At 40.3% G+C, this 136216-nt stretch overlaps 5 protein-coding genes across 7 annotated transcripts; all 5 read right to left on the bottom strand.

Moving 5' to 3' along the window:
- Nucleotides 1-17676: 17676 nt before the first annotated feature.
- On the bottom strand, nt 17677-31735 carry cplane2 (ciliogenesis and planar polarity effector 2). Its single transcript, XM_072245073.1, has 6 exons — nt 31672-31735; nt 28344-28504; nt 27673-27825; nt 27083-27207; nt 22064-22200; nt 17677-20398 (listed from the first exon to the last, which is right to left on the bottom strand). The coding sequence occupies exons 2-6, from the start codon at nt 28453-28455 to the stop codon at nt 20158-20160; spliced, it is 768 nt and encodes a 255-aa protein (XP_072101174.1). The 5' UTR covers nt 28456-28504; nt 31672-31735; the 3' UTR covers nt 17677-20157.
- A 904-nt stretch (nt 31736-32639) lies between these two features.
- fbxo42 (F-box protein 42) lies at nt 32640-87668 on the bottom strand. 2 transcript variants are annotated; one of them, XM_072245389.1, is made up of 11 exons: nt 87504-87668; nt 79898-80155; nt 72433-72549; nt 67412-67546; nt 52340-52493; nt 50699-50809; nt 50252-50348; nt 48422-48478; nt 46754-46870; nt 44602-45746; nt 32640-36554 (listed from the first exon to the last, which is right to left on the bottom strand). In XM_072245389.1, exons 2-10 carry the CDS (start codon nt 80142-80144, stop codon nt 44616-44618), a joined length of 2166 nt encoding a protein of 721 aa, XP_072101490.1. In that variant the 5' UTR covers nt 80145-80155; nt 87504-87668; the 3' UTR covers nt 32640-36554; nt 44602-44615. The 2 variants fall into 2 exon arrangements, with proteins under 2 accessions (XP_072101490.1, XP_072101489.1); XM_072245388.1 differs by having other exon boundaries at nt 32640-45746.
- Nucleotides 87669-92568: 4900 nt separating this feature from the next.
- On the bottom strand, nt 92569-98546 carry LOC140188498 (uncharacterized). The gene is made up of 3 exons (XM_072244820.1): nt 98460-98546; nt 96870-96992; nt 92569-95547 (listed from the first exon to the last, which is right to left on the bottom strand). Exons 2-3 carry the CDS (start codon nt 96904-96906, stop codon nt 93623-93625), a joined length of 1962 nt encoding a protein of 653 aa, XP_072100921.1. The 5' UTR covers nt 96907-96992; nt 98460-98546; the 3' UTR covers nt 92569-93622.
- Nucleotides 98459-112123, bottom strand: ddi2 (DNA-damage inducible protein 2). 2 transcript variants are annotated; one of them, XM_072244821.1, is made up of 9 exons: nt 111778-112123; nt 107548-107686; nt 106333-106596; nt 104553-104679; nt 104051-104178; nt 102329-102457; nt 100606-100709; nt 99385-99574; nt 98459-98520 (listed from the first exon to the last, which is right to left on the bottom strand). In XM_072244821.1, the coding sequence occupies exons 1-9, from the start codon at nt 111913-111915 to the stop codon at nt 98504-98506; spliced, it is 1236 nt and encodes a 411-aa protein (XP_072100922.1). In that variant the 5' UTR covers nt 111916-112123; the 3' UTR covers nt 98459-98503. The 2 variants fall into 2 exon arrangements, with proteins under 2 accessions (XP_072100922.1, XP_072100923.1); XM_072244822.1 differs by having other exon boundaries at nt 98460-99574; nt 111778-112122.
- Nucleotides 112124-112964: 841 nt separating this feature from the next.
- Nucleotides 112965-135468, bottom strand: ddost (dolichyl-diphosphooligosaccharide--protein glycosyltransferase subunit (non-catalytic)). Its single transcript, XM_072244972.1, has 11 exons — nt 135242-135468; nt 134342-134452; nt 128444-128530; nt 126773-126876; nt 126181-126275; nt 125209-125302; nt 123913-124061; nt 122936-123083; nt 121097-121217; nt 115292-115398; nt 112965-113763 (listed from the first exon to the last, which is right to left on the bottom strand). Exons 1-11 carry the CDS (start codon nt 135417-135419, stop codon nt 113614-113616), a joined length of 1344 nt encoding a protein of 447 aa, XP_072101073.1. The 5' UTR covers nt 135420-135468; the 3' UTR covers nt 112965-113613.
- Nucleotides 135469-136216: the final 748 nt, after the last annotated feature.

Here is a 136216-nt window from a genome sequence, read left to right as displayed (position 1 = left end):
TCCATCATTAAGGACCCCCATCCTCCAGGTCATGCCCTGCTCTCAATGCTACCATCAGGAAGGAGATACAGAAGCCTGATGGCACACACTCTGCGATTCTTCCTATCTGCCATTCAATTTCTGAATAAACGTTGAACCCATGAACACTACCTCACTACGTATTTAATTATTATGTATTGCTTTGTACAGCTGCCACAAAGTCAACAGATCTCACGTCACGGGCCAGTCATATTAAACCTGATTCTGATTTCATTTGGTGGAGATGTGAGACGGCAGTTTAACGAGCTGCACCTTCACTCCACCATTCATAATGGGGCATTAACCCGAGAGAATGGAGTTAAACAGTGAAGATGAACGGCAGCAAGCAAACAGAGCTGTTTGAAATCAAAGCACAACTGTTAAAGCATCCAAGCTGAGAAATTAAACAGAGGCATGTTGAAGTCTTCATCAACATACAAATACCGGTATTAATTTACTACTGAGCATCAGGAATAACCAGCAAACTTGGCCATTATCACCAAACAGTGGGATTTATTGGTATGATGTAATATTATCAAACAGGGTTGGAACTAAGCAGCAAGCATAGATGTTAATCAGAGCTGATATTACTCATTATTGTTATATAAGACAATGTGCTTCTAGAGAAGGAACAAAGGCAACTAAAATCCCACTTTAAACATGAACTGCAAACCCAGTGCAGTACCATTACTGTAACTGTGGGTTTAGTGGCAGCACACAGTTGTAAAATGGCTGGAGCTGTGAGGCAGCAGCACTACTGAACCTGTTTTACAAAACACAGCCAGCAAAGGGTACAGGGAATTTGTAAAGGATTTTTTAAAAAGTGGTAGGCTAACCTGGGCCAGATGTTTCTCCAGAATCGCCACTTTATTTTCAAACAAGCCTCGAGTATTGCTCCAGCTGAAAGGAGTGGCCTTGAGGGAATTTTACGAGGAGCGTGATGGTATACAATGATGAGTAAAATACAGAGAGGGGGAATGTATTGATGTGGAGACACACTGATGAGGGTGCAGTGACGGGGGCCTGATGGTATGAATATCGATTTCTCCTTTTGGTGTACAAGTTCCACCCCTCATTCCCAACTCTGACCTTTCAATTCTTCTCACCTGCATATTACTTCCCCCGCGCCGCCCCCCCCCCAAACAGTGCTGCCCTCGTTCTCTTTTTCCTATGGTCCACTCTCCTCTTCTATTAGATTTTTTCTTCTCCAGCCCGACCTTTCCCACCCACCTGGCTTCACCCATCACCTTCCAGGTACCGTCTTTCCCCTCCCCCCACCTTTTCATTCTGGTGTCTTCTCCCTTCCCTCCCTGTCCTGAAGAAGGGTCTCAGCCCAAAATGTCGACTGTTTACACTTTCCCACAGATGCTGCCTGACCTGCTGAGTTCCACCAGCATTTTGCGTGTGGTGAGTGGGAATGGAGATGTGATGTGATGAGGGTGTGAAGGTTTGATGATGAGAGGATGCAGTGATGTGAGTGTGGGGAGGAGGGTGTAGGGATAACGATGGGGGTTTGGAAGATGGGGCGTGAGGTGAAGGTTGGGGTGATGAGTCTGTGGGGAATGAGGGTTGATGATGTGGTGATACACAAGAGTGTGGGGATGCGGTGTGTGTGTGGGGGGGGGTGATAAGAAAATGCAGTGATAAGACCTTTGTTTAGAAGCCGTAAGTGCAGAGTGTTACATGTTTAGGATGGAAACAGAAAGAGTGATGAGGATTAGAAGATAAATCTTTGATTAAGATAACATTGAATATACAAAACCACTTAAGTACATTTGAACTACAGCAAGCTCAACAAGGAGAACTGTGATCATCTCCGATCTGTTTCTGGTGATACTAATACAATCCCTTTCGATGATAGCCAGGAACACCCATAAACACAAAAGCTTTTGCAGATGCTGGAAATCCAAAGTAACACACACAGAGTGCTGGAGGAAATCAGCAGGTCAGGCAGAATCTAGGGGAGGAATAAAAAGCCGAAGTTTTGGGCCATTTTGTCTTGATGAAGGGTCTTGGCTCAAAACATTGGCTTTCCATAGATGCTGTCTGGCCTTTGGAGTTCCTCCAGCATTTCGTGTGAGGTAATTTACACCCGGATGACATCCCTGTTAATGACTCATTTGAAAGCGTGTACCCTCTGCAGTGGCACTAGGCTGGACTGTCTTGTCTCAAGTGGCTTCTCAGGACTCTGGAGTATAACTGAAGCTCCAAACCATCTGAATGAAGGAAGAAGCTCACCTCAAAACCACAGCCCATGGCTCAGATCGAAGATCAAGTTAAAAGTTCTCGTGGCACAATCTACTCTCTTGTGTCTGCCATCAGGGAGAGAACCAATTCATATGCCACAGAGTCTGCTCGGCTGATGAATTTTATTCAAGGGAATCTTAGGGGTGATGTGTGAGGCTACCACATTAATCATAATTTTGAAATATAGATATTTTAATAATCATTTCAAAATTTCAAGAGAATGGTAAATTGATCTTTTAAAATATTGTCACATGTACAATGTACAATGAAATATTGTCCCATGAAGATCAATTCATTACAACAATGCATTGAGGTAGTACAAGGAAAATCAATAACAGAGTGCAAGAAAATTGAGTGGATCACGTGAATGAGAATTTTTTTTAATGATTTATGTTTTTGCATGTTTTCATTTAAGCTGCACTAAGCGCGTTATAAAAATGACAGGTTTAGACCGTTTCCCCTCTGCAAGGATCAGTTGTATTGAAATAATTTACTATACTGTCTGCACAAATTATTAGCTTGGATTTTTGAAGCAACCTTCAACTTGAAAGTTAGGTACATGCAAGACAGGGAAGCAGGATACTGTTAGCAGAATTGTAATTTGTAGTGGAATAAAAAAGGTAACTTACATAGACAGTAGAGCGATAGCCTCCATTCTGAACACTTCCATAAGTGTCCATCAAAATCCGGGATGCATCTTTTTCTACATATGTTAACACATTCTGATCCTCCTGAGTCGCAAAGCTCCCACTCTGTAGCATCCTTCAGTCTCAAAGCACATCAAATATGGCCGTGGATGCAAAAACGTTAACCAGGAAGACTCTTAATGATGCTTTGAGTCTGAAAGAACTTCAGCTCTGTTATTAAAATGAGATCTCAGCGTTTCACAGCCACAAACCTGGGGATATTTATCAGTGCAACAGAGAATTCCTTTGCTGCTGATACAGATGTGCTGTGCACAGGCGTATTGAGCTGCATTTAATCTTCAGCATTCCCATTTAGTTGGCCTGGGAAACACCCTCTGGGGGCTCTTAGCACTTTAGATTCTGCTACAGTACTGTCTTTAATATTCAGCATTTGCTTCGCTGCTCTCCCTTCCCTGATCTACAGAAATACAAATAGAGGAGGGCACTGACAAAAAAAATTAATAACGTAATGTAAACATGCAGCACACAGAGGAGGAGGAGGAGACACAATTGTGCAAAGGAAACTGCTTTTTTTTATTCCAAAGAGTCAACATGGGTATTACATTTCACTTTATTGTGTGTGATTGACATGTCTAATATGGCATATCTACCCTCCATTTTAAACCACCCTCTGCAAAAAAAAAGCAATTCACATTTTATTTCTCTTGGTGTCACATAATCCAGCTTGGGAAAAAACCATTAATTCTGCAAAAGGAATTGTGACATGAAAGACTGAAGATCTGAAATTTAAACTGAAAATGCTGGGAATGTGGGGCTGATCAGGCAGCATCCATGGGAAGAGAAACAGAGTTAATGTTATCTTTCATCAGAACCAGGGCAAGTTAAAATAAAAGCATGCATATTTTAATTTACTGAGAAGGGGGAGGGGTAAAGGGAATAGAAAGAATATTTGTGATAAACTGGAGAGCAAGACGAATACATTGCGCAGATGAGGGATGGTGGTGAAAGCTTTGTTAAGTGAAGTAATCTGGGATGTAAATAGAGGAGGGAGATGAATGAAAAATGAGTAAAGAAAAAATAATGCTGCATATGTGATATACATTGGAAATCTAAAATAAAAGAGAACACTAACACCACCCAATTGGTCAGGCTGTGGAGAAAAAATACTGAGTTAACTCTTTATATTTTCCCGGCTATTCACCTTCATCTCCTTCTATTTATACCTCCTGCAGGAAGATGAATTCAGATAACAACCCTTCACCATCTTCGCCCTGCCAGCATCTGATAAAGGACATCAGATCTGAAACACAAACTCTGTTTCTCTCTCCACAGATACTGCCTGACCTGCTGAGATTTCCCAGCAATTTTCTGTCTTTATTTTGCACTTCGGGGAGGTCTGATAGAGGTTTATAAGATTGTGGAGGTATAGAAAGGACAGACAATATCTTTTGTTTTTCCCTCCCCAGGGTCAAAATGTCTAAAACCAGAGGAGGTGTGAGGGGCAAGTTTTTTTTTCCACGGAGAGTGGTGGGTGCCTGGAATGAGCTGCCTGGGGTGGTGGTAGAGGCAGATACATTAGGGAGTCTTAAGAGATGTTTACATAGGTACATGAAGGTGAGGGAAATGGTGGGAAATGGAAGGATATCGACATTGTAGGCAGAAGGGATTAGTTTAGATGGCCATTTGATCACTAATATAATTGGCTCATCACAATACTGTGATCCTAATCTACAGTATGTTCTATGTTCAAATACACTAATGTTTTCATGGAAACAGTCATTCCCGGCCTTTTCAACAGTCATTCTCGTCCATTTTGTAAAACAAAAGTCTGGTAGCTGTTTGTCACTCCACTTAAAATTTCTCACAAGATTCATTTGTCTCTGTGTAACTTACACCTAAAGTGCCTCACTCTCTGTGTAACTCAATCCACACATATATTGCTTGTGATGAATGTTTAGCTTGTCACTCTGTGTAATGTAACCCTCATCTAGATGTTCATTATGGCTTACCACCAGATGTTCTTCACTTGCTATGTAACAGATTTTCAAGTATCTGTCACTTTCTGTGAGATAAGTGAATATAAATTTTGTCTTTCATCTTTACATTCCATTAACCCCAAAAGGAAATCTCTTACATTTTCATAAACCAGTTAACATTTTATTCATATGATGTCTGTATATATTGGTATATCTACACAAGCTTGAGTTAGATTCTTTCAGAGGGGTGGGGTTACTTATGTTGTCTGCAAGGGTGTACAGCTTTTCACCAACTAATGATTGTTGGATGCATATCCTCTTTCCAATAAATGATTCACTCTTGCATTGAATGATCCGCCTAGATATTGTATTAAACTTTATGGTTCAGAGGAAAGAGTTCTGTGAAGTGGATTACTATTGAGGAACACAACCACTACAACTAAACCAGCAAAGTATTTTGGGTTGATAGTTAGTATTAATTATGTAATGCTGGTAATATTTAGAAAGAGGGGAGAGCATGGGAATTAAGTCTCTAAAGGCAGGCCTCAACACAGAAAGATTAGGATCTTAATTCTTGTAACATGATACCCAAAGGACCTAGATCGGTTTTTCATCACCCAATCTGCCAACAGCCCAGATCAGGATGGTGATAAACTAGGCTGTCTGAGGCTGGGAGATAAGTTAACCAGACACATAGACACTATCAACAGAACATGGAGAGAGAAAGTAAACAGTTTCTGAGATGGCTGGGATAGTCAGCGTTGGTTCCGCTACTTTTCATGTTATACGCTAATGATGTCCCCATTTCACAGCAAGAGGGGAGACATCATAGCGGATTCCATCAAGGACCCCTACAATTGAAGGCATGCCCTGTTCTCATTGTTACCATCAGGAAGGAGGTACACAGTGATTCAAGAACAGCTTTTTCCCCTCTGTCATCCAATTTCTAAATTGACATTAAAACCCATGAACGCTCTTGCTACTTTTTTATTTCTGTTATTTGCACTATTTATCTTAATTTAACTATTTAATACACATATATACATACTGTAATTCAGCTTTTTTTGTTTTATTTATCTTGTATTGCATTGTGTTGCTGCCACAAAGTTAACAAATTTCACAACATATCTCGGTGATATTAAACATGATTCTAAATCTTATGGGGATCTTTCCTGTTGGTAGGTGACTAACACTACTCCAAATTAGGCTTCACTAACATCTTATACAACTTCAACATAACTTCCCATCTCCTGTACTCAATACTTTGATTTACAAAAGAAAATGTGCCAAAAGCTCTCTGTATGAACCCATCTACTTGTGATACCAATTTCAAGGAATTATGGATCTGTATTCCCAGATTTTTAAGAGCCTTTCTTAAAGTACAGAACAACATTCGCTACCCTCCAATCCTCGGGCAATTCACCTGTTGCTACGGACATTTTAAATGTCTCTGCTAGGGTCACTGCAATTTTTGCACTAGGCTCCTACAGGGTCTGAGGGAATTCCTTGTCAGGCCCTGAGAATTTATCCACCTTAATATGCCTTAAAACAGAAAACACTTCCTCCTCTGTAATCTACAGTGCCTAAATAAAGTATTCACACCTTTTGGAAGTTTTCATGTTTTATTTTTGCACAACATTGAATCACAGTAGATTTAATTTGGCTTTTTGTAACTGATCAACAGAAAAAGACTCTTTTGTGTCAGAGTGAAACCAGATTTTTACAAGTGATCTAAATTAATTGCAAATATAAACCACAAAATAATTGATTAGACCATAAGACAAAGGAGCAGAGGTCGGCCATTCGGCCCATCGAGTCTGCTCCGCCATTTTATCATGAGCTGATCCATTCTCCCATTTAGTCCCACTCCCCCGCCTTCTCACCATAACCTTTGATGCCCTGGCTACTCAGATACCTATCAATCTCTGCCTTAAATACACCCAATGACTTGGCCTCCACTGCTACACGTGGCAACAAATTCCATAGATTCACCACCTTCTAACTAAAAAAATTTATTCACATTTCTGTTCTGAATGGGCGCCCTTCAATCCTTAAGTCATGCCCTCTCATACCAGACTCCCCCATCATGGGAAACTTTGCCACATCCACTCTGTCCATGCCTTTCAACATTCGAAATGTTTCTATGAGGTCTCCCCTCATTCTTCTAAACTCCAAGGAATACAGTCCAAGAGTGGACAAACGTTCCTCATATGTTAACCTTCTCATTCCCGGAATCATTCTAGTGAATCTTCTCTGTACCCTCTCCAACGTCAGCACATCCTTTCTTAAATAAGGAGACCAAAACTGCCCATAGTACTCCAAGTGACGTCTCACCAGCGCCTTACAGAGCCTCAACATCACATCCCTGCTCCTATACTCTATTCCTCTAGAAATGAATGCCAACATTGCATTCGCCTTCTTTGCCACCAACTCAACCTGGAGGTTAACCTTAAGGGTATCCTGTACGAGGATTCCCAAGTCCCGTTGCATCTCAGAACTTTGAATCTTTTCCCCATTTAAATAATGGTCTGCCCGTTTATTTCTTCTGCCAATGTTCATAACCATACACTTCCCAACATTGTACTTCATTTGCCACTTCTCTGCCCATTCTTCCAACCTATCCAAGTCTCTCTGCAGACTCTCTGTTTCCTCAGCACTACCAACCCCTCCACCTATCTTCGTATCATCAGCAAACTTAGCCACAAAGCCATCTATTCCAGAATCCAAATCACTGATGTACAATGTAAAAAGAAGCGGCCCCAACACTGATCCCTGTGGAACACCACTGGTAACTGGCAACCAACCAGAATAGGATCCCTTTATTCCCACTCTCTGTTTCCTGCCAATCAGCCAACATTCTATCCACGTATGTGACTTTCCCGTAATTCCATGGGCTCTTATCTTGTTAAGTAGCCTCATGTGTGGCACCTTGTCAAAGGCCTGAAAATCCAAATATACAACATCCACTGCATCTCCCTTGTCTAGCCTACTTGTAATTTCCTCAAAATTATTGTTTAAGTATTATTATTTAAGATTGTATAATTATTCACCCTCCTTTAATGTAACACAGCCAATCGTCACTGATGCAGCCAATTGGTTTTAGAAGTCACATAATTAGTTAAACAGATCTGTTTTTGGAGACCTGTGTGCAGTCAAGGTGCTTCAATTAATTATGGTAAAAATACACCTGTATCTGGAAGGTCCAAAGGCTGGTGAGTCAGTATCCTGGCAAAAACTACACTATGAAGACAAAAGAACACTCCAAGAAACTCTGCAAAAAGGTTATTGAAAAGCACAAATAAGATTTCCAAGTCACTGAATATCCTTTGGAGTACGGTTTAATCAGTCATCAAGAAATGGAAAGAATATAGCACAGCTGTAAATCTGCCTAGAGCAGGACTGTCCTCAAAAACTGAGTGACTGTGCAAGAAGAGGACTAGTGAGGGAGGCCACCAAGAGACCTATGACAACTCTGGAGGAGTTACAAGTTTCAGTGGCTGAGATGGTAGAGACTGCACTTACAACTGTTGCTCGAGTGCTTCACCAGTTGCAGAGAGTGGCAAAGAGAAAGCCACTGTTGAAAAAACTCACAAGAAATCTTGGCTAGGCTTTGCAAGAAGGCATGTTGGAGACTCTAAAGTCAATTGGAAGGAGGTTCTATGGTCTGATGATACCAAAATTGAGCGTTCTGGCCATCACACTAACTGCTACGTTTGGTGTAAACCAAACAATGCACATTATCAAAAACACACAATCCCTACTGTGAAGCCTGGTGGTGACTGCATCATGCTGTGGGAATGCTTTACCGTGGCAGGGGCTGGGAGACTTGTGCAGGTAAAGGGTAAAATGAAAGCAGAAAAATCCTGGAGGAAATCTTGAAGCAGTCTGCAAGAGAACTATGACTCGGGAGATTTGTTTTCTAGCAAGACAATGACGCCAAGTATATAGCTAAAGCTACACAGGAAGGCATAAAAACAATAAAGTTAATATCCTGGAGTGGCCAAGTCAGAGTCCAGACCGCAATCCAATTGAAAATTTGCAGCTGGACTTGAAAAGGGCTCTTCACTCACAATCCCCATGCAATCTGACAGAGTTTAAGCAATTTAGTAAAGAAGAATGGGGGATAATTGCAGTGTCCAGATGTGCAAAGCTGATAGAGACCTATCCACACAGACTCAAGGCTGTAATTGCTGCCAAAGGTGCAGCCACTAAACACTGACTTGAAGGGGGTGAATACTTATGCAAGCAATTATTTTATGTTTTGTATTTGTAATTAATTTAGATCCCTTTGCAGAGATTGTTTTCAACTTTGACACGAAAGAATCTTTTCCTTTCGTGTCGAAGAGGCCAAATTAAATCCACTGTGATTCAATGTTCTACAATAATAAAACCTGAACACTTCTGGGGAAGGGGCAGAGTGAATACTTTTTATAGACACTGTACTTTCAGTCCGTGACCTCAACGCTGTTTTACATCACTTCTATAGACTCTGTCCATCTCCCGAGTAAATACTGATGCAAAAAATCCATTTAAGGTCTTCCTTATTTCTTTCAGCTCCATGCGCAGATGATCTCTCCAATCTTCAAGAGAACTAATGTTGCCCTTTGCTACCCTTTTGCTCTTAATATATCTGTAGAATCACTTAGGATTCTCCTTTACCTTGTCTGCTAGAACAACCTCACGCCTTGTTTTAGTCCTCTTCATTTCCTTAAGTATTATCTTGCATTTCTTAAACCCAAGTACCTTATTTATTCCTTCCTGTCTATACCTGCTTTATTACACCTCCTTCTTCTTTTCCTTAACCAGGGCATCAGTAAGTAGAGAATTGAGAAATCAGAGGTGCAAAGGGACTTCAGGGTCCTCATTCAGGATTCTGTAAAAGATAACTTGCAGGTCGAGTTAGTAGTAAGGAAAGCAACATTAATATTCATTTCAAGAGGACTAGAATACTAAGTCCTTTTAGATTACATAAAAAGATATAATGCTAAGACTTTATAAGGTGTTGGTGAGACCATATTTGAAGTGTTGTGAGTGTTTTGGGGTTCTTATAAGACCATAAGATATAGGAGCAGAATTAGGCCATTTGGCCCATCGAGTCTGCTCTGCCATTTCATCATGGCTGATTCAATTTTCCCTCTCAGCTCCAATCTCCAGCCTTCTCCCCATATCCCTTCATCCCATGACCAATCAAGAATCCAAGGAAGGATATCTAAGAAAGGGTGTGCTGATGTTAGAGAGGATCCAGAGGATGTTAACAGTAAGGGTCCCAGGTATATAAGGGTTAACATCAGAAGAGTGTTTGATGGGCCTGTACTCGCTGGAGTTTAGAAGGTTGAGGGGAACCTCATTGAAATCTGCTGAAAATTGAAAGGCCTGGATGGAGTGGGCATGGAGAGATACTTCCAGTAGTGGGAGAGTCTAGAACCATAGGGCAGAGTCTCAGAATAAAAGGATATCCCTTTAGATCAGGTTTGAGAGGAATTTCTTTAGCCAGAGAGTAGTGGATCTGTGAAATTCATTGTCATATGCAGCTGCAGAGACCAAGTCATTGGGTACATTTGAAGGGAAAGTTGGTAGATTCTTTATGAGTAAGGGTGTCAAAGGTTACAGGGAGAAGGCAGGAGAATAAGTTTGAGAGGAAAAGGATAAAGAAGCCATGATTGAATGGCCGAGCAGATTGAATAGGATGTATGGCCTAATCCAGCTCCTGTCTTATGGAACTGTGTCAGTGCAGATATGAATATACTATGGTTTCTCTCTAAATCTCCGCTTTTAACAATCCATATCACTCAAGTTCCACCATAAGCATAACAATTGCACCTATGTGGCTACCTCTAGTTCCATTTTCTTCATCCTTGAGACATGGTCGTTAATGAGACAAATGTTGCATTTATTGGCCCTAAACTACATCTTGCAACATTTGAGAAGTTGTGGTGGTACAGAATCTTGTGCAAACACGAACAGACAGCCCACTGTAACCTTGATGTTTAGCCTTAGGAGTGTCTTTAAGAATATTCTTAACAATTTCTACTTCCGCACTAAATATAAAATTAAGCAGTGCAGAACATTGTAATGTTCTAATTCACTGTACCATGTATACCAGGGTATCCACTAACAATATCTGCATTATGTCAACTTGACATCCAATTGTCATAAACATAAGAGATTCTGAGAAACACACATAAAAGTTGCTGGTGAACACAGCAGGCAAGGCAGCATCTATAGGAAGAGATACAGTCGATGTTTCGGGCCAAGACCCTTCATCAGGACTTTGTGCCCCATTCATTATTTATTCATTTATATACACACATTGTCGGGGCACATGGCCAGTGTGGGCACGTGGCCAAATGGTTAAGGCATTGGACTAGCGACCTGAAGGTCGTGAGTTCGAGCCTCAGCCGAGGCAAAGTGTTGTGTCCTTGAGCAAGACACTTAATCACACATTGCTCTGCGACAACACTGGTGCCAAGCTGTATGGGTCTTAATGCCCTTCCCTTGGACAACATTGGTGTTGTGGAGAGGGGAGACTTGCAGCATGGGCAGCTGCTGGTCTTCCATACAACCTTGCCCAGGCCTGGGCCCTGGAGAGTGAAGACTTTCCAGGTGCAGATCCATGGTCTCGCAAGACTAACAGATGTCTTATACACACATCTTTTATTTCTCTCTCTCCTTTTTCTCCCTTACTCACATTTTATAGATTCTGAGATGCTGGAAATACGGAACACACATAAAATGCTGGAGGAACTCAGCACCTGTGGGAATGAATAAACAGTTGATGTTTCAGGCTAAGACCCTTCATCAGGACCGGAAAGGAAGGGGGAAGGTGCCAGAATAAAACAGAGGGGGAAGGGGAACAAGGACAACCAAGAATGTGATAGGTGAAGCCAGGTTGCTGGGAATTGGGGAGGGGGCTCTGCATTATTTTACAGACAGTTCACAAGGAGATGGATGACTGTCTATCTGATCCACACCACAGCTGCCTCATGCTGTGGGATGAGGACATCAGAACTGTGAGAACTGATGAGAAACCCCATCTCACCAGCAAAGCAGAGTCTTGACATTTATTTGAAATTTCTGGTGTTGAGCCAATTTGCAAATAGCTTTGGCAGTCTGTTCAGGGAACTATTTGATAAGATACATCATCTCCTTCTCCCTGAGACCCGTGATTATATTTTATGTTGACTAACACCCCATTGACTTAAGGTCAAGGAGATCTGCCCGTGGTTTACATTAAAAACAGCTAATATTGTGTGGTCCAACTGAGTCATCAATTTCTGCTGTCTTCTCTCCCCACCCCCCACGGCTGCTTGTATATGAACATAACGCCTCCTTTCCTCAAGGAACCTAATATTCTGCAGCTATCACTGTGTACTCCCAGCAGTTCTGGGCTGATTTAGTCCCACAGAGCCAAATAGGGTTCAAAGGAATGAGACATTATTAGTTCCTTCAGGGTCAGAGACTGTTTGCCAATGTTTGAAATCTGTCTGAGGGAGGTTCTGCTGTCTGGGGCCTTTTCATTGTATAGGCCAGCATCAGATTTATAGATCTATCATACAACCACTTGCCTTCTTCCTTAAGGTTACTGATTATAACGTCTCCTCTCTGTGAGCATGGTTCATCCTGCTCTGTGCAGTAGACTCTGGATTGAAGACGATTGTGATGGATCTTGAGGTAAGGACCAAGGTTTATTGGCTCTTTTTCTCTTGGAGTCTCTCCTCAACATCCAGACCCATTGACAGCAGCAGAAGCAGATTTTACATGTTTTATTGATGCATTTCCCACTGGCTTTCTCTCTGGTTGAGATAAATGGCCATAAACACCCAAAGCAAACCTCCTTGTGGTGGGTACAATTCCAATCAGAGAAGCTTTCCCATTGATTCTCATTCACTGTAAATTAGCCAGGGCACCTTGATGCTGCTGCTTTGATGTTTAAATCACTCATCCAACATTTAGATCTTTTCTCCACACTTACACTGTAATGAGACTGAGAGTGGGTAGCCTTGGAAACATCCATCAAAGCAGAAGTTAGTAAATGACAGAGAGAAGGTTTTTAGGAATATGGGCAACTGGATCACATTTCACCTGCTTTATGTGGACAGGACTGATAACGTTTTCATCCTTGAGTGGATTCTAAAATAATGTGGTTACAAGTGTGATCGTAGCTCTGCGGATCCTTTCCTCTGTTGCATATATTGCAACCTGTTACTTTATGTAGACTAATCAAATTGTCTGAATGATGGTTGGACCTCAGGAGGATTATGAGATGGGTCAACCACTCATTAACAACACCTTGTCTTTTTCACTCACATGCAAGGCAAAGATGAAGTTAGGTGTTATTTCTGTTCTTTGATTGCATTGTACCTTACTAAATGAGCCAAGACTAGGGTTTTGGTTTGACCATTGTCAGACAATCTCTTCCATCCTGCATGGTGGCAGAGCTACTTTACAAAGAAGGGTGCCTCAGAATGAAGACTGGATTTCGTTGCTATAAGATGATCAATGCTAAATGGACAGCTATATGTGGCTGCTGGATGGGCAACAATAAGTAGGGTGTTTCCCTGTTTCCTTCACAGCTTCTACAGGTGCATTTTGGAAACTTTGTCCTTCAGTTCTCAGAATGTAGCGTTGGTACTGCATCGCTCTTGGAAATCAACTCACTCACCCATTCCGTGTTCTTTTTGCTGTATCAGAATTAACATGAGCACTGATTTGTCAGCAGGAAGGCACATGTTGCATGCAGTGGGAGACATTCAGCACTGCTTGTATTATGCATGACAGCCTAACAGCTCATCGGATCCATTGTCAGTATAAAGGATCACACTCTCTTAACAATAGTTTACCAGCCTGTTATCGTCAACGTCTGCACCTGATACCTGGTCGGTACTAGGTGGCTGACCTAATTTTTTCCATTAGATTTTGTTGGACTAGTTTGGTACAACAAAATGACTTCCAGTTCATTGTGTGGCAGCAATTCAATGCATAAAAGCATGCAGACATGGTCAAGAATTTCAGTTGCTGTTCAGACAAAGCATGAGAATGGGGAAGGAATGGGATTTAAATGACTTGAACCACAAAATGATTGTTGGTGCTAGATAGAATGGTTTGAGTATCTCAAAAACTGCTGATCTCCTGGGATTTTCACACACAACAGTCTCTGGAGTTTGCAGAGAATGGTGCGAGCAGCAGTTCTGTGGGTGGAAACACCTTGTTAATGAGAGGAGAATGGCCAGACTGATTCAAGCTGACAGGAAGGTAACAGTAACTCAGATAACCATGCGTTACAATAGTGGTGCGCAGAAAAGCATCTCTGAACACACAACACATCAAACCTTGTAATGAATGGGCTACAGCAACAGAGGACCATAAACATACATAGTGGGTACTTGATGAGATACAAGGGGTACCTAACAAAGTTATCACTGAGTTGCTGGGGGGTGGGAACCAAACTGAAGAGATGGATGAAGTGGTGGTTGGCTCACAAACAGAGAATGCTTGGAGACAGTACAAGAGGGAGGAGGGGCAGGTGATAGAGAAGGGATACTCTCAGACCAATGGTTTGAGATGTCTCTATTTTAATGCAAAAAGCATCATGGACAAACCGGATGAGCTTAGAGCTTGAATCAGTACTTGGAGCTATGATGTTGTGGCCATTACAGAGACTTGGATGGCTTAGGGGCAGGAATGGTTACTTACAGTGCCAGGCTTTAGATGTTTCAGAAAGGACAGGGAGGGAGGCAAAAGAGGTGAGGGCATGGCACAGCTGATCAGAGGTAGTGTCACGGCTGCAGAAAAGGAGGAAGTCATGGAAGGATTGTCTACTGAGTCCCTGTGGGTGGAAGTTAGAAACAGGAAGGGGTTAATAACTCTATTGGGTGTTTTTTATAGACCATCCAATAGTAACAGGGACATCGAGGAGCAGACAGGGAGACAGATTCGGGAAAGTTGTAATAATAACAAGGTTATGGTGGTGGGAGATTTTAATTTCCCCAATATTGATTGACATCTCCCTAGCAAGGGGTTTAGATGGGGTGGAGTTTGTTAGGTGTGTTCAGGAAGGTTTCCTGACACACTATGTAGATAAGCCTACAAGAGGAGAGGCTGTACTTGATCTGGTATTGGGAAATGAACCTGGTCAGGTGTCAGGTCTCTCAGTGGGAGATCATTTTGGAGATAGTAATCATAATTCTCTCTCCTTTGCCATAGCACTGGAGCACTGAACAGACAAGTTAGGAAGGCACTTAATTGAAGTAAGGGGAAATATGAAGCTATCAGGCAGGAACTTGGAAGCATAAATTGGAAACAGATGTTCTCAGAGAAATATACGGCAGAAGTGTGGGCAAATGTTCAGGGGATATTTGAGTGGTGTTCTGCATAGGTATGTTCCAATGAGACAGGGAAAGGATGGTAGGGTACAGGAACCATGGTGTAGAAAGGCTGTTGAAAATCTAGTCAAGAAGAAAAGCTTACGAAAGATTGAAAAAAAAAACAAGGTAATGATAGAGATCTAGAAGATTATAAGGCTAGCAGGAAGGAGTTTAAGAATGAAATTAGGAGAGCCAGAAGAGGCCATAAGAGGGCTTTGGCAAACAGGATTAAAGAAAACCCCAAGGCATTCTACAAGTATGTGAAGAACAAGAGGATAAGACATGAAAGAATAGGACCAATCAAGTGTGACAATGGGAAAGTGTGTATGGAACCGGAGGAGATAGCAGAGGTACCTAATGAATACTTTGCTTCAAAATATTCACTATGGAAAAGGATCTTGACGATTGTAGGGATGACTTACAGCGGATTGAAAAGTTTGAGCATATAGACATTAAGAAAGACAATGTGCTGGACCTTTTGGAAAGCACCAAGTTGGATAAGCCTCTGGGACTAGATGAGATGTACCCCAAGCTACTGTGGGAGGCGAGGAAGGAGATTGCTGAGCCTTCTGGCAATGATCTTTCCATCATCAATGGGGACAGGAAAGGTTCCGGAGGATTGAAGGGATGCAGAAGTTGTTCCCTTATTCAAGAAAAGGAGTAGAGATAGCCCAGGACCAGTGAGTCTTACTTCAGTGGTTGGTAAGTTGATGGAAAAGATCTTGAGAGGCAGGATTTATGAATATTTGGTGAGGCATAATATGATTAGGAATAGTCAGCATGGCTTTGTCAAAGGCAGGTCACGCCTTACAAGCCCGATTGAATTTTTTGAGGATGTGACTAAACACATTGATGAAGGTAGAACAGTAGTGTACTGTATATGGATTTCACAAGGCATTTGACAAGGTACCCCATGCAAGGCTTATTAAGAAAGTAAGGAGGCATGGGGTCCACGAGGACATTGATTTGTGGATCCAGAATTGGCTTGCCCACAGAAGGCCAAGAGTGTTTGTAGACAAACCATATTCTGCATGGAGGTCAGTGACCAGTGGTGTGCCTCAGGGATATGTTCTGGGACCTCTACACTTTTTGATTTTTATAAGTGACCTGGATGTGGAGGGATGGGTTAGTAAGTTTGTTGACGACACAAAGGTTGGGGGTGTTGTGGAGGGCTGTCAGAGGTTACAGCGGGACACTGACAGGATGCAAAACTGGGCTGACAAGTGGCAGATGGAGTTCAACCCAGATAAGTGTAAGGTGGTTCATTTTGGTAGGTCAAACATGATGGAAGAATATAGCATTAATGGTAAGACTCTTGGCAGTGTGGAGGATCAGAGGGGTTTTGGGGTCCGAGTTCATAGCACACTCAAAGCTGCAGCGCAGGTTGACTCTATGGTTAAGAAGGTATACAGTGTATTGGCCTTCATCAACTGTGGGATTAAGTTTAAGACCCTAGAGATAATGTTACAGCTATATATGACCCTGGTCAGACCCTATTTGGAGTACTGTGCTCAGATCTGGTCACCTCACCACAAGAAGGATGTGGAAACTACAGCAAGAGTGCATGGGAGATTTACAAGGATGTTGCCTGGAATGGGGAGCATGCCTTATGAGAATAGGTTGAGTGAACTTGGCCTTTTTTCCTTGGAGCGGCAGAGGATGAAAGGTAACCTGATAGAGGTGTATAAGATGATGAGAGGCTTGATTGTGTGGATAGTCAGAGGCCTTTTTCCAGGGCTGAAATGGCTAGCACGAGAGGGCATACTTTTAAGGTGCTTGGAAGTAGGTACAGAGGAAATGTCAGGGGTAAGTTTTTTTACGCAGAGAACGGTGAGTGCATGGAATGGGCTGCCAGCGACAGTGGTAGAGGCAGATACGATAGGGTCTTTTAAGAGACTCCTGGATAGGTACATGGAGCTTAGAAAAATAGAGGGCTATGGGTAACCCTAGGTAATTTCTAAAGTAAGTACATGTTCGGCACAGCTTTGTGGGTTGAAGGGCCTGTAATGTGCTGTAGGCTTTTTATGTTTCCAGTATATATGAGATAGGCTAAAAACAGAGGATATGTTTTGTTTCCCCGAGACTACTCACGCAACAGATGGTTTCAGTACAAACTAGTAATCATGGTCGCTATCTCTAGCACTGACTTTGTATTCCAATTTATATGATTAAGTGAATTTAAACTTATTTGTCGCCCTAGTATCTGAATTTGTATCTCCAAGACATCAGGTTAACTGGTTTCAATCTAATTACTACAGTTACATTCTTAATTACAAATAGCGTATACTGGAGTCTGCCTTGCCCATCTGATTTCACAGGTTAGCCAGATCATTTGCCATGATCAAACAGCACTGGTTCTTCTATTCAGTGCTAATCTCCTATTCTAAACAACTCTTACCTTGGAGGTACTAGAACATCTGAAAGGCCAAAGACAGATCATGGATCAGTTTATTTTAGCATTAGAGCAAAGAAAGATTCAACATTCAGCAATTGTTGAACCCTTTATTGAGCACTGGAAATAGCTACCTCCTAAGTATACCATCCATAATCTGAGGACTGGTTGAGGACATGGTTCTGGCTGGGCTGAGTGATAAGATTTTATTGGTGTTCATTGTCATCTGATTCTTTTTTATGAATAGCAGAATTATTAGATCCCCACAGCATTAAAATCCTATTTCCCCTCCCCCTTCCTCCATTACCACTTTGGTCTCTTACCTCTTCTCCTCACCTGTCTATCACCATCTCTTCCATTTTCCATTTCTCCCATGGTCCACTCTCATCTCCCTTCAGATTTCTGCCTCTCCTTTCCACATCTGGTGTCTACCCCCTTCGTTTCCAGCCCTGAAGAACGGCTTTGGCTTGAAACATCGAAAATTTATTCATTTCCATAGATGCTGCCTGAGCTGCTGAGTTACTCTCGCATTTTGTATGCATTGCTCTGGATTTCCAGCATCTGCAGAATCTCGTGTTTATTAAAATCTGTGCCCTGCACTTGGAAACTGATCTCTTCTCAAATATTTGTAAAGCAAATTAATTTGAATTATGAAACCTCAGCTGGATAGGATAATGAGATTAAAAATTATGGTCCTGATTTCAAGCTTTCACTTGTGCTAGGCAAGATAAGAATTGTTTTTGGATGCAGTTGCTAAGTACCTTTTATTTGATATTGTTTTGAAAATTATTAAAGTCAAATTATTGTCAAACAGATTGTCCCCCAATACCGTATACTTTCAGTTACTCAGCTGCATTTCTACATACTGGCTGAAGTCGTTAACTGTGTCTTCACAAAGGAAACAGACTGGATTCATTTTCATTCATCCAACATTTCTATTGGCACTGCAGCAATCTATTGAATTTTAGTTAAAACCAGCAAGAAATTAAACCTTCCTGATTGTCTAATGGGCTAAGTTAAATATTAAGGCTGACTTTACAGTGCAGGAGTACCAAATTAAATGCTAGTCTATGCTGGGTTGGGTGACCTTGGGTTTGACCCATGTCACCAGGCTGAGTCAAGTTCCAGTCTTTTACTATACTATAATAAATCAGGTTTGGCTGTGATGCTGTCCACAGCATGGAAGGACTAGGTAAGCTATAGCCCGTTTCAGCTGAGGCACCGTTTACTAGCAGTGTCTCTCAGTAGTAAATTAATTAATATACCTGTAGTAATCGCCAGAATATGACCTCTGATAATTGCTGTATCATTGATCTACAAGTCCACAGGATGATTCAGTTGGAACACATACCTTAGGATACTCATCTCAGTTATTACAAGATGTCACAGTCCTCGTGACCGGTGTGAAATGTGCCAGATTTTCCAGTGATTACCAGCTTTACCCCTGACTGAGTCAAACCTGCACCTTTAAACTTGGCTTCACATGCTACAACCTGCAAACGTATCTTCCATTAACCAACGTGGATGGTAGTAAAATGAATAGAGATGGAGAACGTGATTCTTCTCGTCACAACAAATCTCTTTAGATGTAATCATAGGGAAAGTGTGCCAGCATCTACTTTCTCCGGAGTTTAAGGTGGTTTGGCTTGTCATCAAACACTAATAACTTCTACAGATGTACTGCTGAACGTATCCCGGTGAGATGCATCTTGGTCTTGTATGGTGATGTGAATGTGCAGGAACGTAAAAAGTTGCACAGAGTAGTGCGCTCTGCCCATTACTTACAGGCACATCCCTTATCGTCTACAAGAGGTGCTGCCTCAAGAAGGCAATGCCTATCATCAAAGATCCTCACCACCCGAACCATGCCATGTTTTTACGGCTACTACCGGGCAGGAGATACAGAGGCCTGAAGTCCCCCACCACCAGGTTCAAGAACAGAGATTTCCCTTCAACCATTTGGTTCTTGAATCAACTAGCTAATCACTACAATTCAGAATTTCTATGACAATTTTGCACTAAAATTGACTTGTTTTGTTCTAGTTATGCTTACTTGTAAAAATTGATGTTTTTCTCGTGAATGCTACTTATATGATCCCATGTGTTTATGAGGCTGCTGTAAGTTTCTCATTGCACCAAAGCTTATGTGTACTTTGTGCATATAACAATAAACTTGACTTTGATTTTAGCAGTCTGAAACCGGTTCTGAGGTTTGTGGTAGATAAGGACTCTTTTTTCAACATTCGTCCAAGCTGAATAAGTTTGATGTCATGTTGTTACCTTGAAATGAAATTAGTTTTCCTTCCTCAGAAAGTTGATTAAATGCCAATGGCTCACAGAATGGAGGAAATTATCACATGCTTCTGAGTGTTGATTAAAGCAGCTGATAATGGCTGTGGTACCAATCAAACATATTCAGTCCAACAAGTACAAGTCAATTCCTGTGAGCAAACAAAGATTAAGAATGTCATCAGACAAGGGTCTGCAGAGGACTCAGAAAGGACTGTTGGCTCTCAGCGGTGGTGCACAGCAGGGGCAAGTCCTGCTGTCACTTGATCTTGGTACCACAGATGTTCAGTTATTCCATTCAGTATGTGTTCTACCTCCAGAAGTCCCACTTTGCCATCGAGAGTTTTTCCATCTGACAACCGTGGACCATTGACGCTCTTAATTTTGTAGACAGGCAGGTGCCATGTCTGCTGGAAAGCACGGACTTCCCTCTCTGTGACATCGGTGTGCATGTATTGGTCAAATCTTGTCACATTTTGTTAAAGGAAATGGGTAAATTTAAGTAATATTCCTTATTTTGTAAACAAATAATTAAAAAAATACATGATAAACACAAGAGATTCTGCTAATGTTAGAAATCCAAAGTAACACGTACAAAAGGCTGGAGGGAATCAACAGGTCAGACAGCACCGACAGAGGGGGACAAAGAGTTGACATTTTGGGCCGTGACCCTTCATAAGGACTGGAAAGGAAGGGTGAAGAAATCAGAAAGAGGTGTTGGGGGGGTGGGGGGGAGGAGGAGAAAGAGTACAAGCTGAAAGGTGATAGGTGAAGCCAGATGAGGGAGAAAGTAGGTGGGAAGGGGAGGAGGGATGAAGTGAGAAGCTGGGGGTGGGTGACAGGCAGAAAAGGTAAAGGGCTGAAACAGGAATATGCTAAGAGAGGAAAGTCAACCATGGAAGGAAGGGAAGGGGAAGGGGTGCCAGAGGGAGGTGATAGGCAGGTAAAGAGGAGTAGGAGGGGAGCCAGAATGGGGAATGGAAAAAGAGAGGGGGGAGGGGGAGAAATTGCCAGAAGTTAGAGAAATCAATATTCATGCAGAAGGTTAGAGGCTACCCAGTTGGAATATGAGATGTTGCTCCTCCAACCTGAGAATGGTCTCATCATGGCAGGAGGGGAGGCCATGGACCAATTTGGAAATGGGAATGGAATTAAAATGGTTGGCCACCAGGAAATTCTGCCTGTTGCGCACGAAGCAAAGGAGTCAATGAAATAAACTACATTTATTGTTTAGGTCATTGTGCTATCAAAACTATGGTGAAACATCATGCTACCTACAAAAGATATCATAGAAAGCAGGACGGAGTATTGAAATCCCACTTATTACTGGAAGGGTATTACATTTGTACACACTGGGTAAAGGTATTATTTCAAACTGTTTTCTTTATATTTTGCTTAGAGAAACAGAAATATAGGCATTGGATCAACGCAAGTCAAAATGCCTCCACAATCAAGTGGTCAATACTCAGCTTACATGCGTAAAGTCATTCCTTAAGCAAGAAGGGCCACAAGGTTGGTGTCTTTTTTTAAAAAAAAGATGGAGACAGGAAAAACAATTGAAAGGTACATCTACAACTGCCCAGTCACTGGCCAAAGAATGTACAGAAGATTTAAAATCAAACTAAAAGGACAAAGTATCTTCATCAGACAGGGAATGAATCGGAATCTAAAAATAGACACAGAAAACATATGTTGGGGCACCAAGGCAGCAAAGCGGTTGGTGCAACACTTTTACAGCTCAGGGCGTTCCCGAATTCAGAGTTCAATTCGGGTGCCATTCTGTAAAGAGTCTCTGTACGTCCTCCCCACGGTATGCCTGGGTTTTCCCCAGGTGTTCCTGCTCCTTCCCACAGTCCAAAGACGTACCGGGTAGGTTAATTGGTCACTGTAAATTGCCCCAGGATTATATTGGATTTAATCAGGGTTAGGGGGTTGCTGGGGCAGTATGGCTCAGAGAGTCTACTCCATGCTGCATTGCTAAATAAAATAGTTAGATTACATATTTTCAATGAATAAATACAATAAAATACTTTGTAAGAATTGCATCTTGCTTTAGAATCTAAGAAAGTTTATAGAATATCAACAGCTGGAACAGTTAACATTTGAAGTGACCTTATAACTGAAGGATACTTTGTGCCAACAATAATTTTCACAATCTTCTCAGAATCATGAAGGATGCGTGACATTTGGCTAGGTAAATCATCAAATGATGATCGATCAGTGAAAGAGAACAGGAACAGGACTGCATCAGCCTTGTCCTTGCAGGCCTGAGAAAAATAAAAGGAGGATTACTCACTATAAACTGTACTTGTCAGAGTTTATTCAATATCATGTAAATGCACTGATATCCCGCAGTTTTGTGCAAGTATATAAAGATTGCAATATCATAACATTAAATAAAACAGTGATTCTGTTTTTATAAGTCCACAGGGAAGAAACTATGTCTGAAACACAGAATTTGAGCAATCCAATTTATGAACAAGCAACGTGGTCTGGTTGAGACTTCTCTGTAAATATAGCTCAGTCCTATATCGTGGAAGAATTTGCTAACACTAGGACTAAAGGATATAAATATTTCACTTGATATTTCAGAAAAATTTCTTAAAATTCCATATTTTGGGGCTCTTAAAAGTATAATATCCCATCAGTAAACACTTTCCCTGGCTATATAATGTATCTGTCATGTTTTCTTGTTAACCAAGCCAGCTACGGTTTATGGTCTGCCATTGCTTTGCATTCACCAGCTACATGGGTAACAGCTTGCTCTCCATATTGTACTGTCCTGGCTTGCGCATCATGAAGACAGCTAGGACACAATATCCATGGCTGATCCTGACCAACATTGGGCCTCGTGTAGGTATGATTTACTGAAGTTAAACCTCAGCATAATAATATTGTGTCCTAATTCTGATCACCACAACTAAAGCTGGTGTCCATGTATGGGCAGATTTACTAGAAGCTGAATGAGTTAAGATACACAGAGAAATTGGAGAAGTGAAGATATTCTCCTGAAAAAGGAGAAACTTAAAAAGAGATTCAGCAATGCTCAAGCTGTTTTTAAAAAAGATGAGGAGAAGTTGGTTCCACTGGTGGGTGGGTGGGGGTTGATAACCAGCTGAATAGAGATTTAAGATAATTGCCAAAAAAAAATCTGAAAGGGAGCTGAGATTTTGTTTCCTCCTCAAAAATTGTTAAGATCTAAAATGTATGGCCTCAGAATGGTACATCACGTCAAGGAGAATATAATAAGCCAACCGAGAACTAGGGAATTTCCTTAGAATTTCCCTAAAGGAGACAAATGATCCCAACAAAAATCTTCATACATTGAAATCGGTACGTTAGATTTGGATACCCAATCAAAACAGGTATAAGTCTTAAAAAAATTCAAATCTGCACCTTCAAATCTGTTGACCTTGATATGTTGTAGACTATAACACATCCTAGGACCAACCAAGGTAGGTCTTATACAGTGAGTAGTTGGGCACTAAGGAGAGTGGTAGAACAAAGTGACCTAGGAATACAGGTACATAATTTGTTGGAAGTGGCGTCATAGGTAGATAGGGTTGTAAAGAAAGCTCTTGGCACATTGGTCTGCATAATTGAGTAAATGATTTGGATGTTATCTTGAAGTTGTACAATTCGTTGGGAGGCCTAATTTGGAGCATTGTGTACAGTATTGGTTACCTACCTACAGGAAAGATGTAAACAAGGTTGAGAGTGCAGAGAAAATTTATAAGGATGTTGCCGGGTCTGGAGGACCTGAGCTATAAAGAAAGATTTAATAGGTTAGTATTCTTTAGAACATAGAAGATTGAGAGGAGATTTGATATAGGTATAGAAAATTATGAGGAATATAGATGGGTTAAATGCAAGCAGGCTTTTTCCAATAAGGTTGGGTCAGACTAGAACCAGAAGTAATGGTATTAGGGTGAAAAGTGAGAGGTTTAAGGGGAACTTGAAGGGAAACTTCTTCACTCAGATGGTCGTGAGAGTGTGGAATGAGCTGCTAGTACAAGTGGTACATGCGAGCTTGATTTCAATGCTTCAGATAAGTTGGGAAATGGAGGGCTATGGACGTTAGGGCTATGGTCCTGTTCAGGTCAATGGGAGTGAGCAGTTTAAATGTTTTGGCAGTGACTAGATGGGCCAAAGGGCCTGTTTCTGTGCTGTACTTCTCTATGACTCTATGATACTAACAATAGTTTGACAAATAGCAGAATCTCATTTGTAAATCTACAATGTACTGACTCAGAAGACTTTTAATTTTAAGATGCTAGAGTTGAACCTCATCTTGATCTTAGCTAAGGAGCATTTCAGGAAGGATAAAGTGTGCAGCTAAGATACACTAATGAACAGAACAGGCCATATTAACTTCAGAATAAACACACCAAAAGCAGGATCTGAATGAATCCATTACACTATTTTTATACAGTGCCTTTGGAGCTTTCTTACAGAATGGTCACTGAACTACAGTTATCCGTGTAGGGCTACCCAATAATTAAGCAGTAATTGTAGAGTCCGAAAAGCCATCCCTCCTGAAAACAAGTAACATAAACAAGGCATAAAATGTGGGGCACCACCAGGTTTAACCACTAAATCAATCTATCTATTGACTGAGATACAACGCAGACTAGACCCGTCCGCCCTTCTAAATGCACAATTAAATCCTATTTAATCCTAGCTTAATCGCGGGACAATTTACAGTGATCAATTAACCTACTAACCAGTGTGGCTTTGGACGGTGGGAGAAAACCCACACAGCCACAGGGAGCAGTGGGAATTGAACGTGGGTCACTGGTACTGTAAAGTGTTGTACTGACCACTATGTTACTGTATCACCCCAACTATTAACACCTATAATAAAAGTTCAAACCAACTGAACTATAGCATTATTTAGAGTGTAAAGAAAAAACTGTTGGAGGAACCCTGCAGATTAGACAGCATTAGTAGAGAAAGAGATGGTTGATGGTTCAGAGAGGAAATATCCAGTTTACTGTGAGAGGGAGGGGCGAGATAGGGGCTGGCAGGCAGTAGGTGGAACCAGGCGAAGAGAAATTATTGGGCAGATGGAGTGATGTGAGGGAAGGGGAGGAGGAGTTGGGAGTGAGGGGCTGTAAGATGACAGGTAACATAGATAAGGAGGTAACATAGATAAGGAGGTGACAGAGAAGGCTGATGTGAGGGACAGAGGCTGAAAGCAGTTAGGTGAAGAAACACGAGGCTGCAAATTCTGGAGTCTGATAAGTAAGGAAGATGACAATTAGAACCAGATAAGGGAGGGATAATGGGCAGAGCAAGGTAATGAAACTACGTAACAGGAGCTGGGGTACAGGGGTTGGGTATAAGGGATGAGGAAACTTGGGTGGACCAAAAGAAGAAAGGAACACAAGATTACCCGAAACTTGAAAAGTCAATATTAATACCACTGGGTTATAAATTACCCAGGCAGAATATGAGCACCACACACAAAATGCTGGAGAAACTCAGCAGGCCAGGTAGGATCTATGGAAGAAAGTACAGTTCACATTTCGAGCTGAAACCCTTCAAGCCTCAAATGTCGACTGTACTTTTTTCCATAGATGCTCGGATTTCCAGCATCTGCAGATTTTCTCTTGTTTGCAGGCAGAATATGATGTGAACATGAGAAATTCTGCAGATGCTGGAAATTACCAAAGCAACACACAAAATGCTGGGGAAACTCAGCAGGTCACGCAGCATCTATGGAAATGAATGTTCTCTTAGTTCATGTTTGGCATTACCTGCCAGAGGATAAGACTGGGGACAGACGGATTCTGAATGAGAATGGGAAGGGGAATTGAAATGGCTTGCAACCGAAAGCTCAAGATGGCCTTTACAGATTGGGTGCAGGTACTCCATAATAAAATCACCAAGTTGAAGGGGGTGTATGCAAATGACCTAGAAGGGTTGTGTAGGTCCAAGATGGAGGTGGAAGAAGGAGACACCAAAATAATTGTTCTGTCTCCTATAGCTGCAGTAGGAAAATGCGAGAGGTCAAGGAGGGATGGATGGGGAGATACAAGAAAGACAAGGAATCACATAAAGAGTGGTCCTTGTGGAAATCAGAAAGGGAAGGGAAGAATAAAATGTGACTGGCAGTAGGATTCCGCAGTTAGTGGAAAACTTGAAGGATGATTTGCTGGATGAGCTCCATCTCCATTCCTGGGAAAACCAGTCCAAGGAATGGAGGAAATGTGAGCTTACAGTACAGAAGTCATGTTTCCTGAAAAAGGACATTTCAGATGTCCTGAAATGGAAAACCCCATCTTGAGAACAGATGTGGTGGAAAATGAGGGAAAGGGACAGTGTCTCTAAAAGACACAGGTGGGAGGACGTATTGTCAAGGAACTTGTGAAAATTAATGAAAGTATAGAAAATGTCACCACCCATCTCCTGAGATGGAGGCAGACAGCTATAGAAAGGGGAGCGAGGTGTCAGAAATAGTTCAAATGAATTTGAGGAAACTACTACTTAAGGTCATAAAATTGACAAGTTCTGCACAAATGCAGCAGGGTGCACCAATGCAGTCATCGATGTAACAGAGAAAGATTTAGAGAGTGGTGCCAGAGCAGGCTTGAAACAAAGACTGTTCCTCGTAGCCAATGATAGATCAGGTGTAGCTAGGGCCATTGTAAGTGCCCATGGTTACAACCTTTGATTTGTAGGAAGTGAGAGGAAGCAAAAGTGAAGTTAATCAGGGCAGTAACAACTTCTGCCAGGCAGATGAGAGTGCTAGTGGAAGAGAATGGTTTGGATCTTGGATCAGGAAGGAAGCAGAGTCTAAGATATTCCTGACGGGGAACTGACATGTATAAAGACCGGACGTCCATGTGAAGATGAGACAGTGGGTACCAAGGAACTAGAAAATCTCAAAATGGTGGAGGGCAAGTAAGGTGTCCCAGATATAGGTGGGATGGGACTGGATGAAGGGGGACAAGATAGAGTCAAGGTATGAGAAGATAAATTCAATGAGCAACTAATTTAATTTCATGGGCAAGAAAGGGCAAGTCTGAGACTGCACTGCAAAGATATCAAATCAGTTGTTGTTTATCCTTCTTGTGCATAACATGAGGAATGTACTTAGATTTACACCGCACATTTCTTTATTCAATGTCTTTGATGTGTTCTTACAGCAAGAATGTGGTCAAACTTCTTCAGGGAAGCTTCACTGCAATCCCAAAACTGAAAGCGAAACATGATCACACGACCACTCTCCACCAGCTTTCCCGGCCAATAAACTGTCCTTGTCTGAATTCCTATAATCAAGACAAACATTTTATCCTCTTAAGAAATAAGGTATTTTACCAGAATGCTGAGATATGTGGTTTTTATTGTTTTATATTGCTTTATAAATTCTCAACAAAATTCAGTCTCCGGTTCCATGTAGGTATTTCAACATAGGCAGTTTAGCATAGTACTTGCTGTTCACAGACTTACAGAGAAAATACAATAAGGATTGCACAGTACTGTATATTATGTCTTTCTAGTTGCCAAATAACACTTAATACTTCCAAACTATCACAAAGCTAAGTACTCTTATTTCTGTTTCCCATCCACCTTCCTATTTTAACCAATATTCAGTACTGCGCGTAAGTCTTAGGCACTCTAGCTACAAATATGCACCTAAGACTTTTACACAATACTGTAGATACAGCTAAGAACTGCACACGTATGAATGATATGCATAGAGATATACAGATGAAAATAGGCTTGGACTTCACCTGTGGTCTCATGATGAAGGCTGGGGATTTCTACACCAGCAAACTTAGCAACTGCTGCTGTTTTCCCTACACCGCTCTTCCCAGACACAAAGATCTTGTAACTGGCAATATCGGGTGCTGACTGTGGGGAGAACACTGGCCGCTCAAGTAATCCTAGAGACAAACAGATTCACGTTGACATCACCAGATTAGATGCTGACATCAACTGAAATAATTTCTTGACCTACAGTGTCTACAACTGATTCTGGCTCAAGCTATGTCAACCCACAAAGCAAAACAAAAATATTTCAAATTTAAAATTTCAGCAATAATTCATTTACTGTTTCAGATTTAGGAGTACATCATAAGGATTCTAGCTCTGGGGGATAGATGAATGTATTCAATTATTGTAAACAGAAAGGATACTTCTAAGGAACTGAAGAGACCATAGCAACTTCAGAGAACAAATGGCAAGATCAACACAATAAGAAGTGGGATTACAAAAGTATACTAAGCATGCTTCCCAGGTAAAGAAAACCATGGAAATTAACTAAACAGATTCAATCTTTGAACAAGATGTCTTTCACTGTCTTTACCCAGGTTTGCATAAAGTAAAATTATTAGAAACATCCCTATGCTTTGTGACCATCAATTCTTCATTCTGTTCAAAAGGAAGATAAATCTTTACTCACCAAACACTTTCCTCTTGTTTTTACGTAAAATGCTAGCCAGATATTCTCGGGCTTCCACAGAGTTAATCCAATTGGCTGTTACTAGAGTGCCTGATTTCACAATAATTGCCATTTCCTGACGTTGGCAGTTCAAGATCTTCTGATTTCCATCTGATAGCAAGCTGCATAAAATTGAATCCCATGGAAGAGGAATTTCAGGAGTTTCTCATAGGCACCAGCCCACAGCACAAAGCCCTATTTACAAATCCCATAGCAAGTCATGGATTGTCGCAAAACCGGTTATCAGCCGTTTTCAGATTCCCAAGTTCCTGTATCCTTTAGATATTATCCTTGTAATACTTTTAGAAATGATACACATGTATAAACACTAAACAATAGAGGCTTAGGTCACTCTGGCCTTTAGGACTGTCATTGACTCACATTCCAAATACAATAATTTACTATCAACTTGCAAGTTACATTTTCACCCTTATCCCAAAACCTTGGCGCTTGGCAACAAATCACATTATATCAAGCTTTCCACACATCTGCTACAGAAACTCCTTTAATCTTCAGTTCATCGTATGCTTTTTGCTATATGGCTTAGCAGATACAGGTTCTGCATTGTGTTATAATAATTGAGAAGGCTCTACTCTAAGTCTCTGGTATCTGGCACCACTGCAGGTCAAGAAACAACTGGGGCTTCAATGATGTTCATCCTTCAGGAGCTGATGAATATCAGTGTGCAGGCTATATGGCTGACTTTGAATATAGAGCTCTGAATAAGCTTAACTTTATACTAAGCGGTGCACGGCAGGCCAAGGTGGGCAATGTTGAAGAAAGCAAAGCAAAAACAGAGAATACGCTCAACAGGTCAGGTAGCAATAATGGAGGGAGAAACACAGTAACGTTTCGGATCCAAGACCTTTCATCACAACTGGAAAAAGGAGACAAGCTCTCTTCACATTGTTTTTCTTTTGGACTACCAGCACCAAATTGGACTAACACAGTACAAGAAGTGACTAAAGCATGCAAACTCCATGGATGAAGACTACATCCAGATCTAGAGGGCACAGCCTCAAAACTGAGGGGTGACCCTTTAGAACAGAGGTTTAAGGAGGTATTTTTGTAGCCAGAGTAGTGAATCTGTGGAATGCTCTGCCACAGACTGCAGTGGAGGCCAAGTCCGTGGGTATATTTAAAGCAGAAGTTGATCACTTCCTGGTTGGTCAGGGCATCAATGTATATGGTGAGAAGGCAGGTAAATGGGGTTGAGTGGGATCCAGGATTGGCCATGATGGAGTGGCAGAGCAGAATTGATGGGCTGAATGGCCTAATTCTGCTCCTGTGTCTTACGTAAGAGAAGTAAGAATTCAAAATGTCAGGTCAAATATTCAAGAATATTTAAATAGTAGTTTCAGAAAATAACATAAAAGTGGCTGCAGCAGTAAAGCTGATTGTTCACTATTGTTAAAAAAAAACAGAAAAGGCCAAAAACAAAGCTCAGTAAGGCCTTCCAGTGTTGCTTTCAGTAATCGCTGCTTAGCTTATCTTCTATCCCTAATCTTTTATCTTTCCCTTCAGCATAGCCACTTTAAACTCTGTTCATTTTCCAACAGCCACTCACTTCGTATACCGACTTTATCTTCTGCCCTACAGGACCGGCCCGGTTACACTCTGATGTTCTCCACAACCGGCCCGGTCACACTCTGATGTCCCACAAAACCCGCCCGGTCACACTCTGATGTCCCACAAAAACCGCCCGGTCACACTCTGATGCCTCACAGGACCGGCTCGGTTACACTCTGATGTTCTACACAACCGGCCCGGTCACACTCTGATGTCCCACAGGACCGGCCCGGTCACACTCTGATGTTCTACACAACCGGCCCGGTCACACTCTGATGTCCCACAGGACCGGCCCGGTCACACTCTGATGTCCCACAGGACCGGCCCGGTTACACTCTGATGTTCTACACAACCGGCCCGGTCACACTCTGATGTCCCACAGGACCGGCCCGGTTACACTCTGATGTTCTACACAACCGGCCCGGTCACACTCTGATGTTCTACACAACCGGCCCGGTCACACTGATGTTCTACACAACCGGCCCGGTCACACTCTGACGTCCCACAGGACCGGCCCGGTCACACTCTGATGTCCCACAGGACCGCCCCGGTCACACTCTGATGTTCTACACAACCGGCCCGGTCACACTCTGATGTCCCACAGGACCGGCCCGGTCACACTCTGATGTCCCACAGGACCGGCCCGGTTACACTCTGATGTTCTACACAACCGGCCCGGTCACACTGATGTTCTACACAACCGGCCCGGTCACACTCTGACGTCCCACAGGACCGGCCCGGTCACACTCTGATGTCCCACAGGACCGGCCCGGTTACACTCTGATGTTCTACACAACCGGCCCGGTCACACTCTGATGTCCCACAGGACCGGCCCGGTCACACTCTGATGTTCTACACAACCGGCCCGGTCACACTCTGATGTCCCACAGGACCGGCCCGGTCACACTCTGATGTCCCACAGGACCGGCCCGGTTACACTCTGATGTTCTACACAACCGGCCCGGTCACACTCTGATGTCCCACAGGACCGGCCCGGTTACACTCTGATGTTCTACACAACCGGCCCGGTCACACTCTGATGTTCTACACAACCGGCCCGGTCACACTGATGTTCTACACAACCGGCCCGGTCACACTCTGACGTCCCACAGGACCGGCCCGGTCACACTCTGATGTCCCACAGGACCGGCCCGGTCACACTCTGATGTTCTACACAACCGGCCCGGTCACACTCTGATGTCCCACAGGACCGGCCCGGTCACACTCTGATGTCCCACAGGACCGGCCCGGTTACACTCTGATGTTCTACACAACCGGCCCGGTCACACTCTGATGTCCCACAGGACCGGCCCGGTTACACTCTGATGTTCTACACAACCGGCCCGGTCACACTCTGATGTTCTACACAACCGGCCCGGTCACACTGATGTTCTACACAACCGGCCCGGTCACACTCTGACGTCCCACAGGACCGGCCCGGTCACACTCTGATGTCCCACAGGACCGGCCCGGTCACACTCTGATGTTCTACACAACCGGCCCGGTCACACTGATGTTCTACACAACCGGCCCGGTCACACTCTGACGTCCCACAGGACCGGCCCGGTCACACTCTGATGTCCCACAGGACCGGCCCGGTCACACTCTGATGTTCTACACAACCGGCCCGATCACACTCTGCTGCCCCACAGCACCCGCCCGCTTGCCCCCTGCACCCGGGCCCGGTGATAATTGTTTTGCGACTCCACGTAAGACCTACCGACAGGGATAAGCGCCATTGACCGAAACCACTCTTTGTATTACCAAGGCAGCCACGCACAACCTCACGTCTGACGTCAGAGCCCCAGCCGCCTTCGTACGTCATCACCAAGTAGCCGCGATCGCAGGGTGACATTTAGTGATTCCCCAATTCGGATTATTCTCAAAGAGCGTCCTTCAAATCCAGAGGGCCGTGTTATTTTTAGTGTTGTTGGACCGTAAATTCGTTAGCCTTGTGCAAATAAGTTGCCGCAAGTAGTAAATTAATATTTGATGATTACCAAATAAATCAAGCTTAAACTGCCTCCGCCAATAAATTTCTGAAATTGAGGAAATAGAAGAAATGGAACAAGAAAACTTCATGGTTAAATAGTTGGAGAGGGCTAAAGTGGTAAAAATACTCAATATCGTGACAAATTTGAAAATAAGGTTAAAATGTTATTGCTAGAAGGCAAAAGAGTGAAAAAGAGCAATTAAACTATCGAAGGTGGAAAAATATATATGGTAGTTTACATCCAATTTTCGCCTAGTGTTTCTCTAAACAGATTGTGTGCATTATGGGAATGCTGCAGCAAAGTCTAAATACTATTAAGTGTTGCACGGATGAGGTTCATTGTTTACTTTTCCATCTTATTTTCGCTAATGATGCATTCCCCTCCTCCTATTTTTCATTTTCCTGTTTGATTTTATTAGTTTAGGACCCAATCTAATAAAATCAAACTGACTCTCTAGAATTACGATGAAATAACTTTCTTGAAATAGATGGCCCTATCCTTGTTTGTCTTGTCTTCAATAAAAAAGGCGAGCTTCTCGTCAGCTCTCAATAACTGAATTGTTGTATTACAGCAAATGCAAAAGTGCATATTTAAATAGTGAGAGGTACGAGTGTTGGATTATTAAACTGTAAGATTTAAGTGTTTTTTATATAAGTAATAAGACAAGCATGTTTTTTTTTACAAAATGACTTTAATATAAGAAACAGCTTCTTTGTACCATGATCTGATCAGGCAGGACTTTACAGACACTTAACACAGGACAGATACAAGCTGAGGTCAGAACACCTGTCACATTGACTTCACTCAAGAAAGTAACAAACACCTAATTGCAAAAGACTTCAAGTAAATTTGGAATGGCATTTTTCCCAAAAGTAGAAAAAAATGTTAGTGCACATTTAAATACAAATATTACAAAGCCCTGGAGTCTTTCACTACTCTAACATCTTTATTGGTCAAGGCAGGCAAGAAAGGAGCTAAGATCGAACAATTCTGGCCTTTCTATTTGGACATTTAAACAATTTTTATTACTTGAAATAGAAGTAATCTGAAATTTTGTTCATATTCATACTCCCCCTGTAACTAATGTGAGGACAAACAATACACACAAAATATCCTTCATTTTACCATTCCCAAATATGAAATTTAGACAGTGAAACGGGACACAATGATCCTTTTTAAAAAAACAGCCATTTTTACTTTATGAACTGAGAAAGATACTGGAAACATTAATTAAATGTAACTGTCTGATTCTGGTGCTAATTTAAGTGGTATCATCCCCATCAATGCAGTATTCATACACATACTCCACAGATAAGCCAGAAGTTTGAGTGTTTATAAACTACCATTTCAGAGATAGTTGTAAGATGTTGTTGGCAGCAGTGTTAAAACAAGTATTTTTGCATAATTACTGACATCAATGTGATTTTTCTATAGAATGATGTAAATAATCTAAGTTTAATCTTAAATTTCATCAGATAATTCCAGATGATTAGTTAAAAATCACCCAATCACTTGTTGCTAGAGACCCAAAAGCCTGGATACAGAAAAAATGATTTGGTTAGTATTGTGTTGGTGTGTAAAGCACCGCCAGATTGACCAGGCATATTCTATCAATATTTCAGGCTAACACTCCAATACCAAACTTGGAAACCACTATGACCACTATTGTTCAGATAAAATGATAACCAGAAGCTTTGCACTTTTTTGTGTAAATCAAATCCCATAGAACGAGAAGGTTGTCCAACATGGGAAATAGGATAAAATGGACCTATATCCTCTTTAGACAAGAAGTGTTCTTAAATGAGCTTGAGGGGATCAAAGACTGGAGAGTTCCAAAAGGGATTGTGGTCACAGAATGAGGAGGTGGTCATTTAGCAGTGGTTAGGTTAGCATATTTTTGGACACATAAATGTACAAGGACCATATTGGAAGCTGAAATTGAGGTTTAGTCACGATTTTAAGGAATGATGGAACAGAATCCATGGCTTGTTCCAATTCTTTAGACAAATTCTAGAAATAGTATGCACATTAAGTATTTTCTGGCCTTTTTTTTCCCTCTTAATTCTGTGCTTGCATTGACTTCTTTTTTCATTTGGATAATATGTGCTGATAATGGACACTGGTTGCACCAAAATCATTTGGAATTGATACATGGGATAGGAATAGCCCATTGCTGCATTTCATTGGATTAATACTCTGGCTTAACATTTACTTCCTTTTTACCACTCTCTTGACCAGGCCATCATTTCTTGATACGTTAGATTTTCTAATCTTTCTTCCCACTGCTCTCTTGTGCTAGACTGCAAACACAATTTATTTTTAAAACCTGCCATTTGCACATGTCCCACATGCCCCTTTCCACTACACCAAGTTATTTAATCATCCTTGCCATCCCCATGGCAAACCTTAACAGGTTTTCACTGCACCATCCAACCCATTACTCCGCAGCAATGTACTTGCTTAAAAGCTAATCGCCTCCAACATCCATTAGAAGGTCACCAACCAGAAAATCTTGTTTCTCTCAACACACATGCTGTTTGATCTGCCAAATCCTTTCAACTTATTTCCCTCAAATATTGACACCATATGCAGTATTTTGTCTCTGTACAATGTAACTACAGGTATAATTATTCCTCACTTCACGGTAATTATAGGAATGATTGCACACTTTTATCTTCCTTATGTGCATCTATCTGGAATCAGATTTAGTCTGGATACACTTTTGCAGTGCCTCAGTCATGAAAACAGACACAGTGATGTCCATTTTTAAAATCCAATTTGTTCAAGTAAAGACCCTTCGCCACTTCAACAAAAAATTCTTAGGATGGATAGCCAGTGTCAGCAAGATTCATCTTTAATATTCAATTCCCACATTTTTGAGATTTATTAATGAAGGCACATCACAATTATTTTGTAGGAAGAAACTACACTGTTAAGTCTCTTCATGTTCTTAGACTATCCCAGTTAGGTACCAAGTTTTCATTGTAGTTTCTATATAAGCAACTCAGTCTATTCCTCTCCTCACTTGATTTCCATACCTTTAATGTTCTTTGGAGCAACTATAAGTCCCGTTTATACATAGTTATGGATTCCAAATTAATAATTTGAGAACTTTTGATTCTTTAATTATACGGCATATTTCAAACAATCCGATTCCTAATCATTTTTTGTGAATACACTGTGCCTCTGGTTGTAGTCCTGTGCACCAGCAAGAACCTTTTATCTCATCACCACCTCCAATTTTCAAAGCTTTTTTTTCCCCCCCAGGCAAAGTTTGTCCTGTGATAACTAGCCCAATACAAGAGACTTAACAGGTCACTTAGCCTGTGAGAAACAAAACTGGGCGCCATGTATATTTACTGTAGATTTTTTGGTACAGCCCTGTTAAGAACCTTGGGGTACTTTACTCCATTAATTGTGATATACAAAATGTAAGTTATTGTTGAAGGCACTGAATTATGTTGACCATTGCCCTCTCCTTACACCAAGAACATCATCACTTAAAATAAGGCCTTTTAGCCTGCATGTATAATAGATTATGTATTTGACCAGTGGGCAAATGGCAATCTTTCTGGCTAAAAGTATTTCCTTTTAAGAGAACTGAGAACTTCACAAAATAATTTATTACAACTGGTCAAACACTGATGTCTTGTTTTTTTAAGCAAATGCTGGTAACTGTTGCAAATAGTAGGTCTAGTTGTTTCAGATTTCCAGCTCTTTTAATGATGTGTTGAAATATTGTAATTTTCCTTGCGCATCCTTAAGAGTCAGTGAGGCAACTTTCACAAACGAGTATGTAATTAACTACCAAATAGATTTTTATAAATAGCAGCAGAGTTAGCACTATTCATAGCTTTAAAATAGAAATCTGCATTGATCAGTCTCCTAATGGGATCAGGTAAGGCAGCAGATATTTGTCCTACATTAAACAAACTAAGGAGTCTACCTTCATTTCAGCAGCAGAACATAAATTTACCAGTTTTCTGAAACTGAAGAAACTGTGTCCATTGAGACCTACTTGAGGTAAAAGTTCCTGCTGCTGCTCAACATATACTTAGGTGCCTACATGGTCACTGTATTCAGTAATCTTGCACTATGAAAGAAAGTGATTGAAATTATTAAGAGTTAGTGATGGGAGTACACAACTGGCCCAGCCTGAGCTCATCTGTCCAGTAGACATTCACCCTTCTAGTTAGAGGTACATCGATCTCCAATGCCCACTCTGCGTGGCATTAAGTATGACAAGAAACATAATTGAAGGTTCCATGATTTTGCATTAGTTGTTGCAGTCTCTGTCATTTCTTAAAATAGATGGGTGCCTTGCTGGAAATCAATAGAGCATTAGATAAGCAGAAGTAAGCTGGTTTCAAAGTCTTGGAGCTGTTAATGCCAGGCACTTAAAATGGTAACTTCCAAATAAAAAAAAAGGCCTTGTACTCTTAGCTTCTGATGTATGTGAAACTGTAGTTACTTGCCATGACTTCCCTTTATTGTATTCTTGATGAGTATGGCTTCCAGCCAATCTACCAGGCACACTGCGTGTATATTCTGCAATTGTTTAGATCAGTCTGTAACTTCCAACAATGTAGTACTAAGTCTGTTTTACAGCCTGAGAAAGAAGCAAAATATTAATGTTATAAGATATCAGATCACTCTGGACATGAACCAATGTTAAATGGTTTGTGGGAAACACCTGAAAAAAATCAATTGTATAATTTCTTTCACAGGGACATCCAGCATGACCATATTTTTCATTAACTTCATGAACTTTCAAATGAGCCTCACTTTAGAAACAGCTTTGTCAAAAAATGGAGATAAAACTACTTTGACCACTATTGAAAATGACTATCAATTCAATAAATCTTAGGTGAAAATCAATCAAATCATCTGCTTGTATATAGTTGGAAATAAAATTCTAACAAAAAAACACTCTAAAAGCATCAATTTAAGTAAAACCTGACATTTAAAGTTTTGACATCTTTTAGCCTTCAGCACAAATATAAATGTTACACAATATGCTGTATAGTCATTGGTGAGTTAGCTTTAGGACATCAAGATCAGTACATCCAAGTTTGACCAAACTTATCATTCTACTCTATTAGTGAAACAGAGTAGCTTTGTGTAAATATAATCGATGTTGAAAATAAGGGGTCCCATCCAAATTTAATTAACAGTGGGTCATCACCATTATATCTACACTATTCCACCTTAACCATGGCATATAGATGACATATGTTCAACTAAATATGTTTTTCCATTCCATTGCACTGTGCTCAGCCCACTTCCCTGCTTTTTCCAATTGCTACCCTCACTGGGGAACAGGTTCCAGAAGAGCTGGGTATCCCTTAGCACAGAGGTTCCCCAACCCTTTTTTTATGCCATGGACCAATACCATAAAGCAAGGGAACCCCTGCTCTAGCATGTTACCAAAATTGTCATTCATCATATGTAAGTTACTTTGGTATGTTGGAAGGCTATATAATCACAAAGGACATCCCAACTTCTATAAACATGCACTTTCCATCTGAAGAACAGTAGTTTATATTTCCCACTAGGACAGTGCCATTCATTACTATAGCTAATCTGGCCAAGATCAGTTAAAGCAAAACAAATCAGCAAATTAACCTGGGACCTTCCTTGATAATAACTCAAATGCATGGAGTATTAGCATTACCCAGTCTGGGCAGTACTTTGCTCAGCAGCAATAATAATTCCAATCTTTCTTTAAGCAACATCTTTTTAATTACAAATTGGTTCATTTTTTACAAAACTTCCATTACACTCCAAATCATGGACTCAGGAACACACCTGATCAGCTCAATATGCAAAGCACTGTTGCATTTGTGTGGAAATGCTATGCAGATTTCACACAAGACCACTGTATAATAAAAAGTTTCTGACACAAATAGAAATTGTACTGACGGGGAGAAACCCAATTTAGCACAGCTTACCAAAGCTGATTCAATTACATGCAATCATCACAACAGTAATTTAAGAACAAAAGCAGGTTTTACAAAATTCTACCACTCACATTAAATTGACCATGTTGAAATTTCTCCAAATTGCTTTTAAACTTTATCTTTCCACTGATAAAGCTTGACTTGAAATTTTGAAATCAAGTGTGCTTTGAACATTACAAAAACTTAGGACGAATAAAGATGTGTTGGGTTCATGAGTGTGTTGTGTACGAAGGGGTTGTTAGGTGGGAAGAGGGGAAGACGGGGAGACAGATAATTTCTTACTTCCACGAGGACCGACAAGGATAGAGGGATAGATATTCGATACATGCACTTTAGCAAGGCCTTTGACAAGGTCCAGCTTTGTAGACTGGTGCAGAAAGTTAGGACACATGGCAAGCTAGCCAAATGGATAGAGAATTGGCTTGGAGGTAGGGAAGCAGTGGAGTGTTGTTTTTCATAGGATGTCTGTATAAGTGCTGGGACTCTGTTGGTTATCATAAATATTAATGATTAGGACAAAGATATATTTGGTAAGCAAGTTTGCAGGTAACACCAAAATTAATGGTGTAGTAGACAATGAAGGAGGTTAAGTTCCAATGGGATACAGATTGATTAGGCAGGTGGACAAGGGAATGGTAGATGGAAATGAACTCAGTTATGCATTTTGGAAGTTAAACCAGAGCAGGACATACTTTAGTGAGAGGTAGGGTTCTGGGAAGCTGTTCTTGGTTCACTGAAAGCAGCAACACAGTTTGACAAGGTGGTGAAGGAGGCTTATGGCATGCTTGCCTTCAAAAGTTGAAGCACTAAGTGCAAGAGTTGCATGTTACAGCTGTACAAAGCATTGTGTGCCATTCTGTTTACCATACTACAGCTAAGAAGTCTTTAAGCTAGAGAAGGTACAGAGAAGTTTCATAAGGATGTTGCCTGGATTGGAGGATTTAAGTTATGAGGAGAGAGTGGGTGTGCTGTGTCTGTTTTCTCTGGAGCAAAGGAGGCTGAGCAGTACAAGAGGCATGGATAAGAAAGATAAAACCTGTTTTTATGGTAGGGATGTCTAAAACCAGAAGGCATAGGTTTAGATGAGATTTAACATAAAGAGGAGCTAGAATATGGAATCAGGAGCTATAACAGTAAAATTTAAGAGGCATCTGGACAAATACTTGCATGACCAAGGCACAGAGGGCTAAGAAATCGTGGAATTTGTATAGACAGGCATGATGATCCACATAGACCCAGTCAGCAGAAGAGCCTGTTTCTACACAGTGCAACTCCATAACTCAATAATAAATCATTTACAAAGAAATGATTAAAAATCAAACAGATGGTTTGTAGACAAAATAACAAAGAGCAAGTCATTGGCGGTGCTGCACTTGAAGATCCAGTGCAAGAGCTTCAATACTGGCCACGCATGCTTGTGCCTATGTTTTGTATCAGACATGCCTGTCAGTGCTAAATTACCTGATTGTTAGTGAAATGCATCAGGCACAGGATATTATTTTTGTTATTTTTCATTAGTATAAAATGTATATTTAGATTTTTGAAAAAAGATCCAAATTTGTTTGCACTTTTAAACAGTATAAAGAAATGGTAAGTCAATTAACCTCAAGAAAATCTGCTCTACCAGTTGCTCCCCAGAAATCACAGATTATGCCTTTTCAAATGTTTTTCATCTGATGAGTACAGGCATGTAAACCAGAGAGATTTATCCAATACCAATTAAAAATTCCTGAAGTATTCAAAGCAGCAGTGGCATTTCAGAAGGGGCAAAAAAAAACACTACAGAGATGATATCCACTGCATAAGCCTCAGAAACTATGCAGATAACTGAAACTAAAAATAAACCCATCTGTTCATATGAGTTAAAAATAAGAGATTTTGCTACTATAGATCATTCTGCTGTTTCACAAGTTCAAAGGTTAATTAAATTCCCATGACCTTTTTCTGAACCATATCGTTCTACCACTGCATAAACTCATTTGAAATGTGAGCATATGCAGCATTTCTTTAAAAAAAATCCAGTTTCTATTTTAGTCTTGTTTCTTAAGCATTCCAAATTTATGGATAAGTGTTGTCTAAAGCACACCATAACCTAGATTATTCCCTTAATGGAGTGTTGAGAGAGAAAATACAAAGTACGTCATTTGTCGCATTTACAACATTGTAGAAGTTTATACTAAGTTTATGCTAATTGTTTTCATTTGTCTATTAAGTGAATGAGTTTCAAAAGTATTTAATTGAATACAAAGCCTTTTAAGAAGCACTGACAACATTGTGTGTACTCGTGCTTCTTTTAATTAGGGTTCCTTCTCTAAATCAGTCACAATCCTAAATTATGTTAAAGTTATTATATAACCTCATAGATTAATAGAACAATTCTCCAAGTCTGTTGAGTATAATAATCCCATGTGAAATATTTGGCCATCAAGGGGGAGCAATCACAGAAAAGTATAATCCTGATTTGGGTAATGGAGAGTAAATATTAAAAAGTGCTCTTGTGAAGGTGAGGTATTGGAAATAGTACTAACCTGCAAGCATGATATCTAAAATAGAACATTCACTATTTCATCATTAAACAAATTACAATGGGTATAAAATTGAAATAGTGGAAAAATGATATGAAGGAAACTCATGAAGTCAAATGTGCCACTTCAGATTTGAGAAATAGATAAACTCTTACATTGGTGAAAATACTTCCTGTTGGCAATGATGGAAACCTGCAAAGGAAAGTTAATGTTGCCCTCAAGTTCTCTGTTAAATACAGCAATGGACAGAATATTGGGAGGAGATTACTAGTAGTCAAATTCAAGTTTTGAGTGGTAATTTTGCATTTGGAGTTTATTGTGTAGATTTGTGTTGAGGTTCAGTTTCACAAGAGCTGAATTTATGAAATTATCAAATGTACTGCTAACAGCTGAAGGCCAAGGGAAGCGGGGGGTCAAAAGTTGGGCAATCTCTAAGCATAATTAGGTGATTGACCAAGTACATACATAATGAAATCAGGCCAGAAAGGCCAGGATGTGCAAACAGGAACTGCATGTACAGTATTGCCAACTATACAATCTGGCATTTGAAACACGGCAAGAATTACATGAGTCTTTGAATCAGACTACAACTGCAGAATGAATGGATCCAAAATGGCATGGACCTCTTCTTTATAGGCACGGATTGGCAGAACAAAGTTAAGTAGATAGGGATACATGCTGATTCATAACAGGCTAAAACAACTTATTCACATACTACTAGTGGGCTTCCTACTGTTTGTGCTGGACAAGACTAACAAATAATGCTTTGGCCACCAGTGAAAAAATCCTAAACCCCAGCAAAGAGCCACCCCATCAAGAACCATGAGTGAGAACAGATGGTTTGCCATTAACAAGCCATATTGCATTATTTTAGTTATGTTATCACAGATAGTTTGCAACAGTTACCTGGTTCAAATCACTTTTCACCAGGCACATAATCCTGGAGCCACATCAAGCTTAAAGAGGCAGTAGATACACAACCTACACAATAACTGCATAAAAAGGGATGGATTCTCAAACTTTCTAAGAACCAGAGGAGGGATAAATCATACTAATCTGAACAACCATGTTTTGGGATAAAAACATTGCATAGAATTTACTATTAACATAAGGATTTTCTGAATCAATCTCGTCAGAAAAGAGGCCAACATAAATAGCACCAAAGCTGTGGTTTTACCTGCGGAAAGATTCAAACACAGGGGCACCACAGACCTTATCAAAGCAGGGCATAAATTCAATGAACTGAGGATGTATTCACCAGATATATACCCATACCACCAACAGCCATATCATAAACCTGTAACACATCAAAAAGTAAGTTTGCACACCAGCTATATTTACTGGATTCAAATTTGAGCAGCATTTTAGTTCATTCCTATATTTCTTAAAATCTGTAGAAAATAAATCAAGCAGCAGGTCTGGCAAAGGGATTATATCTGTGCAAATCTGTGCAAGCCCGTTACTGCCTTCTACATATTTTTTCACCTTGGACAGCAGGGCACTACTGCGCATACTTAATACAGCCATGGGTTTTCAGCAACTTGCACCACTCTAGAGCTGTGACAAGCTCACATTTCTCCAGAGTGGCTTCCCTGTGACCTCAAGGACTGCAGAGGATTCTGTGGGTTTAGGGGAAACTATCAACACTTTACAATTACTGAACTGCTGCATTTTGAAAGGATCTGGCATCTGCAGAGAAACCAAATTGGTATAAAAATCACCTGGGCCTCTCGACTATGTCGCATTACATAAAATATTGTGTATTCTAAAGATGCATTGCTTGCAGCAAGCTCCAAACCATCACACAACAAAGTCAGCTGAAGGGGCAGTGTGAACCACTACTTTTATTAACTGGACTGGATATTCTTCTCTACTGTGTAATGACCAGATTTGGAATGCAGTTCCTCTAAACCCTCGATAATATATGGATGAATACACAAATACTTATTAGTAATCGAAACCTCGTCCATCAAAATTCAAGATGACCATGAGTTCTAATTTGAAAACTACAATCTTCAGTCACTAGCCCCCAGATCCTGGAGCAAATTCTTTAACTGATGGCTTGCATTTGCTGCCATTCAGTCTGAAAAGATGCAATTTCTGCTTTTTACAGCTCTTGACTAAATCTTACAAAAGCTCCTGCATCCTTTATAATCAGCAGTTTGTTACATTTAAACAAGTAATAAGGTGAACAAAACAAGAACACAATTTTTTCCCCACAAATTGTCTCACTTTAAAAGACGCAATACATTACAGCCAGGGGATTGTACACACATGCCTCAATTTCATCTTTAGTCCTAAGTACAGCCACTACATTACAAGAGTTGGAATTCAATGTTGTTACCTGTCCTCCCACCGAAACTTGAAAATGGAGACAGGGTGAGCAAGTAAAAGTAGGAGGCAAGACTATCTTAGCATTCAAAGTAGCTGCAAGGACACTATACAGCCTAGAGCAGAGGTAGGTTAATTCTGTCTTGGTTTTTTCCTTTGCAGACTCACCTTGGCTGCTACCCAAAATACAACACAATTATACAGGCAATTTCCCTTACATGTGGGCAATTACATGTGCAACTCACCATACTGAGGCAATCCTAAAAGCAATGTAACAGAAACAGTAGCTGGCAATAAAATGTCAGCAAGTTAGACTGACATGGTGTCTGAGGGTGAATGCAATATCAGCACTAAAATAATAAAATAAACAAAGAAAATTGTTCAAGAAATGCCCTTAATGCAGATTTGCAGCTCAATACCCATTTCTTCATGGCAGCTTAGCCTTTCAGGCAATTACTGGAGGCAATTATAAATTAGATGATGCAATAGGTGAATAAAAGAAAATACAAACAAATTCCAATGTGACTTCAATACCACATCCACTGTTTATGGTGTAAACAGACACCACTATAAAACTGGTGAACAAGGCCATTGCATGATGCCAATTAATAGCTATAATTGAAAAACAGAAGTCAAAAAGTAAAATAAGTGTTTCACAAAAGAAAAAGTCATCTCCTAATGAATACTTATGACACTGAAAAAGTTAATTGACATCAGCAGAATGGGAAATGCTCCCAAAGACAGCTGAACCAACTAGCTCTCTGATATTTAAATATACAGAAACAACAGTTTCTGTTCTGTCTGAACTGAAATAAAGCAGTTTACCATGACAGACAACAGGCAGACTTTAATATAACATTGAATTTCTGCACAATCTAACTGAATATTACCACACTCAGTCAGTAACAAAGAAGGCCTCCTTTTATCCTGAATTTATCCTAATGGGCAGTAGACTCGGCTGTACGGCAATTTTGCATCTTCATCAGGAACACTAATATTGCTTGGTTTTCTGTCTCCCGATAATAATAGGATAGATACACAGATGTCCTTGTAAGCAATGAAGTTTAGTGTTTTCCTCCCAACATGGAAAAGTACAACAAGGTATGAGCTATTCAATGTTTAGCTGGGCAAGTATACCTCGACTTCTGGAGAGGAATGAGTACAATAATTGAGTCCATACTTAAACTTTTCTCTTGATACACTACCTACATCATTTCTCTTTAAAAAAATAAATTAAGTGACAAACTGCAATAAAAGAAAATTGAAATGCTTTACACTTTTCACGGACCTGTATGAATGTGTCAACTCAGCTGGCTTTGGGGTCAGCATGTGCAATTCTTGGATTAATGGTTTATGTCAATTAGCTGATTTGGTAAAGAAATGTCACAGGACAGACTGAAGTTTGCAACCACATTATTGAATTACAAAATTGCCCGTATTAATGAACTGGGCATTTCCTCCTGTTTGAAGTTGTAACTTCAAACAAGGCACGACGTACTCCTGCAGACTCACTGTGCCCTGCCAATGCAACGGTAGTTGTTTATAGTAAGATCTCACCTAGCTAAAGCAAGTTTGCTAACTTGTAGCATACCACACAAGTTACCGCAACAGGAAGTGTTCACGCACCACTTCTTTATCCGATCAGTATTGAAAGCAGCAGAAGCTTTCGAGAACATAGCGAGAATCAAATTAAGATAGATAAGTCTGAATATAACCAACTCACTGGAATGGAGTAAAATTTTTAACTAGCAAACTTTAAACCACTTCCAGAGTAGTTTTACAGATAAATCTTTTTTTTTAATTCACAGCTTATGGGTGTGCGTCAGGTAATGTGAAATACCTGCAGGCGGTGCATTATCTCTTAGCTCGCACAAAATACAATGCATTGGTTTTTGGATAGTACTTCACATTCTGTTTCTTGTCCATCAGTCCTCCAAAAATTATCAGTTCTCCCCTTCCTTGCACAACTGTGTGGAGGCTGGTTTCCGGCGGGCCTACGACTGAGCCACTGTTGAAAATTTTCCAACTAACTTTTCCCTTCTCTTTTGCATCCTTTATATCCAACACATACATTTGCATTGGCTTGCAGTTCATGCTCTGGTATAAGGGCTTGCCTACATTTAGAGACTGAGGTGGGTGGTGGCCTAATCGACGTGCAATTGGTGGCAGAGCATGTCCATCTGCCTGGGCAGGTGCAGGACGTAGTGGTGCATCAGTACTGTTTGAACTTTGACCATGATTTCCGGGCAACACAGATGAAGGAGCCGAACTTGAGCTTGCTGGCACGGCAGATATCGAACTTTGCGGTAAGAAATCCCTCACTGCCTCCAGCCCTCTTCGGAGTGCTCCTGGTGAAACTGGGCCCGGAGAAGCAGTCGCAACATGAGGTGGTGTGTGAATTCCATTTGTTTGCTCTGAAACATTCCCAACACTAATCTCAGTTCCTGGACTTGTCCCATTATCTTCTACTCCATGGCTAGAAGAGGGTTTTGAATCCCAATTTACCAAATCCTGGGACCTATATGAATCTAATCCTGATTCAGCCTTCTGTTCCACTGCTGTGCTTTGTCTCATGACATGGGGAAGTCCTCCAATTGAACCTCGAAGATCATATCCTTCCACCACAGATGATGGGATAGGGGATCCCGGCTGCACTGGGCTATCCAAAGAACCAGATAAGGATACTGGGGATAATGTTCCACCATTTAACACTGGTGACCTTTCTCCTTTCGCTGGAGATAGGCTGCCTTCCCGAGAACTGGATGCAGCTGCCCTGTGCGTCCTTGGCCTCAATGTGCCCCAACGTCCATTCACACAGGGAACTTCATCAGTACTCCGTACAGGGGATTGTGAACGATGTTCTCTCATTTCTGCGCCAAGGGCCGGTGGTGTGGCACTGATAGGAGATGGCCGGGAATGTAAGCTGGGGCTCAGAGGGGCTCTACCACTGGGAGCCTGGCTGAACACTACCACACATTGACCAACCTAGAAATCAAAGAGAGATTAGGTAATCTCATTTATAGATAGAATACATAATTTTTAAAAAACACAATAAACAATTAATTCATTTAAATTCACAAACAATTCTCTTTCCATCTTCCTTCATTAAAGGAATAAACAAAATTGAAACCAAACATATTAACATGTTTAAAAATGTGTACATGTAACTGCCTAAACAGAACCATGTCCATTTGAAGCTAAAATCAAATTGTCACAAGCTTTGATTTTCTGAAAAAGGTTATGGCTAGCTAGTGCTGAGATCTTAGCCCTCACTAGTGACATGCGACTCTTGTGAGTTGCACAATGGATCTACCAATAGTTAAGCAGCTTACGAAGAGAAGAATTATTTTCTAACCTATGCACTGGTCACACTTTGACCTGAACTAAGGATCACCAACAACTACCAGTATTCAAAGCAAACAACTGGTAATATGATGGCAAAGATACAAACAGACACTAATCTTAAATATTCAGTTAGAAGAAGGGAGTCAATCTGATCTATAGGACCTATGGAAGCTACGGTCAATTTGGGATCAAAGAGAAAATGGGCTGCTGCCCAGAGAGGATAGGGAAAGAGAGGTCAGAACAGGAAAGGGAAAACAAGAGGAAGGTATATGGGAGAAGTAGTTTGGTGTAAGATGTATGGTAGGGACAAAATGAATCAGGGGCACAGAGTAAGATGGAACAGGGTACCAGCAAAACAAGAAAGAGGGAAAAAAGGAGGGTGTCAAGGGGAGGATTTGAGCTATTCAATTACAATCATCATCGCTTAAGTAGTTTCACTTCATACATGGAATACTGCAAATAAATATTCTGGTTAATTTGATATTTAGTACTGAAGTACATGATACTAATCTACAGACCCCAGATGAAATCAGCCAATTCAGCATGGATCCTATCCAGGATATTTTTGATCCATTCCATCAATTTTGGTTTGAACCACCACCCATCTAATGTCTGTTTTGACTAAGTAACCTATTGCACAGGCTTACCCTACAGGCTGGATGGCACCATAACTCTGGTGCTCCATGCTCCTCATTCTCCACTTTTAGCTGTTGCCACGTCCAAGGGGTCATGTTCATGTGTAGCAGCCATGCATCTTTAAACAGCTTTTTTGGAACAATGATCAACAATTAACATACAAAAGGCATCTCAAAGTCATTTTCAGGATAGCCATATTCAAACACTAACATTCCCCACATAACACCCTTAATCCGAAGCAACAAACAAACTGCTGAAGGAACTCAGCAGGTTGAACATCTGTGGGAGTAAAGGAATTGCCCTTTCCTCAGTCCATCAATCACCTCAGACTCCTGTATCACTATTCCTCTTTCCCGCTTTATACAGGCCATCTGACCTCTCCACTTAGTCCTGATGCAGGGTTCCACCCAAAATTTCCTCTCTACAGATGCTGTTCGATTTACTGAGTTCCTACAGTACATTGTTTATTGTTCCTCTCTGTACCTTGTAGCTCATTGGGCGGCAACCTTTGCTACTTCTGTAGCATTTGCCTTTTTTTTAAAAATGAGGTTGAGTTGCCAGCTCAACGCTCAACTCAGCACAGATTGAAAGCATGCAAGGAGCCAGCCAGATTCGAACCCAGGACTACTTGCCTCGAAGTCTGGTGCAGATGCCTCTACAACAATGGTCAGCTTGCAGTTAATTGCTTGTTGCTCCAAATTCTAGAAACTGCAGTCTCTTGCACTGCCCTTAAACCTTAAACCCAAACCTTATAAATAGGGACGAACAACCAAATTCAACTCCAAGCAGAAGATTATACCTAAAGTGCTGAAAAGTAACTTTTTAAATAAGGTTCAATTCTACCATCTTACTGGGTTATGCTATACATTCTTCTTCTATAGGAAGATCAGGAGGAAGGGTAGTTTAAAATCTATAGATTCTTCAGATCCCAGCATTCAACTTTAATGCTTTCATGCATTAAAAGCTTACAAAGGAGAACTGAAAGTAGTCTTTAAATGTAGTATCATAGCCAGTTAATATACTACACAGGTGAATACAGTAGGGAACTCCTACCTCTATTTAATTCAGTTTTGATGTATACTTTAAGGCAATTTTATAAAGTTGCCTTAAATATTATTTCACTTAAAGCAATACAACTGTCAGAATATGCAACATGATATGATACCACATAGAGTAACAGTTAGTATGGTAAGGTTAAAATACTGGTAAAAGGAGAGCTTTTCAAATTCTGCTCTATCTTTGAGTTAGCTGTAGCACCTCAATCTTTTTATCCTTTTCCAGTTGTACTTTCTCCAAAACACTTATTCTTCTTTTTAAACAACTCCATCTATTCAGTATCAAAGGGGCCCCTGGAGTTATGTGCTCAACATTCTCTCACACCCAGATCAAATATTTTTTTCTACATTTACTTTTAAATGAGTTTTCTCTGACAGCCATCTGATCCCTGTGTTATCAACCAATTCAGAATGTGCTAGTTTCATTAACTAATTCACAGAATTTCCAAATGTATACAAAGCTTTAAATTCCTAAAAGGATTATGTAACTGTTCTTAAAAGTACTTTTCTCCCCCAATTACATTCGGCAAAATTTGCAGTGCTATTTCACTAGTCATGATTATAGCCCCAAGAATACTACATATGGAGAAAATATTTTGTACAATGTACAATGCTAATACTCACTGCATTGGGTCCTCCACAACCTCCCAGGATCAGAATAGTTTCATGATCAATAATAATCTAAAATTAAAAAATAAATAATTTTTGGTATAGGATTACTGATACTCCTCTTAATGTTCCTTCAAAACTGTACTTTTAAAATACAGGATACACTCATTGTGTCAACCAGATGACCTAATTAAATTTAAGAGTGAACTGCTATCATGCAATAATTATGTAAACTAGAACTAGTAAATTATTCCCCGAATGTTAAAACTATCTTGCTTTAGAGGAACCACAGAAGCAATATATTCCACGTACAGGTTGAAACTCTCTAGACCAGCATTCTGTGGTCCAGCATACTTTGAATCTATATTACAGATCTATATTAATTAATGAGTATCTAAAATTAACTGAGATCTATACTAGCCTTAGCTAATTAACCTATCGGTGCAAGCTTTGTGGTTCCCACTTGTTTCCCACTTATGGGAACCCACAAGTGGGTTAAGGACAGTACACAGTAATCTGACATATCCCAGGGAATGTCTATACTTAAGAGTTTTTCTGCTCAAAGGATGATGATGAAGGCAATTTCTGTGATCTGAATTTTCTGTGTATAGCACTAAGGATGCTGGACTAGAATTTCAACTTCTTCACAACAAAACGAGTAACTTACAAATATTTTGTGAATTTCATTATTTCTTTTGAAGCTTACAGTCCAACAATAAAGTGTGCAGATCTTCAAATCATGCTATAGAATCTTTTATACATATTTACAAAGCCTCAGGTAGACATTGCTTGCTAAAAGCAGCATCTCTGACAACACAGCACTGGTTTAGAACTGCAATAAAGGTACAGATTTAATTTTCAGTTCAAGGTGAGATTTGAATCTACATCCTTTCAGCTCTGAGGCATAAATACTACCAAGGATGATAACTTCAACCATTAAATTATACCACTGTTTGGAGCGGAGGGTTAAAGGTAGTGAGAAACAGCACACAGCAATTTACTTTCTTCTAAAGAATAAAAATTATGACAAAAGGTGAAAATAAAATTGGAAAAACTGAAGGAAAATAAATACTAAATAAGAGCAATAAAGATTTTTTTTAAAAAAGTCAAGAAATGTAAAAAAAAAAAAAAAAAAAAAAAAAAACAAATTACATAAGGAATATGAATTCTTGGTAAAATAGAATGAAGCCTAAGGTGGATCACAGTCGGATTATTTTAGAACCTGTTACCACTACATGTAAACATTGAAAATTTAAATCCTGGTACATGATGATGATGATGATGATGGTGGTGATGATATCGTCGACTCATGCCTTACAAGGCGCAGATGGGAAGGCTGTGTGGGGCGCCACTCCTCACACAGACATTTCGCAGTATTTTTCTTTATTTTACGAGGTCGAGCTGCAAGCTCAACACTCAACCCGGCACGTAAGGGAAGTGTACTCGGGAGTGGCCCGACTGAATTCGAATCCAGGAACCTCCGTTCCGGAGTCCGGCGCTGATGTCATTGCGCCACCAGCCTACATCATGAGTCATACAAAAATCTTCACAAAACTTATGGATAGTTTACTAGTTACCTAGGTCAGCAACTCACAATTAGGACGTTAAAAGTCAAATCATAAATAACTCAAGCCTAGGTTGAATCAGCTTTGCTCCAGTAAATATTTAGCCTCAAAAGGTCATTTGATATTCTAGAGACCAATTCATCCCTGATAAATCAGCACCAAATTCCTGATGCAGTGGCACCAATATAAACATTTCAAAGGCATCGTACATTTCCCATTGCATTTGAAAAGAGCAGCCCAAAAATAAAAAGCAGAAAAGTCAACCCTTGTCCCCTCTCACCTGGGACTGCCCACCCCTCGGGTGAGGCACGTTACCCGAAGTTGCCGGTTTAGACCAAGCCCATTGCTCCAAATCCAAAATCCAGACCTCATTGCTCCTAAATAAAAGAAAAGTTACAGCAGAAAAATTATAAGCGACATTTCGAAATCATAATCAAGTGATCTTTCGGTGCAGGAATGGCAGCAGCGGTGTCAAAGTTTAGCCACTCCATGAAGGAAGAAAAATTAGATGCTTCAGATGAAGCAACTCTAGGATCTCCTGAGAATAAATTCAAGAGCAAACTTATTCTTCCTGAAAACAGGAACTAGATCACGCAATACATATGGTAGAGATAACCAAAACAAAATCTGGGACACACAGATTGAGAGTAACCCAAGTACAGGATCTCACTGCATAGTTTTCATCTAACTTATTAGCAAATTCATAAATATGTATATATACACATACATCTGTCGAGAGCCTAATGAACCTCCGAATACAATCATTTTATCTCCTATTACAGAAGATGAGTGGCCAGCCATTGGAGGGGGTCCATGAGTTGTGACAATACAGTTCCACCTTCAGAGAAAGGGAAAAGAAAGAAGAGATTTACAATACTGTAATGAAGATATTCACAATTCAGTCTCATGTTCTTGCAAACCAAAAACCAGAACAAAGGAATATTCAAATAATTTTGTTTCAGGCCCCAGTGCTTCTTAACCAGGACTGAAAGCAAAATGCTGAAATAGCATCCAATGCACCTTGGCTAAGACAAGAATAAGTTTGGGTTCCATATAATAAGTGATTTCAGCTGCAAATTTTCAGGCAAAAATCAAATCCCAACTCACGATGCACTCCACCAATTTAAATTCCTTTTTGATAAAATCTCATGCACTTTACTACTGACACAACAGAAATGAAAAACTAAACTACTCTTCTTTAATAGAAGTATTGCAAACACCAAGAGTAGCTGTGGTTATCATAAGTTTAAGTCCATAAAAGGAAGCCAAACCCTGACAAATATCCTGCAACTCCCTGACATACATGCTTTTTGGTTTTTGTGGCCTAAGCTTCCCCAATTCTGCATAATTTCATTTTTTTACCATCTAAATCAGGGATTCCCAACCTTTTTTTTTGTCATGCAGCCTTAGCATTAACCAAAGGGTTCGTGGACCCCAGGTTGGGAACCCCTGATCTAAATAAAGTAACTGCAAAAAAGAGCCTTGTTTACTTGTTTAATCATCCTGGAATACTCTGTACCGGGTACCACTGATTCCTCTGTTCATTGGATGCATTCTAAACAACAAATTTATTCTTACACCATGAATGTGTTTAACTCCAATCTTCCCTTGAGTTAATTTTACGCTTAGGCATTTACTGAATACAAAATACAAGATAAAGAAATTTTCCAGGAAAGTAAAAATTTTACTTAAACAGGCAAGACAGAAGGATAACCTGTTAAGTTATATTTAATCAAATAAGTGTATTCACTTAAACTACAATCAGTAGTCACTTTATTAGGTACAGGAGTGGAACCTAGTGTAGTCTTCCTCCACGTAGCCCATCTACTTCAAGGTTTGATGTGTTGTGTGTTGTTGTAATGCATGGTTATTTGAGTTACTATTATCTTCCTATCAGCTTGAACCAGTCTGGCTATCCTCTGACCTCTCTCATTAACAAGGTATTTTCGCCCACAGTACTGCCACTCACTGGATGATTTTTGATTTTATGCACCATTCTCTGTAAACTCCAGAGAGAGATCTGAGTGAAAATTCCAAGAAATCAGCAGTTTCTGAGATACTCAAAGCACCCTGTCTGGCACCAACAATCATTCTATGGTTAAAGTCATTTGGATCACATTTCTTCCCCATTCTGATGTTTGTTCTGAACAACAACTGAACCTCTTGAACACATCTGCATGCTTTTGTGCATTGAGTTGCTGTCACATAATTGACTGATTAAATATTTGCATTTACGGCAGGTGTACAGGTGTACCAAATAGAGTGGGCACTGAATGTATATGACATTTGTTGTAATTCTCGTATTAAGTTCCAGTTTTAAAATATTTCAAAAAGGTAATAACAAGATAAACAATAATAAATTATTTACCAGTTTTTAGAAGGCGAGTAAGTATGTATTTCATCAAAAAACCTTTCAGGTTGATGCAGAGGGTAGGGACTTGGTCTAGTCCAACCTCCAAACAGCACCAGAAGATCCCTGTACACAACTAGTGTAGCTCCAGCCTTTGGAGATGGATAGGAACCTAAGAAAAATGGGCAGGAAAAGACTATCATAAACAAGAGAAAAATTGCAAATGCTGGAAATCCAAAGCAACACACACAACATACTGGAGGAAATCAGCAGGCCAGGCAGCATCTGTGGAAAAAATGCTGCCTGGCCTGCTGAGTTCCTCCAGCATTTTGCATGGGTTGACAAAAAGACAACAATATTTCTGTGAAAAGCATCTTAGAAAGTATTGGGAAAAAAATTAATCTGCTGTACCAGGCAATGTGAAATTGCACAAATAGTTCTTGGCCTATATTATGTCTGAGTCAGGAACAGAGTTGGTATACATAGCTTGACCAATCTTTGGGGACGAAAGGCAAATAAAAAGTTTAAAAAAAAAGTAAAACAACTGAAGTCCCAGCTACTAATCAATAAACACTGATTTTCCCTCAGTCAAATAACTGTGCAAAAATTGAACAAGAGTAGGATAAGGTTCTTTGTAGGAAAATTACCTGTCCACACGGTCTAGTCTTTGTGAGGATTGTTCCATGGTTGAGGTACAAGAGAAGACCTCTATGTTAAACTTACACCAAACAAAAATCAGGGATGAAGGCGAGTGGGAAGTTCTTATACTTTCCTTATTTGATATTTCATTGTCTGATACCTGTGACAAAATTGTTAGCTACTAGTTGCCAGTCAATCCTGGAAATAGTCAAAACCCCATGACAGCTGGCTCAATATTTAAATGGTTCATTTATTAAAAATGTAAACTATCTTGAACAAGATAGATGTTAGATCTTTAGGCATGATGATAATCTGGATTAAAGACAGATAAAGTTTACTAGAACTCTGTTTAGCTCTGTTTACCACATCCTGCTATCGCAGACACCCTGTGCAATACAATCATCAATGCGCTGGAGGAACTCAGCAGGTCAGTCAGCATCAGTTGAAAAGATTAGTCGACGTTTCGGGCCGAAACCCTTCGTCAGGACTGAAGGAAGAACTTTGGGGAGGGTTTGAAGAATGCTGGTAGTTGAAAAAAACAGTAATTTGAAAGACAAAGGGGTGGGGGAGGGGAAGCAGGGAGGTGATTCGCAGGAGAACAATGCACAGTAGTAGAAGGAGGCAGAACTATGAGGGAGGTGATGTGAAATAGGGGATAGAGGAAGGGAGGGGGAGGGAATTACCGGAAGTTAGAGAATTCTATGTTCATACCAAGGGGCTGGAAACTACCTAGATGGTATATGAGGTGTTGCTCCTCCAACCTGAGTTTAGCCTCATCATGGCAGTAGAGGAGGCCATGTATGCACATACCTGAATGGGAATGGGAAGCAGAGTTGAAGTGGGTGGCTACCGGGAGATCCTGTCTGTTGTGGCAGACGGAGTGGAGGTGCTTGACGAGGCGGTCCCCCAATCTGCGTCAGGTTTCACCGATGTAGAGGAGGCCGCACCAGGAGCACCGGATGCAATAGATGACCCCAACAGATTTGCAAGTGAAGTGTCGCCTCACCTGGAAGGACTGTTTGAGGCCCTGAATGGTGGCAAGAGAGGAGGTGTAGGGACAGGTGTAGCACTTACGCTTACAGGGATAAGTGCTGGGTGGGAGATCCTTGGGGATGGACGTGCGGATAAGTGAGTCGCAGAGGGATCGATCCCTGCGGAAAGCAGAGAAGGGTGGAGAGGGAAAGATGTGCTTAGTGTTGACTAAAATTAAATTTCTCAAGCACACGATTTTTAATAAATCCAGTTTGATCCACAGAGATAATTTGAGATAACCTTCTCTAACCTAGTTGCTAATATTTTAGAAATAATCTTAGAACCTACATTCAGCAGGGATATCGGCCCATATGATGCACAATCAGTAGGACCTTTATTTTTTTTAAGAATTAAAGAAATCGAAGCTCCATGAAATGATTGTAGTAACTTACCTGATCTAACTGCTTCTTTAAAAACTCTACATAACCAAGGAGAAAGAATACAGGAAAAAATACGTAAAGAATTCTACCGTATAGCCATCTGGACCAGGTGTTTTGCCAGAGTTCATTAAGGAAATAACACCCTTTATTTCTTCATCCGTAATAGGAGTTTCTAATGTTAAACGTTCTTCAGGTGGTAATTTTGGAAAGTTCAATATCCTTAAAAAGTCATGCATGGTATCGGGATCATGAGGAAATTCAGAGTGGTATAAAGAGGTATAAAATCCTTGAAAAGATTTGTTTATCTCGTCATGATCAACTGTCAAGGTATCATGTCTACGAATCTTGATAATTTGATGTTTAACCGAAGCAGTTTTCAATTGATTAGCTAATAATTTACCCAATTTATCCACCATGTATATAAAACTCACTTCTGGTTTTCATTAGTTGATTTTCAATCGGGGATGTTAGTAATAAGCTATGTTCCATTTGAAGTTCGACTCTCTGTTTATAAGGCTCCTTACTAGGAGCAATGGAATATTTATGATCAATTTCTTTAATCTTATCAACCAACAGAAGTGTTTCATTCTTAATACGTTTTGTCAAACCAACAGAATAGGAAATAATCTGTCCACGGATATATGCTTTAAATGTGTTCCATACTGTCCTGCTGGAAATTTCTTCCGTAATATTAGTTGAAAAGAGGAAATCAATCTGTTCCTTGATAAACTTAAAGTCTGAGTCTTGAAGCAGATTGGAATTAAACCTCCATTGTCTAGTACTAGATGTATCCATTAACTTAATAGAAAGTTTCATTGGAGCATGATCAGAAATTGCAATAATGGCATAGTTACAGTCAATCACAGATGGAATTAAATGAGAGTCAATAAAAAAGTAGTCAGTTCTAGAATAAGAATGATAAACATGTGAGAAGAATGAAAACTCTTTATCCTTAGGGTATAGAAATCTCCAAATTTCTGAAATTCCAGAATCAATCATAAAAGAGTTGATAAGAGTAGCCGACTTATTCGGTAAAGTCTGACTAGATATGGATCTATCCATCAAGGGATTTAAATAACAATTAAAATCACCACCCATTATCAACATATATTCATTTAAATTAGGAAAAGAAGTAAATAAATGCTTAAAAAATTTGGGATAGTCCACATTTGGAGCATAGACATTAACCATAACAACTTTTTTTTAAATCAAAAAGTAACCCAGTAGTTAACAAAACTCTGCCATTCGGATCTGAAACGATGTCATGATGCACAAATATAACAGAGGAATCTATAAAAATTGAAACTCCTTTCACTTTGGCCAGAGAGTTCGAATGATACTTCTCTTCCTTCCAAAACCTAAAGAAACGCTGAATATCCTCTTTCCTCACAAGCTTCTTGTGCAAAAATAATATGAGCATTCAGTCTTTGGAATACTTTAAAAAACTTTTTCCATTTAATCGGATGGATTAAGCCGTTTGTATTCCAAGAAACAAAATTAATAATCTGAGCCATATTTTCCTAGAATCAACCCTTTGGTATATAAAGAGTTAACCATAATGTAAACTCATGAAATAGGAAGAGGAACAAAAATTCAGAAAGGAACCGCAAGTCACGACACTGAGACATTTTTGTAGTTCTAAGTCAGCCCAATTGAAAAAACTAATAGCAAAAATCCCCCCACCCTGCACCCACAAAGACCCAAAGCTAAGCCAGAAAAAGGCCAGAGAATAAACTAACACTAAATCTACCCCCATTTCTCCACAAGGGGACTCCAAAGATATATGTTGAAAAGAAAACCACCCAAAATCCAAAAGAAAATTAAACACTACTATAAGAAAAAAAAAGAAAAACACAAAGATTGAACATATACAATAAAAATAAGAGGTCTTCATATTGTGGTTTCTAAAATAAGAGAAAAGAGTAAGCACCAATACATATTATTAGTCAATTACAAACACAAACAATTAAAAGTGGCACTTCAAAAGAAAGGAATTATGGGAAGAGGAACACAAAAAATGGCGCAGTAAAAAAGGTATTATGAAGAAAGGAGAACAAACCACCATCTTAATTATACAAAGCAAAAAAAAACACAAGATATTCCGCCAGTGTAATAGAAATTCAACATCAAACCATTAATAACAATTTCAAAAATCAAAGTTTGAAATTAGCAAAATAAAAAGAATTCATCAACAAAGAAAAACTTTAACTGAAATGTGAAAAATAGCTACACTACTAACCAAAAACGAAAAACTTGAATTTATAAAGGTCCATCTTCATAAGATAATTATAGGCTTTAAAAAGAAGCACATAAAAACAGAGCCAATACTCCAAGAGCCATACATTAATTAGAGCGAAGTATCCATAGCAGCTGGATAGTGCTCATCCAAGAAACTTTGAACAGCACTTGTGGAATAAAAAATATGGCATGGTCCTTCCGGAAGAGAAATTCTTAAAACGCGCAAGGTACAATAAAGCTGGTCTGAGACCTTTTTGGTAACATTCTGACATCATGGAGATTTGAAAGCCAGCCGCTCCTTCATCACTTCTGGACTAAAATCCTCCACGAGATGGAATTGATAATCTTGAAATTTAATCATACCTTGCCAACGGGCAATTCGGGTGAGATGCTCTTTAACGTGAACATAATGGAAACGGATAACCACTGGTCTCGGTTCAGACCCCGGGCCTGGTTTTCGACGAAGTGTACAGTGAACACGATCGAGCAATGGAGGGTCGTCCAGAAATTCAGCACTAAACACATCCTTTAAAAGTTGAGAAAAGAATTTTAAAGGGTCCCCTTCCTCGGGGAGACCAATTATACGCCAAGTTCTGTCTTCTGGATCGATTTTCAAGATCAATAATCTTGCATTTAAAATTCTCCAGCTGTTTAGACGTCGAAGACAATTTTTGTTCCAAACTCAATTTTCAGATTTCTCTTCTGAGCTTCGTCGTTCAATTCTGCAATTTTGCTTTGTTGCTGTTTAACTTCGTAACCAAGTGATTTCAAAGAATCCTTAATTGACTTTAAGTATTCTTTAAAACTTTGCCATTGTTCCTCAAATTTTACACTTAAAAGATTCAACAGTGTATCATAAGCTAATTCAGTTTGCTTAGGTTCACCTTTTTTTCCTCCCGTTACCGTCGGAATCTTTCCCATTTTTAGTATCTCGCGTTTTAGATCTTTTCACAGTCAAAGCTCAAAGTTAATTCAATAATATAAATTTTTTGGTGTAGGTAAAAATAAATTAAATAAGGGTGATCACAGGTTTAAAAAAAAGTAACAGTAATGGAGCGAAGCCAAAATTAACCTCACTCCACGAGTGCCTCCTGGAGAATCGCCCAGAGTGTTTATGAATATCCAATGAGTAATGCAAATATCTGGTGAAACATTTGCTTGATACTAAATGGATTTTTACTATACTTTCCTTCCTAGCTTTCACAGTGGGAAGTAAAAAGGAAAGTGCCTACAGAATAGAAAACATTTTGGAGTTCCCTCTTTTCAGGTCCAAATGACCAGCATTTTACAGACATTAACAGAACAAGTCAAAACTGACAACTTTCCAGTAACGGACATTTAAAAAAAAACATACCATTTTCCAGGTTCAGTCTCATCTCCACAAAAATAAACAGTAAGTACACAAATCTTAGAAATTTGTAAGGGAATTCTTTGTATGCAACTGTTGGTAAGCAGTAGTTAACACCTGAAAATCAGGAGTGCAAATAAAGCAAACTTTGGCCATGTGGAGCTAAGAATTCAGCACCTCTTTGCTCTGCCTCCATCTACTGAAACACAGCCTGAAGTTTTATTCAGATTGCAGTAAATACCACTCAGGAGGATGTTTAATTCAGTCTCTCAAATAAACAGAAACAGCCATAACTTTTCTAGATCTCAGTTGCTCTTTAATGAATAAATCAATACTCAATGATTGACAGCAGAGACCCCTCAAATGCATTACCTCTTGGGGAGCAGAATTCTTAGTCTGTAGACAAATAATTTTCTCCAATGGCATTTCCAAAACAAGATGACAGAAAAGCATCAGAAAATTGGAATAATTCTAATGGTATAACATTTCAACCTGGCATTGTCTCACAAGCTGGAGTTTAAACATTAAAATGGCCAACAGAATATTAACTTTTTATCTTGAGTGCTGGAATTACAGCTGGTCCAAACGATTAGATTCCCTCTGGAATTGCATTATGCTCTGGACACCACATTTCAGGAATGAGATACTGATCTTGAAAAGGTACAGAGTAAATTAAACAGATCAGTTATTTCGAGAGGACTAGAATATAAAGGCAAGGATGTAATGCTGAGGCTATATAAAACATTGGTCAGGCCACATGTGGGGTACTGTCAGCAGCTTTCGGGGCCCTTACCTAAGGAAAATTGTGCTAGTATTGGGAAAGCTCCACAAGAGATTCACGAGAATGAAAGGTTCCGGGAATGAAAGGTTAACGTATGATGAATACTTAATGTTTCTGGGCCGATACTTGCTGGAGTTTAGAAGAATGCGGGGTGGATCTCATTGAAACCTATCAAATATTGGAAGGCCTAGATGATGTGGATGTGGATAGGATGTTTCCTACAGTATGGGGAGTCTAGGATCAGAGGGCATAGGCCCAGAATAAAAAGATGGCCACTTAGAAGAGAATAGGAAGAATTTCTTTAGCTGAAGGGCAGTGAATCTGTGGAATTCATTGACACAGGAGGCTGTGGAGGCCAAGTCATTTGGTATATTTAAAATGGAGGTTGATAGTTTCTTGATTAGTGAGAACATCAAAGACAATGAGAAGAAGACAGGAGAATAGGGTTGAGAGGAATAGTAATAGTAATTTAGTCATGATGGAATGATGGAGCAGACTCAATGGACTGAATTGCCTAATTCGGCTCCAATGTCTTCTGGTCTGAATATTTCGACTCAAAGGGTTAAATTGACAACAGGTTGCAGAGCTTTTTTTGGTATCCCTTTGAATATTGAAGATTACAGGATAATTTCAGTGTTTGAGGTGATTAAAGGATAAGTTATGATGGGATAGATAAAAATTACTTTCTCAAGTGCAACATCCAGAGTATTGGAATGCAATCAAGATTAGGTCCAGAAGTTGAACAATGTCAGAAATCACTTTGGAGCATACACAATGAAACAATATGGTGGAATATTAAGAATAGTAAGTGGAATTAAGAATTGGATCAGCCATGGTCTGATCAAATGGTGGAACAAGTGAGAGAAGAAAAGTGGTTTCAAATAGACAAGATATAATGGAATGAGAGATGAGAGTTAGAGAGAGAAGGCCAGATGTCGGCACTATCCCAACTTTTACCAATGCCTCCATGGCTAGAATGGCAAATTCATTGGAGACACAAAGAGACTACAGATGCTGGTATCGGGAGCAAAAACAAACCATTGGAAGAACTTGGAAGGTCAGGCAAAATCTGTGGAGGGAAATAGGCAGTCGATCTTTCAGACCAAGACTCAGTTCAGCTGACGTCTAGTTCGTTTTTGGGCAAATGCAATGTCTAGTATCATACTCAGATATCAGAAGAGTTATGGCTTGATATGTGTTCTGTATTCAGCTAATTGATATCAACCAGGAAGATGATGAGGACCAAGTTCACGACCATATGAAGAAATATCAGACTTAGATAAAAAGAACAACCATTGTTTACAGTTCAATATCTAGTCAGTAATATCTCAGGTGAGGACTGCGATTAGACTTGGCTGCTAAAGCACTAGGATTAAATTTAACACATCTTCACTGTAATAATATACTGAACATCTGCTGTCAAGATGAAACGGGAATAAGCCTAAAAAATTCAATTCAATAATAACAAGGTCCTCTTACTAATTATGTTGTAATCCTCAAGGAATCTGGAAATAATTTGGAAAGGTATCAAGTCATACAACTCACCAGTGAGAACAATTAGTTTCTCACTTTGTATTGCACTGAGTCCCTTAATTGATTTTAACATCAGTATTAAATCACTCTTAAAAATATAAATTCAAAGAAATGGAACCAAATATTGCAACCTGAACATATAATTTAACCCTTTAATCACTAGTACACCTCCAGGGAGTTTGTGCTGAAGGCCAATACACTGTAATTTTACAGAGGCTCTTCACTCAAATTTGAAAGATACATTCCAGATCCTTCTTTCTCAGTATAACTTCAGTATAACTCAGTTTATCACTTCAGGATAAACATAAAAATCTTTCCAAAATACTTCTGCATTATTTCCAATGTGAGTAGTACATAGGAATACCACATTCTTATCACAGTGGAATACGTACATTGAAAGATGTGTTATTGTTCAGTCAGATTCACCTCATTAAGTTCAAGAATTTCACAACAATCTACACCATCCACTAAATTCGCAACTTATATCATACTCTGGGTACCTCACATACTCATAAGCTCATTTTCCTTCAAACACCCATAAGTACTAATGAAAAAACTATCAAATTGATCAGAACTAAATACACCATTAAGAATCCTGTTCAGAGTTTACCAATTATCTTTCTTTTTTTTTTACTTCAAACACTCCAATTTTTATTTAAAATTCTGTGACATTTATGATTACCCCAGGGGAAAAACATTGTTTTTTTTTAATGCTAGTTACATTGATGAATCTTAAAAAAACAAATAAAGCTGATTGAGTTAATGTTTCTTTGAAAAGAGTCAGTCACTCACTGGTTTGCAAAACATATGAACAATGCAATTTGTATTTTTTTAAATGCCAAGTTGCCCAAAACAAGGTACAACTAGCTGTTCTGTTAAAGCTAGCTGCATTCTTAACATTTTTTCCCCACTAGATTTTTTTTTTCTGTTTGATGTTTTTCTTTTTTTTTTAATTTTATTTTTATTTGGATAAGGAATTCATAAATATCATGTACTTTTTTCACACATATAACCTTTTCCATTTTTTTATACGTATAAAACTACAATTATTTATACATTAAGTACATTTTCAAGATACCAAATGAAAACTTTTCACTTTTGTACAGAGGAATACAAAAGACTGACAGAAACCAGAGATTTTAACTTCCACTTTTCTAAATTTCACATTTAGCTACTATCAGTAAAAGGAAGTTGATGGAATTCAATATCACAATACAAAATAAAACTGTACCATAAAAGCACAGTGCATCATAAATGTTCAAAGTCAAACTAAATTCCAGGTTTCCCCCGCCATCCGAAGGTAGAGCATTCCTATGAAACAGTTCGTAAGCCGAAATGTTGTAAAGTGAAGAAGCAATTACCATTTATTTATATGGGAAAATTTTGTGAGCGTTCGCAGACTCAAAAATAATCTACCAAATCATGCCAAACAACACATAAAACCTAAAATAATAGTAACATATAGTAAAAGCTGGAATGATATGATAAATACACAGCCTATATAAAGTAGAAATACTTTTCAACAATCATTACCGCACTGTTCTCCGTAGCAAAAATCTCACGCAAGCGCTGTCGGCAGAAACACGGCGCAAGGGCTCTCCAGTAACCTTTAAGCTATGAAGCTGCCAAATCATACCAAATAACACGTAAAGGTACACAGCCGATATAAAGTAGAAATAATGTATGTACAGTGTAGTATCACTTACTGGAATTGGTTCAGCGCCAAGCACACTGATGATGGTGTGTTAGACTGAGTCGTCGCAGGTTGGGCGGTGCAGTGGCCCCCACCCTCCAGGCTGCCGACCGATATATTGCCGCGAAGCACGCAGAGGTACAGCAGTAGCCAGGAGGTACACAGCACATCTTTAAGAAAAAAGCCAAAATAAACAAGCTAATTAATTAGGTGCCACCCAGCACATAATTGTCAGCTCAGATCAGTGCCGATTTCCAATTGCATCATCTCCGATCTGGGCCGACGATTACGTGTCGGGCGGCACCTAATTAACTAGCATTTTTATTTCCGCTTTTTTCTTAAAGATATGCTGTGTGCCTCCTGGCTACTGCTGCATTCTCCGCGAATCGGTATCTGTCTGTGGCCTGGGTGTTGGGGTGGTGGGACACTGGGGTGTCATCTCATCGTCTGTTTCCATTAGAGCAGGCAGCTCATCTTCTCCTACGACTGCCCGCCTCGATGTCAAAGGTCGAGGTTCGTCGTCTGCTGTGGCTGATATGGAAGGCTTGCTTGACTGCCGAGCCTCACGCATTTTTCTATCATACATTTCTTTGTAAGGACTCAAACCATCTTGCAAATGTGCCTTAAACCGACGTACCCTTTCAAATTTAAAGTCGTACTTTATTCGGTTTCGATTGTTATCCTTTCCTCTTCCAATTGCATCAGCGCTTCATCTATCAGTTCTTGGTCATGGGATGCCAAAACCTCTTCAACATCATCTTTGTCAGCTTCCACAAGCCAAACTCACTTTGTCCGTGCTATGTTCACAATCGAAACACTTAATTATGTCTAGTTTTACGCTAAGTGCAACACCCTTACGAGCTCTTTTAGGCTTTTCCGATACCATAGAACTCAGCTTGCAAACGGCTGTTCACAGGCACATGTTAAAGCAATGCCGGTGAGAATGCCGTTCCTGGGGAGAGCAGCCGCTCGGGGCGCGCGCTGCCTTTTATCACGCACTGATTTTTTTCGTAACAGTGAAAACACCTGAAAGCGAACGTTCGAAAAGCAGGGGACACCTGTATCAAAGTATATATCTGTCACCATATACAAACCTGGTTCCTTAAGAATGTTATAGTCTGCGGTGGTAATGGAGATAAGCTCCCACTATCTATTAAGTGCTCCCAATGGTGTGCACCTCAAATAGCCTCTGATAACCAAGTCCAGCTCCTGGCCTTCACATATGACTTAGATACTGAGCCTGGCAGAACCGTTTCTGCCGTCAGAAGGGTCAAAGGCAGGTTACTGGCACCTTAAAACCAGTCGCTTTGGGCAGATGGGGTTCATCAACCATGGTTAATGAAAACTCTTATCTCAAACCTCCACTGCCTTGCAGCTACTCCCACTCATGGGGAAGGCTTCAGGGAAACCCCAAGGAAAAAAATCTGGAGATGGAGTCCCTAAGGCAGTCCTACATCAAGTTCAACACTGACTGTTCACTCCTGCGAAGAAGCTGGTGCCAAACTGTATCAGTCTCTGCCGTTCCTTTGGGTTCATCAGATGCATGGAGAGGGGGAGCTTGCTGCATGGGCAACAGTTTGCTCTCTATATTGTACTGCCCTGGCTGGCATTTCTAGACAGTTAGGATGCAATATCCATGGTCGACCCTGACCAACAGAGGCCTCCAAAACCAACCATGAGATTTATTTTCTTGCAGGTAGACTCAATAAATCCAATAACTACAACAGAATCAATGAAAGAACACACCAACAGGTCCGGCCAACCAGTGAGCAAAAGACAAACTGCAAATACAAAAAGAAAGAAAAAGGATGGAGAGATAATAAATATTGAAAACATGACATGAAGTGTCCTTCAAAGTGAGTCAATAGGTTGTGCAAACAGTTCAGTAGTGGGGTAAGTGAAGTTGAGTGAATTTATCCACTTCAGTTCAGGAGCCTGATGGTTGAGGGGTAATAATTGTTCCTGAACCTGGTGGTGAGAGTCCCAAGGCTCCTGTATCTTCTTCCTGAGGGCAGCCACGAAAAGAAAGCATGACCTCTGTGGTGGGTTCCTCGATGATGGATTCTCCTTTCCTGCAACACACTCCATGTAGATGTGCTCAATGGTGGGGACGGTTTTACCCGTGATGGACTGGGCCATAACCACTACTTTTTGCTGGATCTTCCATTCAAGGGCATTGTTGTATCCATATCAGTCTGTGATGCAGCCAGTCAATATGCTCTACAGAACAGATGTATAGAAATTAGTCAAAGTTATAGGTGTCATGCCAAAAATTCGCAAACTCCTAAGGAAGCAGAGGCACTGCTGTGCTTTCTTCATAATTGCACTTACGTGTTGGGCCCATAACAGTCTGTCTGAAATGATAACACTGAGAAATGTAAAGTTGATGATCCTCTCCACCTTTGATCCCCCAGTGAGGACTGGCTCATGGACCTGTGGTTTCCTCTTCCTGAAGATAATAATCAGCTCCTGGGTCTTACTGACATTGAGTAAAAGGTTGTTGTTGTGGCACCACTCAGCCAGATTTTCAATCTCCCTCCTATATGCTGATCCATCACCATCTTTGATTCAGCCTATAACAGCGGTGTCCTCAGCAAACTTAAATATGACATTGGAGCTGTGCTTAACCACAGAGTCTTAAGTGTAAATTTAGTAGAGCAGGGCGGGCAGTTTGTTCCACACAGCCTGTGGTTCACCTGTGCAGATGGAGATTGTGGGGGAAACTGACTGGGTCTGCAAGTGAGTAAATCGAGGATGCAATTGCTTAAGGAGGTATTGAGCTCTAGGTCTGGAAATTTTTTGATTTGTTTTAAGCAGGTGATAGTACTGAATGCCTGGCTGTAGTCGATAAAGAGCATCCTGATGTGTGCATCTTTGCTGTCCAGATGTTTCAGGGTTGAGTGAAGAGTCAATGAAGTTGCATCTGCTGTGGACCTGTTGTGCCAGTAGGCAAACTGGAGTGGATCCAAGTTGCTTCTCAGACAGGAGTTGATTTTCTTCATCACCACCCTGTCAAAACACTTTCTCACAGTGGATATAGGTGCTGCTGGATGATAGTCGTCGAGGCAGGTTACTGCATTCTTCTTAGGCTCCAGTATAAATGAAGCCTGCCTAAAGCAGGTGGGTACCTCAGACTGCCAAAGCAAGAAGTTAAAAGGTCTCAGTGAGCACTCCAGCCAGATGATCAGCACAGGTCTCTAGTACTCAACTGGGTACCCCATCTGGGCCAGATGGTTTCCATGGGTTCACCCTGCTGAAGGATGTTCTCACATCAACTTCAGAGACTGAAATCACAGGATTGTCGGAGGGCGTGGGAGTTCGTGATGGTTCCTCTATGTTTAGATGGTTAAAGCGAGCATAGAAGACACTGAGCTCAACTGGATGTAAAGCACTGTTGCCACCTATGTTGTTTGATTTCAAACCCTGACACAGTTGTCAAGCATCCTTCATAGATTCAAGTTTAGTCCGGAATTGTCACTTCATCCGTGAGATGACTTTCCAGAGATTGTACCTTGACCTCTTGTAACTTTGTTGGTCGCCAAACATGAATGCCTCTGCTCTGGCTCTCAGCAGATTGCAAATCTTATGGTTCATCCAAGGCTTCAAGTTGGGAAAGACTCAAAATGATCTTCTGGGGGCGCACTTATCTACAACAGTTTTTTATAAACTCTCTGACAACCATGGTGTAGTCATTCAGATCCACTGACGAGTCTTTGAACACAGCTCACAGTCCACCGACTTGAAGCAATCCTGCAGCAACTCCTCTACCTCCCACAACCACCTCTTTGTTGTCCTAATCTCTGGAGTCTTCCACTTTAGCATCTTCCTGTATCCAGGTAGAAGGACAACCAAGTGATCAGATTTCCCGAAGGGCAGTCTGGGCATGGAACCCTACTTTAGTATAGCAGTGGTCTAGTGTGTTGAGACCTCTGGTGCTACAGGTTATAATGCTGATGGTAATTGGGTAATTGCCAAATAAATCACCATGTCGCAGTTGACAAGGAATAGCACTCTTAAATGTAAATTAAACTACATGACGTATTTTCTATTGCTTTCGGTTGCAGTTTTGCAGAACAGCCTATCCACCAAAATACTGAATGCAAAATCCATCACAATTTAGTAGAAAGGCTCCAGAATTCAGAACATTCAACAGCTGTGAAAAAAAAACTGAGTACTACATTTGGGAAACCCAACACAATCATAATGAAGTATAAAATCTAACACAACTAAAACCTAACCCAGTGCTAAATAAACTCAAACTATTTCAATGCAGGATAAACACAAAAACATAAAACACGAAGGACCACAGAATATAACACAACACAATACACAAAATCTAATGCACTACAGCTGAAATATTCAACATAAGAAAGCACTACATAGAAAAAGCACCCTGAGAAAAACAATATAATATCATAAACATAAAAATTATTAAAGGATGGCCAGGTTCCCTCAGCTCAACAGACTATTAAGAAATCTGCATTTCACCAGTTGCTTAAGCTGAACCTCTCAGAGCAAACTAATTCTTTTTCTTTGTTGTCTACAATGGAGAATGCCAAACCATCACTAAAATGCTACAAACTGCATTACTGATATCCTAAGCTGCTACATTCCAGGCGAATTCCCCATGGCCTTGAGGACTGGAATCACTGAATTCCCTGTAGTATTTGACCGCCCAGGCCTGTACTTACTCTCAGAACCATGAATTCCATCCTTAACCAGATATCCATCCAGCTTCTTTTTAGTATTTAGCATTTGCTGTTTTTGATCAGTTTGTTCCACATTAGTGCATCTGAATTGCTGTGTGAAAAAGTCGGTCTAATGCCTAGATTCACTTCAGAATTTTGTATTTCTGTCCTTGTTCTGTAATCACAATTCAAATTAAATTAACCCAATTACATCATTATGCCTTTCAGCATTTTCAAATGATCTGTTGTGTTGTAGGAAAAGAAGAAATTACAAGAGGTCAATATTGTACCACCCTTGAATTCCTCCCACCCATCCCATCATCTCTCAGCAAAATCAAATGTACCAGTTATCACTCGGAACTCTGGCTCTTCAAGCTCAAGGGGTGTTTAGACAAAAGTGGTTGCCAAGATGTTGTCTTGAGATCAGCTGCATTGATTACAACTGAACAGATCCCACTTACTGCATTTCCCATGGGTCACTGAGAAACATTCCTTGAAATCTCAGAGAGCAATTCCATTCTGCTGCTGTTGCACCATAAAAGAATAGTTTTTGTATGACCACTGTTTTCTACTGATTGACGCAACTCAACGGGGTTACCTGCCCTGAATGAAAGCCATTGAACCACCACCAAATCTGTCAAGCAATGTATCAAATTATGGTACCCTTCCTTGCTTTTGTTTGGCAGATAAATTAAATTGCAATCAATGTTATACTTCAGTTAGTCTCACATTATTCATTTCTTTGTTTCAGGACCTACCTGAAGCCAGAGGTCGGATCCATTCTTTGCTATTGAGGTCAAGCCGCCAGAGGTCATTGAACGCTGCATTACAACTGCTTTGAGTGCAACCCCCAAAGACGTACATAGACTGGTTGGCATCATAGTAACAAGCACCTGGAATTAAATACGCAAGAGTTTAACCTCAGTGCGGTGTGCAAAAGCTGGGGACAGGGAGGAAGAGTAGAAATAATTCACCTGAAGTATACCCAAGCTGTTATACTGTCTTAATTATATTCTATTGCTATACTGAATTCCAGCAAATACGACTCCAAAGATACAAAGCTGTACAGAGATAGAAATGTGTTTACTGTTAATGCTAAGTTCAAGCTTATAAAATACAATATTTAAAAATACAAGCTTGCACACACCAACGTCTGCCTTTATAAATTCCATTGTTCATAATGAGAGCAACTGATCACAATAATCTGCCTCATATTATCAATGCCAGGAATTCTGAAATTCTACCATTGTAGAAGGATGTAAATATAGCACAAAATATACAAAAACAGTTCTCATTAAAACATGAAAAAGGGCAAAAAGAACAAAATGTAGGATTTTAACATAAGGATACATTTGTCAACACTGATTCAATTACCCATCATGCAAAATAAAAATGGAAAATGCTGAAAACACAGTGAGTTAGGTAGCACAAAGGGGAAAAGGAAGCAAAGTTATTGTCTCATGGCTTTGACCTGCTGAATGGTTCCAGGGTTTGTTTCCAACATCAGCAATGCTTTTTTTTTTAATCATCAGTATCCATCATTTAACTCTGCTTCACTTAAAGGTTAACCTAGACTGTGATTCACTATATGCAATTTTGCATTTGAAAACAGCTATTAATGCCAAATAGTCTCATGCTTCAAACAGATTCTTTCCAACACACAAGATTCCAAAACCAAGTTTGTTGTGAAAAAGTACACACAAAATATACAAAAATTGCCACAAAAAGAGCAGGACTTCCAACTTCTTGTTTTATATCAGCAATCGAGGACACAGCACTTCACACTTAAGCACATGCTGTGGGAAAATAATGTCACCTGCAAGAAAAACACCAATATTCATAGAAAATTTGTTCTGCATACTGGAGATCTGAAATAACAGAACACAATGGAAACATGCCAGATCAAGCTGTATCTGCAAGGAGGAATATAACATTCATATTTCAGGTCAGTGACCTTTCATAATTCTGACAGGTCATCAATATGAAATGCCAATTTCTTCCTTCTCTCCTTGCTGCTAAGTACTGGCCATCCCCAGGTAATAAACAGGATACATCTCAGCAGGCAAGGGAGTGGGTGGGATGGCATAGAAAATAATGTATAAAAGTCCATTTGACTTTACTAATATCATGAGAGCTCATTTGTGACGATAATTTGGGCATTCATAACCTCAGGACAGCCTGCACTCGGGAAGATGGTTCAGCAAAGATTGTGCAAAGATCAATGTCATCCAAAGATTGCAGCAGTCAACATAAATTTAAAAGGTGATCAAACTATGTCTGAGGTATGGGAAATTATTGATTGAGCTGGAAAATAAAGTGGCTAAGTAAGGTCACTGTACTGAATGTGATCTTCTGAATATATCCTATGGTAAGTGTCATTAAAAGAAAGTTGAAGCCGTTCAGTTGAAAAGGTAAGTTGAACACATATTGACTAGCAGGCCAATAATTAATGGATAATCACAGGAATCTGCACTAAATTTTTACATTATTTGTTCATGAACAATAATAGAATTACAAGTGAAGTAAAGAGGATGACGATGTCATAAAGCTAAGGGGTTAAATGACAATCATGAGGAATTTAATAGTATAAATAGAGCCCAGGCATGAAGATCATGAACATGCTGTTCCCCAAGTGTAGGGCTCATGCATTCTGTGCTGTGCACTTATTATGTGGTAATTAGTCATGTAAGTGAGGGCATGATAACGGCAGAGGGAAAACATTTTGTATTCATGCTTATTTTGCGTCAGTCTGTAGCTTGGGGCCAGCAGAGGTCACTTCTTTGCTGACTGCTGAGATAAGGCTCAATAATGTTTAATTGTATATTTGCTAACTACTAATAAAGAGTCAAAATAAGGAATTTGACTCTTTGAAGCAATGACTGGGGCTGTGGGCGTGTCACACAAGTATAACAAGTCTGGATGGTCGCAGGTAGGAGGCAACCGTTTTGTTTGATTTTAAATCAATTTTTGAGACACTACACCAAGTACAAACATCAGTCAAGGAATGATAAGTTCCAAATACAAGTCACAATCAATAAACTATTACAAAACAGAAAAGAACTTGAAAATATTTCCTAATTGCAGCAAGACAACCTATGACAAGGCAGCACATTGTGAACAGATAGACTTAAGTAGCTCTCAAGGCTCAAGCATCTTTGCCTTTTCCAGCTTCCCTGTTTCATTGAAACATAGTACAGAACACAGTACAGGCCCTTAAGCCCATGATGTTGTGCTGACCTCTTAACCCTCTGAGATCAATCTAACCCTTCTCTTCCCTTCATTTTTCTATCATCCATGTGCATGAGGTATATAAGAGTTTCTTATATGTCCCTAATGAATCAACCTCTACATACACCATTGGTAGAGCATTCCACACACCCACTAATCCGAGTTTTTAAAAAAAACTTAGCTCTGACATTAACTCTTATAATTTCCTTCAATCACTTTAAAATTATGCCCTCTTGTATTAGCCATTTTCACTCCGGGAAAAAGTCTTTGGCTATCCATTTGATCTTGTACATCAAGTCTCTGTGCATCCTCCTTCACTCCCGAGAAAAGCCTTAGCTCGCTCAATTAATTAAGACATGCTCTCTAATCCAGGTAGTATCCTGGTAAATCACCTCTGCACCCTCTATAAAGCTTCCACATGCCCTCTATGATGAGGCAGCCAACACAATATTCCAAGTGCTTAATCAGGATTTTATAGAGCTGCTACATTACCTCATGGCTCTTGAACTCAATCGCTGACTAACGAAGGCCAACACACCATATGCCTTAACCACCTTATCAACTGGCATGGCAACTTTGAGGAACCCAAGATCCCTTTATTCCTCCACACTGCTAAGAATCCTGCCATTAACCCTGTATTCTGCCTTCAAATTCAACCTTCCAAAGTAAATCACTTCAGTTTCCCAGGTCTTTAAGTGACATCTTACATTGGGAAAGTATTGAAATGGTTCAGGACTACTGCAAAACGTTATCACTGATGCTCAAATGATGTAAATGAATTAAGTTGGTGCGTGGCTGAGTGGCTAAGGCGTTGGACTAGTGATCTGAAGGTTGCGAGTTCGAACCTCAGCTGAGGCAGTGTGTTGTGTCCTTGAGCAAGGCGCTTAACCACACATTGCTCCTGCACGTTTATTTCAACCAATTTCCCCCTGGGATCAATAAAGTAAGACTATGACTATGACTATGACTAAAAGAATTGTTTCAACATAGCAAATTCTTTAAAAACTTCAACGGAGTTAGAAGTTTTCAGACATCTACTAAATAAACCTGTCAGGAATAAAACAATTGATTTAAAGACCTCAAAAAATATGGTTAGAGCCTATATTCCAATTGCTGCAAATGGAAGAAAATAAAAATCCTGTCTACAGAGACCTCAAATTTCATCTTGTGCCCATACTTCACCAAAGGCACTAACATTTAATGAAGATCAAAACTGCTTTCCTTCCAATATCTCTCACCCAACAACAACCATTTTCAACTTTGTGATCTCAGGATATGCATGCCAGTCAAACTTCAATGCTGCTTTAGTAAAAGTCCAACTCCCAGCACAAGCAACTTGATGGGAATCATAACCTGAGCTTTCCTCTCCTTGACTCTGGGTTACTAAGTCCTATTGTGCTCCAAAATTTAGTTTGATTGCGATCAGCTAAAACAGCACATTCTAAGAATGAAACTAAGAATTAAAGAACTTACAGAAAATAGGCAATTCTATTGTCCATGATTCAGGTGTTAATATCTTGTTCAACCAGTAGCTTAAAAGTTCAAGTCTTATTTCAGAGACTTGTAGACAAAAATCTAGGCTGACACTAGGTGAGGTCAGCCTTTTTGGTTGAGATTTTAAATCACCCCATCTGCCCTGTCAGGTGGACATAAATAACTAAAGGTTTTATCTGAAGAGCAGCAGAGGATTACCTGTGATGAACTAGACAATACGACATTAAACATTTCCAGGTAAACTGTTAAATGTGGGAACATGCTATGCATAAAGTAGTAATTTTGTTTTGTACATTACAACAATTATTACACTTTACAAGTACTTAATTAACCATGCACTTCAACGCCCTTTCAATTTCCCCCTCCAAGTTTATCACTTCACAAACGTGGATCACTCACCAAAGAGAAAAGGACAGATAAGATTGTTGACATCACACTTTTGAAAAATTACAATAGATATTAGGGGTTACCATCTGCTGCAATCCAAGGTCAAGAATTAACACCCCAGAACAAATCCCAGCAGCAGTTTGCAATTTTTGGACATTAGAGGAAAAATGTAGGGATAAAAAAAGTGAAGGATACAATTGTTCCCCAAAAATCTTCGATAAAAGATGATTGTCACATAAGGAATATGTTAAACATGAAAAACTCTGTAGATGCTGGAAATACAAAGCAACACACACTAAATGCTGGAGGAACTCAGCAGGTCAGGCAGCAATGTCAACCATCTATTCATTTCCATAGATGCTACCTGACCTGCTGAGTTTCTCTAGCATTTTGTCTGTGTTGCTAAGGAATATGTTGTCTGCAGGTCAAAAGACAGCAGATGAAGCCAAGCAAGTGTTCTTCAAGATTAATCATTCATTCCGATGACACATTTGCAGAAACTGCATCCAAGTGAAAATTCACACATATTAGCACAATCATGCAGGTTTGCTGCCTATGCATAACAAATTGAAGATGTAACTCTTGAGGATCAAAAACATCAATACAATCACTGCTTTAATAAATATCATCCACCCAGGCTAAAGCAATGGCATCGTCAAATTCTACTTACTGTGCGAAAAGCGCTGGGTAATTGGAGTCCCAGGATATGGATAGGTTCGACTCTCCCATTGAATATATCCTCCCTGAACAGCTTTTATAAAACCATGATAACACTGGTGCGCCACACCTGATGTGAAAGGGATACAGAAGTTTAGTGGCTTAATTTATATACCTGGTAATAAATCTATTTACCATCTATTTACCCTGATAATAAATTTATATACCTGGTAATAAATCTATTTACCATCTATTTACCCTGATTCCCATGAGAAATTCATTTTCAATTACCTACAAAGCTTGAGAACTGTTAGCAGGTTGTGAAAATGTATATTACATGGCAATATTCTTTTTGATTCTGAAGATGGAACTAGAACTTTGAATACAAGAGTTAGGAAAACTAATGAGCTGCAAAGGCAGCTACAAGAAAAAGCCACCAAACTGAACAGTATAAATGGATTGACAATGGACCTTTCCATTTAGTACTTCTACAGTCTCACAACACATCTCTACTCTGATTCCCAGCTCCTTCAGTACCTCACTCTCCTTCTGATACACTGATAAAAAGTGTGCTGGCAAGAATATCTGCGTGAGATTACAATGTAAGCAGATGAAGACCAACAACCATGCAGATGTCTCCAACTCTCCTTCCCTTTCCACCATAAAATTCCATTGAGGCTGCAAAGGTCCAACCATCACAGGTAACACCAATAGACTAGAAACTTTGCAACACCATCATAGCCCAGGAACTCATGACATCTTAATATTGCTCTTGCTAGCCAAAGGCAGCTAGCAAAACGAGCAAGGTGGAGAACACATCAACTGACAACACAAATCAGAAGATGAATGTGGTTTCAAATTAAGCTAGTTTGGTACCCAAGTGACCAATAAATGCTCACTCATCACAGAACCATCTAGCTACCATCTTCAATACATGTGCCTAATATAGCAAAGACAATTCTACTCGAGCAATATCTGACACTATTTGATTGGGGAGATGTGCTCAATTTCACTAAATACTTTCAGATTTAGTGCCAGTGCTAGAATGGACATAGCCTTTTTGAAAAGTACAATTGGAAGGGAAATAGGGAAAGCTAATTCCAATGAATTCCCGGCATAAATGATTAAAACTAACAATTAACAACACACCACTTTGTCAATGAGACAAGTAAAATATTTCATGGCAACATCCTTGCTCCAAGCATTAGCACCCATTAGAATGTGTTAATATACTAGCAAGGAACCACATAGACATCTACATTACTTTTACCATGACAACTGCAGATGACTATCAGAGTGATCACAGGCTGATTCAATCTTACATCAGCATTAGTCAGGTCCCAAAACAACACCACCAATTGAAATGCTTCTAAGGAAAAACCAACACCAAATGACAAAGAAATGGCAAAGAAATCAAACAGCCAACATGATTACTCTCCCAACCAATAGGTTTCTCAATAGTTTCACTGTACTGATCTGCCCTCAAGTCCACCATAATTAGCACCCTTGAAGATATGCACAGAGGCTGGCTTGATATCATGAACCAAGAAGCTAATATATCTGAAGCACAAGGCACTTTGACACTATGAGAGCTTAAGGGGTAAAACAAAGAGTGCAGCGTGTCCACCAACTAACCTACCCATGGATTCTAATCTAATGTGGCCCAAACATCAAAAGACTGGACAGAGGAGACCTCATCAAGAACAGACAGGCAGTCCCTGCTGGAAGCAGCACTTCATAGATCTCCAGAACCAAGACGTGCACCTGACCTCACTCACACTATTGTGTCAGCATCTCAGCATTACTTTACACCAGTAATTTGAAAAGACCATCCAAACTTGGTCAACAATGTCTCTGGAGTAGGAAAAAAAATCACTAACAGTCAAAAACATAAGAGCACCCAGACCCCTCAGTTAATGTTAGGGGTCCATTAAAAAAAAAACGTTGGGAGCCCCTGAAGAACAAATTTATGACTCACTTGAGAAGAAATGAACATGCTAGTGGACATCAGAGATGCTATAATCTTGACCATTTTTCAAGTTAAGAAATATCCAATTCTTGCAATTACAGCAATTGTCTGCCACAGGCAAATGCATCTCAAGAATCCTTCCCAGGTACTCCCTCCCAGTGATTGAAGAGTTGCAATGCTGATTCTGCCCAGCAAAATGCATATTAGGTATAATTTTCCTGACTTTACAAATCCTGGATTATAAAGGAGGGAGAACATTCCAAAAGAGACTTCTTATGACTTCAAAAAAAACCATTCAAATCACAAAACAGATTATGGAAGATTCTTCTCAAATTGATCTTAAAAATTAATCAGCATCCTCTATCTGCTACATGCCAACTGTCAGCATCAAAGACACAACAGTGCAGCTCAGGTTTAAGAAAAGCTGGATCACTGCAATTATGTATCAATCTTCCTTTCTGCAATATTTCACTTTAACAGCATGCTCTTCACCATAGTTATCTACTGGACAAGTGGCAAACTACTCAACCTTCACTGCCTCTACTCCAGAACAAAGTCTAACCTCGGTGCTGTTTACAGTACATATACATACTGAGCAAAAGTCTTAGACAACCTTATTTTTTAATATAAATGTTTTAAATGTTTCTTTCGCAGTAGTGTCATTAGAAAAGAAATTTTAGATTTCCAAACATTCATGTTACAGAGAAAATCTTACACTTCATTAAAGAAAGTAACGTATTTAATAAAAAAACACTTTTCAAATAACAAACTAGGTATATAGCCCAGTTTAAGATTAAACAAAGATAACAACTAGGTGCTAATGATCAATGACATAAAGAATTGAATGAACTAAACAGATTAACTGAACAGAAATGGGTATAGAAATAATCAAACTAGGCAAAGGACAACCAAACTAAAAGGTGAGGGTATGGCAGATGTGTCCGTTTAATCTGCAAATCATCAATTCTTACATCATGGCAAGAGTGAGCACAGCAACAAGACACAAGGTGGTCGTCCTGCATCAGCAAGATCCCTCCCTAGTAGACACGAGTTTCAAGATGTTTTGTCCAAGCTCTTCTGAAGCAGCACAACCAAACAGGCAAGATTAAGGACCAGAAACGCAGTTGTAACAGCAAAGGTGGTCATACCAAATACTGATCTTATTTTTTTTACTGTTTACTGCTCTTCATAGTATTTTTTGATAGATGGATACTTTTCATTTCATTATTTTTGAAAGCATCTCCACTTTCAGATTTTTTAACGTGCCCAAGACTTCTGCACAGTACTGTACAGCGCTTAGTATGTACACTTTTTTTTAATATAATTTTTATTGTTTTCAAAAAGAATACATGAAAAGATAATATCTACCCTCCCCCCTCCCCTTAACCCTCCCCCCCCCCCCGCATATAAAGTCCTACCTAAAAAAGAAAAGAAGAAAAAAAAAAGAAGAGCCGCCTGGGTATTGGAAGGTTTCCACATGCACCATGGAATTCAAAATAAATTTGGTATACTTATTCATTACTTTCCCCAAGGGACCAAGATCTTTATCAGATCACTTAAATATGCCATCCTATCTTTTGTAAATAAGGGTGCCAAATATTCAAAAATGTTACATATTTATCTCTTAAATTATAAGTAATTTTTTCGAGTGGAATAGAACTAGCCATTTCATTATTCCAACAATCCATACTTAAATACGAATCAGATTTCCAAGTAACTGCTATAGTCTTCTAAGCTACTGCCAGTGCAATTTTTATAAATTCTTTCTGATATTTATTCAATTTAAGTTTCGGCTTTATCCCTTCAATATCACCTAATAGAAATAATACAGGGTTATGTGGAAGTTGAGTTCCAGTAATTTGTTCCAATAAGACTCTTAAATTTATCCAAAAGGGTTGAATTTTAAAACAAGACCAAGTAGAATGTAAGAAAGTACCAATTTCTTGATTACACTGAAAGCATTTATCGGATAGATTTGAATTTAATCTATTTAATTTTTGTGGTGTAATATATAATTGGTGTAAAAAATTATATTGTACTAATCTAAGTCCAACATTTATTGTATTTGTCATACTGTCAAGACAGAGTCTTGACCAATTTGTTTCATCAATATTAATATTCATATCTGTTTCCCATTTTTGTTTTGACTTATGGATTCCTTGTTTAATTGTCTGTTTTTGAATCAAATTATACATACAAGAAATAAATTTTTTAATTTTCCCTTTTTGAATTAAAATTTCAATTTCATTAGGTTTTGGCAAAAACATTGTTTGATCCAGCTTACCTTTTAAGTAAGCCCTTAATTGAAGGTAACAAAAGAAAGTGTTATTTGATATTTTATATTTATCCTTTGGTTGTTCAAATGACATCAATATACCTCGTTCATAACAATCTCCTATAAATTTAATCCCTTTTTGGTACCAATTATATAAAAGTTGATTGTCCATTGTAAAAGGAATAAGTCTGTTTTGGAACAAAGGTCTCCTTGTTAATAAAGATTTCTGTATTTCATTATCAACATTTATCTTATTCCATAGATCAATCAAATGTATTAATATAGGAGATTCTTTCTTTTCCCGTATCCATTTAGATTCCCATTTATATATAAAATCTTCAGGTCTATTTTCTCCTATCTTGTCTAATTCTATTTTAATCCATGCTGGTTTTCGATCACCAAAAAAAGATGCAATAAATCTAAGTTGATTTGCTTTATAATAATTCTTAAAGTTTGGAAGTTGTAACCCTCCTAACTCAAATTTACATGTCAATTTTTCCAATGATATTCTTGACATTTTACCTTTCCAAAGAAATTTTCTCACATATTTATTTAACTCTTGAAAAAATTTCTGTGGCAATTGTATTGGCAATGTTTGAAACAAATACCGTAATCTAGGAAATATGTTCATTTTTACAACATTGACTCTATCTACTAATGTTATTGGTAGTATCATCCATTTGTCAAGATCTTCTTGAATTTTTTTCAATCGTGGTAAATAATTAAATTTATATAAATTCTTTACATCATTATCAAGTCTTATACCTAAATACTTTATACCATTTACCGGCCATCTAAATTGGGTTGCTAACCGACATTGACTATAGTCTCCTTTAGTAAGAGGTAAAATTTCACTTTTATCCCAATTTATTTTATAACCTGATACCTTCCCATATTCATCCAATCTAGAAGATAATTTATGTAACGAATGTTGTGGGTTTGCTAAGTAAATCAAAACATCATCGGCAAAAAGATTAATTTTATATTCCTCCTGGTTAACTCTAAAACCCATAATATCTGGATCAATTCTGATTAGTTCTGCTAATGGCTCTATCGCCAGTACAAATAAAGCAGGTGATAATGGACAACCTTGTCTAGTTGACCTTTTTAACTGGAATGGTGTTGAAATTTGAGAGTTTGTCACTACTTTAGCCTTAGGGTTAGAATTTAAAATTTTAATCCAATTTATAAAAGATGTTCCTAACCCATATTTTTCTAATACTTTAAATAAAAAATCCCATTCTAATCTATCAAATGCTTTTTCTGCATCCAAGGCTACTACTATATTCTTCGCGTCCCTTTTTTGTGCCAAATGAATTATGTACACACTTGAACATTAAGTTCCAAACCATCACTGACTGCTCACTGAAACATCTGACACAATGGCCACCATCAAAATATCAACCTACCACAGCAACACAAGTCCACCCCTGATAATTAAGATCCATCCCAAGACTCTGTGGAATAAGGATCAATCCCATATCTTGGAAGACATTTCTCATTAAGAGCACATATCAATGATAACGTTCACTACTGCCTATGATGCACAAGCACAGCTTCTGCCCACCTGACAAAGTGTTAATGTCAAACGTGGCACCAAATACATGGACTACAGAGCAGCAGCAATCCCTATCCTTCCACATGCACCAGAGACACAGACTGGACAAATACATTTAATATGAAGTCAAAATCCTTCAAGCTCACTGGCATGGCTGACAAACCAAGGTCAACATCCTTTCTCAACTAATTCCACTGTGTGCCAGGATCCCTCTTGTTTCCTTCATCTTTTCCATCCGTTCCACCCTTGTTATCTTCGTTAATCACCCTCTGTCCATCTGTTTATCACCCACACAACCATCTACCTGGATTTCTTCTCCCTTGGTTTCCCTCTCCTATCCCTTCCCCCACCTGGTTCCATCTGCCCATCATCTTCCTGGTTCCACCAACTACCTACCAGCCTGTTTCAACACTGCCACCCCCCCACCACAAAATTATCACCACTACCCCACCAGCCAGCTACAGTCTAACCCCTCTTTCTCACTTCTCTATATTAACTATATTCCCTCTTATGCTCTCAGAATTGATGCACATTCATAACCCACAGCACTGACTGTCCCTTTGCCACCACAGATGCTGCTTGGCCACTGAGTTCTTCCAGCAATGTATATATTGTTCTCCAGGTTCATCTGCAGTCACTTGTGTCTCCATGCCACATGCTTTCTTCATCACCATATCTAACTGTGTTGTCACTCTGAGGGAATTATGAACTTGAATTCCAAGATCACTCAACAACATTCCTTAGCTATCATTAACTGTACACATTCTGACTTCCCAAGACACATCAGGATGAAATTCTATGTGCCAATACTCAGCCTGATTTTGCATCTGACTTATAACCTGCCTAAAAAGTCTTCCTCACACTATCCACAACACCACCAGCTTTCATATCATCCACAAACTTATATCTCTGATGGGAAAACACACAGGAGTATACAGAAACTCAATCAACCCACGCACCAGAACCACCAATCTCCACCAACAGCAGAGTCTGCAGATCCTGAATAGGACTCATTAGTTATCTCAGAATCCACAGAATTGTAATGGAAACAAGTTATTCCCCGAGGGACTGCATAGGAAACCTACACATTTCTCCATAAGTGTTCAAAAGCACCATTGAAGAAGAAAGCTGACGCACAGCTTTAATACCAGAGGGTGAATTCCTTGCTCATTACGAGATGGACAAAGACCCTTGGCTCCAACGAACTGTGTGGATCATTTGAAGGGCTTTACCAACATTCACACAATTGGGTTGTATACCTCATTAAACTTTCCAAGATATGGTTACAAATAAATTCTACAGTGTGGCGAAGGAGATGATATATGGGATACTAAGATAAAGATCTGGAAGTTATAAAAAGGACAGAAGGAATGCTTTACTCATGAAGAGTCATATTATGAGAAAAGGATATAAGTAGGATGGTGTAAACGGGTCCAAGAAATAATTTTATTTTAAGAAACACCCAATAGTGATTAAGTACAGCCAAAAAGAACAAATATATTGGCACAAATTACTTTTCCTGTTCATAGAAATTCCAAGCTCCAACTGAGAAATGAAGGTAAATTTCTTTTCTCTTATGTGGTGTTTAAATTATAATCTTGTCCAAAATGGCATCTTGATTTTACTCCCAGATTTTTATCCTACTCCAAAATTTTATTATGAACCATGTTGCATACCTTTAATGAGTCGATACCACTGTTTACAAACAAGAGCAGCTGTTTTGTGCTCTTGATATGGAGACAAAAAGGACAAGATGTATTCCAGCACCTCCTCAGGCAATTCTAACATTGAGCGGTTATGTCTCAGTTCCTCAACTTCTAATTCAACGTGAGCTTCTTCGTCCTGCTCCATGGGCCCATCCAGTACTTCTTCTGTGTCCATGGCAATAAAACTGTCATCCTCACTGTCCGATGAGCTGGCCATCTCATGCCACTCTGTATTATAAATGAGGAAAAAAATTTGAAGGTAGGTTGAAAATATAACAACTCTCAGCTGCAGTAAGTACCTTTAGACAAAGGGCAAAAGACTAAAGAACAGAATACACATCATTATCAATGATAGCAACATAATGTAATATTAGAACCACTGAGATCTCTGATGTCAAGATTCAACCAGCAGACTCACTTTTAGGGACCCTTCATCTCATGTTCTCGATATTCATCACTTATTTACTTATTATTGTTGTTTCTTCTTTTTGTATTTGCACAGTTTGGTGTCTTCTGCATTCTGGTTGAACGCCCTGGTTGGGTAGACTTTCAGTGACCCTGTTATGGTTATTTTTCTATAGATTTATTATGTATGCCCACAAGAAAATTAATCTCAGGGTTATATATGGTGACATATATGCATACTTTGGTAATACATTTACTTTCAAATTTACCTTTTTCTCTCTTACTTCTTCAGTCTTGGACTCTTATCAGCTACATCAAAATACATTTAGGAAAAGTCCTTACCTCCCTATATTACACAAGTCCATATTTATATGTAGAATATATCACTTCAAGGTTATGCACTTCATGTCTCAAGACTACTAAGCTTTCCACTTAGAAACTTGACAGGACTCAAAATTTCTCTTAAACCTTTATCAGCGCATGATAGCGTCCATAATCTAACATGTCCATCCTTGGAGTACCCAAGTGTCTTCAACCATTTGAGAAAAATCACAAGACCATGAAATTTTAAAGGTGGCCTTCATCTAGTTTTGGATACGATTATTATCTGCAACTTGAACAGTTTAATCTACTGTGTGTGTCACATAATACATCCAATATATAAAAAAACTATATAAAATAATACAGTAAAGTTGTCAGAAGCTTCTTGGGTGATGCTCTAAACTTCTCAAGTTCTTTCAGGCAAAGGTAGAAGCTGCACTGGTGAAGCCTTACAGAAAGAGGCACACCAGAAAAAAAAGTGACACACAGCATGATGTACCTGTGTCCCAGCATCATTACTCAATTCAAAATGCTCAGCCAACACAAGGCCCTTATACAGAAAAATGAAACCTATCACAACAGTGACGGATCCTTTTCACATTACAGCAATGCCAACATAGAATTCCTCATTGCAACAAGCTCTGCATTTTGTAATATCATGCAGAAAGCATAGCAATACTTCCCAAGCTTAACCAGTATTACCAGAAAATTTGCAAGATCAAAAGGTTATGTACAAGATCTCTCAATTCCTATGACCCACTGGATGAAAGAATTTTTGTTACCATGCCAAGGAGGAAATGGGGTCAACCATAACTATATATAAACCGTAAGTATTACTAAGCATTTTAAATAGAACCAAATCTCCCCACTGCTTTGCAGTTAAGTTTACACCACAATCTGAATTTCTAAAGCAAAGAACAATTAAATAGCAAAAAAGTAATTTTATTATGTCACTTTCACAATTCATTTTCTTGCAGGCATTCACAGTAAATACAAAGAAATCACAACTGAATCAATGAAAGACCACACCCAAGGTGCAAAAGACAACGAACTATGCAGATACAGAAAGAAAAAGGAGCACTACGATACCGTAGTTGTTAGCGTGACGCTACAGCTGGAGATGTCATAGTTCAATTACGACGTCATCTGTAAGGAGTCCGCACGCCCTCCAGTAGCTCCACTTTCCTCCCACAGTACAAAGACATACTGGTTGTTAGGGTAACTGGGTATTGTGAATTGTCCCGTGAACCGGGGGGCTGCTTGTCAGTGTGGCTCAAAGGGTTGGAAGGGCCTATTCCACACTGTATCTCAAATAAACAAACAGTTCAACAATGGAATGAGTGAAGTTATCCCCGCTGGTTCGAGAGCCTGGTGGTTGAGGGGTAATAACTGTTCCTGAACCTGGTGGCGTAGGTCCTGAGGCTCCTGTACCACCTTCTTGATGGCAGCAGCGAGAAGAGAGCAGAGTCGAGATGGTAGGGGTCCTTGATGATGGATGCTGCTTTCCTGCAACAGCACTTACATATACATTTGCTCGATGGTGTGCAGAGCTTTATCCATAATGAACTGGGCTGCATCTACTACTTTTTGTAAGATTTTCCGTTCAAGAGTATTGGTGTTACCAGGCTGTGATGCAACCACTCAATATAATCTCCACCTCACATCTCTAGAAGTTTATCGAAGTTTTAGATGACATGCCGAACCTTTACAAGTCTCTAAAAAAGTAGAGGCACTGCTGTGTTTTCTTCATAATTGCACTTACGTGCTAGGCCTAGAACAAGTCCTCTGAAATTATAACACTGAAGAATTTAAAATAGCTGATCCTCTCCACCTCTGATCCCGCAATGTGGACTGGCTCATGGACCTCTGGTGTCCTCCTCCTGTGGTCAATAATCAGTTCCTTGGTCTTGTTGACAATGAGTGAAAGGTGGTTGTTGTGGCACCACTATCAGATTTTCAGTCTCCCTCCTATATGCCAATTCGCCACCACCTATGATTCGGCCAACAACAGTAGGCTCCAACCTGATGGCACGTACAGCGATTTCTGCTTTCAGTATTTTTTTTTCTCCTCCCCCTTCTCTCTTCTTCAATTCCCCACTCTAGCCTCTTATCCCTTCTCTTCACCTGCCCATGATATCCCCATAGTGCCCCTCCTTCTTCCCTTTCTCCCATGGTCCACTCTCATCTCCTATCAGATTTCTTCTTCTCCAACCCTTTACCTTTCCCACCCACCTGGCTTCACCTATCATTTTCTAGTTTGTCATCATTCCCCCTCCCCCACCTTCTTATTCTGGCCTCTTCCCCCTTCCTTTCCAGTCCTGAAGGGTCTTGGCCCAATTCATTTCCATAGATGCTGCCTGACTTGCTGAGTCCTCCAGCATTTTGTGTGTGTTGTTTTTCACTTCCATGCACCAACCCGATATTCCTCAATTCCTTTAATATCTAAAAATATACTAACCTGTTGAGCATATCCAACCCTCCTAGAGAGGAAATTCTAAAAGATTCACCACATTAAAGCTGAAGAACCATTCTTTCTGAATGGCCAGCTCCTCACAATGAAACAGTAACCACTGCTTCTAGACACCTCCACTAAAAGAAACTTCAAAATTCTGCTTCTAACCCTTCAAGCCCCTTAAGAACTCTGTATGTTTCAATGAGATCACTACTGATTCTTCTAACCTCAGGAATCTATATCTAATCTGCTTAATTTCACCTCGTATAACACCACCACTATCTCACAAAGCAATGGTGCACTCTCTCTATCACAGGTATATCCTTCATTTGGTAGGAAAACCAGATGATACGCAATACTTCAGATGACACCTGACCAAGGCTCAGTATAGTTGGGGCAAGAGTTGTTTTGCACTCAAATAATCTTCCAACGAAAGTCAACATATCACTTGCTTACTGAACCCACATTTAACTTTCAACAGTTCATGTTCAGAGAGACCCAGCTCCTTTTGAATACCAACACCTTTCCAGCTCTCAAAGACACAAGGAAAAGAGCACAAGTTGTATTTTGTGTTAATTTATAAAAGTCATTCTTCAACTTCTTTTTTCCTTCGTTTTAATTACATAAAGCAGTGACTGCAGGCCTATATATATATCTTTTCAGTGGCCATATTATCAAATGGATGACTGAAATGACTTGTAGATTCAAGGATTCAAAGTACATTTATTATCAAAAAATGTATGCAGTATACAACGCTAAGATTCGTCTTCCCACAGATGCCCATGAAACAAAAGAAACCATGGAATCAGCTTAAAGAAAAACATCAAAGCCCCAATGTGCAAAAAAGGAACAAATCGCGCAAACGGCAAAAAAAAGTCATTGGATATATTTAAGTCAGAGGTTATAGGAAGGAGAGTGGGGTTAAGGAGGAAAATAAATCAGTTATGATCAAATGGGAAAACAGACTTGATGGGCTATGGTCTGAACTTTAAAGGGTTGATAGGTTAACTGCTGACTGTAAAGTGCTTCGATTGTGGAAGATGAGTGGTGGGGAAGTCCGGTAGTTGCGTGTAGGGAAAGGGAGCTCATGGGAATGGGAGGAGACTAGAATGGGTTGGGAAATGATTAGTGTAACAATGAGTTATGGTTGACACTGACTCGCTGAGCTGAAGGGCCTGTTTCTATGCTGTATTGCTCAGGCTCTATAACTGTCTGCTAGCATCCTTACAATCAACCCAGCCTATTACACAGATGACATTCATAACCAGAAACCAAAGGAATCACTTCTTCAAAGGATTTTCTGATTGCAACTTGCAGCTATTCCAATACAACAAATTAAGAGAGTTTTGATTGACTTTGTTCCTCTGAAGTTTTACTTACTGGGGTTATTTGGAAGAAGGTTTAGATCCCTTTAAATTAGCACACAACAGTTTAAAAAAAACTTATTGCAACCCTTCTGAGCATATAGGTTTGTGTTTGATCAGCACATCGTGGGTCGAAGGGCCTGTACTGTGCTGTAGTGCTCTATCTTCTAGTGTTCTAAAATGAACAACTAGATAGAAATAACATCAAGTCACAGATAAAGTGGGTGAAACATTCCTTCAAGCTTTTTCCACCATTCAATAGACTTTAACCAATCAGTTCCTTAGATTATTTACCTACTCATTCATCAAAAGGCTAACTTAACAATAGTCTAAACCTTCAGAATATCTTTTTTTGATGGGATGGTAAGGTGGGAGGGGAAGAGGAATACTACACCAAACTTCCAGTATCCTTTGTGGGAATAGAACCTCCTGACTTCATCCTTAAATGTTCAAGCTCTAATATCAAAATTGTTCCTTCTTGTTCTGCATTCCTCTACCAGAAGAAACAATTTGACTGAATCTGCTCCATTTTAATGTTTTAAATATGGGAGTGATAAGATTGCTGAACGGATCCGGACTCAGATCTGGGCCATACCCTCCAAATATCCAGACCTCGGTTTTTTTGCACTACCTTACTTTCCCTTTTCTGTTTATGATTTATAATTTATATTTTTAATATTTACTATCGATTTGTACTCCAGGGAGCATGAAGCACAGAATCGAATATCACTGTGATGATTGTACGTTCTAGTATCAATTGTTTGGCAACAATAAAGTATAGTTAGGTTACCTCTCAACATTCTAAGCTCAAGAGAACAGCAAGTTTATATGAAATATTTCCATTTAATTCCTGGCATATTTCTGGCAAATCTGTAATGTATTCTTTTCAAAGCCAATTAGAGCTTTCTAAGGTCCAACCAAGGTCTTCTAGAACCGCAAAATTAGATCCTCATTTCCAAATTCCAATCTCTTTAAAATGAAGGGTAACATTCCAATACCCTTTTGGTTATTTCACACCTGAAGTTTCTGGAGATTGAACAGTGTGATGTAACAGAATATACTATGAAATGTCAAATACTTTGATGTATAATGCAGTGTTATTCCTCTCCACTCCTTGTGGGGCATCGGGTGACAACTTGCCGTTTCTTTAACATTTTTCGGTCTTTTTTTTAAACGAGGCCAAGTTGCTAGCGTGATGCTCAACGCAGCACAGGTGGAAAGCATGCAAGGCGCAGGCTGGATTCAAACCCGGGTGCTGATGCCACTACACCACCAGCCAGTCACAATGCACAGTACAAGCTACTTATTTCATGACTTAAACTAAGCAACATCCGGAGTCAGAGGGAGACCTAGAGCAGTCAAAATATTAACTTGGTTTTACAAACCTCCAAAGTGCACAATGGAAAATGGCTGAATGTTGTTCATGATTTAGAATAAGGAACATAGGACAGGAAAAAGCCCGTGCCAAATATGATGCCAATTCAAACTAATCCCATCTGCCTGCCGATGTCTATATCCCTAGGGGTGCAGGACATAAAAAAGGTTGGGAATCCATGTATTAAATGTTCCTATTTTATCTGCTGCCACCACTTCACCTGATCTTTCAAGCACCTACCACTTTCAGAAAGATAAGGTTTCCCTCCTAAATCTACTTTAAACCTTCTCCTCTTTTAAACAAACAATTCACACACCCATTATTATACACTACCATTGTAAAAGCACTGCCAAGTACAGCCGCTTCAATAATTACACCTTACAAGGTACAGACTCAGTTCCAACAACAATCCATCGATAGCAATAGCTGACACCCAAATGATACTGTTCTGGCTGATTCAAATTAATCCTTGCTCCTCGTTTCAAGTCGTCCACGCATTTTTTTAATAACAAAATACAGAGCTGTTTTGTGGAACAACTGAATAGCTATACTTTTGCTCAATTTACAATTCCTTTGCAATTTTTTTACAGGATCCAGCTATTTAATATAAACCACTTGTACAGGACTGATTCCGCTTCTTTGCTAAAAGTTCATGCAATTTAACCATTCACTAAGATTGTTTCAGGTTAAATTGGGAGGAAAATCCTCGTCATCTTTAAAAGTGAAAAGTTCAAAGCAAATTTACCAAAATACATCTACTACCTTGAGATGTTTTGCAGATATTTACAGGAAAAGGAACAGATTTTTATGAAAGTCTTTATTATTCAGAAACAGGATCAAAATAAAGACCCAACATCTCATCACCACCACTTGACAATTTCTCACTGATAATCTCACTACATATCAGACTTACTTTACATACTATACATACATCTTTACCACATTATGGGTACAAGTTGTTCATTGTTATTCATTATTAATGCTTTGAGATTCAGAAATATGCCATCAAGTTGAATTTACACCCAAAACACTCCCACTTATTCATTCTCTAGGGTGCAGGTGCCATTTCATTCTTCTCCCTTAACAATATGGGATAGATAAGGACATTGGTATTAATAAATCAACTTTATAGGATTCAATGAACTATGTCATCTTTTCTTAACCCATATCGTAGGATATACTGATATTGCCTTCTTTAATGCCATAGCCGGTGGTTCTACATTCAGCTCTACGTCTCGATAATAGGGATAAAGTGGATCTCAATAAAGGTGAACTTTGAAGGGTTTGCATCTGACCCTGGACCCAGGCCGTACATGGCTGCCACTGGCATGTGGCCAACTCCACTAACTGGGCTCGGAGGCTTTCCAGTACAAAGGGCCAGATACCGGCCCAGAGCAGCCACAACCCGCAGCGAGCAACCTGCTGAACATCCCTGTTCAGAGCTGGCTGCACAGACGTTGCTTCATCCTTGCCGGACGCACAGCCCGAAGTGGGCGCTACGCACTGCCCGCAGCCCCGGGGAAGGAGAGGGGCTGCTGGCACTCATTCCCTGGCTGAGATTTACCCAAGCCCTGGGGCTCCGGCCTCCCACCACCTCCCTCTCCTCCTCCTCCTCCTCCTCCACCACCACCAACCCCCCCCCCCACAAACAACACTCACCGGCCGAGCTCGCTCCCCCTCCCCCTGGCGCCGGCTGTTGCGCGCGCTAAGGGTCGCTGCTTCCGATAGCTGCCGTGCCCCTTCGGCGCTTCCGTGTTTCCGCCGCTGGCCTCCCGGCGACTCCCGCTCTCACTCTCCGAGATCCGCCATCTTCCGCCAGAAGCAGCAGCGCCGCGGCGGCGCGCACGCAGCGGAGGACGTCACAGCCGCGCGCCCACGTACCCCACCTGGCGGCCGCGCCACGCAGAGCTTGGACCCAGCCTTGCCAACTCGCTGCGAGAGCCGCTCCTCTCCAGTGACCTGGTGTCACATCCCATTAACTCCAGTCACTTCGTCTTCATTATTACGTTGTCATCACTCGAGTCACTTTTACTCAAGCTGTGATCCTTCATATACTTCGTTCATTAAGTGCTGACGCCCGTCACCATGTTGAAGGGTCTTTAAGCAATTCGATCACTGCTGTTAAAAAAAATTATGGAAATCTGAAACAAAAACTAAAAATGCTGGAACCCGCAGAGAGAAAGAAATTTAACAGTTCAGTGTGAACAGAGAAACATTGGCAATAAAAGACAAAGGGTCAATGATGCAAATACGTCTGACGTTAAATGACATAATATCTAGGTGCAAGAAAAATCGGTTTGTAACTGGGGGTGGGGCAGAAAAATATCTTAAATTAGCTGAGATGTGTGAATTGAACGCTGGAAATCTGAGATAACTGTGTTGGAACTGCTGACTAAATGAAATCAGTTAATTGATTGTGGAGTCCAAAAGTCTGATGTTGGAAGAAGAAATCGAGCCTTATGCCAGACTCAGTTTGGTTTGATGCGGGTGACTAAGGATGGAGATTTCAGGGGGAAAGGGGAAGGGAATGAAAGTTGGATTGCTAGGTATTTCCAATCTAAAAACACGTTTATCTCTCACATAGTCGTAACTTGGGCCAGCCACCATTTGGCAGGGAGAAAACAGAACAAGTGTGGTCACTGCTCCGGTCCTCAAGTTCGTTTCGTTGTTGAAGACTATAATAATAAATTTGCACATTGATGATAGAAGATGACAAATAGGGAGATCATAATCAGATTTAATACCAGAATCAAGTTTAATATCGGCATATGCCTTGAATTTTATTTTGTGGCGGAATTACAGAGTAATACTATTTTTTAAAAACTATAAGACACAATCATTGCTCTCTCTCTCTCTCTCTCTCTCTATATATATATATAGATAGATAGATAGATAGATAGAGATAGATAGATATATAATTAAATTAAATAAGTAGTGCAAAAATAGTGGGAGAAATTGTGAGGTAGTGTTCATTGTCCATTCAGAAATCTGATGAAGGAGAAACAGTTCCGAAAACGCTGAATGGTACCAATGAGAAAAGGGCATGTTTTGGGTATTGGGGTGCTTAATGATGGATTCTGCCTTTTAGAGGCATCGCCTTTTCAATGCTGGCGAGGTGATAGAGCTGGCTAAGTTTACAACCCTCCGCAGCACTTCCCGATCCTGTGCAGTAGCCCCCTCACACCAGACAGTGATGCAACCAGCTAGAACCTCTCCACAGAACATCTGTAGAAATTTGCTAGTCTTTGGTGACATACCAAATCTCCTCAAAGCTCTAATGAAATATAACCGTTGAAGGGCAGCACTTTGGATCAAATCCATTCATTTACAGTCTATGAAGGTCTCGATCCGAAACATCAACTGTCCACTTCCCTCCATAGATGCTACTTGACTCATGGAGTTCCTCCAGGATTTTGCGTATTGCTCCAGGTTCTGGTGTCTGCAATCTTTAGCGTCTTACATTTATCTAAGTTAATATACTTCAATTTGTTTCCGCACGATCGTTTCCAAATTAGGTGTGGAAAATGAACCACCGTATATTTTCTTTTCTATGGGGTGGGGGCTCTTCCTGGATGATGTCTCAACAGCAATAACCTACATCAGAAAGAAAATGAGATCCAGCCTTTTGGCTTGTTCAGGTGAATGCAAGGGATCTAAATGAATGATTGTGAAAAAGAATTGCTGGAATGCAGATTCCAGGGTATCCTGTGGTGTTTCATGCAAATTCATATGGTGAGATGGTGTGTCAAGACCTGTGACTAAGATAATCTCATTTTGACCTCCACACTTCTTAACATGGGCCAACGGACACTGAAAATAAGCAAACACGAGGAAATCTGCAGATGCTGTTATTTCAAGCAACACACATAAAAATTGCTAGTGAACGCAGCAGGCCAGGCAGCATCTCTAGGAAGAGGTACAGTCGACGTTTCAGGCCGAGACCCTTCGTCAGGACTAACTGAAGGAAGAGCTAGTAAGAGATTTGACAGTTGGAGGGGGAGGGGAGATCCAAAATGATAGGAGAAGACAGCAGGGGTAGGGATGGAGCCAAGAGCTGGACAGGTGATTGGCAAAAGGGATATGAGAGGATCATGGGACAGGAGGCCTAGGGAAAAAGAAAAGGGAGGGGGAAGCCCAGAGGATGGGCAAGGGGTATAGTCAGAGGAACAGAGGGAGAAAAGGAGAGGGAAAAAGAAGTATATATATATAATAATTCCACGTTCCATTCCCATTCTGATATGTCTATCCACGGCCTCCTCTATTGTCAAGATGAAGCCACACTCAGGTTGGAGGAACACCTTATATTCCGTCTGGGTAGCCTCCAACCTAATGGCATGAACATTGACTTCTCCAATTTCCGTTAATGCCCCACCTCCCCTTCTTACCCCATCCGTTATTCATTTATTTATAATTACTTTTTCTCCCTCTGTCCCTCTGACTATACCCCTTGCCCATCCTCTGGGTTTTCCCCCCTCCCCCTTTTCCTTCTCCCTGGGCCTCCTGTCCCATGATCCTCTCATATCTCTTTTGCCAATCACCTGTCCAGCTCTTGGCTCCATCCCTCCCCCTCCTGTCTTTTCCTATCATTTTGGATCTCCCCCTCCCACTCCCACTTTCAAATCTCTTACTAGCTCTTCCTTCAGTTGGTCCTGACGAAGGGTCTTGGCCTGAACCATCGACTGTACCTCTTCCTAGAGATGTTGCCTGGCCTGCTGCGTTCACCAGCAACTTTGATGTGTTACTGAAAATGAGCAGCTGCTTTCTTGAAGGTGACTACCCAAAATTTTGCCTAAATTGTGATCAACAAACTGAGCGGAAACTGGTAATTGAACCTTAAACACAAATACTCTGCAGATGCTGGAGTCAAATCAACACGCACAACCCGCTGGAGGAACTCAGCAGGTCAGGCAGCATCCGTGGAAACGAACAGTCAATGTTTCGGGCCGTGACCCTTCGTCAGGACTGAAACGTCTCGGCCCGAAACTTTGATTGTTCGTTTCTACGGATGGTGCCCAACCTGCTAAGTTCCTCCAGCGTGTTGTGAGTGGTGATTGAACCTGGAGCCTATTTTACTGATCCTAGCTCCAAAAAACATCCCTATCCTCAGTAATAGCAAGGCTTATCATATAAATGGCAGAGGGGAGGCTGAAACAGTGGCAACTACGTGATCTACATCGGCTTCAATCTGAGATCACTATCATCATAGACCGCAGCCAATCCAATTCCATCCAAATGATTTCAAGCAATGGCTGAGTACCAGATGCAGCAAAAGGTATGATATGAAACAACACGGGACCTCTGGAATAAAGATCTGTGCTCTTGAACCAGCTGGTACCTAGCCAAGCTGTTCCAGTAGTTACATCACTGGCATCCAACTAATAATGTGAAAGATTGTTTGGGCCTTGTTCACGAATAGTACAATTTCTCGGCAAGACCAAGACAATGTTTTTACATTGGCTTTTAAGTGAAGTAATATCTGCACCATAAATGTGTCAGACATTGGCCACCTTAATTAAGACATTCAATGACATGATTATTAGCAATTATCAGTATCCTGGGTATCACCCATGACCAGAAACTCAACCAGACAAGCCACAGAAATACTGTGGTCATATCAGCAGGCAAGAAGCTGGGTATCCTACAGCAAGTGACGCTACTCCTCAGAAGTCTGATGAAATACTCTCCCCCTTTACCTGAGTGAGCATAGATCCGACAATTCTCAAGAAATTCAACACCATCTAGGACAAGGCAGCACACTTACCTGGCATCCCATCAACCACTCTCAAACATCAATTCCTTCTCCCACTTGGTACAGAGATTGCATTGTGTACCGTTTATGAAGTGCTCTGCAGTTACTCACACAAACTCTCTAATAAACCAATTCTGGAGTATTGCATACAGTTCTGGTAGCCCCACTCTGGGAAGGATGTTGAGGCTTTGGAGAGGTTTACCAGGATGCTGCCTGGTTTAGAAGGCATGTGCTATCATGAGAGGCTGGACAAACCTGGGCCATTTTCTCTGGGGTGGAGGAGGCTGAGGGGAGATCTGGTCAGAGGCTTATAAGATCAAGAGAGGCGTAGACAGACAGGGAGCATCTTTTTCCCAGATTGGAATTGTCTAACACCAGAGGACATGCCTTGAAGGTGAGAGGGGGTAGGTTCAAAGGGGACGTGAGGAGTAAGTTTTCCACACAGAGAGTGGCAGATGCCCAGAATGCGCTGCACTGATATGGTGACAGAGGCAAATACATTAGAGGCTTTCAAGAGATGTTTAGATAGGCACATGAATATGAGGAAGATGGACGGATATGGACATTGTGTAGTAGGAGGGATTCGGTGTGTTTTTTAGGAGTTTTTAAAAAATTTACTTTTTAGCTGGTTTGAAGCATCTTTGTGGGCTGAAGGGCCTGTTCCTGTTCTATGTTCTAACATATCTCAAACATGACCTATACCATCAAGGAGGACAAGGGAACAAATAGATGGGAACGTCACCAACTGCAGGTTGTCTGCCAAGTTGCACACAATTCTGACTTGGAAGCATATCATCTGTCTTTCATCAGTGCTAGACAGAAATTCTGGAAACTGATAACCAACAGCACCTGTCTATACCCGTCGGAAACTAGACTGCACCAGCTCTCAAAAGAGAACATCACCAATGGGAGTAGCTCATTAATAAGTTCCACTTGTACAGGTCAACATGTGAAGAATGCAAATGACAAAAGAAGTTTATTTTAATATTTTTTAAAAAGAAAACATTATACTGAGGACAGTTGAACAGCTTCAGACATTTACTGTACATGCCCAGCATGGAATAAAGATCTTCTTCTTGCACTGTTCCTAATGGCTTAACGACTAGTATTGGCACTTTAGCTGAAATCAGCTATCAGAGGTAAGAAACAGGAACAGTTCAAATTTCTAGCCTTTATCACATATCTTCATAAGTATGATCATCAGCACACACAAACCAATATCGTTGGCAATAATTTTTTTTTATTTGGTTTAAAAAAAAGATTAGAGATTGCAATAAGCACCCATTGAAGATTACAGCAACATCACTAGTGGCGCCTAACAAAAAAATCCAAAATATAACTTTAGCCAAGTGTGAATACTGAATATGCCTCAGTTACACAAGACCAATGTCCAGCAAAGGTGGTGTTGCTGACTCAGATTTGATAAAGGCTATAAAAGAGTAAAAGAATTCTAAAAAACTCTGTACTCAGAAGGCAAAGTACATTGAACTTCTATGGAGGAAACATGATAGAATTTTTTCACTTCTCCCTATACTTAAATCAAACACCAAAACTCAAATCTTATGTAGGCATTTTCTGACCTTGCACATAGTTTAAAATCTAACATGATTCCACCATGAATCTTGTGCATATATCATCTCCCAAGAATTTAAGCCCACCGCTTATGTCCTTTGTCTTGCTGTTGCAAACCATCTTTGAGAATATTCAGTGAAAAGTATCATAGGCATTTTTAATTCTAAGTAGCATTAGGTACAATATTTAAATAGGTGTGTTGTTTGGGTTTATGGGTACCTGTGGATATGCTGGAGTGGATTAATAACTTCAGGATGGCACAGAAAATGCTGCCGTAATGTAACAAGTTTGCTGTATGTGATGATAATCAATTGTTAAAACCAGTTACACCCAATACTAAAAAAGTGAACTCTGATTTAAACTTCCTTTCTTTCAATTAAAGATGCACACATTTGTCAGCCCAGATGTCTAAACAGTACCAGTTTATTATTGTGCAACTGTTATATACTGAACTACTTCACGTAGGAACCACAATTCCTCTTGCGAGAAGAACCAGAAGAGCCAAATCTGTGTTTCCATGACAACGTTCAAGAGCTTCCACTGCTTCCTGCTGACTAAACCCTGATGTTCTTATTCGTTCGATGTTTGCTGCTGGGAAAAGCTGGTTTGACAAATTTGAAGAGCATAGTTCAGCAGGACTATCCAGAGAATGCCTTTCAGGTTGATCCATGGTGGCTTCCACAGTCTCTTCACACATCACTGAAGCACCTGAAACCTCTGCACAACTACCTATGTTATGTGTTACCAAATGCGTCTCAGTACTTTGAGATGTCTGACTACCTTTAACTACTGCAGCGTCAGATGCATATTCGATACTGTGTAGTGATAATTCTTGGGCCTCCAACAATTTGTCACTTGGGGAAACCTCCATTTCATTAGGTAAATGTTTCGAAACAAGAATGAAATCCCCATCCATGTCCTTTGTTTCCTGTATCAAAATTTCCTCAGATTCATCATGTGTCATGTGGATGGGTATGTCTCCATTAGAAGTTGCCAACTCTGGCTCCTTTTCCATTTCAGGTATCAGTTCTGCGTTAAGACATAGCTCATTTAAGGCATCATTCTCTAAGCACTCGTTACAGACCTCCATTTGCTGAAAGTGTTCTTCCTGATTTGTTGTGACTGGCTGATTATGATCGTCTAATTTGGCTGACACCTGCAAGGAAGTTTCCTGACAAGAAGAAACTAATTCACGATGCAATTCGAATAAAGTGGCCACAGGGGATAGGTGTGAATCATACTGACTGGATTCTGAAGTCTGATGCTGCTGATCGGAAGACATTTTAATCTCAGTACACAAATGTATCTCTTCTTGCTTTTTACCAACATCAAAAACAACTTCAGACTGTTCTCCCGTGTCATCATTTGTAAACTCAACAGGTATATCCACCTCAAGTGGACAGGAGTTTGGACAGTTTTTCTCAAGTTCCTTTTCAGAAATAAGGGCTTTCTCCTCCTGGTTGTGGATGTTTGAATTTGTTGATGCCACATTCTCTACCTGCTGCTCTGTGCAGCACATCATTCCAGCATCACAAATCTCATTGTTCCCAATTAAAGCATCATTTAATGGTCTCCCACCAATCTCAGTTTTCTTCTGACAACTACACGGATCATCTGTTCTGACGTCTATTTCAGATGGTACAGTGATGTGCTGCAGATTGGTATCTGGATCATCAATTCCCTTTCCAATTTCACTGGGCTGCTGCACTTCGTTACTACTAGGGGAGCCATTAGTTGAGGGTACTTGGGTTGATGTGTTATCCACAATCATATCAAACACAGAATCAGTATTTGATTGTACTGATTGAGAACACTCTACAGTTTTTCTTACTAGTGGCTCCTCCAAATCCATTCTTTCTTTGTTTAGGTTTTCCAGCTGAGTTTTTGTTCTTTCACTTTGGTCTTCCTGTGCATCATACATTTCCATGCCAGTTTTCTGTGAACTCATGTCTGTCAATACACGTTTTGGCAGAAATTCATTGCCAGCATCTGAACTTGGATGCTTCAGACAGTTCTGTGGACTACAATAAATGTTTTTGTGTTGTGGTATGTGCTTTTCTCCTAATGATGCCTGAGAAGAAGCAGACAGACTATCTGGAGACAGGGAAGTCAACAGATTATCTAATGATTGTAAAGGCTTCTGGTTTTCTGCCTCGGTTTCCATGCACTCAGGGATCTGAAAGCTTTTTGCATCTGAAAATTCAAGTTTCTTCTGGTTTTGTGAGGGAAGGCTAGCAGGAACTGATAAAGAGCGGTCCAACTGATTTTGGGGTTGGGGAAGTTCTGATAGGTCACTTCTTGTAATAGGAAGAGGAAGATGTAGATGATGAGGTGCTGGTAATGAAGGGCTCTCCAATGAGGTAGTTTTGCCATTTTCTTTTCCTAAAACAAAAACAGAAAATGGAATCCAGAATTACAACTATGTATACACCACATTTCAAAACAGTTTGCAGACAAATTTCTCAACATTTCCAATATTATTTCCTGGTTTCTCTACAATGTATAACTGGTGATGGTTTGCCAATATTAATGATCAATTTAATGGATCACATTTTGATTCCTTTAGATAAATCCAGTATAATCCTTTCATATAATAGCTCAATTTTAATCACTGACAAGCTCATAACTTAAAAATAATGACAACCTACTCTCCTCATTGATCAGGAGAATGTAACAGGGAAGTTCAAAAGCATTTACGAATTCAAGTCACAGCCACTTGAAGCTGGCAAGCAACTCTACCCCAAAAGCGGAACAAATGACTCCCTTCTCTTCTTTGCTCCTAAGAAGACTGCAAAGTTAAGGAGAATTCAGACTAGTTTGTGAATAAGACATAGAAAGGCTAAAAAAAAAAATCAAAACGTTCACTGGAATATATGCAGATATATTATCAGGAAGCTGAGTTTCAAAGCTTCCTGAAGCTGCTTTCGACAGCTGATGCTGGAAGTGATGAGGTGAAGAAAAAAGCTCAAATCCCACTGTCACAGGGAAGAACAATGTAAAATCATAGCAACCAGACACTTAAAAGCTTAAAAAGTTAAGTGAGCTTACAGTAATGCACAGGATATAGGATGGAAGAAAGGAAACAGGGAGGTAAACAAAAGCAGTAGGAAAAGAGGGTGCAAGGTCACGGTTATGAAGTACAAATTATAGACCTCTGCTACTACGTAGTTTTCTTATCTAATGATAGAGTCAGCTATAAAGAGTCAACAGGTGGGATCGTTGAGCTAGTATCTGATGGGGCTAGCGAGGCTGAGTTCCATGCCCCGAATAAATGGCAGTACTCTGTGACTCCAGCTGGTAGTCCAATGAGGGATTGACACACGCTATCTGAAACGAGGCATTAAACAGAGGCACAGTCTGCTTCTGCAAATGGACATCAAATAATCCATGAATTGTTTAAAAAGGAACAGAATTTCTTCATGGTGTCTAGCATAATATTTCTTCCTAACCAATATGGTATGACGGTCACAAACAAGAGAAAATCTGCAGATGCTGAAAATCCAAACAACACACACAAAATGCAGGAGGAACTCTTCAGGCCAGGCAGCATCTATGGAAAAGAGTATAATCGACGTTTCGGGCCAAGACCTGATGAAGGGTCTCATCCCAAAATGTCGATTATACTTTTTTCTATAGATGCTGCCTGGCCCCCTGAGTTCCTCCAGCATTTTGTGTGTGTTGTCATCATCATTTACATAAAATACCTTGGGACATTCTTTGGTCATTGTGAAAGGCCGCCATTCACCTTTCTTTGCTGGGATCTTCCAGCATTCCTTCAATATCTTCCATGGGCAGGAGCTTTCTTTCTTCAAACAACCATTTTTTTCCTAATAGAGGTGAATTACGGGTTTAGTTTACATGTGGAAACATTGCTCTTGACAGCACAACACAGCTACACAAAGATGGTATGTGCTTCAACCTGCAAAATGCAGATCTGCCAATCAAAAGGGTTGTATTTGTCAAGAGCATCAATTGTGCCATTTGCTAGGATGATCTCGCCTCTGTCCCACTGCAGAGATCTGAGCACAAGAATGTAAACTGACCCTACAAATGCAATAGTGAAGGAGTCCTAGACTCCATGTTAAATTCTTTCAGGTGAGTAACACTGAAAAAAAAACATGATGGTACTTAAAAATCTGCAGGAGATTTAACTGCCATTTCCAGACTTAAATTTTTTATTCCACCTAACTATCTGGTTATTACGCTGTGTTTAATAAGAGAGTGCATATTGATTGCAACACACACAAAATGCTGGAGGAACTCAGCAGGCCAGGCAGCAACTTTGCCGAGAGTCCTAATGAAGGGTCTCAGCCCAAATGTCAAGTGCTTATTCTTTTCTAAAGAGGCTGCCTGGCTTGCTATCTTCCTCCAGCATTTTGTGTGTGTTGCTTAGATTTCCAGCATCTGCAGGTTTCCTCGTCTTCCTGCACATTGATTGCTTCATTCCATACACTGTAATAATGACCATACTTCAAACGTACTTCTGGCCATAAAATACTTCGGAATATCCAAAAAATATAAAAGACACAATAAGAAATGTAATTTCTTTATAGTTTGGCCTATCTCTGAGCTAAATTCAATCCAAGCCACAGACAAAGTAATTTCAAACAACAGACCCCTGATTCTATACCAACAAGAAAACAGTACCAGCTGGCTAAGTTTACATTAGCCTCCACTACAGCAGAAATTATTGAGAATTTTTCCTACTCAGATAGCAAGGCCTACAGCTGAGGGAAAGTAAAAAAAAACAGCAGTAACAAAGACTCTAAACCTTATCTGGGATAAACTACGGAGCAAAAAATAATGGACCCAAAATTACAAAATTATTTTGAAAACAATGAGCTCCTCTAGAAAGTACAAATATCTGAGGTGAGCTGCAGTAATATTTCCTTATCAAATTACCAAAAAAAAAGGCACAGGATTTGAAAAAAAAATTCTTACTTTCGGTCCAACTGCACATTATAGTATTAAGTTTTCAGCAATGACTGTCCTACTTTTTTTCCAGAAAACAAAACCCCATTTGATGAGAAGGCTGACCGCTCTAAATTTGTAGGATAGTTAAGAGTTCTGAGCAGCTCACCTCAGTATTTTGTCTTCCACTGAAATGGAAAGCATGACTCAGACAGTAGTTCCCTTTTAGTGCAGTGTGTTATTCATCTTCAGTTCAGAAAGAGCACGATAAGAAAACACATTCTTGGAACTGAATGACTAACTGACTGCAAGATCCCTTATATGAATACTTAGGTATCGTGCCACATTCTTAAGTTACTTAAAAGTAACAGAGCGTTAAATACCTGGACTGTGATCATCTTCAAGGGCAGCAAAAGTGCAACATGCATCATTGAGGCCGGCGTCCTGTTAGGATAAAACAAACACAAAACCAAACCACAACGGCAAACTCGATTAGTCAGCTGAAGCATGCAGCATGCACACAGAATTACAGGTCACTACATACACCAAACAGATTAAGATTCCATACAAACATAACTTCGCATTAGTATGCACTGTAACAATAGCCATTAGTAGTCTCAGCTTATGGAGTTGGCAAGGAGGTTGGACTGATCATAGAAAGAGTGGACTACAGAAACTGGTGTCTTGTTAATTATAAGTGATATTATTGACGTGATATTTCTCTTTAAACTTAAAATTGTAACAGAGAATGTAAATTTAAGTGGTTTTAACTATAAATGGTTTAAGGCTCTTCCTGAAACTGAGCACTGAATCACTTAGAACAGAATTGTTAAGAAGTCCAAGGTGACTTAAATTTGGTGTTGGAGGAGAAATGAGCCAGGATTCCCGTCTTTGATCACTGTCCAGTAGCTCCAGTCCTGTCACACACATAGATTGAAGCAAGAGCAGGACTGAGCTCTGTTCTAATCTCCAAATACTAAATTGGCTAGTCTCAGACAAAAATCTGCTACTTTTTATGGGTATCACAAGCAATGAGATGCACCCAAGCAAATGCAAGCTGTCTTTGTAAACACAGAGCAACATACTATAGATATTCCACAAATTCTGTGTATGATATGCTTTAAGCAGAAACTAATAACTTTTGCTTACCTTCTTGCTTATTGAGAATCATAAGAGACCAGAGCATCACCCAATCTATCATATAAAGCCTCTACAGGAAATTTCCTATATATGCATTGGGGTGGCTGCATCAGGAGACAAAAAGCCTACAAATTCTTATCGATTCTAAGAGTTCTTTTGAAAATTTACCAGATTCCTCTGCTGATCTGTGTAGTGCTTCAGCCAGCTCTTGATCTGCTAGTTCCTCAGGGCGGAGATCATCTCGTGGCATACCGTATGCCAACCTGGCACAGTCTGGCAGCTCTGCTTCAGATAAGAAGCGTGTCTCTGTGCCTGTGGTGCCTATAACCAGTACATTGCGCTTCAGATCAATTGAACACTGCAAGAGGAAGGGGATAAAGAACAACATTTAAAAGAATGGAAATTAAACTGGTTATCTCAAATACTAAGGAAGATCTTCAGGAGTAGCTTACATTGAAAATGTTGTCTTATTACATAAGAGTTTAAAATCAGCACGGACAATTGGAACCATTGAATTTAAGTAAAATATATTCAATAAAGGCTCCTAAAGACGGCAGGAGGAGAGAGTGCAGCGCGCCGCATGTGCGCAGCCCTCCGGTGAAAGATGGTATCGTATCCGTTAAATAGGGGCCGTGGACAATTCTGATTTGATGGAGACAGAGGTGAAAGCACAGAGGAACATCTGGAGAAATTTCTGAAATGCTTGTTCGCTACTGTCGTTACTACGCGATCGTGAATCTTCCGGAGGGAAGGCCTCAAAATCCCTGGCTTTGTCTGCTGTTGGCGACCGAGATTGAGGTCGAATCGCTCGGATAGAGATGGTGCTCTGTACTCGGTGTCGGAGTGCTGATCGGAAGCTCGAAGTTTTCGGACGACTCAGAGTCGGACTGTGGTCCGGCATAGCAGGGAGAGTTTTTCTTCCTTCTCCCGTCTGCGTGAGATGTGGGACATTTGAGAAACTTTGAACTTTTTACTGTGCTCATGGACTGTTCTTCAATAAGTTATGGTATTGTTGCACTGTTGTAACTATATGTTATAATTATGTGGTTTTGTTAGTTTTTTCAGTCTTGGTCTATCCTGTGTTTTGTGATACCACACTGGAGGAAATATTGTATCATTTCTTAATGCACGCATTAGTAAATGACAATAAAAGACGACTGCGTGTCTTCAAAATCAAATAAGAGCCTTGCAATGACAGAGGTACTATGCACATACAAGTTCCGGTTGTAGAATTAGGCAAATGGCCCAGAACGATAAAAATAATGACAGTTCATGGAATTACAGCTCCCAATTATGAACGGTACTATTCCCACCCCCACCCCTCCACTCATAAAACCTCCTCTCACAGGCAATCTGCTCTCTGATTTGGAAATGTTACTTGCCTCTTACCTGATGCCTTTTGAGCATGTCGAGTCCAAGCAACATATCCATTGGCTGATCTTCCAGGAGGGAGAAGGAGCAAGGGAGAAAGTCACCTTCAATCTGAATCTGGGCTGAACAATACAGTACTTTGATTAAAGACAGTTCGATTGAAAGCTAACCATAAGCAAGTGCTGAACATCCTAACACTTCCCAATGACCACCTCTATTCCCATTGTACTATCACCCTGCCACCAGCACCCTCGAGGTAAATGGTATGAAATCCTTTCCTACAGAGCCCTCTCTTTTCTGTAGAAGTTCCTGTAACTGGAGGTGCTCTGCTGTATCACTAACATCAGCCACAAAACTGTATACACTCAGTGCCGTGGGTCAAAAATAACATAAGAATGGTGTCCTTTTCTTAACTTTCCCCTTTTCTTTTAGGCAGAGTTCTATCACCTTCTTTCATTATTTGGTGCAGCAATGAAAAGTAAAAACCTTCACCAATCAAATGGATCATAAGATCACCATAGATCTCAAACAGCAGGCAGTACAGTAAAAATCTGATAATCTGCTATCTTGTTGTTCAGCACCAGGTCACATTCCCTGTATTCTGAAGCCACATTTCCTGTGCACTCTTTAATTGGGGTCCTCTCTCCCCCACACTCCTTTTAAACTCACAAGGGTTTTTTCCTGTGCCCCTTTAAAATAATTGGGGTCCTGTTACCTGTACTCCATTTAAACACATAAGGCCTGCTTCCCCTCGCTCCCTTGAACCTTACTGGGTTAAACTGAAAATTTACTACAATGTAACATTTCAAATGATTGAATTAAAATTGTGTTAAGAGTTGTGTCATGGCCTGGTACAGCAATTTCAATGCACAAGAACACAAAGAGCCAAAGAACGTCGTAGACCAAGTCAGCTCCATCATGGATATACCCCTCCCTACCAACGACAGCATCTACAGGAAGCACTGCCTCAAGAACGTGGCGTCTATCATCAAAGATCCCTACTCCCCAAGCCCTGAGCTCTTCTCACTGCCACCGTCCAACAGGAGGTACAGAGCTTGGAGTCCAACATCACCAGGTTCAGGAACAGCTACCATCAGGTCTTGAACCAACCTGCGCAACCCTAATCCTACCACAGCAACAGAACACCATGGACCACCCTTTGCAGAGTCTTCTTTCTTCTCTTCACTCTCTTGTACAATGTATATTCTACGTTTTATCTGAATCTACGTGACTGTGATGCTGCTGCAAGGCTTTTCACTGCATCTGTACATCACAGTACTTCTGCACGTGACTAGGTTCCGCTTGACTAGATACCCAATAGCCCAGAAAATCTGACAGCCCACCTCCACCCAAGGGTGCAGAATTACTGGGGTTCTGTTCTATGTTGGTTAAACCTTCCACTTCTCAGCATCTTCAAATCAAATGAAAGTGAAGTAGAAAACACTGCCATAATAACACTGCATCCATCACTGCCAGTTCTGTGGAATGATGTACAAAGACACCCGCTACATCCTTTATTTTCTTCATAAAACAATTGTTATCATGGAATACAGAATTGCACTGGGGAGAATGGACCTTTTTGGCACACCGTCCAAGCTAACCAGCATGTCCTTCAATGCTAATTCCATTTGCCTACTTCAGGCCTGTATCATTGTATGCTTTTTTAGTTATAGAAAGTAATATATAATGTATTTCTGCTCACAACTTCAGAATGAATGACAGTTATCACATAACTACTCACCTAAGTGGACCCTGCCAATAATTTTTTGTGTTCCAACACCTTTAGCGATCCCTGCCCACCGCCTGTCAGCCAAGCGCATGATGTTGCATCTCTCCGCACATGCTTGGCTCATGATCGTCATCTGTGCTCCTGTACCAGTGATGAAATACATTTAACAACACACCTGGCTCACGTTCTGATATCAGATTACAACTATTTCAATCATTTCAGTGCCTTGCCCTGAGATAAGTGAAGGTGAAAATAACTTCACCTACAAGATTTATGCAAAGTACAGCTGTGATATGTAGCAATAAAGTGTGATTATGTATTCATGTTTATATTAATAATATAGAGACAAAAAATCAAATACACATTCAATGCTCAGCTTAGAAAATAACTACAGGTGGATGACAGTAAAAAAAGAGCAACTTTGAACCAAGCTGCTGACTTCATTTACCATGATGTCAGATGCAAAGCTTTCATACAACTTTGATTATTCAATTTTATGCTCACTTCATTATGTACACCTGCTCAATGCATAAAAGCATGCAGATGAGGTCAAGAGGTTCAATCGTTCAGACCAAACATCAGAATAGGTAAGAAATGCAATCTAAGTTACTCTGACTGTGGAATGGTTGCTGGTGCCAGACAGGGTGGTTTGAGTAGCTCAGAAACTGCTGATTTTCTGTGACTTTCATGCACAACAGTCACGAGAGTTTACAGAGAATGGTGCAAGAAACAAAAACCATCCAGTGAGTGGCAGCTCTGTGGGCAAAAACACCTTGATAATGAGAGAAGCCAGGGAATGGCCAGACTGGTACAAGCTGACAAGAAGGCAAATCTGGAAGTGGATCGCTACAGCAGGAGAAGACCACAGATATACACTCAATGGCCACTTTATATTTGTGGTCTTCTCCTGCTGCAGCGATCCACTTCCAGACCTCTCTTCCTGTCAGCTTGTACCAGTCTGGCCATTCCCTGGCTTCTCTCATTACCAAGGTGTTTTTGCCACAGAACTGCCACTCACTGGATGTTTTTTTGTTTTTCATAACCTTAGGTAATTGCTTTGCACGTCCCCTCCCCCCGCCCCATATACCATGTTCCACTAAGAATTTTATGATTGCAGCAAAACATTAACAATCTGTGAGTATATTATTTTGAAATCTGGATCACTTGGCATTGGCTCACCGGATGCTGGCTCCTGCTCTTCTGTTAACACAGCATGGTTAACGGGTGTTTCCCATCTCCTTTCAACTCACAAGGCCCTGGTTCCCACACTACCCATCACTCACTGTGGCCACAGTTCCCAGACTTTGACACCCCCTGGCCCCAATCCTCATGTTCATTTGTTTCCCAATCATGATTGAAGTTTGTGTCTGAGTTCATTATTCCATTATGTAAAATCTAAAAATAAAGTGACTTAAAACTGTGTTTTCTCTCCGCACACCGGGTGTTTGTCTTCTTTTTTTATGGGTTCTTTTGGGTTTTACTTTGTTTTGTGGCTGCCCGTAAGGAGACGAATCTCAAGGTTGTATAATGTATACATACTTAGATAATAAATGTACTTTGAACTTGAACTTTGGTGGAGCACTAATAAAATAACATTCAGAAGTCCAGGAAATCCACTGCCCCAGCACCACCAAAGTCCCAAGCGTACCAGATTAACAGAGTTTTACTGTATTACAATCATTGCAACAAATTATCTCAAACTCTTATAAGTAACCTAATTAGATGTGAACTCACCTGAATCTACAAATGCCTTAACTGGATTCCCATTAACCTTACAATTGATGTAGAGCATTACCACCTGACCAAAGCTCTCTGGTGATTCTTCCATTGCAATTGTCATGTTCTCCTCAATGTTCTGCTGCCTGCAATACAAAGATAGCTTTACAATGACAACAAACCGATGGAGTGGTATACCTAATACTAGGGCTACAGGCGACATCCAGCCAATCATCTCATAGTATTCACTATAGCAGAGGTCATCAGAGATCAATGACTTAATAGAACGCTATGCTGATAAATCAGGCTGATCTTCACATCTATGTTACTTTTGACACTAATAATATTTTATGAATACTACTAAGTAGCTTCAATACCACCTTAGGAGTTCTGACCAAACTTAATAGAATCTTGCAGTATAAGTACACGTTACCACGGCCAAATTGTCTTGAAGTTCTCCATACAATGGATTAGTGAGAGTGTTAAGCAGGAAAACTCAAGAGCTCAAGCACCAATGTACCTGATGTCTTCCTCAATTTTAGCCTGTGCCTCCAGATCAAAGGGATCAGCATTCAGAAGTCGGATTCTCTCCTGTTCACGGTGGGCGCGTTCCAACTGCTGCTCTCGAAGCACTCTTGTAAACTTATCTATGGAGAGAAAAGGCAAACGAAACTGAAGCGATTGTTTAGCTGTTCAGATACTGCATTATATAGAAACGTGGAATGAGCCATCTTTAGCATAGCCATACAATTAGGCACTTTACTCAATATTGATTATCATGGTAACTTCCTGCAGCTTTTAAAGAATTGCAGAGAATGCTCTGCCACTATCAATTTTAACATAGCTGACCTGTTTAATTGAATGCCACTCATTCAATTGAGCATTTGTGACCCACAATGACATTTCTTGTGCCCATCATGAACATAAAAGAAAAAGCTTGCATTTACATTGTGCCTTTCACACAGTTGTGATGCATCAAAATATTTTAAAGTCAAGTTAGTACCATGCAACAAAATAAGTATCAAATAAGGATATAGCGAATTCTGCAAACAACAAAGGGAATCTATTTTAGCATTGTTTGTTTAGGGATAAATATTACCTGGGTTACCATCAATAGTGCCATTGGACCTTTTCACTTGCGGACAAAACCTTGAGCTTCACTTAGCACCTATGTAAAAGCCACAGCCTCCAAAATTCCTTCAGAACTGCACTGAGGTTTCAACCTAGGTTGTGTGCTCAGGTCTCTAGAGCAGGGCCTGGACATCCTGATTCAGATGCTAGTGTGCTGCCACCAAGGCAAGGCAATTCTCTTCCTTGTTGGTTAAAAGATTACATCTTGATGTTAATGAATTATTCACGAAAACAGAAAATACAAAATATCTTTTCATTTCCTCATATTCCATGAGAAAAATGAAGATGGTAATGCCATATCCACGTCACTTCCTTATTACATAGCCACTATGTATTTTCATCATTAAACACGTAAAATATCACAAACCTCATCTCTAAACCTATTTTCTCAACCATTATCTTCACTGCAGAAACAGAACGGCACATCTCGCTGAGCTCCTAAACATCCTGCACTCTACGATATTACCTCCAGTGCTCAAGCAGAACCTGATTTAAACAAAATCACTACCCTCAGATGTATAAAGAAAAGGAGCCACAGTGCAGCTGATGCAGTGATTTTTGTTTGAACTAGGCATACTTTTAGATAGTACCAAATACTGAATTCAATGTCCTAATACTTTGACTTCAATTCTTTTTGATAAGCAAAGCCAGTTATAGAGCCGAATGTGTGATCCATTCAGATACTCCGAAACAAACTCATTGAGCAATTCTGGGCAGCACAATTACAGGATAGATAAGAGCTGCTGCTTCACAGCTCCAGTGTTCCGGGTTCAATCTTGCCCTCCGGTGCCTATCTGGAATTTGCACCGTCATTCTGTGACTCTGTGGATTTCCTCTAAGTATTTCCAGTTTCCTCCCACATTCCAAAGCTGCGCAATTCAGTAGGTTAATGGACCACCAAACGTTATTCCTTTTGTGTAGGCACATAGTACAATCTGGGGGAATGTGGGGAGAATAAAATGGGATTAGTGTAAGATTAGTGAAAACAGCTGCTTGATGGTCAACACGGATACAAATGGTTCAGTTCTGAGTTGCACGACTCTAGCTCTCATGAGAGACAATCCAGAGAACAACAGTGCAAGTAAGAGGACCAAATAACTGAAATGAAGCAACACAAACAGAGCAGGGGGGGAACACTATAGAGAACAAGACAGAATTTCCATATTCACCAACATCTCCACTAAGAAGTGCCTCAGCCAAAGGGGGATTCCTCTCCTTCAACAGTGACAGCTCATGTGGATTGGCCAAAAGCATGTCCCGGAGCAACGCTGGATTATTTTCCAAACTGTGTGAAGGTGTCATGGAGGGAGCAGATACAGTAGAGGTACTGGGAGTTGGCACTGGTTGGTGCTGGTTAGTTGCTCCGGACCCTGGATTTCTGACCCCCAGTGATCTAGGCACTGAGATGCCACTGAAATCAATCCTGGGAAGTCCTAGAGGAGGGAGAAGACAGAAATAGCAAGATTAAAAAGTACAATGCCATTTGAGCCAATGCTCAAATCCCAGCACTGAAAGACAGCACGTATTATTGAAAACATTGGATCCATAAAACCTCTTGAACAGTCAAAAGAAAACACTTGTGATCAAGCTATAGCAAAGGCATTTTGTAAAGCAATGTACTAGAGGCATGCAGCATGTTAAAAGCTGGATTCCTCTGAGACGATCTTCATCGTTCAGCCAGAATCATTCTCCGTGTGCTGTACCATGGCAATAAATCGTCAGTTGTGGTATTTTCCAGCAGGCTTCACTCACTGGCTTTCCATTCCCAACCCATAAAAATATATAAAAATGTCTAACCCACAGTAATTAAGTTGACCTCCAATAACTCTTAGGTGGTCAAGAAAAGTCTAGTACAGACATGGTGTTGATTGCATCTTCACTTGAACAATGAGGGAAATGCTCCAACACATTTTCTTTTAAATACTTTCAAGATTTTGTCAAGTAGCTTGAAGGTTTCTTCAAGTCACTGGCTTCCTAAAAACCAGGTTTCCACAAACTGTGCCATATCTAATGGCTATTATTTAAGCCCTGGCAAAGATGTTCACAAGGCATTCCAACATGGAACTACACTACAGCTGAATCCAACCAATATCCACAAACAAGTTTAGATATTTTACAGTGATTTGGAGAAGGAAACTTCCCTGGTTTTCTTTTCCCTAATCAAGGATTGGTAGCCCAAGAAGACTTCTAATGGCAACTGAGTGATCATCTATGGAACAAGGTAAAGAAGCAACTGATATCGTTTAAACTATTTTTAAAGCATAATCACCCATATAATTCTCTGTGTTATATATTTTTGGGAGTATAAAATCTGAGGAGGGCAATCAAATGAAGGACACTATTAAGCAAAGTTACTGGTGAAGTGTTCCTAAAGGATCTCTCACCTGTTACACCTGGGAGCGGTAGACTAGACTGTACTGGTGGTCTGTCCAACTGTCGCAACACCAGTACATCACCATCTTTCAGTCCATACGCTTTCAGTGTCAGATGATCATCTGTTAACGGCCTCTCTGCAAAGATTATCTAATACAAAAACAATACTCAGATTTAACTAACATTTGGTGATTCTGCCATTAGCAGACACTTCAGACCTGTCAACTGCAGTCTTACCTACACCACAGTGTACATTCTTTGACCCACGAGGATATTGGAGGTAAAGAAAAACCTGTGAATGTATTTAGAAATTCAAGGAAAAGCTTTTGTAATTTTAATAATTTCTACCCTCTCCTTTGTACAATATGAATCAAAGGGACAGATGATCCCCTCTAAGTTGTCATGACAATACTCTAGTCAAATGAACATTAAGTCTGACGGTATATAATTTTATACAGGGTGGAGTATCTCTTGGCAGTGTTGGGGTTCTGAGAGATCTCAGACACTCAAAGCTGCCGTGAAGGTTGACAGTGCTAAGAAGGCGTATGGTGTGTTGACATTCATTAACCGTGGGATTGAGTTCAAGAGCCATGAGGTAATGCCACAGCTATATAAGATCTTGATAGATCCCACTTTGAGTACTGTGTTCAATTCTGGTCACCTCACTACAGGAAGGATGTGAATACCATAGAGAGAGCACAGAGGAGATTCACAAGGATGATGCCCGGATTGGAAGGTGTAATTTATGAGAATAAGTTGAGTGAACTTGGCCTTTTCTGCTTGGAGCCACGGAGGATGAGAGGTGACCTGGTGGAGGCATATAAAATGATGAGGGGCATTGATCATGTGGATACCCAGAGGCTTTTTCCCAGGGCTGAAATGGCTAACATGAGGGGGTATAGTTTTAAAGTGCTTGGAAATAGGTACCGAGGGGATGTCAGGGGTAAGTTTTTCCACACAGAGAGTGGTGAGTGCGTGGAACGCACTGTCAGTGGCAGTAGTGGAAGCGGATACAATGGGGTCTTTTAAGAGTCTCTTAGATACATGGAGCTTAGAAAAATAGAGGGCTATGCACTAGGGAAATTCTAGACAGTTTCTAGAGTAGGTTGCATGGTCGGCACAACTTTGTGGGCCGAAGGGCCTGTAATGTGCTGTAGATTTCTATGTGCAATGTTCTATGAAAACTGCACTATAAAGTGTAGAATGGCATTACCCTGATGAAACTTTTTAACTAGGCATTCTAATTCTTAAGTCAACAATTTATTTTAACCTGTGTTTTAATTTGGAATATGCTAAGTTTCAGGAATTCGCTATGCACACTAAAGAATCTCCCGCAGTTATATGTATAATTTACTAAATTTTACCACATTAGAACCGGATATCATAGAGGCTTCAAAGAGAAATAAATCCCCAAAATCTAAGTTGTTAAGATGAGAAGAGAAATGACAAATGGAATCCTGATAAATGTGCATTTGTGAGGGATAATAGGGCTAGGACACACACGAGGAATGGTATCAGCCAAGAAAGTACTGAGGAAAAGAGTATTCATAACTCGAAGTGGGCATGTTATTGGGGATATACAATATATTAGCATGAAGAAAGGATTAGCTAAATAATAGAAAATAGTCCAGATTAATGGATCATTTTCATTAGAAAAATATGTAATTAAGGTGGTGTCACATGATTCAGTGAAACTTCAACTATTTACCACACATATTAATAATGGAGATGAATGGGTTCAGTGTACCATAACTAAATTTGCTGACAATGTGATAAAATATAAGGACAAGAAATAACAGGTTATTCAGGTCCTCAGCCTGTCTACATTCGATGAGATTATAGGTGAAGTTTTAATCCAGTATCCTGTTCCTCCACTAACCCCCTAACCCCTCAATGCAAGTTGTACTGGATGTTGACAAGACCATGTCATGCACAGAGCACTGTGTAGCATTCTGGACTCCTGATCTAATTTATGTTTTGCAGATGCTTCAGTTAAGGTTCAAGTGACACTGCTGAACCTCTCATCACAGCGCTAAGTGGTATTGCATTCGTATTGTACTGTCTCAGTACTTTTATATTTGTGTGCTGTAGCACTTTTTTTATTCATAGTTATTTTATAAAAACACTATTCTTCGCATTTCTGGTCAGATGCTAAACGCACTTCATTGGCTTTGTATCTGTAAGCAAAATGACAATAAAGTTGAATCTAATCTACTTCCAAAGTGCAAATGACTCCCGTTGTTTGTTATCTGAACACCCCTGCCAGAATAAACATCAATCCTGCATCTACTCCTTAAGGGTTGTGAGAATACATTGTCTCTGCAAAACTAAATAGTTTGGCTGAATGAGTGGGCAAAAAACCTGGCAGATGTCATGTAAAGTAGGAAAACATGAGGTATTCACTTTAAAGTTAGAAAAGCAGAGTATCGTTTAAATAGAAACTACAGAACACTGGCTGTAGAAGCACTCTGGGTGTCCTTGTTCATAAAACATAAATTTAGAGTTCGATAAACTAGTAATTAGGAAGACAAACACGATGTTGACCTTTAATGAAAGAGGACTGAGCTCCTGCTTAATACGAGATGCTGATAATGCTGTAGTTTACTGTGCAGTTTTGGACTACTGATTAAGAAGGAATATATGTGGAACAGTGACAATTCAGTTAAGGTTGATTCCTGAGATGAGATGGGTATCTTCCAAAGAAATATTCCAGTAGTTATGCTTCATTTAGAATGACAGCTGATCTTACTGAAATAAACCTATGGGAAAGTTATAGCAATCAGGACATAATATGGAATTCAGCAATTTTAGATTAAACTGGAACGTTAAACTAGAACAGCCATTCCAATTTGGATCTAACTGGCCCTTGACCAATCCCACCACCCCAGTCCCCCTTCTACTTACATCTCTTCCAGTTGGATCAACATCAATTAACAAGTGTTCACCTCCGCCCCCCCCCCACCTTTCAAAGTCTAACCTTACGTCCCCGTCATAAAAGGTGGAAATGTGTAATGATTTAAGAGATGATGTTGAAACTATGTTTCTGCTTGTGGGAGAATCCACCAGTAGGGGGCACAGTTTCAAATAAATAATTTCCTTTTTTATGTGTTATTAAATAATTTAATAAATGATATAACAGGGGAATTTCTTCCCTTTGAAAACTGTGGTTCTTTGGAATTTTCTACTCCGGGGGAATTTGGAGACCAGGTCATTTACTGTATTCAAGATAAGATTTTTGGTGGAAAAGGGAATCGGGGATTACGGTGACGAAGTAGAGCTGAGGCCAAGGTTCAAATTAGCCAAGATCTTACCAAACAGGCTATACTACCTGCTCTTATTTCACATGCAGGCTATATTAGTCAGTGAAACCTCAGGTCATTTAAGAGTCAGAATGGTTTTCTTTCATTTTGTTGTTTCAAAATGCACCATGCAGGATGTGCAGAAACAGGTGCAGTGGTATCTCAGTCTGTAGCTGATTGCTATTGGATGTTGCTGCAGGGAGCGTGTGGCGGCTGCAAGAGTAATGTTGCCAATATTACAGCCAGAAATAGCAAACCTGTTGTATATATAGCACTGCTGTGTACAGTGTATCTGGGTTTCTGGATATGTATTCGTGAATGTAGATGTACTTACAACTACTACATAGAGTTTATCTATCAACACACACTCCTCTGCACTCATATGCGTATACCAAGATGTCCCATAAAATGGTTTTAAGTAACTCAGTTGTATTAAATACAATTACTATATAGCGGAAGTGTATTAGTATTTACACAGCAGTGGGCGCCAAGATACACCCTGCGGGTCAAAACGGACACATCATTTGAAACTAAAGCAGAATCGGAGTTTATAGCTCCGCAACTCTATTACATAACTGTGTCCAGATACTTAGACGGGTCCAATTTGTGTTATCGCTACCGATATATATTCATTTGCTTATAGATATCGTTCTTTACAGAGTTGGAGCTATGTGTTTATGAGGTCAGGGCGGGTGTAATCACAGACATCGTTCAGTAGGGTGTCAGAAAGGATATATAGCCGCAAATCATTAGCACAAGGAGATTCTGCAGATGCTGGAAATCCAGACCAACCCATTAAAAACTGGAGGAACTCAGCCGGTCAGGAATAAACATTCAGTCTTTCGGGCCGGGACTCTTCAACGGGATAAGTAACCGGGTGTGGCAAACAGGATATGGGATTGCCTGGGTCTTCCAGTTTGTGAAGGCCTCTCCTGCTCTCACCTGGCTCTCGGCAGCGGGAACGTTACTCTCCATTTCACAGAGCGCCCGGAAGGTCTCCAGCTCCAGGCTGCCGTCCACCTGCAGGGTGAAGGTGATCTCACTCAGGTCGCGCCGCACACAGTATACGGTGAGTAACATGGCGACAGCCGGCAGCAGCACCGAGACTCGGCGCCCGATCCGCTCTCCGCAGCGAGGCCCAGCACCGAACCGACAGCCGAGGCCTGAAACCGAAACTCGGCCAGAAAACGAGGCTTGGATCGCACCTTCCCAGATCCCCAGCACACTCCAACACCGCGCTGTCTGACCGCGCCGCCGCAGTTTGCGTGACTGTCGCAAAACGGTCGGAAAAACTCCACACCGCCGCAAACTGGCGCTTACGACATACACTCAATGTCACAATGACACGCCATCATGGTGAGGTACAGGACGGAAACGTGCCTCATTGGATAATCACATCCCAAACACACTTTGCGGGGTTTCCCTGTAATTCGATATTTATACGGCCTGATAATGGTGATTAAAGTAGCCTACCACGCCACAAATAAACCTACGGTTTTTTTTAAGCATTCTAAAGTTCCCGCAATTGGCTTCAACTTGGACCATTCTCAAAATTTATTGGGTTTTTAGTTCAAGTTCGATTGTCATTCAACCATACATGAATACAGCCAAAAGAAACTGTCATACACAGCGCATATAAGGTAGCAGTAAAATACAGTCACACACACAAAATAATAGTCCAAATCCCCAAGGCCATGAATGTTGCAGCAGTCTGTCGTCAAACAATACGGCTTGTCCTCCGCTGAGCAAACATTAACTGACCCCAGCTTGGATGCCGCACCACACAGCCTTTCTCCTGGGTGGTCGTAAACAGCGGACACCAAGGATTGAGGCCCAGTCCTCACTCCAGCTATGGCTATGCACCTCCCCTGCTGTCCGCCAGTAATCCACTGTCTTAGTGTCTTTCATGGTGTTTGCTTAAACGTACCTATAATTCTTCTGTCTTTGGATATACAGTATACTTCAAAGATATACAGTAAGAACAATACAAATGAAAACAAATACCATCACCCATCAATTCCACATTTAGCAATGAATAAGAAAGACTCAGATCCCTAACCAGAGTGTAAAACTAGATTTACACATGAACCTAACTATAGCTTTAATGTTAAAAGAATCAAAAACATTAATCAATGGAATGTTTCACTTTATTTCCAATGATAAGAAACATAAATCGAGAAGTTACATCAATGTAGGTGCAAGAATTAAGTGCTGGGGAGAATTTTTCTTAAAAAACATAATTTGATCTGAAAATAAAATTTCGCTCACTTATTTTAATCTCTTTTGCTAAATGATATGATCCCGCCAAAGAGACCGCAAGTGGTTATATTAACTCAGATCTTCCAATTGAACTGGAGTTCGCCTGTCAGAAAACTTCGCAGTTTTTGTTGTTCTTGTGTTTCTGGAACTTTGAATGCAACTGCTGAAGAAACAGAAGTTCTTCAATTTCCTCCATTATTTTTAACCAAGGGTTTTAGTCTCTTAATGGAAAATGACACCGACACTTCTGGCAGTTTTTTTTTCAAAAACCAAGTTATTTATTCTACAGTGCAAAAGAAATCAACACTCAAATTGATACACCCACTTTCTGCAATCTGCAGCACATGGTAACCTCTGATCAACGGAGGGATCACAATAAATGGGATTTGTAGTTTAGTTGCTCCTGAGGTGGCATAAGCTCCAGAAAGGCTAGAATTTGCAATCATCCCTCACCAATTTAAACCAACTTAAAGCTCTCAGCACTGGAGATACCCAGAATAGAGAACGCTCTCCAATCCCTCACTCCGCCTTCTCTTTCTCTCTCATGTGCAAGAAGACCACCGAGAACAAGAAGAGGCCAACCATCATGGAGAAGGTGCTGGCGTAGTATGGATAGGCAGAGGGAATGAAACGTTCGTACTGTGTGTGCTGAAGAGGACGAACAGATACCTTGAACAAAAAGAAACAGATTTGGTGAGATTCACAGTAACACAGCTACTATTGTGTTAGCAACTTTACAGAGGCAGGGTTTGTGGGGGTGAAAATGAGCCAACTCAACTAGATTTTTTTAATTCTATTTTAGTATCGGTAATCTCAAATCAATATGAACCTTCCCTACAAAGAATTTTATTTATTGTCACTTGGCCAAGTTTCAATCGAGTAGGGCAACATTTGGATATCTTTCAAAGAGATCCTCAAAAACCAGTTTTGTGATCAGATTAAGTAGGAAGTAATCTGTGAAGTAAAGAAAAGAATGAAAAGCTAAGTACTTACACTCTTCTAACACGACAACAATTGCAACTGGTTGAATGAGTTGCATGTTTCAGCTTTTTAAAATAAATGCAAAAATATATCCCTGAGAGGAAATTGACTAACTTTTACTTTTCTTGCCATTCACACAATGAAAAGGTAAGAAATGCATGCAAAGATGAATCTCCCCATTTGAGGTATTAATCTCAGGTAATTTAGTATCACTTTTTGCTATCACTCCATTAAAGCGCCTCAGGATAGTTCCCTTCAGCCTGCTGTCACGTTTGTTTTTGTTGTCACGTGTGCTAGGGCAGCAGTCTTTACTAATCACACCACCAAGAAATGGCCAGAACGGATGTTTCTGTTTCTGGTCAAAGGCTGAACTCACGTGTGTCCTATTTATTTTGTGGTTGGACCACTTCTTTGGTGTAGAGAAAAGATACACCCCTCTTGGATTCATTTTGGTTACTCCTCTACCTTCATTCCACCATACGTACCTGAACTATTTACACACCACACCTTTCACTGCATATGATTGGTGGGAGAGACTACAGACAAAAGCACAGAAATGAAGGTAGAGGAATAACCAAAAAGTCCAGAAGAGTGCATCTTTCTCTACAGCAAAGATGTTGTTCAATCACAGAAAATAAATACTAATCAGAACAAACTGTATTCAGCCTTTGACCAGGAACAGAAACATCTACATCAACATCTGCTCTGGGCATTTCTTGGTGGTGTGATCAGTAAAGACTGCTGCCCTAGCACACATCACAACAAAAATACACGTGACAACAGGATGAAGGGAACTATCCTGAGGTGCCTCAATGGAGTGATATCAAAAAGTGAAACCAAATTACCTGAGGTGATATTACCACAAATGGCGAGAAGCTTCGTTACAAGGATTTCTTAAAGGAAGAAAGGTTGACAGCATGTCTATTTTGGGGAAGATATCAGAAGTTAGTGCCCAGGAAGAGACCAATTCCTTTCGCAACCTGAATTAAGGAGGCTTAGATATCTAAGATGGCTGTAGGACTGCAGTAGAAGATAAGAGTGCAAGACCAGAAGGGGTTTGGGGGCAAATTTATGGCAGATGAGCTTCAAGATAAACAGGAAAAGGCTGAATGGAGTGTCCTAACAATACCAGAAATGAATTTTGATTCTTGAAAGTCTTTTGCCACAGTGAAATTTAATGTAATATTTTTGCACAAGTTCCTAATGTGATACAGACCTGAGTGGAAGAATAAAGATGGGTGTATCCAAGCCTGTTGTAATCCACTTTAAACTGGAACACACCATAGACATCAGGCAGTTTGAACTGCACACTATATTTACCACCTGCAAAAATAAGTCAATAAGCTCTGAATTAATTACTGTGCAATTCTCAAACTGAATGTGTGGCAAGAATATCAAAGGTATAAAGTACATGACTGGCTCAGACAGGCAGCAAACCATTACCTCAAAATTAGATTTAATATCACCGGTATAAGTCGTGAAGTTTGTTTTGCAGCAGCAGTGCAACACATAATAAATTACAAAAATAACTTATTAAATTACTGCAAATAAAAGAGCAAAAAGTGAGGTAGTGTACATGGATTCATTGTCCATTCAGAAATCTGAATGGAGGAGAAGAAGAAGCTGTTCCTAAAACGTTGAGTGGGTCTTCATGCGACTGTACCTCCTCATTGATGGTAGAAACAAGATGAAGACATGCCCTGGGTGATGGAAGTTGTTAATGATGGATGCTGCTTTTCTGAAGTACTGCCTTTTGAAGGAGGCCTCAATGCTGAGGAGGCTAGTGTCCATGGCACAGCTTTCTCCAACCCTGTGCAGCAGCCCCTCCAGTTAGCATGCTCTCCACGGTACATCTGTAGACAATTTGCTCGAGACTTTGCTGACCACAGTTTACATACCACCAGCGCTCCACTATAATCAAGCACTTCAGATACTTCATGGCGCAGTCTCCAAACAAGAGAGAGGCCATCCTGACAAACTTCAAATCATAGACTTCAACCAGGCTTCTAACCAGCAGACCAAACCTGTAGCACCAAAGGTTGCACACACTAAACCACTGTCATACTAAAATAAGGAATGCCTACCGTTCCATGCCCAGACAACATTTCGTAAATCTAATCACCTGGCTGTCCTTCTACCTGCATACAGGCAGAGGCTAAGGAGCAAAGTTCCAGAGGTTAGGACAATAAAGAGGTGGTCGCAGGAGGAAGAGGAACATCTATGGATTGTTTCGAGTCGGTGGCTAAGCCACGTTCAAAGGCTCATCTGTAGATCTGAATGAATACACCATGGCTGTCTCGGACTTTATTAAAACAGTTGCAGACAAGTGTGTCCCCACAAAATCATTCAGAATCTTCCCCAACCAGAAGCCTCGGATGAACCATGAGATCCAAAATCTGCTGAGAGCCAGATCAGAGGCATTCAAATCTGCTGACCAAGAAAGTTACAACTGATCTAGGTATGATCACCCGAAAACCTTCTCACAGGTGAAGTGGCAACTAAACCTGACTCAACAAAGGATTCTTGACCGTTGTGGCAGGGCTCAAATATTATCACGTCTTATAAGGTTAAATCAAGCAACATGGGCGACAACAGAGCTTTGCATTCAGATGAGCTCAATGCCTTCTATGATCTCTATGATCCATAAAACATGGAGGAACCATCGCAAACTCACTCAGTCCTTGATGATCCTGTGATTTCAGTTCCTGAGGCCAACGCGTGAGCAGCCTTCAGGAGGGGAAACCATCCAGCCCAGATGGGGTACCTGGCAAAAACCCATGCTGGTCAGTTGGATGGAATGTTCATTGAGATCTTTAACTTCTTGCTTTCGCACCTACCTGCTTAAAGCAAGCTTCAATTATAGCAGTGCCCAAGAACATAGTTACCCGCCTCAATGACTATCATCCAGTAGCACTAACATTCACAGTGATGAAGTGTTTTGAGAGGTTGCTGATGAAACATATCAACTCCTGCCTGAGAAGTGACTTGGATCTGCTGCTCCAATTTGCCTACCAGAGCAACAGTCCACAGCAGGCAACATCTCATCGGCTCTTCACTTAACCCTAGAACATATAGACAGCAAAGATGTATACATCAAGAGGACCTTTCTCAATTACAGCTCAGCATTCAATACCAACATCCCCTCAAAACTAATCAACAAGCTTCAAGACCTTGGCCTCAATACCTCCTTGTGCAATTGGATCAATTTCCTCACTTGCAGACCCCCATCACTTCAGATCAGCAACAACATCTCCTCTGCTATCTCCATCAGCACCACAAGGCTGTGTGCTTAGCCCACTGCTCTACTTGCTTTACACTTCTGACTGAGTGTCTAGGCACAGCTCCAATGCGATAGTCAAGGCCAGCAGTGATGATACCACTGTTGTAGGGTGGTGAAGAATCAGCATATAGGATGATTAAAAAATCCAGCTGATCAGCGCCATAACAACCACCTCTTTCTTACTCAATGTCAGCAAGACCAAGGAGCTGATTATTGACTGCAGGAGAAGGAAAGCAGAGGTCCACAAAACAGCTGTCATCAGAGGATCAGAAGTGGACAGCATCAGCAACTTTAAATTCCTTGGTGTTATTATTTCAGAGGACCTGTCCTGGGCCCAGCATGTAACTGCAATTATGAAGAAAGCACGGCAGTGCCTCTACTTCCTTAGGAGTTTGTGAAGATTCAGCATGACATCTAAAACTTTGACAAACTTCTATAGATGTGTGGTGGAGAGTATATTGACTGGTTGCATCACAGCCTGGTATAGAAACATGCCCTTGAATGGAAAACCCTCTGAAAATTATTGGATAAGGCTCAGTCCATCACAGATAAAGCCCTCCCCACCATTGAGCACATCTACATGAAACACAGTTGCAGGAAAGCAGCATCCATCAATAGGGACCCCCTCTACCAAGGACATGCTCTCTTCGTGCTGCTGGCATCAGGAAGGTGGTATAGGAGCATCAGGACTCATACCACTAGGTTCAGGAACAGTTATTACCCCTCAACCATCAGTTGTGTTGTTGACTTTTTTTTTTCTCTCTCTCTCTCTCTCTCTCTGAGTGTTTGAACATGGTCATGGGTGTAGAGTGAGAAGAGCACTGGGCTAATTGTGCATCCTTGAGGTGACCAGGGTTGATTGTCAGCGAGGAGTTGTTATTTCCAATTCACACTGACTGTGGTCTCCTGGTGAGGAAGTCAAGTATCTAGTTGCAGAGGGAGGTACAGAGGCCCACATTTTGGAGCTGGTCGATTAGTACTGATGGTACGACTGTGTTGATCATTGAACTGTTATCAATTTGCAGCAGCCTGACATAGGTATTGCTATTGTCCAGGTGGTCCAAGGCCTAGTGAAGAACCAGTGAAATAGCATCCACTTTAGACCTATTGTGGCCATAGGCAAATTGCAGCAGGTCCAGGTCCTTGCTTAGGCAGGAGTTGATCCTGGCCATGATTAACCTTTCAAAGCACTTCCATTACAGCAGATGTGAATGCAACTGGGCGACAGTTGTTGAGGCAGCTTACCCTGCTCTTCTTGAGCACTGATATATGATCTTTGGCCTTTTGACACAGGTGGGAACTACCAATTGAGAAATTGAAGGTGTCCTTGAACACACCCGCCAGTTGGTTAGCACAAGTTTTCAGTGCCTGACCAAGTACACTATTGGGGACTGACGCTTGCAAGAGTTCACCCTCTTCAAAGATGTTCTAACATCAGCCTCTGAGACAGAGATCACAGGGTCACTCAGGAGCAGTTTTATTCTCTTTCAAAGTGTGCATAAAAGGTGTTGAGCTCCTCTGGGAGTGAAGCATCACAGCCACTCACAATGTTAGGTTTCGCCTTGTAGGAAGTAATGGCTTGAAAACCCTGTCAGAGCTGATGTTCATCTGATTCCATCTCCAACTTCAACTGGAATTGATTTTTGCTCTTAAAATAGCCTTCCGTAGGTTCTACCTGGATTTCTTGTATAGTTCTGTATCACCGTTCTTGAATGCCACAGATCTGGAACTCAACAGTCTGCAAATTTCCTGATTCATCCACGGCTTTTGCTTTGGCTATGTGCAGTACACATATCTTGATTACATCAGTGACAACTGTGGCATATTCACTCGGATTCAAAGAGGAATCCCTGAATATTATCCACTCCACCCATTCAAAACAGTCCTATAAGCACTCTTCTGCCTCACCTCCCCTGACCATACCTTCATGGTCCTTACCACCGGTGCTGTAGTCCTCAGTCTCTGCCCGTACACCGAGAGTAGAAGAACAGCCAAGTGATTGGACGTGCCAAAGTGCACACGTGGCATGACACCATAAGTGCTCTTGATGATAGTGTAACAGTGGTCAAGTGCGTTGGCTCTTCTGGTTCCACAGGTGACATATTGGTGGTAGTTGGTCAGAGACTTCGAGCTGCTGTGGTTATAAATCACCTACAATGATCAGGAAGGCATCAGGGTGCGCTATTTTTTGACTGATGATCATGGTGCTCAGCAGATCCGGTGCCTGCCTGACGTTGGCCAGGAGTATAATGCACAACACGACCAGAATGACGGTGGAAAACTCCCACGGCAGATAAAATGGACGATACTTGACCACCTGATGTTTCAGGTCAGGTGAGCAGGACTGAGACAGAACCGCCTCATCTGTGCGCCATGATTGGTTAATCATGAAGCTGCTCCCTTTATCTTTGAAGACTCCACTGTCCTGTCTTTGCGGTGGATGGTGAAATCCTCAGGCTGCAGTCTGTGTCCTAGGTAGGGGTGAGCCAGGTTTCCATGAAGCAAAGAACACAGCAGTTGCTGCTGTCCCTCCAGTACTGCAATCTTGCTCAGAGGTCTTCCATTTTGTTTTCCAGACACTGCACATTCACCAGCAGGATAGTTGGGAGTGAAGGTCTTAGCACTCTGCATTTCAGTCTTACTTGCCATCCAACACACTTTCCCTATTTCCTTTTGCTTTAAGGAAACTCTTCATGCATTGTCCCATCTTTTAGAAAAGAGGCAACTTAAAATTACAACTCTTCACCAGAGATGGACAACAGGAACCTTTTTACATAAAAAGAGACAGCTGTTCAGAAGATCAAGAGCTTTATGTTGATGTGTCTGAAGTCCGAAATAGAAAGCTCTATTTTCCTGCAGTAATATATCCTCAGAGTGCAAAAGTAACTAACTTCTCATTAAAACTGTCTTTGATATTTTTTGAATATCACAGCACAATATCATAGTCGTTAGCATAATGCTTTACAGTAGTACTGGTGACCCAGGTTCAATTCCCACTGCTGCCTGTAAGGAGTTTGTACATTCTCCCCGTGATTGCATGGGTTTCCTCCAGGTGCTCCAGTTTCCTCCCACAGTCCAAAGGTGTACCTGTTGTTAGGTTAGTTGGTCAATGTAAAGTGTCCCATGATTAGGCAGGGATTAAATCAGGGAATTGCTCGGCAACATGGGTCAAAGAGCCAGAAGGGCCTATTCCACTCTGTATCTCCATAAGCAAACACCACTAATTATAGAATTTCCAAACTGCTTTGCAAGTCTCTGGATTACTGGTAGTGTTAACTATCGTGACCATTATCTTCAAGATAAATCATGACAGCCATTTCCCAATCCCAGATGGAATTCCAAAAGTACATTTAACTTGGAATGAGTTTTCCTTGGTGCAGAGAGGGTGTTGTTAGAGAAATGTAAATATACTCCAGGTTCCTAACTACTCATGCAACAATCCAAGTAAAATTTAACCAAACTGTCATACTTAAGGATTTTTGTCGAGGGAGTATAATCTATGAACGTAGAAACTCATTCAGCATCTTGTATTCTCAGGTTACAAACCTCCCCCTCCCAAATTTCTTGAATGATTCACCCAGGCCCACCAGAGCAGCAGCAAATCCTGGTGGAACAATTTAAATTAGATATTAAATGCTCACAGAAAAAAAACTGGCAGATTTCAGCCAATAACCCATCATATTCTTAATTCAAATGCATGAAAACATGTTACTTTGCCTGACATTAGGTCATTCTACTTACCATTTTTCTTTAGGTAGGTTCTAACAAAGGGATCAATGCGAACAAACTCCAGTTGAATGTCATCCCCATCAAATGGGATCCACTCCCCATTGGAGAGTTTTTCAATAACAATGCTATATTCCTGTACCAAAAGAAAACATTACCATCATCACAAATTTCTTGGACCATTACTGCTGAGTCCACAATGATAACAGAATGTGACCTCCAAAAAAAAAATAAACAACAGGTATTGAATATTTAATTAATAAAAGAATCAGGGACCTAAATAGGAACTCAATCAGCATCTAATAATTTATTTTAATGTTCCATCACTTAGTACTATTTCTTTATGAAGTATTTAGGTCTTGTCTCACACCATTTTCACTCACTTAAAAATGTAAAGCTTTATTCTAAACAAATGACAGTAGAGTTTACCCAAACTCCCTAACGACAACAGTGCTGTAACTAAATCTGTTCTAGTTTCAGAGTATGAGCCAAGGATATGATTATGTCACTAAGTATGAAACTAATCCTTTGATCTGTGAAGGCAGTGAGAAATGGGCTAAAAGTAACAGTTCAAAAGAAAACCAAGGAATATCATGATATCTTCGAGTGGTGGGAGTGGCTCACCTTCAGGAAGTGAAAGCATAATCTGGGTTTGCAAACTTTAATATATTAAATCAATTTGCAAGCAAATTAAACAGACCCCATACAAACTGCAAGTAGCCAAAAATACTGCAGGAATTGATAGGTGTTAACAGATCATCTTAAGGGAAACAATACAAAGTCAAAGAGCATTGAATTTTACACCACAGAAAATCACCTTTTGGCTCACATCCATGCCAACCTTTTTTTAAAACCACTCTGTAATGAAACCATTTCCCCACACTAGATCCATAATTGAAATTATGAAAGATTTATAAATTGTTTAAAATACTTCAACTGTTTAAACTAGCTCCCATCCCAAGTAAACATGCATGAAAGCACTTCCAATACAAGCTCATTTTATGCTCGAGTAGTTAATTGACATCATCACTGGTACAGGGAAAGCTTGTTTTATGTTCTAGCTGCCACAACTTAAAAAGGAAAATGAGTCAAGTGAACACTGACACAAATGTAAGTATGAATTCCATCAGTGATGTCCCAGCATCAAGGATATTGCTGAAACACATTCACCAAGTAAAAGGGAAGACATCACCCAATCCTAATTTTAACTTTTTATCCCCTCTCTTGAAGAGGATGGATAAGTGGTGTCAGTTACATCATTTAAAAATTTCCTCTTTGCACTTAAGTCTATAACTTAAACGTCAAGCCTCCCCACAATAAAGTCCACAGCAAGAAAATTACAATAACAGCTGCATAACTCAGCAAATCCTAACGCCCACAAATCCCTCCATGATCTCTTTTGAAGTTCCACTTCACTCAATTTGCAAACTCCCAAGTAATGGTGCATTACTTATCTACTAAACCTCATTAGAATGCAACTCTCTGTACAAACAAACCTCCTGTAACCTTATTCTTCAACTTCTCCCAATTCTTTCTTAACATTTGAAATTCCCATTCTTTAAGCACTGTGTTGTTCTGCATAAGGCCACTGAGTTCAATTGTACTGCCACTCTGCTGAGAAAGATAAACTCAGCGCAGTGGCAGAGTGGAAACTTGCTGGCAAAGTGTGATATTGCCTTTGCCAATTCAGTCAAGAAAATTAGAATTTGCTTGTGTAATTCTTGCAATGTTGAACCCTCTGTGTGCCACACTTGTATCTGCAAATTCATATCACGCAATTAATTCAATATAGTTTCTAAGTTAGCCATTGAAAAAAAATGTTTAAATAATTAATAAATTTTCATCAATACTTACCACCAGATCAGTTATGGTATAGGCATTTGGTGGATTGGTTTCCCCAACAGGGTGGTGAGACACCTTTCCAACACGGAGAACTCCTTCCTCTTTGAATACCCAGCGGGACAGTGCCATTGCCAGTTCAAAATTCCCAGTTTTTGGAAATCTGAATTCAAAGAATTCAAGCAAAAAGTGTTGTACAACTCTCCACTCATGTCACACCAACGTTTCCTGCACTCCCTTTAAACTCACTTAAGCCCCGACTTCCCACAGTCTTTATAAACTCACTGGAGTCCCGTTTTCCGTGCTCCCTTTGAACTTAACAGGTTCCACTTCTAAGCTCTCTTTAAACTCATTTTGTTCACTGAAAAAGGTATTATATTACTCTAACATGTATGTAAATAAATGAAGTTTGGGGCACTAACACAAGAAATATGTAAAAATCCATGAAATCTGCCTGTCCAGTATACCAAGGTTGCCAAAATCATCAGTTTTACCGTATGAAGCTTCAGTCAGAATTCATTGAAATAAACAGCACCCACCTAGTTAGGGCAACTGAGAGAACAAATTAAACTCAGAATCAAATCACCAGGACACGACACAGATTACTGCCCTTGCCATGAACTCAGTGATCATTTGTGTGATGTGACTGCAGCACATTCTATTTTTTTAGGTCTGAATACTGCAAGCTTTCAACTGCACTGCTCTTCCCATCGAACTCTATCATCAAAACAGGAACATTAAAATCCTGAAAGTAATGTAATCTCCAAGCATCCGTTAAGAATTAGACTTCATCGCCAATGGTTAGAATTTAGACAAAATGCCACTGTAAGCATTTTGTTAGTTGCAGAACTGCAATGGTTCAAGCAGCACAGCTGATGGACATAAAAGAAACACGCCTTTGCCATTTCCTTTTTGCAAACTAGAAACAATTAATAAACTGTAGTCAGAGAAGCAAACAAAAACTTTGCATGATCTTTGATATCTGATCTTACCGTTCAGCACCCGGGACTGCTTTCTGCACAGCAGATTCAAAGAAGGCATCACTGAAGAAATCGATAGAACCACTGAAGACAGCTCTAGCATTGTTCCGTGCTTGGAGTCCAGCAATCAGCAGGGTGTTCTTCCCCACAGCATGAGGATACTAGCAAAAGGTGGAAAATCCAGATGCTTACCATAACTAAGCCATTCCCTATTTTATATACAAATGCATGCAAATATAATTTGCATTTTATTTATACAACAGGTGTTGCAATATTGCTCAAAATATAAACTCCAAAACATTAATTTTTTTTTTACTCAGTAGGAGATTAACTGGACCGTGCACAAACTTCCTAGTTTGCTTTATAGTGCATTAGGATAGAATACCCAGAGCACTTAATACATATCTCACTAGTTCCCATCATCTAGACTACAAATATATTACAAAAACAAAAGTAGGAGCAAGAGTAAGCCATTGGCCATTAGAGTTTGCCCTGCCTTTCAAATCATGGCTAATTTCACTGTAATCTCAACTCTGTATTCCAATCTACCTGGGATAACCTTTCAATCCTGTGCTTATTAGGAACCTATGCACCTCTGCCTTAAAAAGATCCAAAGAATTGTCTTCCTCTGTCCTTTCAGGAGTTCCAAATACTGACAAACCTCAAGTGAGGGGGGAAAAAATGGGCTCAGTCTTAAATGAGCGATGTTTTTGAGACCGTTGGCTCTAGAGTGCCATAGGGAGGAAATATCCCCTCCACCTTTACACTTTCAAGGTGCCTCACAATTTGTTTCAGAAAACATTTGCATCACTTTCACTCACTATGCTTATTATTGAGCAGTGAAATTAACCCAAGGTTGAAACACAAAGCAAAGTGCAGATACTACTGCACTTTACAGTGGATTCAATGCTTTCAGAATTACAATCTCCCTAGAGTTCATTCCTCTAAATCCTCCAAACGCAGGAAAGTTGCAGTTCTCTTGACCTAAATCCCATTCAGTCTGTCTCGTATGTCGAGTTAGCCTTCCTCAAACAAGCAGCAAAACAATTCAACTTTGGCCTTAAGCAGAGAAACAATTCAACTACCTTCCCTAATCTTGACCCTTTATAAATGGCCCAAAGATGCTAGAATTAAGCCTGGTAGTGATTTATTGATCAAATAACATACTCATGCACTTTAATTTTATTCTCATGTAAAAATTGGTACCTTGAATAGGGAATCAGGATACTTATAGAACTGTCTTTAAGCACTTTAGGGCTTCAAGGAAAGAGATTATTTAACAACTTGAAGATTACACACAAGAGTTACCTGCGTGACTGGCTTGTCTGGAAAGAAGGAATAAGAACTAGAAGATCCAGTCAGAATATCCAAGACCAAAGGATTATCAGGATCAGCAACCATACTGGAAAGTAAAAAAGAATAAAATGGTTAAGGGCCTAGATATAGCCACAAGGATAATTGAATAATTTACTCCTATTATAGGTTTTAAATACAAATACTTTGATTGGTTTTCTAGAGAAAAGTTACTGTAATATATCAAAACATATGATGTTCATTTATTTGCAAATATTAGCCACCTGAACTGCAAGTGAGGAATTTTCCCCTCCCCAGTTGTTGCTGTTGCTTGTTACATCCTTGGTTCACGTACTATACCCCCTCTACTTCCAACACATTATACACATGCTTCATGTGTTTTCTGCTACTTGTGAGATACCATATATTCCCAACACACTCCATTACTAAAAGACCTCTCAGTCATCTCATCTCTCCATACACGCTGTTTCTTAAGACTTAATTTCCCTAAACCCTCCAATCACCTTCAGAAGTTTCAAGATCCATCTCTCCTTCGTGCCTCTGGGCATCTTTCCTCAAGTCTGACACAAATGTGAATCCCTTAAAATGTTTTCTAAAGTTCTTGTCAAGAATCCCTGCTAAAGTATTCAATTTTGAACATTCATGTGTGAGAGATCCTTTAGAAGAACTGGGTAGTGAGTGTGATACTGAAATTGATGAGGGAAAACATTAGCTGTTCACGGACACCATTTCTGACACTATTAAATTAAAAAAAAAACTAGTCTCTCCCAATGGAAAATTAGATATTCCAGTGTTAACCAGTTATTTATCAACACAAGTTTATCACTAAGCTCTTAAAAGGTACAGTAATTCGGAGCTGCAAGTCACAATTTGTAAGTATTTAATGATCAAGTTTGCAGCTAACTGTTTTATAGATCCTGTTACAGATTTGCTGTACAGAAGGTGTAAATGGAATAAAGTACTTACCCAACTCCTCGGAATAAAAGGGGGTTTGTTGGCCGCTTCCCCACAATGGTGGGAGCCTTCAGCAATTGATCACTGTCAGCAATGATCAGGGTGTGCTTTGGAAACAACAAAGCATTAATCAACTCAATATGCCTGAACACAATGTTCTTAATGAAATTATCTTCATTGTAAATTTCTTGAATTATTTCACAATATTTAATATTTTGAACATTGTTAACATTAATTAAACATATCCAGAATTAAGATTTTAAGAATTATATTGCAAGTCATCTTAAATATGTGTTAAATAAAGTCGCAAGTTTTAACTCTATAACAATCTAGTGCAGGGGTTCCCAACCTGGGGTACATGGACCCCTTGCTTAATGGTATTGATCCATGGCATAAAAGGGTTAGGAACCCCAGGTCTAGTGTATCTATTCCTCAGCAGTAACGTTCATTATTCTGACAGCTAAAATTCAGCATACGTGCACTAAAAATGTCCAAGATTTATGACCACAAGCATGGGCTCTATTATTATCAAGCAGATATCTCACCAAGTTAGCTGGAGAGACACTACTATTCATCATGAAATTTCTCCCCTAGTGGTCCTTACCTGACCAAGATCAGAAACATCATAATTATGATGGTCAATAACTGAAGTCTTTTCCTCATCAAATTCAATGCCACATTCACTACCCAGTTCTCGTAAAGGATCCCCTAAAAACAAAAATATAAATTAAATACACTATCAGCGATGCAGCCCAAGTTCCAATTATATTCAGTTAAAAATTCTACCTGTGGTCAATCTCCACAACACCATCAACTTCATTATTCAATGAGCAACCAAAAGTTGTAATCCTTTCCTTTCCCGTGATAAATCCTTGACCATGTCCATTATGTTTCCCATATCTCCACTCCTTCCCAACAGGATTCATCTTGTTCTTACTTTCCCTTCACCAGTCTTCATATTGTCTGCCATTTCTGTGATATTAGCAAGATGCCATCACTTAGCACACATTTCCTCCCACCACAGCCACCCTTCCCCTTCAGCAATCTGAATTAATTCTGACCTATGACAGTGTGATTCACTTTTCAAATCACCAACAATCCCAGTTCTTCCCAGAGCAACTTACCATGAAAATTGTAGCAAAGAAATAAATTCCTTTTCATCTCCTCCCTTTTCACTAGTCAGAGACATCATCCACATCACACAGTAACCTACATGTGCTTCCACATTAGTATGTTTTCACTTTTCAAAATGGTATTCCCCTTTTTGAAGTAACTATTTTGCAGAATTCTTTCAATTAGTCTATAAATGCAATCCCAAGCTTACAGCTGCGTGCCACTAACTAGATCCCTATCTGACATTGACCTTCTAAACTGTTCCAATAGACTTAACACAAGTTTATAGAACCATGCTTTTTTTGTTGGGCACAATACAATACAGCCTTGTGATCGCAAAACTGAGTTCAAAGATTTCAGCTGTTTCTCTTACTCCATGTTTCCAATTCTTTTCTTGACCCATTACTATACCCTTTTGTCCTTCACTGTGTAACAGAATCTCTTTTTCTGTTCCCCTTTTTCTATACCTTAAAATATTTATTTCAAAAGTCAAATGCTCCGGTGATAGATAACTGACATTAAACACCAACTGTTTCCCTCTCCAGAAATGCATTCCGAGCTTCTAAATATTTCCAGCATTTACGTATTTCAGATGAACATATCTGCAGAATTTTCCTTTTGCAAGATTATAACCTTAGTTTAGCTCATTTACCCTGAAAATTCATAAATTTAAATTTGAGAAAGATATTGATCTTTTGGAATACTGCAACCTTTTCTGTATGCACACACATTCCCACAAATTCAATGCAAACCATCAGTCTTGATAGAGTGTTCGAGATATTTTCCTTTGGATTTAAAATGTTGATTTAAATCCAAATGTTGATTAAAAAAAAAACAGATATAAAAGATCTCACTGACCACCACAGGTTCTGACAAAGTGCATCACTGTCAAAACCAACAGTGAGTAGCAAGCATTTTTCTTTTAAAACCATTTGTGGGTCCTTTTTGCCACAAATTGGCTGACACGCTTCATATGTTAAAACAGTGCCTAAACCTCAAAGGTATTTTAATGACTGTTAAAAACTTTGAAACATCCCAAGGTAATGATGTTTATTGTACATAGAGGCTTTTTTTTTTAAAAAACCAAGCCTAAAATTTACACTGTTGAACTACTCAAGAGACCAAGATCATTTCAGATGTAGTATTTATTCCTTATGCTTACCAATGTCGGAGCTCGCAGCGACCAGTACATTTCCACCTCCATCAATGAATGTGGCAATAGTGTCAACATTAATGTTGCCTCCGAAATCTGAAAACAAAAGCAAATTTCCATTAATCCCAATTTTTTATCCTTTCTAGCTGTTCTGTAACAAGTAAAACACAGCTCTAACACCCACTTGTTCCAATGCATCAGCTCTCAACTGTCTTTTCTTTCAGAAGTTCCACTTGATCCAACATTTTATACACTGACAATACACGGCAGTGTACATACCATAATCCTTTTATCAGCCAATGTGCACCACAAGACAAAAAGCTACAATTCCTTAAGGGCAATGGTCTTATATAATCTACTTCAACGTGACTTCTTTTAAAATCCTCTGTTGTTCCTGCACTTTCTCCGTTCAAAGCCTTTGCCTCTAATATTTTATGTAATTCCTGACTGTTTGCAGCAAGGTGGAAAATGCAATAGCACATGAAAAGTTTATCGTATGTTTTTAATCTGTTCAACTGCACAAAAAAAGGTTGATCAGTAATTTTACGCTATCAAACTTACCTTCAATGCTACACAAATCCATAGAAAACCAAAGACAGATCATATCTTTAGTCAACATTAAATTGGCTGCTTTCAATTCACTTGACAGATCTTCACGCCTTCATTTACGAAGGGAAAACTGGCTGAAGGTCTTACTGTTCAGAAACTGTTGCAAGACCCACAGTACTGTACAAGGGTCACATTGGTTTGTGCTAATCTCTCATTAAACGACTTGTTCACACTCTGCTTAAGGTCAATGAATCACAGGATATTTATTTTATTTTCCATACAACACACACACCTTTTTTTTAAATTATCCATGTTTAATTGAACCCGAACAGGAGGCAGCTAGTCAATAACATTGGTGGGTCTGAGTTTCCCAAGGCAGACCAAGGACAGCAATCCAGTAGTTTTTGTGGGTGCCATCCCTGAAACTAGCAATTTTTTAATCTGCAGATTTATTTTGTCATTGAAGCTAAATTCCATTTTCCATGGTGGAACCCAAATGCACCTGCCTGCCTACCTGGACCCATGGTACAGAACTCTATTTGCTAGTCCAATATAATTCCTAGGCTATCTGACATTAGTCTATCCCAACAGCAGTGCTGCCTACTTGGCCCACAAAAGCCACCAAAAATAAACATAGCCACTATTTCTGACACCTCCTTCCCCTTTCTTGATGTCCATCTCCATCTCTGGAGACAAGCTTTCAACCAACATCTTTTAAAACCTACCAGTTCGCACAGTAATCTTTGACGATACCCCTTCCCATCCTGTCACCTATAAAAATGCTATTCCCTTGCTATTGTGTCCACCACATCAATTCCCAGGATGCAGCTTTCCTCTCCAGAACATCAGAGATGTCGTCTTCCTTCAAAGAATGGGCCTCCCTTCCTCCACACATATCTCCTCCATTTCCCACACATCCATGCTCACACACTCTTCCAGCCGCCCTAATAGTAATAGAGTTCTTCTTGTCTTCACCCAACACCCCATTGGCCTCTGCACCCAATAAATTATTCTCTGCAACTTCCTCCATCTCCAAAGGGATCCTACCTCCCCCACCCCACCCTGCTTTCTGCGAGGATCACTCCCTCTGTGATTGCTTCGTCCATTCGTCCATCCTCACTAATCTCCCTCCCGGCAAGTGGCTGAAGTGCTACAACTGTCCATCTCCTCCAATCAAGTCCCCAAACAGTCCTTCAGGTGAGGCAACACTTCACCTGCAAATCTGCTGGGTTCGTCTATTGTCTCCTGTGCTCCCGATGCGGCCTCCTCCTCATTGGTGAAACCCATCGTAAATTGGGCGGCCGCTCTGTCGAGCACCTCCACTCCATCCGCCAAATGTGGAACTTCCCGGTGGCCAAACACCTTTAATTCCCATTTCTGTTCTGACATTTTGGTCCATGGCTCAACTTGTGCCATGATGAGGCCATCCTCATATCGAGGAGCAACACCTTATGTTTTGTCTGGGTAGCATCCAAACTGACAGAATGAGTATCGATTTCTCCTTCTGCTAAAAAAAATTTACTCCCCTCCCCCTTCTTCTATTCCCCACTCTGATCTCTTACTGCTTCTCAGATGCCTATCACTTCCCCCTGGGTCCCCTCCTCCTATGATCCACCCCCTTCTCCCACCTGACTCCTTCCTCTCCAGCTTTTTACCTTTCCTCCCCATCTGGCTTCACCCATCACATTCTATTTCTCCTCCTTCCCCTCCCTCCACCTTTTTATTCTGGTGTCTTCCCCCATCCTTTCCAGTCCTCAAGAAGGGTCTTAGCCCAAAACTGACTATTTATTCATTTCCATAGAAGCTGCCTGGCCTGTTGAGTTTCTCCAGCATTTTGTAACACACATTTTGTGTGTGTTGCTTTGGATCTCCAGCATCTGCAGCCTTTCTCTTGCTTATGAACTAAATTTAAATTAACTAAGCTGTGCATAAAGGGTCACTTCATTATCAAAGTTCCAATTATGTATTTACAACTGCAACGCTAGATTTTTCTTCAGTATTTCACAGAATCCTAAATCAAACTGTAAATAATTTCTACTTCAATTTTTGCTTTATTTTTTCCTTAAGTTTTTCCAACCATTATCACAACTGCCCATCATCACGTTTCATGTTTTCAAAATTATGAAACGTCCACGGAAATAATATTCTAAACACATTATGAAGTCATTACTTACTGGAGCATATATTAACATAAAACAACCTAAAGCTACTTCCATCATTCAAAAACCAGCTAAATTTAACCAAAACAAAAAATTGATGCTCAAGTATAAATTTAAAGGCTCTTCTCAACCACAAAATGAGATCAGGAGACAGGGAGGGATTGAATCATGTGCAGAGAGAGCTGAAGAAGGTCAAGGTGGCTAAAGAGGAATAGAGGAGAGAGCTGGAGAACAAGCTTGGGCAGAGTAGCTCATGGGAGGTGTGGAGAGTGGAGAGGCATAAAGAACATCACTGACTTCAACCAGCCCAGTTGTAGAGTCTCAATGCAGCCATGAATGGGCTAATGAGTTAATTTCCCTCCTGTTCACACCCCCTCAGCACAGCAGTCCAGGTACCAAGGCACCCGATACTCCCTCAGCACCAATGCCTCCCCCCACGTCCACCCCCCCAGTTCAACATGTGGACAAACAACACAGGCTACCACTGTCTACATCCCTTCCTTGCCCTGCATTTACCATCCACACCTCCACATACCAACTGCTATCATCCCGATTTTCACCTCCCCCAGCCCCCAGCTTCCACTAACCCCCTCCCCAGTGATCATGGACTCACCTTCACTACTGAGCAGGTGAGAAACTCAGACACGGCAAAGCATCGGGACCGGATGGTGTGAACCCCAAGGTCCTGAAGGAGTGTGCTGAGCAGCTGTGTGGAGGTCTCCAGTGCATTTTCAATCTGAGTCTCAGCCAGGAAAGGGTCCTGACAGCGTGGAAAACATCATGTGTGGTCCAGTACCCAAGAAGGGCCGACCGAAAGTCTTGAATGACTACCGCTTGAGCCTAGAGAGTGTGGTCCTGGCTCACCTCCGACCCCTGGTCAAATTAGCCCTCGATCCCCTGCAGTTTGTCTACCAGGAGCACATTGGAGTCGACGATGCTGTCACCTACCTGCTGAACAGAACCCACTCCCATTTGGATAAGCAGGGCAGCACTGTGAGGATCATGTTGTTTGATTTCTCAAATGCCTCAATACCACACGGCCTTCTTTGCTGGGGGGGAAAAGCTCTGTTCAATGCAGGTTGGCACTTCCATTTTATCCTGGACAATGGATTCGCTGACTGGCAGACCACAGTTTGTGCGCTTCAGAGATGTGTGTCAGATATGGCTATAAACAGCACGGGGGTCCCACAGGGGACTGCATTGGCTCCCTCCTGTTTACCCTGCATACCTCAGACTTTAGATGCAACACTGAGTCATGTCATCTGCAGAAATCCTCTGATGACTCAGCAATAGCTGGGTGTATAAAGGGAGGACATGAGGATGAATACAGGGCTCTGGTGGAGGACTTGGTCAAACAGTGCAGGCTGAATCATCTGCAGCTCAACATCAGTAAAACAAAGGAGATGGTGATGGATTCTAGGAAGTCTAAGACTGCACTACTCCGTTACTATAGATGGCGAGGACGTGGATGTGGTGAGGACCTAGAAGTATCTGGAATGCACTTGGATAACAGACTCGAGTGGAGTACCAACACAGAGACTGTGTACAAAAAGGGCCAGAGTTGCTTCTTCTTCCTGAGGAGACTGAGGTCCTTTGGAGTTTGCAGGCCTCTCCTTCACATGTTCTCCCAGTCAGTTGTCGCCAGTACAACCTTCTATGCGGTGGTGTGCTGGGGCAATGGCATCAACACGGGTGATGCCAACAGGCTCAATAAACTGGCTCTATTATAGGAATGAAAGTGGACACACTAGAGGCTGTGGCAGAACAAAGGACCCTACTGAAAATCCTGGCAATTCTGGATAGTGTTTCTCACCCTCTGCACGCCACCTTGGCTGAACGAAGCAATTTTAGTAAATATCTAAGACAACTGCGCAGCTCCAAAGAGCGCTACATGAGGTCATTCTTACCCTCAGTCATTAGATTCTATGAGTCAACCTATAGCAGAGGAAGTGATGACCCCCTCCTGTTAGACTGTTTGGGGTGACCCATTTTTATTCTTTCTTACTTCTCTTCTAATATCTGTGCACTCGTAATGCTACTGTGACACAGTAATTTCCTTTCGGATCAATGAAGTATCTATCAGGGCAGGGGAACCCTTGTTCAGACAAAAGAGTTGGGATTTTAAGGATTATGTTTCAAAGTCATATTAGTAGCAGTAAAGCAAAGTGTACTGTATATATAGTCATAGTTTATTGATCCCAAGGGAAAATGGTTTTCGTTACAGTTGCACCATAAATAATAAATAGTAATAAAACCATAAATAATTAAATAGTAACATGTAAATTATGCCAGGCAATAAGTCCAGGACCAGCCTATTGGCTCAGGGTGTCTGACCCTCCAAGGAAGGAGTTGTAAAGTTTGGTGGCCACAGGCAGGAATGATTTCCTATGACGCTCCGTGTTGCATCTCGGTGGAATGAGTCTCTGGCTGAATGTACTCCTGTGCCCAACCAGTCCATTATGTAGTGGATGGGAAACATTGTCCAAGATGGCATGCAACTTAGACAGCATCCTCTTTTCAGACACCACCGTGAGAGAGTCCAGTTCCATCCCCACAACGTCACTGGCCTTACGAATGAGTTTGTTGATTCTGTTGGTGTCTGCTACCCACAGCCTGCTGCCCCAAGCACACAACAGCAAACATGATAGCACTGGCCATCACATATCAATTGATGTTATCAAAAATATAATGGACCTTGGAGTGCCGGGAACCTTTAATTCAGGGACGATCAGGGTGATCAGAGCTGAACAGGCAGATGTCTGAAGTAAACTGTAGGGCTGGAGGACACTGCAGAGAAAGTGAGGAAGTAAGGATTTGATGTTCTAGAGTGATGGGGGTGGGGAAGAATAAAAACTAAGATAAAGAAGAGGAAAAACATTGCATAACCAGCAACCAAGACTGGTCAGCAAACACAGGAATGATAACCAAACAGAACTTGGTGTGCGTCAGGACCTGAGTAGCAGAGATTTGAATGTATATGGAGGGCAGAGCATGCAATGCTGGCTAAAAGACGATGTTTCAGATCATATCAAGAAAAATAAAGTAATAAAGCAAACAGGCTTCCCTTTTATGACCTTGCTGCTCTGAGAAAGCTACATATACTGAATAACATTTACACCACAAGTGCTTTCTTACTGATACTTCTACCTATCAAAACTGAATTTACAAGTAAAAATCTTATACAAGAAAACATCCTTACCTTCCACAGACGGTGAAAAAATTATGAGGTGATCATACAGAAACTCTCCATGTTTAATTAGAGACAGACCAGGATCATCTGAAATCTTGAATGTCAAATTGAACCCAAGATCTAATTAGAGGTTGGGGGGGCGGGGGGGGGGAGAGAAGAAGAAAAATGCAACAGGTGAGCACAGGACAATACATACAGAATTAATAACCTAAACCTCTGTATACAGTAGCAGAAAACAGTTCGTTTTGAAGCCCCACACAAAAAGCTGCAGAAACTCAGCAAGTCAGGCAGCATCTATGGAGGGGAATAAACAATCGACGTGTGGGCAGAGAGCCTTCTGCCTGACTTGCTCCAGCAGTTTGTGTTTTCAGCCTCTGCAGAATCGCTTGTGCTCATGTTGAACCTCTCTTCACTCATTCAACTATTTCAGGCAACATTGGAGTATATTTCCACTCAATCTCTCCAAACCTCACCCGATGGGTTCCATGAGAGTTCCGGAACCATCGCCCAAGTTGCTACCTGATATGCCAGGTGTGGGCCTTCAAAATGGAAGAGAGGTCGCTCACAGCTGGAAATGAATCGATTGCATCCTTAAAAAAGCAAGCGTCCTTTTTCGGATGACCTCTTGGACTGCTTTCAGTAACTCGGGGGAACCCGAAGAAGTCTGCAGAACATTTTCCTCTTTTTTTTGAGTGTTTTTTTTAAACACACGGGACTGTCTAGCTGATGATTTAGTGAATAAAGGAGGAGTAAAGGGCATAACCATAATGATTCCATGAAGTGAAGCAGATTTAGTGGGTTGATTGTTCCTACAGATCATTCCATCTCGCACTCTGCCACCTCCCGACCCACTCACCCAACTCCAGCAATTCCACGTCTCCCTATGAGCAAAGTATCCCTCTCACCCACCCGCCAGGCTCCTGAAGTATATCGAATGCGTTTCCTTCATGTTGGTATTCTCCAGAAGCACCAGCGTCCGTCCAGCTCCATTCGCCAGGGACAGGAGGCAGGCGAGTAGCAGAAATACGGGCAGCGAGGCCCGGCTCCCAACCTTCCCAACCCAGCTCCTATTCTGACCCTCCGCCATCTCCAGAGCCGCCCAGCCGCCCAGCCGCCACTCCAACCGGATCCGGAAATACTTCCCCCAGTCACCGCCGCTCTCCCCGTCTCCTACAGTTACTACTAACAGATCAGAACATTTATTTCAGTTCAATTATTTTCAACTCCTGTCTGTTTTAGTTCCCTCAGTTGCTTCGATATGTTTCCAAAAATCATAAGTTCTCAAAGCTAACCAATCAGCAGCGGCCAACTTGTCATGAACACCCGTTGCAGCAAGGAAAAGGATCCCCGAACAACCTAGGTTTCTCTAAAGTTCCTATACAGAGCGAGGAGGAAATACAAGATTATGGTTTAATTGCAATCAATTCCATACACTTTTTAAAAAATTCTTTATTTGTATAGTAACAATCTAGTTATCAGAATTTGATGCAGATTGTGAAAATCCTATTGATCAATTTCCTTTGAGAAAGTGACAATCTTATTTAATTATCAAATCCCGACAAATCTTTAAAGAATTTTTGTTACAGCATTTATTTCAATTTTGACTTATCCTGATATTGGTGCCAGACTTCCATAGAAAACCAACACAGAAAATAAATTGCAGGAGAAATTGGAATATAAGGAAACAGTAACAGGAATAGGTCATTTGGCCTCTCATTTTAAAAACATTGATTAAGTTGATCTGTTCCAGGCCTCATCTTCCCTACGGTGACAGCCCCTTGTTACAAATTCCCAGATCTTTCAAAAAAATTACTAAATCCACTAAAAATATATATACTTATGAGTGTACGTGTCAAGCTACTTCCACTGGAGGGAGTTCAAAAA

Source organism: Mobula birostris, chromosome 27 (assembly GCF_030028105.1).
Source record: "Mobula birostris isolate sMobBir1 chromosome 27, sMobBir1.hap1, whole genome shotgun sequence".
Lineage (NCBI taxonomy): Eukaryota > Metazoa > Chordata > Chondrichthyes > Myliobatiformes > Myliobatidae > Mobula > Mobula birostris.
This window is presented reverse-complemented; position numbering and strand designations above follow the sequence as displayed.

Excerpts from the sequence above, each read along its gene's own strand:
- fbxo42 (XM_072245388.1), bottom strand. The coding sequence starts at position 80,144 with ATGGCCAGCTCATCGGACAGTGAGGATGACAGTTTTATTGCCATGGAC. Across the intron at positions 48,479-50,251 it reads CGAGGGGTGGGCAGTCCCAG|ATTATTATTGATCATGAAAC; the intron begins GTGAGAGGGGAC and ends TTTTAATTTTAG. Across the intron at positions 46,871-48,421 it reads GTTGTGGAGGACCCAATGCA|CTGTTTAAAGATGCATGGCT; the intron begins GTGAGTATTAGC and ends GTTCCAAAAAAG.
- cplane2 (XM_072245073.1), bottom strand. The coding sequence starts at position 28,455 with ATGGCAATTATTGTGAAATCAGGCACTCTAGTAACAGCCAATTGGATT. Across the intron at positions 27,208-27,672 it reads CCTTCATCATGAGACCACAG|GAATTCAGACAAGGACAGTT; the intron begins GTGAAGTCCAAG and ends TCTTGATTATAG. Across the intron at positions 20,399-22,063 it reads AAAATTATTGTTGGCACAAA|ATTTGACCAATACATGCACA; the intron begins GTATCCTTCAGT and ends AAATGTGACAAG.
- ddi2 (XM_072244822.1), bottom strand. The coding sequence starts at position 111,915 with ATGTTACTCACCGTATACTGTGTGCGGCGCGACCTGAGTGAGATCACC. Across the intron at positions 107,687-111,777 it reads TTCCCGCTGCCGAGAGCCAG|ATAATCTTTGCAGAGAGGCC; the intron begins GTGAGAGCAGGA and ends TTTTTGTATTAG. Across the intron at positions 104,179-104,552 it reads AAAATTGAGGAAGACATCAG|GCAGCAGAACATTGAGGAGA; the intron begins GTACATTGGTGC and ends TTTGTATTGCAG.
- LOC140188498 (XM_072244820.1), bottom strand. The coding sequence starts at position 96,906 with ATGGCGGCCTTTCACAATGACCAAAGAATGTCCCAAG. Across the intron at positions 95,548-96,869 it reads TGACCAAAGAATGTCCCAAG|GAAAAGAAAATGGCAAAACT; the intron begins GTATTTTATGTA and ends TTTTTGTTTTAG.
- ddost (XM_072244972.1), bottom strand. The coding sequence starts at position 135,419 with ATGGCGGAGGGTCAGAATAGGAGCTGGGTTGGGAAGGTTGGGAGCCGG. Across the intron at positions 134,453-135,241 it reads ATACTTCAGGAGCCTGGCGG|ATCTTGGGTTCAATTTGACA; the intron begins GTGGGTGAGAGG and ends ACCTCTAATTAG. Across the intron at positions 123,084-123,912 it reads GCAGTCCCGGGTGCTGAACG|ATTTCCAAAAACTGGGAATT; the intron begins GTAAGATCAGAT and ends CTTTGAATTCAG.